Source organism: Gopherus flavomarginatus, chromosome 18, assembly GCF_025201925.1.
Source record: "Gopherus flavomarginatus isolate rGopFla2 chromosome 18, rGopFla2.mat.asm, whole genome shotgun sequence".
NCBI lineage: Eukaryota > Metazoa > Chordata > Testudines > Testudinidae > Gopherus > Gopherus flavomarginatus.
Window position 1 is genome coordinate 25,133,459 of NC_066634.1, and position 137,467 is coordinate 25,270,925.

Genomic DNA, 137,467 nt, shown 5'->3' on the forward strand with positions numbered 1-137,467 from the left:
GAGGGGCCGGTGGGTGTCCTGGGCAGGGCGCAGGGGGAGACGGGCTGGCCCTTGCACCAGGGCACCTGAGGGTTTACCTTGCTTGGGTGGGGTGCACCCAGCCCTCCCTTTGGGGCCTGCTGCTCCTGCCCTTCCACCCTGGGTGCATCTTCCCCACTATAAATAAGTGACTCTGCCTCCCACTCCCCTCCTGCCGGTCCAGCCTTCTCCTCCATCTGTGTTGCCCAGGCAGCGGCGGCCAATCAGTGCCCATGAGCCCAGCAGGAAGAGCAGCTGCCATGGAAACAAGGGCTGGATGCTGTGCAGGATGAAGCCGGCAACACCCTTGTGGGGCTGGCAGGGGTGGGCAGCTTGCTGCAGCGGGGACTCTGGGGCTACTCGACTCCACATCATTCAGGCCTCCCGGGCCACCAGAAGGGACAAAAAGGTCCCCAAAAGACCCGAACCCCTCACATAGGGAGCGATACACAGGGGGACTCCATGCAGGGGCTGCAGGTCGGGAGTGAGGGGCACCAGCAGAGATGGGGTGTGTGTGCAGGGCTGGGACATCAGGGGGCTGCGGGCCCTTACGCTGGCTTTAAACTGCAGCAAAGGCGGCTTAGGTTGGACATTAGGAAAAACTTCCCATCAGGGTGGTTAAGTGTGGGAATAACTTGCCCAGGGAGGTTGTGGAATTTCCGTCCCTGGAGGTTTTTGAGAGCAGGTTGGACAAACCCCTGTGAGGCATGGTCTGGATAATCCTTACGAGTGAGGGGCACCAGCAGAGCTGTGGGGAGCCTGGGGCTGGGACAACAGGAGCTGCAGGTTGGGGGTGGGGGTGGGGAGCTCAGGGCTGGGATAGCAGGCAAGGCCGGATTAATGCAGGGGCTTCAGGGGCTGTGGCCTGGGAAGGGAGGCACCATGGGCCGGATGCAGCCCGCTGCTTCTTTTCACCCGTCCTGCAGCAAGTGTCTGCGCTGCTGCCCAGACACCAGTCCCTGAGCCTCAGCGCCCATCCTGGGCCTGGAACTGCGAGCGCCAGCTCACCGATGTTCCCCTGTGGCCCCTATTCAGAGAATATCTGCACGCTGTCCCCGTCGCTAGTGCTGGCTCCGCAGCTCCCATTGGCTGGGTACTGCGGCCAATGGGAGCTGCGGGGTGGCTCCTGCGTGCATGGGTAATGTGTACCGCACAGAGCGGCTTGGCCCCTGTGCCTAGGGGCCAGACACGTTGTCCACCTCAGGGAGCAGAGCAGCATGGAGCCAGGGCAGGCGGGGATCATGCCTTAGCCCTGCTGTGCTGCCAACCGGGAGCCGCCCAAGGTAAGCACTTCCCAGAGAGCGCCTGCACCCCCAACCCCTCTTGCATCCAACCCCCCTACCCCAGCCGGGAGCCCCCACCTGCACCCAAACTCCCACCCAGAGCCTGCATCCCACACCCCAATCCCGTGCCCCACCCCAGAGCCCACTCCCTCACTCCAAACCCCCAGGGACCCCACAAAATCTAATAGCCCCAGGCCCACAGGAGCAGTAATCCAGCCCTGATAGTAGGAGGCCATGGGTTGGGACTGAGGGGCACTGGCAGAGCTGTGTGGGGTGGGGAGATCAGAGCTGGGGCAGCAGGGGCTGCAGGTCAGGACTGAGAGGCACCAGCAGGGGTATGTGGGGTGGGGAGCTCAGGGCTGGGGCAGCAGGGGCTGCGGGTCGGGAGTGAGGGGCACTGGCAGAGCTGGTGGGGTTAGGGTAAAGCCCAGCACTTGTTCCTTTTGGGGGCCCCTTTTCACTATTTAACCCCAGATGCCCCTTTAGGGCTGAGCGCGGCTGCCGGGCTCCCACCTGAGCACTGAGCTGGGCCTAGGCCCTGGCACTTCTGCGGGATGCTGCTCAGGGCCCCAGCTCAGACCTGCTCTCAGCTGGAGCCAGGAGCGGCACCAGGGTTTTTGGCGCCCTAAGCGGGGGTCCTTCCATGCTCCCGGTCGTTGGTGGCAATTCTGCGGCGGGGGGGGGGGGGGTCCTTCCGCGCTCCCGGTCTTCGGGGCACTTTGGCGGCGGGTCCCGGAACAAGTGAAAGACCCGCTGCAGAATTGCTGACGATGACCCAGAGCGCGGAGGACCCCTGCCGCCGAATTGCCCCCAAAGGCTGCAAAATGCCGCCCTCCCAAATCCTGGTGCCCTAGCGGTCGCCTAAATGGAAGCGCCGGCCCTGGCTAGAGCATCCCGCATCCCTCCCTGCTGTAGCGCCGCCCGCCAGCCCCCGGCTGCCTTCGCTCGCTCCCAGCCCTGGCCCACGGGCTCCATCTAGCGGGCTCAGTAGGAGCCGGCAGGGCCGCAAACATCCTTCTGGGCTGTATTAGCAGGAGTGTTGTAAGCCAGACACGAGCAGTGATTCTGCCGCTCTGCTCCGCGCTGATTAGCCCTCAGCTGGAGTGTTGTGTCCAGTTCTGGGCGCCACATTGCAGGAAAGATGTGGATAAACTGGAGACAGTCCAGGGAAGAGCAACAGGAATGATGAAAGGTCTAGAAAACATGACCTGCGGGGGAAGATTGATAGCACTGGGTTTGTTAGTCTGGAGAAGACTGAGAGGGGACATGAGAACAGTTTTCAAATACATAAAAGTTTGTTACAAGGAGGAGGAATAAAAATTGTTTTGCTTAACCTCTGAGGACAGGACGAGAAGCAATGGGTTTAAATTGCAGCAAGGGCGGTTTAGGTTGGACATTAGGAAAAAATTCCCAACTGTCAGGGTGGTTAAGCACTGGAATAAATGGCCTAGGGAGGTTGGGGAATCTCCATCACTGGGGATTTTTTAAGAGCAGGTTGGACAAACATCTGTCAGGGATGGTCTAGATAACACTTAGTCCTGCCATGAGTGCAGGGGACTGGACTAGATGACCTCTTAAGGTCCCTTCCAGTCCTCCGATTCTATGGAGGGATGGACGGATGGACGGACAGATGGAGGGATGGACAGATGGATGGACGGACTGCTGGATGGATGGAGGGATGGCTGGATAACTGGATGGATAGAAGGATGGAGGGACAGATGGACAGATAGAGGGACAGATGGAGGAATGGATGGATGGCGGGACGGAGGGACAGATGGACGGATGGATGGACAGACGGATGGATGGATGGACGGATGGATGGAGTGACAGACGGACAGATGGATGGAGGGACAGACAGAGGGACGGATGGAGGGACAGACGGAGGGATGGCTGGACAGATAGATTGTGGGATGGATGGATGGAGAGATGGAGGGATGGATGGTGAGACAGACAGATGGCTAGATGGATGGACAGATGGATGGAGGGACAGACGGAGGGATGGAGGGACAGATTGAGGGATGGATGGAGGGACAGATAGACAGGCGGATGGATGGACAGACAGAGGGACGGACAGATGGATGGAGGGACAGACAGAGGGATGGATGGACAGATAGATTGAGGGACAGATGGAAGGACGACAGATGGATGAAGGGACAGACGGAGGGATGGCTGGACAGATAGATTGAGGGACAGAGGGATGGATGGAGAGGGGCCCGGGACCCCCGGCGCTAACCCTGATTGGGGGCGTGGCTCATGTGGGGGCGTGGCTCAGACCCGCCATTCGCGGGGGGCCCACAGACTGACGGGGTGTCGTGGCCCTTTTAAGGCCCCCCCCCCACAGCCAAGGAAGCGGATGTGGGGCCCAGCCACGTGGTGCGGTGGGAGGAGCGCGGCAGGGGGAGCAGCGGGGACAGGTGGGTCGGGGGCGGCGGGGGGTCCGGGCTGTGGGGCTGGTTGGGAGTTGAGGGGGTGGTGGGATGTGGGGGGCGGGGTGTGTGTGGGGCTGAGTGGGGGATTGGGAGGTGTGGGGCTGGGCGGGGGCTGGGGGGGCTGAGGGGTTGGGAGGGAGATGTGGGGGGGTGTGGGGCTGGGAGGGGCTGGGGTGGGGGGGAGTTGAGCAGTTGGGGGGCTGGGTGGTGGGATGTGGGGGGCGGGGGTGTGGGGGGCTGAGGGGTTGGGAGGGGGGTGTGGGGCTGGGAGGGGTTGGGGTGGGGGGAGTTGAGCGGTTGGGGGGGCTGGGTGGTGGGATGTGGGGGGTGGGGGTGTGGGGGGCTGAGGGGTTGGGAGGGGGATGTGGGGGGTGTGGGGCTGGGAGGGGCTGGGGTGGGGGGAGTTGAGCGGTTGGGGGGCTGGGTGGTGGGGTGTGGGGGGCTGAGGGGTTGGGAGGGGGATGTGGGGGGGTGGGGGCTGGGGGGGTTGGGAGGTGAGAGGGGCTGGGGGGGCTGTGGTGTGGGGCTGGGAGGGCGCTGGGGGTCTCCCCCCGTCGGTCTCTCTTTCCGCCCATGGCGCTTTGCGTGCCCCGGGGCGCCCCCCAGCTCTGTGCAGGGGGGGTCACGGCCTGGCCCCTGCCCCACGCGCGAGGGGCCAGGCCCGGGACTCACCCCCGGTGTCTTTCGCAGCAGAGCCGCCCGGCCCGGCCCGGCCCGCCCCGGAGATGGTGAGTCTGCGGGGGTGGGGGCTGCATTGCCAGCTCTGGCCCCAGCCCGCCCCTCGGGTTGGGGTGCCCTGGCAAAGGGGGGGGTGGAGCAGGAGCCCTTGGCTCATGGTGCCGCTGACAGCTCCAGGGTTCCCCACAATCGGGTCCCCCAGTTCCTCTGACCCAGCGCAGAGTTGGGGGGACCCTTCCCAGCCCGTGTCAGCCCCCGAGCTGCCAGGCGTCGGGCTCCAACCGGGCCCCTCTGGGGGGTGGGGAGGGTCGTGCGGTCCATCTGCCCCGCTCCTGAGTAGGGCAGGGGGGTCCTGGTCCTGCCCCTGTCCCGGCTCAGCCCGTGGGCCCCCAGCTCTCCCCGCTTTCTCCCCAGTCGGCCACGCTGGACCTGAAGTCGAAGGAGGAAAAGGACGCGGAGCTGGACAAGCGCATCGAGGCGCTGCGCAAGAAGAACGAGGCGCTCATCAAGCGCTACCAGGTGCGAGCCGGGCCGGTGCAGGCCCCAGGGGGCTGCGGGGTTCGGGCTGCTGCCCCAGAAAGGGCTGGGCAGTAGGACAGCCCCAGTGAGTTCCCATCCCACCGCCGACTCCTCCCCTGCGGTGCCAGCCCCCCATCCCAATGGTGATTCCTCCACTGCAATGCCAGCCCCCCCCATCCCACCACCGACTCCTCCCCTATGGTGCCAGCTCCCCCATTCCACTGCTGACCCCTTCCCTGCAGTGCTAGCCCTTCCATGCTGGTGCCAGCCTCCCATCCCATCACTGACCCCTCATCTTCGGTGCCAGCCCCCCCATCCTGGTGTCAGTCCCCCTACCACCACCGACCCCTCCCTTATGGTGCCAGCCCCATCCCACTGCTGACCCCTTCCCTGCAGTACCAGACCCCCATCCCAGTGCCAGTTCCCCCCATCCCACCACTCACTTCTCCCCTACAGTGCCAGCCCCCCTATCCTGGTGCCCGCCCCCCCATCCTACTGCCGATCCCTCCCCTGCAGTGCCAGCCCCCCTATCCCACCACCGACCCCTCCCCTACGGTGCCAGCCACCTATCCCGATGCCAGCCCCCCATCCCCCTGCTGACCTGTTCGCTGCAGTGCCAACTCCCCCATTCCAGTGTCAGCCCCCCCACTGACCCCTTCCCTGCAGTGCCAGCCCCCCATCCCGGTGCCGACCCCGGCAGCGGGTTCCACCCCATAGTGTCAGACGTGCCCTAAGGCGCCAAGGAGCCGTGTAATCCAGCTCGGGGGAGACAAACGTCCAGCAGCGGCTTAGCGCCGGGGTGGTTTATGTAACACCAGGCTGGAAGGGGGGCAGGTCCTAGAGTCTCTGGGGGTCCCCTAAACAGGGACATGGGGGGAGAAGGTTATTTTTGCTGAATCCCAGGCATCTGGTGTTGTTAGGGTGGAGGGGGGCATGTTCTGGGCCTGATGGCCAGATCTGGGGCAGTGGGGAAGGCGTTCGGTACCAGTCCAGATGGGTGCACTGGAGTGGGGATGCCAGGCTCCGGGGCAAGACGGGGTGCACACACTGGGGAGTCCTGGCTTTCTGCTCTGGGGATCAAGGTCGGGGGTGGGGAGGTACCAGCCCAGCTGGGCACCGCATCCCCTGCTCAGCCCAGGAGCCCCGTCACATCCCTGCCGCTCCCTGCAGGAGATCGAAGAGGATCGGAAGAAGGCCGAGCAGGAAGGCATCGCGGTGACGGGCTCGCGCCGGCCGCGCCACTCCGAGGGTGAGCCTGAGAGGAAGCGAGTGGACAAGGACGTCTCCATCACTGTCCAGGTCTCGCTGTCCCCCGGGGTGAGCGCTGGGGCTGGCGGGATGGGGGTGAAAGGGACGGGGCAGCCGCCAAGTGCATGAGGGGGGCAAGGTAGAGGAGCACTGATAAGGGGGAGGATGGCATGGCTGCTGTGGGGATGGTAGCCATTGATGGAGTGGGGGTATGTAAACCGGGGGGGCACAGCTGCTGTGGAGGGGGAGCAGGGTGGGGATGCCATCGGGAGGGGCAGCAGCTGTAGGGAGGGTCAGTGGGAGGAGTGGGGGTGGGCATGGCTGTTGGGGAGTGAAGGGTACGGTGATAAGGGGGGGCACAGCTCCTGTGGGGGGCTGAGGGGGACACAAAGTTGGGGTGCTGCGGGGGAGGAGGGTGGGGAGCAGCTGTGGCCTGGCCCTGGTGTTGCGTGCGCCCAGCCCTGGTGCCTCACTCTCTGCTTCTCTCCCCTGCCCCAGGAGAAGCGCGTGGTCAGTGGCAGGAAGTCCCCCGGTGCGCCCAAGGCTGGCCGTGGCCCACCGCCCCGGGGCGCAGGGCGGGTCGGACCATACCCCTCCAGCCGGTCGCCACGGACAGAGCAGCCTGACCTGCTGGCCTGGGAAGGGGCAGGAGGCGGCAGAGGGGATGGGCCGTCTCCGGGCGGGCGAGGGCGCAGGCCGCGGGGCCGAGGAGGGGCCGGCATGGTCACGGGGGCAGGAGACGGAGGCCCTGACAGGAAATCCAAGGTGCGTCACGTCTTGCAGGCAGTTTGCCGGACTGGGCCTAGTTCAGCAATAGTGCGTTGCACGTATGTTCACACTCGCTGCACTAGTGCTGGTGGCGCATGTTGCTTTCTGGTGGGGCAGGGGGTGAAGGCTTGTAGCAGGTCTCTCCCAGACCAGTTCTCCGGTTGGTCCTGGCAGCCCCTCCTCCCGGGCGTCGTGCACAGACCTGATGAGTGGACTCTGTTATCCACGACACTAAGGACAATATTGGCTGGTACCAGTCCCAGGGCTGGCCCCTGTGGGACCCCTCTGGATCTGCCCTCCCGGTTTGACAGCGCCCCATTGATAACTCCTCGTTGAGTGGCGTTTTCAGCCAGCCAGGCACCCGTCTTAGAGTAACATTATCTAGGCCACGTTTCCCTGCTTTGCTTATGAAAACGTCCCATGGGGCTGTGCCAGAAACCTGCAATCAGGATACGTCTCCTCGTCCGCTCAGTCAGTAATGCTCTGCCGTAGAAGGAAATTAGGTTTGATTTGGCATGATTGATCCGTGCTGACTATTCCTTGTAACCCTGGGGCCTTTCCACTCTACGGGGTGCTGGCTCCGATCCAGCCCCAGGACATTGGCTGGCTGGGGGTGGAGGGGAGGGAATGGGATATGGGTCGTCCCCCCTGGGTGGTGCTGGTGTCCCCTGGACTTGCTGTGCCCTCTCACTCTTCCCCTTCCCACACCAGGAGTGGGAGGAGCGAAGGCGGCAGAACATCGAGAAGATGAACGAGGAAATGGAGAAGATTGCGGAATATGAGCGGAACCAGCGGGTGAGTGGGAGGGTAGGAGGGGGGGCTGTTACCTGGGGTTCTTTCAACCCAAAGCTCTTGGTAACTTTTACTCTGTGCGAGGAGGTATCAGGAAGCAAATCAGGGGAGACGCGGCCATCCCACCGATCGATGGCTGGCACAAACAGGACCACACGAGAGTGCTTTCACTTAAAGCTAAACTTTACTAGTCTCAAGCACTGCCACACGTCCACAACAGGTTAGTAACACACCCGCAACCCTCGATAATTACCGAGCGGAGTGTGGCTCTTGAGTGGCACAGCAGCAGTCCGTCTGCTGCTGGGGAACACAAGATGCATCCCGAGGGAGAGACCAGTCCTGAAGAGTCCCCCCATCTCAAGCTTTCTCCCCTTATTTATACACTAGTGATATAGTGACACGTCCCTTAAAGAAAACTTGTCAAGCAAACCGTTCCAATGGGCAAGCAGGAGGTTCCTTCTGATTATTGAGTAACCAGGTGTGGGTTTTTCCAGAGTCTGCAGCCTTGAGACCCCAATAGACATTCCTGGGGCGTATCAGCAACTTCAACACAATTCTTATCAGGAAGGACGCGGGGTCAAGCTGCCCTTTCTGTGGCACCCTAAACTCCCTCTCCTCCTGCCTTGGTCAAGCTGAGTTTGCTGAGTGGCCAATTTACAGCTGGCTGACTAGGTCGCCTTTAACAATAAGTCATAATGGTTTCAAGCACTTTCCTGGTTTGCCAAAGTCTCCCGGTACATGGCCAGCTCGGAAAAACCCGTCTCTCCCCCTGCCCCCCGTTTTGCTACCATTACTGGGAGGTGCAGGGAGATGGTGGGTTTCCCCCCTCCCTGCAGGGCCTCTGGGCCCCCTGTGCTGAGCTGTCTGCACCACAGTGCCCTCCCTGCAGTGGGGCTGGGCGAGACGGTGGGGGAGCCGTGGCTCTGAGCTGACCCTGCCCCTGCCTGTCTGCAGGACGGGCTGCAGGAGAAGAACCCGGTGCGGAATTTCCTGGATGACCCGCGGCGCAGCGGCTCCTTCCAGGAGGCCGACCGCAAGGAGGGGAGCCGGCGGCACATCCGCAACTGGGGCGGGCCCGACTTCGACAAGGTCAAGACAGGCATGGAGCGGGAGAAGGAGTGGCACGCCCCGGTATGTACCCCGGGGAGGGGGAGCCAAGGGGGCCCTGTGTGGGGAAGGGCCTTGGGGTGGGTGTCTGAGGGAGGTGGTGTGTGTGTGTGTGGGGGGTGTATCCCAGCCCCCTGCCCCTCGTACCATGGCCAGCCGGCGGGGCTGGGACCCCTCAGGGCAGGGGCTGTGCCTGGGTGGGAGTATGTGCGGCGGGGTGGGGGTCCCGCTCCAGGGCCCGGTGAGACGCCCGTTCCTGGCTATGAGCTGAGTGTGTCTCTCCTCGTCCCCGCAGGGCCGCCGGCCAGGCCCCAAGAGCAGGGGGCCACTGGACATGACGCTGTCCATGACGGGCCGGGAGCGGGCCGAGTACGTGCGCTGGAAGAAGGAGCGGGAACAGATAGACCAGGAGCGGCTGGCGCGGCACCGCAAGCCCACGGGCCAGTGGTGCCGGGAGTGGGACGCCGAGAAGACGGACACCATGTAGGAGGGTGGTGGAGCAGTGGGATTTCCGGGGCGAGTGGGGAAGGCCCCGGGGCTGCGCTGGTTCTCGGGGCCTGAGCTGGGTCACTTGGTTGGAAGGAGGAGGGGGATCGGGGCAGATAGAGGCCCGGCCTGAGGAGCGGGGTTGGGGGCTGGTCAGTGGGGGGTGTGGGTGTCTCTGGGCTCACACCCAGCTCGGGAGTGTTGCCTGTGGCTATGCTGACCCAGCATGCGTCTTTCAGGTTTAAGGAGGGATGTGGCATGGTGCCGGGACCGGACCCGGGCGCCAAGCGTGGTAAGTGACCCTGGCAGCGCCAGGACCTGGTGGAGACTGGGGGGGCTCCCCCTGCCATTGCCTATCCCCGTGGGTGGGGGGATGCCGACATCTTGGCGGAGGATCCTAGGGGAGGATGTCTGTCTTGGGGGTGTTCGATCCGTGTGGGACAGCCCCGGGCCCAGGCACAAGGAAGCGGGGGGGGGGGGGTCCCTGCTGGACAGCATGGGGGTAGTGGGTGGGTGGGGGAAGCTGTGCCCTGGGGACAGTACCCCTGTGGGGGGAGGTCTGTTCCTGTGTCCCAGAGCAGACTGCTGGCTCCCCACGGGTTGGACTGGAATTGTAACCTCGGCAAGGACAGACCCTGGGGTGATCCGGAGGCTTCTGCTCCTGGGAAGCGTCGTCCGGCCCTGGCCTGCTTTCCCCACAGCCATGAGGAGGGGACGGGGCAGCTCTGCTGTGACCTCTCCTGCCCCCAGACTGTTAACGCCCTGCTGCCCTCTCCTCTCAGACGAGAACAAGCGCCCCCCCAGGCCGCCCACCTTTGGGGAGTTCCTGTCCGAGCACCGGGCTGAGCGCAGGAGGAAGGGCCGGGGCCGACCCGTGACTGCCAAGCCCTACAGGTGAGTCCTCCCTTGCCCTGCTGTGCGAGGGCCGGACTCCTGGGTTCCGTTCCTGGCTCTGGGTGGAGGGAGTGGGGTCTGGTCAGTTAGAGCACTGGGCGGTGTGGGGGCCGGGAGCCAAGGCTCCTGGTTCTAGTTCTATTTAAGCCACTATCTACCTGTGTGACGAAGGGGAGGGGGGCTCTCACTGCACCTCAGTTCTCCCTGGGCTGGGCTCTGCAATGCTGGGTGGGGCGGGTGCCAAATGGGGTCTGGTGGGTTGGGCCCTCCTGATGCCTGTTCCTCCCCCACCCAGCATGCACGACAACCGGTGGGAGGAGAAGGACGAGGGGCCGGTGGCTGAGGAGCCCGACCCCCACCATGAGGAGCCGCAGGTAAGGGGACAGGGTCCTCTCCACGTGTAGTTCAGCCTGCAGCTCTGCCCCATGTCTCCCCACTCCCCCTACAGCCCTGTGTCTCCTACAGCCCCCCCCACATCCTTTCGTGGGAACTCACCCATGCAGGATAAGGCCCTGTCTCACTGTCCCCCCTGGGTCCCGCTGCCCCTCGCTGTCTGAACATCCCTGCCTTGTGTGCCAGCAGGCAGAGGGGCTGGCCACCCAGCTGCCCCCCGAGCCCCGGCAGCCTCCTGATGAGGATGAGGACCAGTGGGAGGATGTCGAGGAGGAGGAGGACGAAGGCCACCTCAGCTCTTCGGGCGAGGAGGAGGAGGAGGCAGCGCCCCTGGTGGAGTCCCCGAAAGCCCCGCGGGCCCTGAAGGTTGGGCGGGGCCCAGCCCCCAAACTGGACATGCCCCCGCCGGGAGCCCATGGAGGACAGGGCAAAACCCTCAGCCCCTTCTCCCCAGCTGAGGGCTACCAGCCTGTCTCAGACTGGGGCGAGGAGATGGAGCTGAACTCGCCCCGGGGCAATGTGGGGGACAGCCCCCGCCAGGCACCGCGGGCAGGGCCCCCTGGAGAGACTGCAGGTAAGGGGCACTGGCCGGGCTCTGCCGGTGGGAGAGGAGGAGAGCCTGTGGGGTCAGGGGGAAGGTATCAGGCTGGTCTGGCTTGGGGCGTGTGCCCCGTTTGGGCAATGGAGAGGGCCCTGGTGTGGGGCTTGGGGTGCAGTCCCAAAGGGGAGGGGTCAGAGGGTGGGAGTACCGGCGGGGCATCACCCCCAGAAAATAATGGCTCCCAATCTCCCCCCAGCTGCAGAACCGGGCGGGCGGGGCACGGCCGAGGCCACACGGCAGGAGGAGCCGGCGGGGGGATCGATGGCTCTAGCAGCCCCTGGCGGCACAGAGAGGCCTGAGGAGCTGGGGGTCCCTGTGACCCAAGGTGCTGGGGGTGGGTGGGGCCTGTGCTGAGCGTGGCAGGGGAAGGTCTGGAGATGGGGGTTGGGGGGGCAAGAGCCAGGGACTTGCTTGGAACCCCTGGGGTGGGGTGGGGGGAGGAGGCTCCCCCTTGGCCTCTGGAGAACCTTGGTGGGGGAGGGGGCTGGCTGGGCTGCTTGCCAGGCTCATTGCCCCAGGGGTGCTCACCCCCAGCCAGGAGAGAGCCATGTGCAGCTGGGCGGGGATGATGGGCTGTGGGTGTGGGAGTTTGCCCGCAGCTCCCAGGTGCTGATGCTCTCCCTCCTCTCCCCAGGAGCCGCAGAGACCTCGAGCCAGCTGGAGGCAGAGCCGGCGCCGGGCGTGGTGCAAATCACGGACGTCGAGCAGGTGTGTTTCCGTAAGAGCTCGGCCTTGCCCGCTGGCCGCTAGTGGGACTTGCCCCTTCTCTTTGCCCCTCTGCTTCTTCGCGGCCCCGCTGGCAGGGGCACTCCGGCAGCGGACTGACCCGCCTGGCGCGGTGGGCTCTGCGCTGGGGATAGGCAGATCCCTAATGGGGAAACCGGCCGGTGCCTGGCTCGGGGCTGCTACGTGTTCCTGTCCTGGTGGCTGTGCCACGCAAGGGCGAGACAGGCCCCTTCGTGCATCCCAGGGGGCAGCTAACCCAGCAGGCTCAGGCCCTGGCAGTGGGGTGGGGTGGAGCAGGCTCGGGTGGAGTCTGGCCTGAGGACGTGGCAAAGCAGCAGCTGCCGCTGGGTCACCAAGGGGCGAGCGGTTGAGTGGCTTTAGCTGCTGGGTCCCCCCTGGCGGGAGCTCTCCACTAGCTGCTTGTGTAGCAGGACCCTGATCCCCGCTCATGGCCCCACAGGAGCTGGGGTCAGGAGTGCAGCAGAGGTGCGGGTCAGCGCTGCCTGCTGGGATGTGGGGTGACTTGTCTCTGTCAGCTGCACCGACAGAATCTGTGGCCAGGATTCGAACTCACGGCACGTTCTCTCTTTGTTTGACAGGATAAGGGAGAGCCCTGATGCCCCAGAGCCACCCCCGTGAGGCTGCTGCAGCAAAGGCCAGGCGGCTCCCTCTGACATGCACAGATTGGTAGAGTCTCTTTCTGGAGCCGTGCGGGCAGGACGTGCTTTGAGGCTCAGCTGTGTGGATGTTATCTGGGTTAACCTCCACAGGGTCCCAGCCTGGGGGTGCAGGGGGTGTGTGTGGGTGGGTGGCCTTGAGGGTTTATTCTGGTGGGAATTGCATGACACCGAGCAGGGCGAGGAGGTCATTTCAGCAAGCGGCGCAAAATGTCTAGGATCCCACGTGCGTCTGTCCACAATTAACCTCCCCTGCTGGAGTCCAGGAGGGGCCGTGGCTAGATTGTGTGTCCCCCTAATGGGATTAGGGAGTGACCTAAATCCCCGTGTAAAGACTGTTTGATCCAGGGCCCTTCGTGCGTGCGACTGCCCCTGGCTCGCCCTGCCCTGCTAGCTCCCAAGTCCAGGTGAGGGCTGTGTGTGGCTGGGGACCACAGCTAGCCCTGTCCAAGCACTGCTAGCCAAGGTTTCCTGTGCAGGGAGGGCTGGAGCCAGCCATGCTTCGCCCCTTCTCAGCTGTAACCATTGCAGGGGACTGTTCTCAGGCCGGCTGGATGTGTCCCCGTCCTCCTGGTCTGCGCTCCCGGGCAGCCGGTTTCACCTGCTGCTGTGCAGCCTGTGAATCCTTTCCACAGGGGGTAGAACTCCCCCACCCGCTCGCGGGGCGGGGGGCAGGAGCTTGGGGTTAGAGGTGTTTTCACTCCCCGGTGCTGCCCTGGGATGCTTGGTTGTCCTGCCCAGGTCTCCCATGCTGTCCGTCCGCTTACGATCATGTAAAAGCAATGCCAGTGTACCTGACTTTCTTCCAATAAAACCTTCACAGAGCCGCTGGGACTGGCTGCGTCGGGCTCTTCCTGGCAGGGAGGGGATGGGGTGGCAGCTCGGGTGCTGCGTGCACAGCACGGCTCTCAGACTGCAGCTTAAAGGGGTGGGGGCATGTGCCTTGACAAATTTCTTATCGGGGCAGCCTGTGCTCCTGGGTGCTGCTGTGGGGATGGGCAGCCTTACAGGTGCCCCTTCACTCGGGCACATGCTCCCTGTGGAATCCCTCTGGGCTTAGCCATCAGGGCCGTCCCTGTGAGACAGAAATCTGGGCAGCTGGTGCTTTCTGTACCTGTTAAACCCAGGGGCCTGGCCAGATTCCAGCCTTGCTAATTAATCCCCTGTCCTAAGCCACCCTCCCCCAGACCATTTAAAGCAGCTGTGACTCCATCTCAACCAATGGTGTAGCGTTGCTGTGTGCTGTTACGGCTTCCACCCCAGAGATGGCTGCACTACAGTGGGTGATCGCTGTGTAAATCCCAGTAGGGTCCCAGCGGTGACAGGCACTGGGTAAATGTAGCTGGATTGGTGGAACCAGCAGGAGCACTGCGGTAATGTGGGTGCGTGGCTGCTCACCGGCCAAACTTCAGTGCTAAACCGAGTTTCAAATCAGTGAATAGGTTTAATCTGGACATCGCCCCCACAGTGGGGACCAGAAGAGCTCAGCAGGTTGGGTGCAGAGCTGGCCCTGGCTCCCTTCTAACAGAGCCAAACCTCCCCAGTCCCGTTCGGCTTGCGGGTGCTTTGGGGGCTCCCTGGGGTTGGCAGCTCCTGCAATCAGCACAGCTGGTCTGTGCACCCGGTGCTCAGCGCTCGGCTCCTGGTGACACGGAGCAGTCGCTCTTTGTCCAAGGGGCAGGATTGTGGTTCCCTGGAAGCTACAAATGGGACCTCACAGAACTGTGGGCAGCACCCCAAGGGAAAGGGGTGCTGAGGTCTGGGGGGGACATGGGGCCTGAGGCAGGCGAGACACTGGCCAGTAGGGGGCGCTCCAAGGCTGAGAAGCTAATTCCCAGACTGACCAGCAAGAGGCTCCGATCTGCTACACCCCATCTCAAAAAAGATCTATTGAGATTGGAAAAGGTTCATAAAAGGGCAACAACAATGATTAGCGGAATGGAACGGCTGCTGTGTGAGGAGAGATTAATCAGACTGGGACTGTTCAGCTTGGAAAAGAGACAACTGGGGTGGAGTGGGGATATGCTAGAGGTCTATCAAACCACGACTGCAGTGGAGAAAGTAAACAAGTGTTGTTTACTCCTTCTCATAACACAAGGACTAGGGGTCACCCAATGAAATTAACAGGCAGCAGGTTTAAAACAAACCAAAGGAAGTTACCAAAGGAGGGTCCAGAGAAAAGCAACAAGAATGATTAAAGGTCTTGAGAACATGACCTATGAAGGAAGGCTGAAAGAATTGGGTTTGTTTAGTTTGGAAAAGCAAAGAGTGAGAGGGGACATGACAGCAGTTTTCAGGTATCTAAAAGGGTGTCATGAGGAGGAGGGAGAAAACTTGTTCACCTTAGCCTCCAATGATAGAACAAGAAGCAATGGGCTTAAACTGCAGCAAGGGAGATTTAGGTTGGACATTAGGAAAAAGTTCCTAACTATCAGGGTGGTTAAACATGAATAAATTGCCTAGGGAGGTTGTGGAATCTCCATCTCTGGAGATATTTAAGAGTAGGTTAGATAAATGTCTATCAGGGATGGTCTAGACAGTATTTGGTCCTGCCATGAGGGCAGGGGACTGGACTCGATGACCTCTCGAGGTCCCTTCCAGTCCTAGAATCTATGAACTCACAGTCAGCCTGTGGAACTCCTTGCCAGAGGATGTTGTGATGGCCAAGGCTATCAACAGGGTTAAAAAAAGAACTAGATACATTCATGGAGGTCAGGTCCATCAATGGCTATTAGCAAGGATGGGCAGGGACAGTGTCCCGAGCCTCTGTTTGCCAGGAGCTGGGAATAGGCAACAGGGGAAGGATCACCCGACGATTCCCTGTTCTGATTCCCTCTGGGGCACCTAGCCCCACCCTGCCCGTTAATCCATGGAGCCGGCGTGTTTCTTAGCTGTAGGGGGACAGGGAGGTGTTAGAAATCCGACGCAGAAGCCAGCAGACGCGGGGAGGAAATCTGGCTTCGTTAAGACCACAAGGCCAGAGCTTGAGGTATAGATGCCTCTCTGCAAGCCACTCTTCTGCCCCCAGACGTGTCTCTCAAACGGGTACAGGCTGGAGCGTTTGTTGCAATCATTAAGGCTGTGACTTTCTATGACTTCTGCAGCAGCTGGTGTGGCTGACTTCAGGGCCAGCTACTTGGGTGCCCCACAGCCAGCCACACTGGCTGCTTCTGGAGGGACCTGGAGCCAGCTGCTCCGGTGGTCCTGGGCCACCCTCACCAGCCACCGCTTTGGACGCTCTGGGCAGCAGTCATGGGGGAAGCCTCAGGGAGAGCCGGGGCAGCTGGAGCAGTGGCCCCAGGGGCATCCAGAGAGCAATCCTGGGAGCAGAAACTGGGGGCCAGTCAACCCCCAGCACTGGAGCAGCGGGGCTCCAGAAGTAGAGATTTAGATGGGTATTTTTGGTCAAAGTCCTGGACAGGTCACAGGTAATAAATAAAAATTCACCACCCTGTGACCTGTCCAGTACTTTTACCAAACACCCCTGACTACATCTTGGCCTTGGCACTAATGCACAGAGCTGTGCGGTGACTGGGTGAGTTCTATTTCCACCTCTGCCACAGCGCTGCTGGAGGACCTTGGGCCAGTCCCTCCTCCCTGTGCCTTAGTTCCCTAGCTGTGAACGGGATTGACTGGTGTGACAGGCTGGTCAGGCAGAGCCCTGGAGCCCCTAGCCACTGCCTGCTGGTGATGCCTGGAGAGGGGGAGGCTACTGCTGTGCTGTGGTAGCCCCAGGAAGGTGCTATGGGGCCAGGCACTGCGCCTACACTAGGCCCCGAGTCACTCCATGCCCCATGCCCTGCAGCCCCCCTGCTGCTGCTGGGACTCTCCAGGGAGGATTGGTGGGGTCAGTGAGGTCCCTGGGGCCCGGTGTGTGTGGAACTCCCCTGCCAAGGGGACTGTGAACCCATGTGGAGTCTGCCCAGCGTGGGATTCGAAGCTGGAAGGGGCAAAGCTGCGCATGGCAGTTGCTGACTGCTCAGGGATGGGATTGGGGGTGAGGGTCTCCAGGCGCCACAGAGTGGGGAATGGGGTGGGCAGCGCTCTCTTCTCCAGCCCAAGCTCCCTGTGTGGGGGTGGTGGGGTACTTGTGCCAGGAAGGGTGTGTGGCAGAGGGTCCTTGCAGCCCCCAGAGCTCAGTGGGTGCTTCCTAGTCCTGGGGGCTGCATCGCTGTCTCCCCCTTCTTTTCTGGGCAGCCAGGCTTGGGGGAGGCAGATTCCTTGAAGGCTGAGAATAGGAAATGCCCACCCCCCCAGCCTCAGACTAACCGTGTGTGTGTGTGCGTGTGTGTGTGAGGGGTGCAGGCTCTGCAGGTCCAAGCCCTGAGACTCCCCCACCCTCCCAGCATGAAGGGGGCGCAGGGAGCCGAGCTCTGTCTCCTGGGGACCGGGTGGGTGCTGAGCCGGCAAGGCGGAGGGAGGGGGCAGGCTGGGGCCCAGAGGCTGGCACAGCGAGGCAGGGGGGGCGGGTCTGGCACGGGAGGGGGCGGAGGGAGAGGCGAGGCTGCCCAGACGGGGCCGGACAGGAGGTTCCCGAGCGCCCCGGGCCGTGCCAGCCTCCCCCGAGCGCCCCGGGCCGTGCCAGCCTCCCCCGAGCGCCCTGGGCGCAGCCGGCATGAAGCAGCGAGAGGGCGACGGGCCCGGGCAGCCCGTGCCCCCCAGCTACGCCGGCGATCGGCCGCGGGGGGGCGGGAAGCTGCTGCTGGGGGGCGGCCGGGCCCCCCCGCGCTGGCTGCGCGTCGCCACAGTCTGCGCCTATTTCCTCTGCGTCTCGCTGGCCGCGCTGCTGCTGGTGATTTACTACGGGCTGGTGTGGGCGCCGCGGGGCCCCGGCGCGGAGAACAGCACCGAGCCCGGCCCGCGGGCCCCGCGGCTCTGCAACCACAGCGGCCCGGGGCCGGGGCAGCGGGAGGCGGCGGCCGAGGGGGCCCTGGACGGCGGCCCGCGGCCCGCGGCGGAGGAGCGGAGCGGGCGGCAGGGCCCCGCGGGGCGCACGGGCTGGAGAGGCCGCGACGGGACCCACTGAGGCGCCGGAGGATGGAGCCGCCCCTGGGGGCTCCCCGCGTGGGACCGAGCCTGGCCAGGAGGGATGAGACCAGGACGAAGCTGGGGCCCGCGGCCTGGGCGTGAAGGGCTCCCCAGGCATCGCTCGGGGCGCGCAGCGGGGCCCCCCCGGCCGGTGAAAGCCCCAAAGCCAGAGCGGGCGGGGGGCAGGTCCCCCCTCTGCTTCCGGGGAGGCGCCCAGAAAAGTCTGAACAGCCTCAGGAGGCGGCCAAGGGCCAGCGGGGGGAGCCGCCACCTCTCCAGGCCCGGGGGGGCCGCGTGGCCTGGCTGAGCCGGGAGGGGGGATGGCCGGTGCCAGGGTCGGAGGGCACCAGGCTAACCTAGCAGCATAGGCTCCCGAGCCCCCCAAGGCACCGTGTGCTGGCGCCAGGAGCCTGGGGTGGTGGGTGTCAAGGCCATAATGGACTCAGGCTCCCAGGGACTTGGGGTCTCAGCAAATCCTGTATCCTTCTCTCTGTCTGTCCAATAAACCAGGCACTGCTCCTGCCCCAGCCTCTGTCCCGTGTCACGCCACAAACCTACCCATGGAGGTGGGTGGGGGCATGGGGGTGGGGTGGGGGTTGCAGAGAGCAGGGTGGGGGGGGTTGCAGGGAGCAGGGGGGTTGTAGGGAGCAGAGTGAGGGGTGGGGGTTGCAGAGAGCAGGGGGGTTGCAGGGTGAGGACTCGGGTGAACAGGGGGGTTGCAGGGAGCAGGGTGAGGGGTGGGGGTTGCAAGGTGAAGGAGAGACCGTGTCACTTTAGCCCATTCCCATCTGTGAGAGTCGTTGCATCCCGACTGGCTGTCAGCAGATACCCTCCAGTCTCCCATATTCCAATCAGCGTCACCCCCCCCCCCCAAATTGATGCAGAAAGGGGTGTCCCTAGGCACTGCTGAAGGCATCACAGGAATTTTTCATTCAGTATTGTGACAGGTTGGATCACAGAAACTCCATTGGGACTGCCACCTGATGTGCCTAGACTACTACCTCAGAGCCCGTTTTCCCTGCCAGCTTGGAACTCCAGTACCCTGCCTGGTTGAGCCAGACGCTTGCCTGCTGCAAACACAGACCCAGGTCTGAACGACGTGACCCACAAGTTGCAGAGTTAACTGAAAACAGCTTAAGAAGTGCCCCTGTCTCCAGCACCCAGGGACCCAGCTCCCAGTGGGGTCCAAACCCCAAATAAATCCTTTTTAACCTGTATAAAACCTATACAGGGTAAACTCAGAAATTGTTCACCCTCTATAACACTGATAGAGAGATATGCACAGCTGTTTACCTCCCCCCCACAGGTATTAATACATACTAGGGGTTAATTAATAAGTAAAAAGTGATTTTATTAAATTCAAAAAGTAGGATTTAGGTGGTTCCAAGTAATAGACAGAACAAACTGAATTACCAAGCAAAATAAAATAAAACACGCAAGTCTAAGCCTAATACAGTAAGAAAACTGAATACAGATACAATCTTGCCCTCAGAGATGTCGCAGACTGGATGCCTTCCTAGTCTGGGCCCAGCCCTTTCCCCTGGGACAGTCTTTGTTCCAGCTCAGGTGGTAGCTAGGGGATGGCTCATGATGGCTCCCCCTTTGTTCTGTTCCACCCCCTTATATATCTTTTGTGGAAATCCTTTGTCCCTCTCTGGGTTCCCACCCCTCCTAAATGGAAAAGCAGCAGGTAAAAGATGGATTCCCGTTCAGGTGACATGGTCACATGTCACTGTAAGACGTACCCACTTGCCAGCACACATGGATACAGGAAGACTTACAGGTAAACAGAGCCACCGACAGTCAATTGTCCTAGTCAGTGGGTGCCATCAAGATTCCAAGCCACCGTTAATTGCCCACCCTTTGCATAATTACAATAGGCTTCAGAGTTATATTTCATATTCCTAGTTTCAGATACAAGAGTGATACATTCATACAAATAGGATGACCACACTCAGTAGATTATAAGCTTTGTAATGATACCTTGCAAGAGACCTTTAGCATGAAGCATATTCCAGTTACAAATTATATTCACGCTCATTAGCATATTTTCATAAAATAATACAGACTGCAACATCACAAGGATTATTACACTTTTCAGTTTAACATCAACATTATCAGTGGGTAACAGCAATGGTTTATCAAAATCAGGTTTGACTAGAAGAGGCTTTTTTTGGTAAGGTTTATCATGGAAATAACATGTTACTGAATCCCTTTGCGAACCTGTGGTAATATTTGAATAGGTCAATAGTAGATTGGACCTTTTGTGATCTTCCCAGGAGTTCTTGAAAATATCCCTATAAGCTCTGACCTGCTGTATCTTCTGTGCCAACAACTATAGGCAAATCTTCCCCCGCCTTTGTCAGACAGATAATTTGCATCAACACTGACACTAGTTTTCAAATTCTCATCATTGTGCATACCACACAATTTCATTTCCCTTCTTAGAGTTGACTCATTCTTCCCATCAGCAGGCTCGGGTCCTTTCCCCCTCACCTTTCTCCTAGAGGGTTGAGATCTGAACCTCCCTGCTTAGAAGAATCCCTTGGCTGGCTGGGTGTGTCCACCAACTGCAGCCCCTCTGGACTCTGAGCATCTACACAGACACCCTCTTGCATTCTTGCTTCAATTGCACCTTTGTTCTTTTCTTTTGGGGTGGACTCTTCTCACTTTGTCAGGGCTGTTGTCTGCATCTCCAGCCCTGGGTGTTATCAGGAGGGGCTGATGCTGGAGGTTGATTTAATTATCCATGCACCCTTCATTCACACACCTGACATGCCTCTGAGTGGACGTCTTTGTCCGGCCTAGGAGGCAGTGGGAAGTCCTGCCACGGACTGGGAGCCCATAAGTTCTAGCTAGCTGCTCCTGAGCAGCACCTTGGACGTCTATGCCGGGGAGCTGGAGACCGTGTTTCTCTTTGACAATTTAAACCTGGCCGGGTGCCTTTGTACCTTACTAGAGTCTGTGGTCATTGGGGGTTCTCTCGGGGTTTGCTGTGTCGGTGATCTGCAGAGCCGGGGCAGCACACAGAGGGAACACGCATGTAGCCAATTGGTATCAACACTGAACAGAGCAGAGCCCCACACCTGGGAGCATGTGACAACACTGGTGACCCCGACCACTGATCTGGTGAGTAAGTGAGCTGTCCGCTGTAGGTACAGCGATCTAACATGGCAGAAAACCTCGAGCTAGGGAACCCCCGATCCCCTCCATTTATAGACCCACAGAGTTTGATAACTTGTGGACCCGCTGGATTGCCAGTAAGGGGGGTCAGTATGAATTTTTAAAAAGTGGGGAAATATGGACTGGCCTACGTAGAGCAATGGTAGAAACCGAGGCTCTAAAAAATAATAAAAGTAAAAAAGTGAGAATTCTGCAACGAATGTCTATGGCAGTGAGATGGTTGAAACAGCACACCACAAATTTGGCAGAGCAACTAACAGTAACTAAGAAAGAGTTAAAAGGATCCAAAGAAGCTACACAGCCCTGGAATGCTCCCACTGCCCTTGCAGGGTGGCAAGCAGCCCGAGACAACCAGCCATTGGCGTGGGTCAGCCTGTTCCTTGTTATCCGCGTGGGGAGTGTGCAATATGCGAATGTTCTGCTGTCTGGTGTCCAGCACCTTTTAGGTGTGTTTCTGTCTGCAGCATCAGCCCTTTCCTTGCCAGCCCCTGTGAGCCGGTCCTGCCTCTGGCTCACACCTTCTCTTCGCTTTATGTGACAAAGTCCTGACCATGACTTTAGCCCAGGCCTCAGGCCTCACACCGAGCCTCTGACAAGGGTTTATGCTTCAGGGCCTCCTCTTACTACACCCGGAGCCCTGTTGCTCTGACCACTCGCCCCTGATGCTCTAAATCATTAGATCCTCTGCCTAGCGCTGGGGCTAGGACCCCAGAGTCCTGGGTCCCAGTGGGGGGTCAGGGAGGTGGGACCCCAGGTGCCTAATGAAGAGACGGCCCAGGTGCCCGTTTTCACTCACACAGGTGCAATCGTGGAGTTTCTCAGGTAGGAATGCAGCGGCAGAATCAGGCCTGAAGTGGGCCCCTGCCCCGCCCTCCCCGCACCCCCCGCAGCAAGCAAAGGCCTCTCAGCTGGGAGGGCTGCAGGTAGCTACCCCAGAGGGGTCCCGGGTTCCTGCCCCAGCTCTGGGAGGGGGCTACAGTCTGAGGTCCCTCTGCTTCCCTCTCTCCTGGGTGGAAGGAGAGGGAGGTAGGGCTGGTTCCTACCCAGCCTCCCATAGCTACCTGCCCTTGCTGCAGCCTCAGCAGAGGAGAAGTCTGAATGGGCCCTGGTGTTGGTGTCACAAAGCATAACCCTAAATAACTTAAAAAGGTAAAAGGCAATAAGGAGATGGAATCTCCCTGTTTAGGCCTCAGATGAGCAAAAGTCCCTCCATGTTTAAACTCTAATTGACCTAACAGACCAATAAATAGAAAAGGCCAGGTGCAACGTCCGTTATCAGTTGCCATACAGCTCAAACCAGTATAAGGCAGAACTAATGAGGCCTGCATACTTTTGGCAGAGGGAGAGGAGATAACGGTTCACAAAGAAGAAAGGACAAGGTCGTAATTCAAAGGAGTGAACCTAACAAGATAGACTTGTAGTCTCCAGCCTTGATTAACTGTTTAGTGTAACTGCTTGATGTAACTGCTATGAGGGGGAAAAGGGGGAGGGAGGAAAGAAGGGACGGGCTTAGCTAAAAGTAAAGTATAAAAAAGGTAAACTGCTTGTATTAGATGTGCTGGATCTGAGGCGTGCCAAGTCTCCCAACACCGCTTTGAGATCTCAAATAAACTTGTGTTTTGCTTCTCCACCCTGGTGTGTTTATTGGCGCTAAGCACTCCGGGCCCGAACCACTGTTGCTTGCCTCGGGCAGCTTCTGTGCCTGCAACAGTTTTTGGCGTCCCTGGGTGGGCCATCGAGGCTAAAATCAGCCTTGCCCGGACCCCTCTCGGCGGCCGACGGATCGCGACGACGACCGATGCCCAGCATGCACCGGTGACTTCATCGGGGGCCTCGGCGAAGATGCGGTTTGATCGACCCCGGAGGGCACAACGGTGCAACGCGCTCGGACAGTGGAGAAGCAGCTGCGGGCGACGGTGCAGAACCGGTCCCTCGGATAAGGTAGGAACAGTCCAGTTGTCTGGATTTTTTCCTTTTGCCTGTTAGGATCTGGGGACGCCCAGTGTCACCCTAGGATATGGGGCAGGGACAGAGTACAGGCAGGGCACGGTGTACACCCTTAGAATGCATTCTAGCCAATTGGGAAGTGTTTGGATCAGATCCACTAACTAAAAGCAAACTAAAAAGATTCTGTACAGTAGACTGGCCTCAATATCAACTGGAAGGTCAGGAGAGGTGGCCACCGGAGGGATCACTTAATTACAACACGATCCTTCAGTTACTTTTGTTTTGTCAGCGTACCGGTAAATGGAACGAACATATGTATGCACAGCTGTTTAAGTTATTAAGAGATAGATCAGATCTTTTGCAAAAGTGTAATCTGACTCCAGCAGGTCCGGCAATTGCTACTGGTATTCCCCAGAACTCCCCTCCGATTGTAATGACAGATTCGGTGTCCCCTTCGGCTGTAACACCCCCACCGTATAACGAGAAGGTGCCTAAAGCCCCAGGGAGTGCCCCCCCAATGGGACTCTATCAGTTAGTTACAAATGCCAGGTTAGCACGCATGCCAGAGGGAGATGATGAAGAGGCTACTATCCTGCAAGTTTACAACCATGTCCCTTTTAGCCCTGTGGAACTGGCAGCCTTTAAAGCACAGGCTGGGGAATTTTCAATGAACCCGAGCCAGTTTATCTCAGTTTTTGAGGGGTGCCTAGCTAGTCACAAGCCCGACTGGAATGACTGTCAAGTCCTTCTAAGAACCCTGTTGTCTGAAGTGGAGCGGAATCAGGTTACAGCTAAGGCAAGGGAGGAAGCACAACGGAGACATGAGCATAACCCACATGCCCCCCATCCTGATGTGGCGGTCCCCCGGGCTGATCCCAGGTGGGACCCTAATGCTGCCCCGCAATTCACCCTCCTCACTTCCTATAAGGATTTGATTTTACATGGTCTCCGGCACTCAGTGGTTAGACGCAATAACTGGGCCAAGCCCTATGAAATTGTGCACGAGTCAAAGGAAAGCCCCGTTGCCTTTTTGCAGCGTATTCGGGATACAATCCGGCAACATACTAACGCAGACCCCGATGACCAGGCAACTGAAGCAATTGTCAAGGGCATCTTTACTAGCCGTGCAGCCCCTGATATTAAAAGGAAATTACAGAAAAAGGAGGATTTAATGGGCTTGACCATGGCACAAATTCTGGAAACGGCCAATAAGGCTTATAGCCTTAGAGAAGCAGAGAAGGAAAAGAGACAAGTGAAAATGATGGTTGCAGCAGTACAGGCTGGTGGCAGGAGAAGGTTTCAGGAAGGTGGTAGGGGCCAAGGAATGAGAGGTCGTGGGCGTGAACGCCCTGGTTCGCAGGAGAGGTGTCTGGGTCGCAACCAGTGTGCTATATGCAGACAGGAGGGACACTGGAAAAATGAGTGCCCTGAGAGGGAACGTACCTCTATGATGGCAGCAGGAAATCAAGACTAGGGGTGTCAGGGGAGACGGACCATCCTGCCCCCGGAGCCCCGAGTAAAAATGCAGGTGGGAAATTCGGAAATAGACTTTCTAATAGATTCTGGAGCAGCACGAACTGCTGTAAACCAACCCCTTCAGCTGCCAGTGGCAGATTCTCTCACAGTAGTGGGTGCTACAGGAAAAGGAGCTGAGTGTCCAGTGTATGCCCCAGCGGAATGTGCCTTGGGAAACAGAACTATATCTCACAAGCTGGTCTACCTCCCTGATTTCCCAACACCCCTGCTAGGACGGGATCTGCTTTGTCGCTTAGGAGCCACCCTGCATTTTACCCAAGACGAAATAACCCTTACCTTACCCCCCGAGAATGCCTGGGTAATGGCCCTTGCAATTAAGCCTTCAGCTATGCAAGCCCCAGAGTGGAGCCAGTGGAAGGACCAGGTGTACCCCCTGGTATGGGCATCAGGGGTCCCAGGAAAGGCTACCCATCAAACCCCCATTAATGTTCAGCTCCTGCCAGGGAAAGGTCCGGTGTGAATCAAGCAGTATCCAATCAAGAGGGAAGCCAGAGAGGGTCTGCAGGGAACTATAGACCGCTTTCTACAGTGTGGTGTGCTTCGAGAATGTCAGTCAGCTTGGAACACCCCCATCCTGCCTGTGCAGAAGCCCGATGGCACGTACTGGCTAGTGCAGGACCTGAGAGCAGTTAATGAACGAGTTAAGACTCTGCACCCCCTGGTCCCGAACCCCTATACACTGTTGGCCTCTGTAAGGGGACAGTACACCCATTTTTCAGTTCTTGATTTGAAAGACGCCTTCTTCACAATTCCAGTCAATACTGCATCTCAGGAGATTTTCTCCTTCGAGTGGGAGGACAAAAAAAGGGTTAAAAAGCAGCTCTGCTGGACAGTGCTAGCCCAGGGGTTTAAGAATTCCCCCACCCTTTTCGGTCAAGCCCTGGCTAGAGACTTGGAGGAGTGGAACAATGAGGATAAAATTCTCCTCCTGCAATATGTAGATGACCTGTTAATTGCTGCTGTGGGTCTCACCCTGTGCCTTAAAGCAACTATGAGTCTTTTGAACTTTGTTGGACTCCGGGGATAGCGGGTAGCACAAAGCAAGGCTCAAGTTGCTCTCACAGAAGTGCAGTACTTAGGATTTCACCTAAGGCAGGGGGAGCGTCAGCTTTCAAACGAAAGGAAGGAAGCTATCTGTCAAGTGCCTGTCCCAAACAATCGTAAATGGCTCAGGGCGTTTCTGGGAATGGCAGGCTTCTGCAGAATATGGATCCCTGAATTCGGACTGTGGGCAAAACCACTGTACGATGTGTTAAGGGAGCGGATCACGACCCCTTTCACTGGTCCCCAGAAGCTGACAGGGCATTTAAAATTCTAAAGAGAAAACTGATGGAAGCCCAGTCCTGGGTCTGCCGGATCTCTCTAAACCGTTTCAGCTGTATGTGCATGAAAGGAAAGGGGTGGCTCTGGGAGTGCTTACTCAGTTGTTGGGCACCTGGAAACGTCCCGTGCTTACTTTTCCAAACAACTGGATCAGGTTACCAAGGGGTGGCTGGCATGTCTACGAGCAGTCGCTGCAACTGCCCTAGTCCTTGAGGAAGCTGAAAAGCTAACTCTGGGAGGGACTGTGCAGGTCTACACTCCTCACATGCTGGATGCCAAAGGTGGTCTCTGGCTCACACAGGCTCGGGTGGCTTGGTATCAGGCTAAGCTTTTGGAAAACCCCGAAGTCACCCTGCAGGCTTGCCCCTCCCTTAACCCAGCCACCCTGCTGCCAGAAACAGAGCAGCAGGACCATGACTGTTTAGATGTCATAGATGCCCAATACTCCAGCCGCCCGGACTTAAAAGCTCAACCACTCCCAAATGCAGATTATGAGTGGTACACCGACGGCAGTAGCACTGTTACAAACGGACACAGGAGGGCGGGTTATGCTGTTGTAACTCTCCACGAGACAGTGGAAGCAGAAAGCTTGCCTGCCGGGACATCAGCCCAGCTGGCTGAGTTAGTAGCCTTAACCCGCGCGAGTGAACTGTCAAAAGGAAAAAGAGTTAACATTGTCACTGATTCCAGATGTGCCTTTGGAGTGTTACACGCTCACGCAGGTCTGTGGGAGCAGAGGGGAACGCTGACAGCCCAGGGCTCTCCAGTCAAGCATGGACCCCAGATTCTCCGGCTTCTGGAAGCAGTACAGCTCCCCTCAGCGGTAGCAGTGATACACTGCAAGGCTCACCAAAAAGACCATGATGTAAACAGGGGCAACACCAGAGCGGATAGGGAGGCCAAGCGAGCTGCTACCCTGGAACCACTGGAAACTGAGGATGCCCAGATGCATGCCCTCATCCCATCTGTAGGGGAGCTCCCAGCCCCTCTGTACTCTCACGAGGAAAGAAACCTGGCCGACACACTTGGGCTCCAGGAAAAGGAGGGATGGCTTCACTCCACAGAAGGAAAAATCCTCCTACCAAAGAACCTAATGCGGGCAGTGCTGCAGAGACTACATCAAACCACTCACGCTGGCAGAGTGTCTCTAATCCAGCTCGTGAATAAATATTTCCTGACCTCTGGACTCAGACCTCTGGTCTCCCAGGTACAGGCCGAATGCTTAATCTGCCAAAAGAACAACCCCAGACCAGGACTTTCAGTGCCACTGCTACTCTGGAAGCCAGCCCGGGTCCAGGACTGGTCTGGCAAATAGATTTTACTGAGTTCCCTCGAACTCAAGGGTACAGATACCTCCTCGCCTTAGTAAACCGATTCAGCGGATGGCCCGAAGCTTTCCCATGCCGAAATAATACTGCCAGAACAGTGGCTTTGAAGTTGTCAAGGAAATCATTCCTCGATTCGGACTTCCCCAGTGGATGGAATCCGACAATGGACCACACTTCACATCAAAGATCATTCAGAGTATCTCGGATGTCCTACAGCTCACCTGAAAACTCCACACTCCATGGCGACCTCAGGCCAGTGGAGTAGTGGAACACACCAGTCAGACACTCAAGCGACATCTCTCAAAGGTCTGCCAGGAGGCCTCTCTTCGGTGGCCTGATGCACTGCCCCTTGTTTTACTCCATGTCCGTGCTCTCCCAAAGGGTAGATTAGGGCTTAGTCCCTTCGAGATTATGTTTGGAAGGGCATGGCCTATGAATGGTACACCGGTTCTGTTAGGGGAGTGGGAAGTGGGATGTGGTTTCTTGTCTCAGTACATGTGCTCTCTGTCTGCTGTTCTCTGTTCTCTTCACAGTACACCAAAGATTTGCAGCCTCTCCCGCTGGATGAACCTATCCACTCCCTGCAGCCAGGTGACTCTGTCCTCGTTTGTACCTGGAAGGACGAGCCTCTCCAAGAGAAGTGGAAAGGACCCCACACCGTCCTGCTGACCTCCCACACAGCGGCCAAGGTTGACGGACATAAGAACTGGATCCACCACTCGAGACTGAAAAGAGTGCCAGCTCCTGAGCAGTGGACCGTCCAGCCAGCACCAGAGACTGCCAGCGACGATCTGGGACTTAAATTGTTGTTTAAAAGACATAAGGGCCAAGCCTCACCCTCTCCAATCTCTTAGGCCTTATATGGGTGAAAGCCCTTTAGTGTGGTCTCACATCCCTCCTATTTGTCGACCACAATATTGCTCTCTTCACCAGCAGTGGGCAGTGGACGTATTGGTACACGCAGTACACAGGGCCCCAGCCAAAGGGTTCACGGGTTCTTATCACCCTGCTTACCTCCTGTGGGTCCCACCTGGGTACAGGTTCGTGGGCAGCCCCGCTATTATTTCCACCCTACTGGTACGGAATAATAGATGCAGTGTTTCCCCTTTGGGCGCTCTAATTCCCTTCCCCGGGAAAACCCTGAAACCTGGTTATGTTTCTTTTCAGAGGGTTGGCCTAACTTGTTGGCCTGGTCCCTCCTGTTCTTAATTTGCCTGCTATTAGTAATTGTTATTTTGTGGATATTTGGGGAATTGTAGTTGTTAGGCCCTAAGGTCACCTACTCGGTATGGATCCAGGTCCAAAGTCTGCCATAATGTTACTTTTTGCCATGGGGGCACTTTTCCTGTTAGTCCCCGCTTCCCTCCCAGCCCATGCAGGGTGGAGAGGAAATCTCACTAACCTGGAAACAAACACCTATGAAGCCTTAAAGGTTGCCTTTGCCCAAGAGTTTAACCTTTCTAACTGCTGGATATGCTCCCAAATCCCGCACCACACGGGAGGATTGCCATGGAGAGCAGTTCCCCAAAATTGGTCGGATATTTGCCAGGTATGGCAGAGCATTAATGGCTCTCAATATCCCCCACCCATCCCAAGAATTGCCCCTGGATGGCCTACTCTAGCTGCAAACTGTTCCAAGGAAGCCCAGTTTAGCCTCACCAATTATCCTTGAAAGCTCATCTGAAACAGCGCTGTTATCCCTTAGCCCATCAGGCTTCGTGCCGTTCCCCCTGGCCTCCTCTGTCGTGCACAAAATAGAATGGCCAAGCACACATGGTTTGCAGGTAATAGCACCTGTCAATATTATTTAATCCCGACCGCTAACGTGTCCATTCCGGTTTATAACAGCTCCGGACAGGACTCTGGGGAAGGGTTTGCATATTGGACCCCAGCAAAGACTGCACAAATGGCTTGGGGATATAATGGTTTGTTGGGCAATGCCCTGCTCTATCACATATGTGGTCAGAACGCCTATATGTGGCTCCCTCATGGGTGGTATGGAAGCTGTTACCTGGGATTCCTTGCCCCTCCGTTGCGGGTCCTGGCCCAAACCCCATATGGCCGGCCCAGATGGCGTAGATCTCTGTACGCCACCCCAGAGCCCATTAGTGAGGGAGACAGGCTTGGTATGATCCTCCTTCCATCATATGGGGTGGGACGACTGGCCCAACTCTACCGGAGGCTTTCTGTGTTCCTCGCCAAGTTTGCCAATGACACCCTGGCTATAGAAAAAGGCATCAGCTCTGAGCTTTATCAGCTCCGACTGCTGGCCCTGCAAAACCGCCAGGCCCTAGATTGTGTTTTGGCTTCACAGGGCGGAGTGTGTGCCCTTATTGGAGATGAATGCTGTACTTATGTCCCAGAAAATGCACAGGACATTAACAAACGTATCCTGTCAGCAGAACAAGCTTTAAAGCAATGGAAGGCCCAAGAAAGGGAACCTGTCACTTTTGACTTCCTCTGGAGTTGGTTGCCCAACCTAGGAGGAATAGGAGGGGGCCTCATGCGGCTCCTCCTCACGGGGGTGATGCTGTGCCTGGTCACCCTCATCCTGATTGCTTGTTTTAAGATGCTCCCCCGTAAGCTTTGTGCCCCCCGTACCCCAGAACTCCAGATGTACCCCCTTATTGATAACCCCAGCTCCATGGCATTTAATCATATCTTGTCCGCAGAGTATGAGAAAACTCAGCCAAAAGCTTGTTGAGTATTCTCAAGGGAGGGAATTGTTGGTGTCACAAAGCATAACCCTAAGTAACTTAAAAAGGTAAAAGGCAATAAGGAGATGGAATCTCCCTGTTTAGGCCTCAGATGAGCAAAAGTCCCTCCATGTTTAAACTCTAATTGACCTAACAGGCCAATAAATAGAAAAGGCCAGGTGCAACGTCCGTTATCAGTTGCCGTACAGCTCAAACCAGTATAAGGCAGAACTAATGAGGCCTGCATACTTTTGGCAGAGGGAGAGGAGATAACGGTTCACAAAGAAGAAAGGACAAGGTCGTAATTCAAAGGAGTGAACCTAACAAGATAGACTTGTAGTCTCCAGCCTTGATTAACTGTTTAGTGTAACTGCTTGATGTAACTGCTACGAGGGGGAAAAGGGGGAGGGAGGAAAGAAGGGACGGGCTTAGCTAAAAGTAAAGAATATAAAGGTAAACTGCTTGGATTAGATGTGCTGGATCTGAGGCGTGCCAAGTCTCCCAGCACCGCTTTGAGATCTCAAATAAACTTGTGTTTTGCTTCTCCACCCTGGTGTGTTTATTGGCGCTAAGCACTCTGGGCCCGAACCACTGTTGCTTGCCTCGGGCAGCTTCTGTGCCTGCAACACTGGGATGGAGTCCCCACCAGAGGGTCCCTCAGGGGCAGGGCCGAGGTGCACCAGGGGGGTTGGGTTCTGTGGGTAGGGCCCAAGATGCAGACTGCTGGGAGGTCCCATGGCAAGGAGCTCAGAGCCTGACGTGGAGGCGGGTCACTCGCCCACTCTGGCGCTGCAGCAGGAAGCAGGTTGAGATGAGGTTTTTGCTGGGTGAGTTAATCTCCCCAGGATGCAGTTCTGCTCCAAACAACCCCTTTGCGATCTCCTGTGCCCGACTCGTTTGTCTGTGCAGGGTCTCTCTGCCTTCACCGCCTCCGTCCTGAGCAGGCGTGTGTTTGCACTGGCCTGGAGGGCAGACGGGGAGCTGAGACTGTACCTTACACTGTCATTTACCCCACGAGAGAGTGTAGCTGTTCTGACCTGGGGGGCGTTTCATGGGTGTAAACACCTGCATGAAGTGCTGGGGGGACGGAGAATGGGGCCCCAAGCCCAGAGCGGTTTAGGGGAGGGTGGCAGCACTGGGAATCAAACGCAGAGCTCCAGGAATGGGGGTGGAAGCCTCCACCACGGCCAGGTTCCTTTCTGGGCTGCCACCCCACCTCTGACCCTCTCCCTTCTTCTAAGGGCTGAACTAGGCAATTTCTCTGCAGAGCCCTGGAACTTCCTGTTTGCGGCATTTTAAAACCTCAGCCTTCGCTGCCTGTCCACACTTGCGAAAATCGCCTGCAGCACGGACGCAGCCTGAGGGTCTGGGCACACGGGGTGAGTGCTTGCTTAGCTCTGTGCCTCGGGCCCGGAGCCATCTCTTCTCGGGAGCGTTGTGGGGCCTTCCAGGTGGGAACAGCCAAGCCCATGGGGCAAATGCCGATGTCATCCTGCCTGCACTTCGCAGGCAGCTCCTGGCATTGTCATTATCTTAGACAGGCACAAGTTGTTATGGACAGTCTGGGTTAGGCCTCGAAGCTTGTTGTTAAGCCAGTCGGGACATTGCTGAAAGTGGCCTGATCAAAGAAGGGCGTCTATCAGAATCCAGCTGAGACGGTGCCGCCCACATTAAGTGCTGGCTCTGGGCTGGTGCTCCTAGATCATTTGCTTTTCCTCCGGTCCCCTGGGCTTGCTCTGATAGTCTGCCCACAGATCACCCCACGCCGGCTGTGCCTGCTCCCCGACCAGTCGTGTCCCAGGTCAGGATTTGCCTGTCGCGGTGCTGCATTTGGGATGGAGCTTTAGATAGGCTGTGGGTCAGCATGTGAGTTGTTGGAACGGTCTCGGGGTTTGTCCGTGGTGTGGCAAGCCTGTTCCGTTTGATGCTGACAGCTCAATCCCTGGCACCCACGTCCTCTCTTCTCTAATGGGCAACTCTTCACTGCCGTAAAACAGGTCTTGGGCTGCCTCTGCACAGGTGAGCCTTTTGGTGTAACTAAGGTATGAATGGAAAGTGGTGCAGTTATACTGGTGATCTGCCCATGTAGACACACTTATTCCGCATTAGGGCAGCGGCTTTCAGTGTAGTTGAGGTTGCTTGGGAAGGAGTTCGAGCTAACCGGAAAAAGCCCCTCCGATACAGGACTTAATGCCCCCTCAGCGGCATATCCCAGCTTAACTCGATTGGTGGAACTGGTCACACTTTCCTTTGCGGACCAGGCTTGAAATTTTCCCCTGCACCAGGGTTTTTTTTCTGGTTCCATTCTCTAGTTCAGTTAAAATATTTTAAGTCAACACTAGGGGCTTGGGCTGTGTTTAACCCAGCCTGGTTGGATCGATGTACAACCACACTGCTCCAGCAACTAGCTCCGATATGTGTCTGGTGCCAGGGCACCCCCACGCCCTGAGCTGTCCGTCCCCCAATAGTTATGACCACACAGCCTGCTTCGAGCCCTCGCAGGAGGGGTCCTGTGTTTACAAAACTCTTTCTTTGGGAAATTGGATTGCTTTGTGGCTAGAAACGCTGCAGCATTGGAGCTGCCATCTGCCTTGGGCTAAAGAGCCTCATTTCTGCATGTTTAGCTTTGTTAGCAACTGTACGTGCTGACGAGCCATCACTTGCTCTGGCCACCAGACCCCACCGCCCTCCCAGAGCTGGGAATAGAATCCAGGAGTCCTGGCTCCCAGCAGCCTCTGGGTAACCAATAGCTCCCGCTCCCCTCCCAGAGCTGGGGAGAGAAGCCGTGAATCTGAGGCTGTGCTGTTGCACGATCACATTATTCTTGTCACCAGCCTAAAGCAGGGGGAGAGGCTGAGCTCAGGCACTTACTGCTACCCATATGGGCCCAGCTCAGCGCAGCAACCTGCACCAGATAGGGGGTTTCACCGAGGGCCCAGTCCTGTAGGCATTGCTGCCCATGCCTCCCGGATTGGGGCCCTCGCCCGAAGAGAGTGCTTTATAAATAGCAGTTCCTTTCTCCTTCCTGCCCCAATTACACGGCTTTGCTCTTTCATCACGGGAAGGACGCAACGTTGGGCAACTGGCTTCGCAGTGCAGAGTCGTCCTGCGACTGGGCAGCCCGGGCACAGAACGCGGAGACACTCGGGCCCAGGTCCTTAGCCTCCAATGGGCATTCGCTGGCCTGTGCGAAAGGCGCCGGGGCCTCAGCCCAGCTCCCAAGAGGGCAGGCATGCATTCACCCATTGGTACCGTCTGGGCCCCTGCTGGGTAGGCGCAGCAGAGAGGCCAAGGACTGAAGTCTTGTCTGCTCTAGAGGTCCCAGCTACCCCCGTGCAAACGCCGCTGTGCGCTGTGATTTGCTTTCCAAGCAGCGTTCAGCCGGAGCAGTGCAGACAATGGCGTAGCAGCGGGTGTGCAGCGGGGCAGGCACTGGAATCGGGGCAAATTGCCAGTGCAGCCAATGCCTGGGTGGGCTGTGGGACTTGGTCCCATCTCATCCTGGAGGGGGTGCGGCCGGCAGGGCCCCAGGGAAGGTGCCTGGGGGGAGCTGTCCTGGTAGCACCTAGGCAGCAGATTCACTTTATCCAGCACCAAATTCACGCATGCTAATTCCTGCAGATTAAAATTAAAAACAAACCTGTGAGTGATTCCAGCTGTTCCGAGTCCCGTCTCCACCCGCTTCCCAGCAGTTCAGGGCCCTGAGGTGCCCCCAGACCAGGAGGCTGCTAGCTGGGAGTGGGGGTTTGGTTTAAAACCAGGAACATTCTCAAGGGCAGGTTTTTTGGTGGGGGGTTAAGGATAGGAATGGGAGATGAACCCTAATAATTCGTGGTCAGTAAACTGAGGTCTGGCTGCATGCTCCCCCGCTGTGAGATTGATGGGAACCATCACTCTTCCCTCCCAGTGTGGATGAGGCCAGGGACCGTCTAGCATGGTATCCCGTCTGCGACCATGCCCAGCACTATCTCACTCAGAGAAAGGTGTAAAAATCCTCTGAGCTCTGCAGCAGCCTGTCTACAGGGGAAGGTCCCCCCCACAACACCTGTCAGGCAGTTTAGATTCCAGCCACACTTCCTGATGCCAGGTGGTCCCATGAGTACAAATGTTCAGTCCTCTTTAAAAATCCTGGTAAGCTCCTGGCCTCACAGAGGTATGTCGGTGAGTTCCACAGGCCAATCTGGATCTGTGTTTTAATAAAACAATGTGGTTACGGTGCCATTCCCACAGAGCAGCAGGAAGTGACTGGCATTTCTATTTGATTGTTTGTTTACAGGATACAGAGCCTGCTGCAGAATGAACGTCAGTGAGGTGTCTGATGACTACGATCCTTACTCGTACGGTAACTTCACTGCGCCCAGCTTCGACACGCCAGCTCCGCAGACTTTCCAGCTGACCCCCATCCTGTGGGTGTCTCTGGTTCTCTACTCCCTTGTCTTCCTGCTGGGCGTGCCGGGGAACGTGGCTGTCATCTGGGTGACAGGCTTTGGGATGAAGCGCACAGTGAACACCGTCTGGTTCCTCAACCTGGCGGTGGCCGACCTCCTCTGCTGCCTGGCACTGCCGTTCCTGGCCGTGCCCGTGGCCCGCAGCAACCGCTGGGAGCTGGGTAACTTCGCCTGCAAGCTGCTCCCATCCCTCACCATCCTGAACATGTTTGCCAGCGTCCTGCTCCTGATGGCCATCAGCGTGGACCGCTGCGCCCTGGTGACCAGGCCCATCTGGTGCCAGAACCACCGCACAACCCGGCTGGCCTGGGGCCTGAGCGGGGCAGCCTGGCTCCTGGCTCTGCTCATGACCCTCCCAACCCTCATCTTCCGGATGACGCACAAGGACTTCTCAGGCAAAGTGATGTGCGTCCTGGAGTACGCTCAAGTGGCCAGTTACCAGACCACCGTGGAGGTGTCCGTCGCTACCTTCCGCTTCGCTGCCGGCTTCCTGGTCCCCTTCATGGTGATCGCCACCTGCTACAGCCTGGTCCTGGCCCGCGTCCACAGGAGCCGTTTCACCCGCTCGCGCAAGACCATTAAGGTCATTCTTGTGGTGATCATCGGCTTCTTTGTGTGCTGGCTCCCCTACCACGTGGTGGGGCTGATCATTGCTGCCCACAAGCCCACCACAAGCCTCTACAAAGGTGCCGCTGAGTCCGACCCCCTGATTGTGGGTCTGGCTTACGTCAACAGCTGCCTCAACCCTGTCATCTACGTCATCATGGGCCAGGACTTCAAAGACCGGTTCCAGCGCTCGCTGAAGACCATCCTCCGCAACGTGCTGAACGAGGATTCGCTCTCCATGGGTGACGGCAGGAAGAAGACCAGATCCACACAGGAGACCAAGTCCACGATGGAGGACCAAAGCATCGGGGTGTGAGCTGAGGAACGGGCCCATGGCAGCCCCACTGCGGGCCAGGCTTGTGACATGTCAGGTGATGACTGCCTCCCCTTTGCTCGCTGTCGTTACCCTGGGGGATCCTTGCAGGGCGCACAGCCGTACAGCCATCGCCCCTCGCACGCCCCAGGCCCCTGCAGGCTGTGGGGCGGGGCAGATGGCGATATAATGCACATAGTGCCACCTCTATATTTGCATATCTGAATATTCATGATTTCATTCTCCTATTTCCCCATCATCCAACCCTTTGGCGCCTCACTCCCCTTCCTATCCTCCCAGCTCCCGCCTTGATTCCCCCCAATCTCCAGTTCCCCATGTCCCCCTCCCACAAATTCCTTCTCCAGCCCTTTCCCCCAGTCTAGCCGCACCCCCAACAACCCCTCTGCCATAGAGACAGGACTGGAGCAACATCTGGAATCGCTCTACAACCACATCTCCATGGCTACAGGCCACAGTCTAGGTGGGTCTCCTCTCTGGCTAGGGTCCTCTCTGTGGTTGGAGACCTCCATGCATTGGGGTCTCCTCTACGGCTGGGGTCCTCAGAGAGAACCAGCCTCCAGGAGGCTAACTATGGAGATGTGGCATATGGAGCCTCACCCTCAGCTCTGCAGCTGTCCCAGGCAGGATCCCTGCATTGGGTGCTAGTGGCCCTCGTCCCAAGCTCCTCTCTCCTAAGCTATGGGGGGTAACTCCTCTGCTGGGCAGCAATAGTAGTCTGTTACCCTCTTACGCAAATCAGCCACGAGAGGGCGACAGAGACCCGACCTCCCTAGCTTACAGAGACCCAGGGCCGCAGGGCGTGACTTTCCCTGCCCCTCATGCAGTCATCGGCACCAGCCCAGGGAGTGAAGCACAGGTCAGAACGGGGCAGCGTTTGGGCACACACTCTGCATGGGTGCGGCCGAGCACCTGAGAGCCAGTTACCAATGTGCATCTGTGCAAGCAGCCCCCATGCAAGCTGCTGCAAGCAGCATCCACGGGGGGAAGATTACGGGAGCATTTCTAGCTTCCTACCCCTGTTGCCAAAGGCTCAGAATTTTCTGTAACTTCCCCCTTTTAGGGCTGGGATTTTGGGGATTAGGTTTTTGGATCCAACCGCCTCCCACCCCCTCCAGCACCCTGCAGGGGCACCATCCCGGAAATGTTGGTGTTTTGGGTTTTGTGTCATGGGAGAGGACGACTGGCAGGAAATCACTTCCTTCCTGCTCCAGGGCACGAGCCAGCCCCTGACTGACTGGGCCAGAGAGAGACTTCCCAGGAGGTTACAGGTCTGAGTGCACCTCTGCCATGCCCAGGCCTGGGACGCAGCACCCGGTGTAGCAGCCATGCTGACCCAGGGGATCTGAGTGAGTCCTGGCACCTCTGGGCTTCCCTTTGGGAGCCTGTGCCCAGCAAGCCACAGTACTGTTTGTTTTAACAATAGGAACAAAGCATTTGGGGGAAAGGGTTTTAGAAACACAGTCTGCGACCTTTTCTCTCCTACCCAAAACCATTCTGCAATGAGGATCTAGACAGGGCCGGCATCTGCAGTTGCCCCAGCAGCTCCTGCATGTCACCCTGGCCCTGCAAACAGCCTCTCTCTCCCCCAACCCCCAGGAGACGCTTGTTACAAACTGCTCGAGTCCCTTTGCTCGCTGGTGTGGACAGTCCTTGCACTATCTCCTACCAGCACTCAGGCATTTGCTGAGCAGTGGCTTATCTTGAGCTGTCCTGCGTCCTTCCTGCTGGTTTGTGCAGCCAGACACCGATTGAACTGAACCAACAGCTTCTTCCCGCAACGTTCACAGACAGCGGCCATCCCTTGCCAGGGCTTGGCTCCAGCTCCGTGACCCCTCGAGTCTCGTCCCTGCACAGCGGCCTCTGGAGCAGCTGGGACTGGCTGGGCAGAGGTAGAGTGAGTCCTGCCCTGATCTATTGGACCGAACCCCCTCAGGAGGTCTCACCATGACCATCCCTGCAGCCCAGTGTGATTGTGCATTCCTCCCTCGGGGCCTGGCAGCCCCGGTCCCAGCGGCTCCCCTCGCCCTGGGCTGAGATCCCCCCCTGCCCCAGCAGATAAACAGGTGGATCTGTGGCCTGATCCTTGGTGCTACGCCTTCCTCCATTAGGCTGTATGGGGCTCTGCTGCCATTTACCCCGGGCGAGGCCCCTCCATCGCCTGCTGGGGCAGTGCCAATGTGATCCTGCGGGTATTTCCAGGTTTGCCCTTAACACAGACGTGGCTGCTGCCGTGTCTCTCTTGAGCCTTGCTGTGACAATGAGTGTGCGGGGCCGCGGGGGCGGGGGCATGAAGCCACCTGTTTATTTGCCAGGGTGGGGGGACCTCAGCCCCGGGACAAGGCACCCAAGGGGCTGGGAATGGGGCTGCCACGCCCTGAAGGGAGCATGGGTGGGGGTTACATTTAGCGATTTATGGTGCTGTCCACAAGTCTGGGCTTTTCGGGGCGCTGGTTCTGCACACACTGTCCGGGGGTCCCTCTTTGCTAGGGTCCCTGCCAGCAGGGCCTACGCAGGCCAATTCACGCACCACACAGCGGGGGTCCTTAGGAATCCCGCCCTTCCAGCGCGCCGTGCTGCTCCCAGGAGACCCGAGTAACCACTCTCTGTGTTCAGTGAATAAACATGCCTCTTTGTCACTGCGTTTGAGTTTGTGTCGGGATGTTGGGCTGGTGCTGATGGGTTAAAAACTGAAAAGCAGAAGCCCTGTTCATAGCTGAGCTCATCAGCTCTGGCGTTTTCCTGGGCGGCGGCCATGGGATGTGGCTAGGGACAGCTGCATGCGGTGCCATGGGGCAGGGGCAGGCCATGAAAGTAGCGTGTCGGAAAGGAGCCACAGGCTGGGTGCCTGGTGGAGTCTGGGGTCCGATGAGCTGGGGGTCTGAGGGGCTTCCCTCTGCCTCGCTCCATGGCCCTCAAGCTCACCAAGTCGAGTGCTTCCCGGCGGACGCAGAGCGCAATGTTCCCTGGCCCCAGGACTCTGATCCCACGTTCAGATCCGGTCCGGTGCAGGGGTGTCATGACCCAAGGATCCCAGGCACTGGGGGCTTTTCGATGTGCCACAAGCGAAGGGAGCGGGCAGCAGCAGAGGCAGCACACGCTGGCTGGGAGGGTGCGAGCAGAAACATCCCCAGTGAGTCTGTGAATTATGTACATTCCATTCTCTGCATCCGATGAAGTGGGTTCTAGCGCACGAAAGCTTATGCCCAAATAAATGTGTTAGTCTCTAAGGTGCCACAAGGATCCTGTTCTTTTTGTGGATACGGACTAACATGGCTGCTACCCTGAAACCTGTGAATTATGGTCGCACCAAAAGGCCCCAATCCTGGACCGGCCGCTCTTGTCTTAGGGGCTGTAGAGGACAGGCCCTGCCCACACCGTTAACAAAGCCAGAGCCCAGCTGAAAGCTGGCTGGTTTGGTTACACGCCTGACCCTGGGGCCAGCAGGCTCCTGGCGGGTGGAGCGGGAGGGCGTTTGGCAGTTGTGCCCAGGCCTCTCCCCCAGGGCAGTAGCAAGCCACTAACCCTAGTTCTCGTTTCCAGTGTTTATTTGGAGGCTGGTCACAGGACAGCTGGGGAATATTCTTGCTGCCCTAAGCAAACCGGCAGCTGCTGACGCACCCCTGCCCAGCGAGGCAGCTGTCCTAGCTCCTACTTGGCTGTCGGGGGTGGGGGGTAGCGTAGGAGTTAGAAATGCAGAAATGCCGGGGCTTGTGCAAGAGGCTGCAGGCTGTTACAGATGTTCTGGTTGAATTCTTAGCACACCAGCCTCTCAGGAAGTGGCCCCCATCTCCGCCCAGTGGAGGGCTATCAGTTCCCCTGCTTCGGGGCCAGAGCTGACCCCTCGCTGGGCAGGGGTGGGGTGGAGGGCACGTTCCTTGGGGCCAGGTTATCCCATCACCAGCTCTGCAGCAGTGGGCGATGGCCTCTATTGAAGACTGGGCCAGAGGGAGCCTGGGCTGGTGCAGTCTGGCCACGCACACGATGCTGGGCATTGTGAGTTTGTCAGGTCTCTGCGAGCACTGCTACCCGCCTCCCTCCTGCCTCTGGGGGACCTGGGCTCTTGGCCGGTGTTGGGTGGGAGTGGGAGCTGCCCTGGCTGCCCTGTGGGATGCTGGGACGATCCCGCTCCAGCCCCATCTGTGATGCTGCAGAGCAGCCAGGCACCAAGTGTGGAGTCTCTCACCAGCACATTTTGACAGGGCCCCCAGCCAGCCCTGCTCTGAGGAGCAGCCGGCAGTGACCCACACCGTGCTCCTGGGGGAGGGACTCAAAGGCTGGGGCTAGTTTGTTTGCTTCGCTCTGTGCCATCCGCCGGGGACTGGTGCAGGTCCGTGTGGTCGGCCCTGCTTCATAAACAGATTGAATAGAAAGGACTAATCAAGGGTTCACCGCTGGAGTCCGGCCGGCAGCTCGGAACCATTCCTGGCACAGAACCTGTATCCACGACACGCGTTGTTCACATGTGTGACAGCTGAGTGAGTAACCCCCTCTACACCGGCCCCGACAGCCTGTGCTCGTGTCCTCCCTGCAGGGGCTGGGGCATTGACGGGCGAGCCCCGGCTGGGACTGCGTGGCAAACACAGGGTGTCCCATTACCCCACCCTCACGCCCCCGCAGCCCCTCCTGGCCACGCGTCCGGCCCGTTCTGCTGCCGCTGCAGAATTCCCAGCTTCCCCATTGTCTGCAGCTTTGTGTCTGCCTCGCGGCAGCCAGGCCCCATTGCCCAATGCTCTGGTGTGATGCAAAGGAAACCGCAGGGCCAGATCCAGCTGGGCCTGGGTCTTTTCAGGAAGGGGCATGTGGGGCAGGGGGTCCTGTTAACTCTTCGGTGCCCTTTATGCAGCAGGGAAGCAGCGACGACTCCCACCCACAGAGCGCAGCAGCAGCCAGCCCAGCTTAGAGCCGAAGCCCCAGCAGAGGAGGGTGAGCCAGTGGGAAGGCAGTGGGCTGGGACTCAGGAGATTGGGCTCCAACTCAGCTCTGCCACAGACGCCTGCTGTGACCTGGGGTGAGTAACTCTATCTCTCCGACCTCGGCCCCCCCGCTGCCATGTGGGGAGACCGAGCCCTCTTCTGTCCGTTTGCATTGCTGGCTCTTTGGGGCAGTGCCTGTCTCTCACTCTGCATGCAGCCCCTGGCACAACAGGGCCCCAGTCTCAAGCTGGGCACACGGAGTGTGACTGTGTCAGTTGGGGGGGGTCACGCCCCCACCGTGGCAGGCCAGGGTGACGTCAGAGCAGGGCCCTGTCCCATGCCAAGGAGGTCGTGGTGGCAAGAATTAGCCCTTCATAGAATATCAGGGTTGGAAGGGACCTCAGGAGGTAACTAGTCCAAACCCCTGCTCAAAGCAGGACCAATCCCCAGGCAAATTTTTGCCCCAGATCCCTCAAGGATTGAGCTCACAGCCCTGGGTTTAGCAGGCCAATGCTCAAGCTGGTGGGGGGGGGCATTACTGCACCCACTGAGCTGTAGGCAGAGAATCCTGCAGCAGGGTCCCCCCGGCTGGGATGTGGCTGCGGCATGTACACGGTGTGGGGGGATTTTATCCAGCAGGCAGGAGTCCCAGCTGCAGCTCTGGGTGTCTCTAACCCACAGAGAAATCATGGGGCCTGGAACTGCTGAGCCGGAGGCTGGTTGGTGAAGTCATGCACGTGGCCTTGTCAGGCTCTCATGGCTCCTCCAAGCGTAGGACCAGCCTCTGGCGCAGCTGCTGGGGGTGGGACACCAGCACGGGAAGGGGCTGCGGTGCCTACAGGGGGACCCCCCCCCAGGTCTATTCAACGATACATCCAGGCCTGTCAGGCTCCTTCAGTGAGCACTGGGCTTTGGGCAGATGGTGCCATTTCAGAGCAGAAAAGGAAGAGAATTTTACTCAACCCGTGTGACAATGCGGTTCTGGTGGGACCCAACTGAGAGTGCCAATTCAGGACCAATTGCTTAAGCAGGGCAGTTACAGCCCTAGGCTGGGGTTTTTCCACCTCTAAGGCAAACCAAACCAGCCACACAAAAATGACTTCGGTTTCACCCCACTGGCTAACCACAAGTCACACAAGCAATTTCCTTAGACACTCCAGTCTCCCAGTATCACCACCAGTGCCACCTGTCCTGGGGATGAATGGTTATGAAAACCAACACCCCAGTAAAAGAAAAAGGTTCTCTCAATCCCAAAGGACCAAGCCCCAGACCCAGGTCAATACACACATCAGATCTTACCCACAAATCACGCTGTTGCCAATCCTTTAGAATTTAAAATCTAAAGGTTTATTCATAAAGGGGAAAAGGTAGAGATGAGAGCTAGAATTGGTTAAATGGAATCAATTACATGCAGTGATGGCAAAGTTCTTAGTTCAGGCTTGTAGCAGTGATGGAGTAAACTGCAGGTTCAAATCAAGTCTCTGGAGAACATCCCCCGCTGGGATGGGTCATCAGTCCCTTGTGTAGAGCTTCAGCTTGTAGCAAAGTCCCTCCAGAAGTAAGAAGCAGGATTGAAGACAAGATGGAGATGAGGCATCAGCCTTATATAGGCTCTTCCAGGTGTAAGAACACTTCTTTGTTCTCACTGTGGAAAATTACAGCAAAATGGAGTCTGGAGTCACATGGGCCAGTTCCTGCACACCCTGCTGAGTTACAAGGCGTATCCGCCTCCTCTCAATGGGTCAGTTGTGTAGCTGATGGTCCTTAATGGGCCATCAAGCAGGCTAAGCAGAGCTAACACCAACTTGTCTGGGGTGTCACCCAGAACTACAGCACCAATTTGAAATACAGACAGTATAGAGTCAATGCTTATAACTTCAACTACAAAATGATACAGACATACAGACAGCATCATCCTAACCAGTAACCCATAACCTGGTCTTAGACACCTTATATGACCCCCTTTACATAAGATTTGGTGCCACTACAGGACCTTGGTTGCAAACCATGTTCTATATGGTCCCAGTTTATACCAATAACGTCACAACCTGAATTTGGTTTTTAAGGGGCAGATCCTGCTGCAGAATGAGCGTCACCGAGCTGTATGATGACTACGATCCTGACTCGTACCCTAACTTCACTGTGCCCATCTTCGACATGACGGATCCACAACTGACCCCCATCCTGTGGGTGTCTCTGGTTCTCTACTCCCTCGTATTCCTGCTGGGCGTGCTGGGGAACACAGCTGTCATCTGGGTGACGGGCTTCGGAATGAAGCGCACGGTGAACACCGTCTGGTTCCTCAACCTGGCGGTGGCCGACCTCCTCTGCTGCCTGGCACTGCCGTTCCTGGCCGTGCCTGTGGCCCGCGGCAACCGCTGGGAGCTGGGTGACTTCGCCTGCAAGCTGCTCCCATCCCTCACCATCCTGAACATGTTTGCCAGCGTCCTGCTCCTGATGGCCATCAGCGTGGACCGCTGCGCCCTGGTGACCAGGCCCATCTGGTGCCAGAACCACCGCACGACCCGGCTGGCCTGGGGCCTGAGCGGGGCAGCCTGGCTCCTGGCTCTGCTCATGACCCTCCCAACTCTCATCTTCCGGACGACGCGCACCAAGGAGTTCTCAGACAAAGTGATGTGCGTCCTGGAGTACGCTCAAGTGGCCAGTTACCAGACCACCGTGGAGGTGTCCGTCGCTACCTTCCGCTTCGCTGCTGGCTTCCTGGTCCCCTTCGTGGTGATCGCCACCTGCTACGGCCTGGTCCTGGCCCGTGTCCAGGGTAGCTGCCTGGTCCGATGGCACAGGCCCACGGTGGTCGTACTGGTAGTGATTGTCAGCTTCTTCGTGTGCTGGCTTCCCTACCACGTGGTGGGGCTGATCCTGGCCTCCCATGCCCCCAGCGCCCGTCTGTACAAGCTGGCAGACACCACCCAGCCCCTCGTCGTCAGCCTGGCCTACGTCAACAGCTGCCTCAACCCCATCATCTACGTGGGGATGGGCCGGGGCTTCTGGGGCTTGGTGCAAAGCCGCCTGGCTGATGTCCTCCAGGAGGAGGGGGCAGCCCTAGGGGGTGAGGCCCAGGCTCAGCTCACCTCCACGAGCAGTGGGCAGGCCACGGAGGTTTAGGTCCATGGGGGCAGGGCCACCTGAGGATTCAGGGGGCCTGGGGTCTTGCCGCCGAAGACCTGACATTTTGGCAGTGGGTTCCGGGGTGGAAGGACCCCCAGCCATGGGTCTTTGGGGCACTTCGGCAGCAGATCCCGGAGCGGAAGGACCCCCGCTGCCGAATTGCCGCGGAAGATGCTCCAGGAGCCCAGGCCTCGCGAGAGTTTTCCGGGGCCCCCGTAGCGAGTGAAGGACCCTGTTCTAGGGGCCCTGAAAAACTCTCATGGGGGCTCCTGCAGGGCCCTGGGCCTGCGGCAAATTGCCCCACTTGCCCCCCCTCTGGGTGGCCCTGCATGGGGGTCCCCCAGCTTGGGCGGGACCAGGAGAGCAGGGGACTGGACTGACCAGACGAGATGCTCGCACCCCAGCTGCGGTGTATTGTGGGATGCTGAGATGCGGTGCCTTGCGAGTACCACGTCTGTGCCTTGCGTGGTCGCTGAGCCTGGCTGGTGCTGTGACGTGTGGGGAGCTGAGTCTCTGCAGAGCTGGCTGGAGGGAGCAGTAAGATCTGCTTCCCCCCAAACATCCTGCAGCCCCTGAGCGAAGGGGCCAGCTCCGGATTACCACTGAACTGCTCCGACTGGAAGCTCTGGGGGCAGGGACTGTCTCTGTTCTGCATGTGTATGGTGCTGCTGCGATACAGATCATCCATAAATCACAGCCTTGTGGCGAACCCTCTCCTGCCCCTTTCTTGGCTGGCCTATGAGAGCCCGGAGCATAGGGCTGTACGTGCCCGGCCCCGATCCCTGCCCCAGCAGAGCTCTAAAGCAGAGCTGGGCAAACTACGGGCCTGCAGGACTCTCCTGCCCAGCCCCTGAGCTCCTGGCCTGGGAGGCTGCCCCCAGCCCCTCCCCTGCTGTTCCCCCTGCCCTGCAGCCTCAGCTCGCCGTGGTGCCAGCGCAATGCTCTGGGCGGCGGGGCTGCGAGCTCCTGGGCAGTGCAGCTGCAGAGCTGGGCCCTGACCCGGTCTCTGTGCTGCACGGCGGCGTGGTGGCTCCAGCCGGGTGGCACCTGACCTGGTCTCTGTGCTGCGCGGCGGCGTGGCTGGCTCCATCCAGGTGACGCGGCTGCCTGTCCTGGTGCTCTGGGCGGCACAGCGGTAGCTACTGGTGCTCCAAGCAGTCCAGTAAGGAGGCAGGGAGTGGGAGGGTTGAATAGAGGGCAGAGGAGTTCGGAGGGGGGTGGACAGGGGTCAGGGTTGTCAGAGAGCAGGGAACAGGATTGAATGGGGGCAGAGGTCCCCAGGGGGCACTCAAGGAGGGGGGGATTGGATGGGGTGGTGGGGGGCAGTCAGGGGCAGGGGTTCTGGGGGTGGTCAGGGAACAGGGAGGGGTGGATGGGGTAGGGGTCCTGGGGGGACCATCAGGGGACAGGGAACAGGGTGGGTTGGATGGGGCAGGAGTCCCAGGCGGGCTCTCTCAGGGGGTGAGAAGCGGGAGGTGGGGGGGGGGGGGGGTTGGGAACCAGACCACGCATCAGCCCTCCATACAATTTCAGAAACTTGATGTGGCCCTCAGGCCAAAAAGTTTGCCTGCCCCTGCACGAAAACCCTGTCTCCCGGAGCGGAGAGCGGAGTGACTCCGGTTGGAAGCTGGAAACAAAACTGGGGGCTCGGCTGCAGGGCGGATGAAGGGTGCCCATGTCCCAGACTCAGCTGCTCAGGGGCAGTGGGACCCCCAGAACCCGACAGATCTCGCCTCCAAACTCTGTGCCCTGCAGCCCTGATGGGCGGGGGGGGGGGGGAAGATGCACTGGTCCCCTGCAGGGAGGGGATTCCCCCCCACCAATGTAACGGGGGAGCCTGACGCAGCCACCTGCACGGAGCCCCAGCCCCCCATGCAGGGGGAACATGTACCAGTCCCAGCTCCTGCGGGGAAGGGCTCCCCCAAGCACCCCCCACCGGGAGCAGATCCCCTCCCATGCAGCAGGGGGGCTGCAGCGGCCCCAGGTGGGAGGGGATCCCCGAGCCCCCAATGCAGCGGGGGGGGGAGTGCACCGGCCCCAGGAGGGAGGGGATCCCTGAGCCCCCAATGCAGTGGGGGGGGTAGTGCACCGGCCCCAGGAGGGAGGGGATCCCCGAGCCCCCAATGCAGCGGGGGGGGGAGTGCACCAGCCCCAGGAGGGAGGGGATCCCTGAGCCCCCAGTGCAGCTGGGGGGGGGGAGTGCACCGGCCCCAGTTGGGAGGGGATCCCTGAGCCTCCAATACAGCGGGGGGTGGGTACACCAGCCGCAGTTGGGAGGGGATCCCCGAGCCCCACAATGCAGCGGGGGGGGAGTGCACCGGCCCCAGCAGGAAGGGGATCCCTGAGCCCCCAATGCAGCAGGGGGTGGGTGCACCAGCCCCAGTTGGGAGGGGATTCCCCGAGCCCCCCAATGCAGAGGGGCAGCGGTGCACTGGCCCCAGGAGGGAGGGGAACCCCGAGCCCCCCAATGCAGCGGGGGTGTGTGCACTGGCCCCAGCAGGAAGGGGATCCCTGAGCCCCCAATGCAGCAGGGGGTGGGTGCACCAGCCCCAGTTGGGAGGGGATTCCCCGAGCCCCCCAATGCAGCGAGGGGGTGCACTGGCCCCAGTTGGGAGGGGATCCCTGAGCCCCCAATGCAGTGGGGCGTGGGGTGCACCGGCCCCAGTTGGGAGGGGATCCCTGAGCCCCCTATGCAGCGGGAGGGGTGCATCGGCCCCCCAGTTGGAAGGGGAATCCCGAGCCCCCCAATGCAGCGGGGGGGTGCACCAGCCCAAGTTGGAAGGGGATCCCTGAGCCCCCAATGCAGTGGGGGGGTGCACCGGCCCCAGGAGGGAGGGGATCCCCGAGTCCCCAATGCAGCGGGGGTGGGGTGCACCGGCCCCAGTTGGAAGGGGATCCCCGAGCCCCCAATGCAGCGGGGGGGGGGGGTGCACCGGCCCCAGTTGGAAGGGGATCCCCCTGCCCCCCAATGCAGCGGGGGGGGTGCACCGGCCCCAGGAGGGAGGGGAACCCCGAGCCCCCCAATGCAGCGGGGGTGTGTGCACTGGCCCCAGTTGGGAGGGGATCCCTGAGCCCCTCAATGCAGCACGGGGGGTGCACCAGCCCCAGTTGGGAGGGGATCCCTGAGCCCCCCAATGCAGCGAGGGGGTGCACTGGCCCCAGTTGGGAGGGGATCCCTGAGCCCCCCAATGCAGCGGGGGGGTGCACCGGACCCAGTTGGGAGGGGATCCCCAAGCCCCCCAATGCAGCGGGGGGGGTGCACCGGACCCAGTTGGAAGGGGATCCCTGAGCCCCCAATGCAGCGGGGGGGTGCACCAGCCCAAGTTGGAAGGGGATCCCTGAGCCCCCAATGCAGTGGGGGGGTGCACCGGCCCCAGTAGGGAGGGGATCCCTGAGCCCCCCAATGCAGCGGGGGGAGAGCACCGGCCCCAGTTGGAAGGGGATCCCCCTGCCCCCCAGTGCAGCGGGGGGGGGTGCACCGGCCCCAGGAGGGAGGGGATCCCCGAGCCCCCAATGCAGCGGGGGGGGAGCACCGGGGCTCCGGGCCGGCCTGGGGCGGCCCCCGGCGGCCGCTGCGGGAAGGACACGGGGCGGGACCAGGGGCGGGAGGCGGCGCTGCCCGGCGGCTGCGGCCTGCGAGGCCCGGGCGGGCCCGGGCGAGCGGTGAGAGCGGGGTGGGGGTACGCGGGGGGCTCGGGGGGCGCAGAGCTAGTGGGGTGCACGGGGGGGCATAGGGCAATGGGGGGGTCTGTGGGAGGATATCAGGGGGTTCAGGGGGCCCATAGGGGAATGGAGGGGGGGGTTTGTGGGGATATCAGGGGGTTCGGGGGGCCCATAGGGGAATGGAGGGGGGGGTCTGTGGGGATATCAGGGGGTTCAGGGGGCCCATAGGGGAATGGAGGGGGGGGTCTGTGGGGATATCAGGGGGTTCAGGGGGCCCATAGGGGAATGGAGGGGGGGGTCTGTGGGGATATCAGGGGGTTCGGGGGGGCCCATAGGGGAATGGAGGGGGGGGGGTCTGTGGGGATATCAGGGGGTTCAGGGGGCCCATAGGGGAATGGAGGGGGGGGTCTGTGGGGATATCAGGGGGTTCGGGGGGCCCATAGGGGAATGGAGGGGGGGGTCTGTGGGGATATCAGGGGGTTCAGGGGGCCCATAGGGGAATGGAGGGGGGGGTCTGTGGGGATATCAGGGGGTTCAGGGGGCCCATAGGGGAATGGAGGGGGGGGTCTGTGGGGATATCAGGGGGTTCGGGGGGGCCCATAGGGGAATGGAGGGGGGGGTCTGTGGGGATATCAGGGGGTTCAGGGGGCCCATAGGGGAATGGAGGGGGGGGTCTGTGGGGATATCAGGGGGTTCGGGGGGCCCATAGGGGAATGGAGGGGGGGGTCTGTGGGGATATCAGGGGGTTCAGGGGGCCCATAGGGGAATGGAGGGGGGGGTCTGTGGGGATATCAGGGGGTTCAGGGGGCCCATAGGGGAATGGAGGGGGGGGTCTGTGGGGATATCAGGGGGTTCGGGGGGGCCCATAGGGGAATGGAGGGGGGGTCTGTGGAGATATCAGGGGGTTCAGGGGGCCCATAGGGGAATGGAGGGTGGGTCTGTGGGGATATCAGGGGGTTCGGGGGGGCCCATAGGGGAATGGAGGGTGGGTCTGTGGGGATATCAGGGGGTTCGGGGGGCCCATAGTGCAAGGGGGGGTCTGTGGGAGGATATCAGGGGGTTCGGGGGGGCCCATAGGGGAATGGACGGGGGGTCTGTGGAGATAACAGGGGGTTCGGGGGGGCCCATAGGGGAATGGAGGGGGGGGTCTCTGGAGATATCAGGGGGTTCAGGGGGCCCATAGGGGAATGGAGGGTGGGTCTGTGGGGATATCAGGGGGTTCGGGGGGGCCCATAGGGGAATGGAGGGGGGGTCTGTGGGGATATCAGGGGGTTCGGGGGGGCCCATAGTGGAATGGAAGGGGGGGGTCTGTGGAGATATCAGGGGGTTCAGGGGTTCCATAGGGGAATGGAGGGGGGGGTCTGTGGAGATATCAGGGGGTTCAGGGGGCCCATAGGGGAATGGAGGGGGGGTCTGTGGGGATATCACGGGGTTCAGGGGGCCCATAGGGGAATGGAGGGGGGGGTCTGTGGGGATATCAGGGGGTTCGGGGGGCCCATAGGGGAATGGAGGGGGGGTCTGTGGGGATATCAGGGGGTTCAGGGGGCCCATAGTGCAATGGGGGGGTCTGTGGGGATATCAGGGGGTTCGGGGGGGCCCATAGGGGAATGGACGGGGGGTCTGTGGGGATATCAGGGGGTTCGGGGGGGCCCATAGGGGAATGGAGGGGGGTCTGTGGGGATATCAGGGGGTTCGGGGGGCCCATAGTGCAAGGGGGGGTCTGTGGGAGGATATCAGGGGGTTCGGGGGGGCCCAGAGGGGAATGGACGGGGGGTCTGTGGAGATATCAGGGGGTTCGGGGGGGCCCATAGGGGAATGGAGGGGGGGTCTGTGGAGATATCAGGGGGTTCAGGGGGCCCATAGGGGAATGGAGGGTGGGTCTGTGGGGATATCAGGGGGTTCGGGGGGGCCCATAGGGGAATGGAGGGGGGGTCTGTGGAGATATCAGGGGGTTCAGGAGGCCCATAGGGGAATGGAGGGTGGGTCTGTGGGGATATCAGGGGGTTCGGGGGGGCCCATAGGGGAATGGAGGGGGGGTCTGTGGGGATATCAGGGGGTTCGGGGGGCCCATAGTGCAAGGGGGGGTCTGTGGGAGGATATCAGGGGGTTCGGGGGGGCCCATAGGGGAATGGACGGGGGGTCTGTGGAGATATCAGGGGGTTCGGGGGGGCCCATAGGGGAATGGAGGGGGGGTCTGTGGAGATATCAGGGGGTTCAGGGGGCCCATAGGGGAATGGAGGGTGGGTCTGTGGGGATATCAGGGGGTTCGGGGGGGCCCATAGGGGAATGGACGGGGGGTCTGTGGGGATATCAGGGGGTTCGGGGGGGCCCATAGGGGAATGGAGGGGGGTCTGTGGGGATATCAGGGGGTTCGGGGGGCCCATAGGGGAATGGAGGGGGGGTCTGTGGGGATATCAGGGGGTTCGGGGGGCCCATAGGGCAATGGGGGGGTCTGTGGGAGGATATCAGGGGGTTCGGGGGGCCCATAGGGGAATGGAGGGGGGGTCTGTGGGGATATCAGGGGTTTCAGGGGGCCCATAGGGGAATGGAGGGGGGGGTCTGTGGGGATATCAGGGGGTTCGGGGGGCCCATAGGGGAATGGAGGGGGTTCTGGGGGTGGTCAGGGAACAGGGAGGGGTGGATGGGGTAGGGGTCCTGGGGGGACCATCAGGGGACAGGGAACAGGGTGGGTTGGATGGGGCAGGAGTCCCAGGCGGGCTCTCTCAGGGGGTGAGAAGCGGGAGGTGGGGGGGGGGGGGGTTGGGAACCAGACCACGCATCAGCCCTCCATACAATTTCAGAAACTTGATGTGGCCCTCAGGCCAAAAAGTTTGCCTGCCCCTGCACGAAAACCCTGTCTCCCGGAGCGGAGAGCGGAGTGACTCCGGTTGGAAGCTGGAAACAAAACTGGGGGCTCGGCTGCAGGGCGGATGAAGGGTGCCCATGTCCCAGACTCAGCTGCTCAGGGGCAGTGGGACCCCCAGAACCCGACAGATCTCGCCTCCAAACTCTGTGCCCTGCAGCCCTGATGGGCGGGGGGGGGGGGGGAAGATGCACTGGTCCCCTGCAGGGAGGGGATTCCCCCCCACCAATGTAACGGGGGAGCCTGACGCAGCCACCTGCACGGAGCCCCAGCCCCCCATGCAGGGGGAACATGTACCAGTCCCAGCTCCTGCGGGGAAGGGCTCCCCCAAGCACCCCCCACCGGGAGCAGATCCCCTCCCATGCAGCAGGGGGGCTGCAGCGGCCCCAGGTGGGAGGGGATCCCCGAGCCCCCAATGCAGCGGGGGGGGGAGTGCACCGGCCCCAGGAGGGAGGGGATCCCTGAGCCCCCAATGCAGTGGGGGGGGGTAGTGCACCGGCCCCAGGAGGGAGGGGATCCCCGAGCCCCCAATGCAGCGGGGGGGGGGAGTGCACCAGCCCCAGGAGGGAGGGGATCCCTGAGCCCCCAGTGCAGCTGGGGGGGGGGAGTGCACCGGCCCCAGTTGGGAGGGGATCCCTGAGCCTCCAATACAGCGGGGGGTGGGTACACCAGCCGCAGTTGGGAGGGGATCCCCGAGCCCCACAATGCAGCGGGGGGGGAGTGCACCGGCCCCAGCAGGAAGGGGATCCCTGAGCCCCCAATGCAGCAGGGGGTGGGTGCACCAGCCCCAGTTGGGAGGGGATTCCCCGAGCCCCCCAATGCAGAGGGGCAGCGGTGCACTGGCCCCAGGAGGGAGGGGAACCCCGAGCCCCCCAATGCAGCGGGGGTGTGTGCACTGGCCCCAGCAGGAAGGGGATCCCTGAGCCCCCAATGCAGCAGGGGGTGGGTGCACCAGCCCCAGTTGGGAGGGGATTCCCCGAGCCCCCCAATGCAGCGAGGGGGTGCACTGGCCCCAGTTGGGAGGGGATCCCTGAGCCCCCAATGCAGTGGGGCGTGGGGTGCACCGGCCCCAGTTGGGAGGGGATCCCTGAGCCCCCTATGCAGCGGGAGGGGTGCATCGGCCCCCCAGTTGGAAGGGGAATCCCGAGCCCCCCAATGCAGCGGGGGGGTGCACCAGCCCAAGTTGGAAGGGGATCCCTGAGCCCCCAATGCAGTGGGGGGGTGCACCGGCCCCAGGAGGGAGGGGATCCCCGAGTCCCCAATGCAGCGGGGGTGGGGTGCACCGGCCCCAGTTGGAAGGGGATCCCCGAGCCCCCAATGCAGCGGGGGGGGGGGTGCACCGGCCCCAGTTGGAAGGGGATCCCCCTGCCCCCCAATGCAGCGGGGGGGGTGCACCGGCCCCAGGAGGGAGGGGAACCCCGAGCCCCCCAATGCAGCGGGGGTGTGTGCACTGGCCCCAGTTGGGAGGGGATCCCTGAGCCCCTCAATGCAGCACGGGGGGTGCACCAGCCCCAGTTGGGAGGGGATCCCTGAGCCCCCCAATGCAGCGAGGGGGTGCACTGGCCCCAGTTGGGAGGGGATCCCTGAGCCCCCCAATGCAGCGGGGGGGTGCACCGGACCCAGTTGGGAGGGGATCCCCAAGCCCCCCAATGCAGCGGGGGGGGTGCACCGGACCCAGTTGGAAGGGGATCCCTGAGCCCCCAATGCAGCGGGGGGGTGCACCAGCCCAAGTTGGAAGGGGATCCCTGAGCCCCCAATGCAGTGGGGGGGTGCACCGGCCCCAGTAGGGAGGGGATCCCTGAGCCCCCCAATGCAGCGGGGGGAGAGCACCGGCCCCAGTTGGAAGGGGATCCCCCTGCCCCCCAGTGCAGCGGGGGGGGGTGCACCGGCCCCAGGAGGGAGGGGATCCCCGAGCCCCCAATGCAGCGGGGGGGGAGCACCGGGGCTCCGGGCCGGCCTGGGGCGGCCCCCGGCGGCCGCTGCGGGAAGGACACGGGGCGGGACCAGGGGCGGGAGGCGGCGCTGCCCGGCGGCTGCGGCCTGCGAGGCCCGGGCGGGCCCGGGCGAGCGGTGAGAGCGGGGTGGGGGTACGCGGGGGGCTCGGGGGGCGCAGAGCTAGTGGGGTGCACGGGGGGGCATAGGGCAATGGGGGGGGTCTGTGGGAGGATATCAGGGGGTTCAGGGGGCCCATAGGGGAATGGAGGGGGGGTCTGTGGGGATATCAGGGGGTTCGGGGGGGCCCATAGGGGAATGGAGGGGGGGTCTGTGGGGATATCAGGGGGTTCGGGGGGGCCCATAGGGGAATGGACGGGGGGTCTGTGGGGATATCAGGGGGTTCGGGGGGGCCCATAGGGGAATGGAGGGGGGTCTGTGGGGATATCAGGGGGTTCGGGGGGCCCATAGTGCAAGGGGGGGTCTGTGGGAGGATATCAGGGGGTTCGGGGGGGCCCATAGGGGAATGGACGGGGGGTCTGTGGAGATATCAGGGGGTTCGGGGGGGCCCATAGGGGAATGGAGGGGGGGTCTGTGGAGATATCAGGGGGTTCAGGGGGCCCATAGGGGAATGGAGGGTGGGTCTGTGGGGATATCAGGGGGTTCGGGGGGGCCCATAGGGGAATGGAGGGGGGGTCTGTGGAGATATCAGGGGGTTCAGGAGGCCCATAGGGGAATGGAGGGTGGGTCTGTGGGGATATCAGGGGGTTCGGGGGGGCCCATAGGGGAATGGAGGGGGGGTCTGTGGGGATATCAGGGGGTTCGGGGGGCCCATAGTGCAAGGGGGGGTCTGTGGGAGGATATCAGGGGGTTCGGGGGGGCCCATAGGGGAATGGACGGGGGGTCTGTGGAGATATCAGGGGGTTCGGGGGGGCCCATAGGGGAATGGAGGGGGGGTCTGTGGAGATATCAGGGGGTTCAGGGGGCCCATAGGGGAATGGAGGGTGGGTCTGTGGGGATATCAGGGGGTTCGGGGGGGCCCATAGGGGAATGGACGGGGGGTCTGTGGGGATATCAGGGGGTTCGGGGGGGCCCATAGGGGAATGGAGGGGGGTCTGTGGGGATATCAGGGGGTTCGGGGGGCCCATAGGGGAATGGAGGGGGGGTCTGTGGGGATATCAGGGGGTTCGGGGGGCCCATAGGGCAATGGGGGGGTCTGTGGGAGGATATCAGGGGGTTCGGGGGGCCCATAGGGGAATGGAGGGGGGGTCTGTGGGGATATCAGGGGTTTCAGGGGGCCCATAGGGGAATGGAGGGGGGGGTCTGTGGGGATATCAGGGGGTTCGGGGGGCCCATAGGGGAATGGAGGGGGGGTCTGTGGGGATATCAGGGGGTTCAGGGGGCCCATAGGGGAATGGAGGGGGGGGGTCTGTGGGGATATCAGGGGGTTCAGGGGGCCCATAGGGGAATGGAGGGTGGGTCTGTGGGGATATCAGGGGGTTCGGGGGGGCCCATAGGGGAATGGAGGGGGGGTCTGTGGAGATATCAGGGGGTTCAGGAGGCCCATAGGGGAATGGAGGGTGGGTCTGTGGGGATATCAGGGGGTTCGGGGGGGCCCATAGGGGAATGGAGGGGGGGTCTGTGGGGATATCAGGGGGTTCGGGGGGCCCATAGTGCAAGGGGGAGTCTGTGGGAGGATATCAGGGGGTTCGGGGGGGCCCATAGGGGAATGAACGGGGGGTCTGTGGAGATATCAGGGGGTTCGGGGGGGCCCATAGGGGAATGGAGGGGGGGTCTGTGGAGATATCAGGGGGTTCAGGGGGCCCATAGGGGAATGGAGGGTGGGTCTGTGGGGATATCAGGGGGTTCGGGGGGGCCCATAGGGGAATGGAGGGGGGGTCTGTGGGGATATCAGGGGGTTCGGGGGGGCCCATAGTGGAATGGAAGGGGGGGTCTGTGGAGATATCAGGGGGTTCAGGGGTTCCATAGGGGAATGGAGGGGGGGGTCTGTGGAGATATCAGGGGGTTCAGGGGGCCCATAGGGGAATGGAGGGGGGGTCTGTGGGGATATCACGGGGTTCGGGGGGGCCCATAGGCGAATGGAGGGGGGGGTCTGTGGGGATATCAGGGGGTTTGGGGGGGGTCCATAGGGGAATGGACGGGGGTTCTGTGGAGATATCAGGTGGTTCAGGGGGCCCATAGGGGAATGAAGGGGGGGGTCTGTGGGGATATCAGGGGGTTCGGGGGGCCCATAGGGGAATGGAGGGGGGGTCTGTGGGGATATCAGGGGGTTCAGGGGGCCCATAGTGCAATGGGGGGGGTCTGTGGTGATATCAGGGGGGTCGGGGGGGGCCCATAGGGGAATGGAGGGGGGGGTCTGTGGGGATATCAGGGGGTTCGGGGGGGCCCATAGGGGAATGGAGGGGGGGTCTGTGGGGATATCAGGGGGTTCGGGGGGGCCCATAGGGGAATGGAGGGGGGGTCTGTGGGGATATCAGGGGGTTCGGGGGGGCCCATAGGGGAATGGAGGGGGGGTCTGTGGGGATATCAGGGGGTTCGGGGGGGCCCATAGGGGAATGGAGGGGGGGTCTGTGGGGATATCAGGGGGTACGGGGGGCCCATAGTGCAAGGGGGGGGTCTGTGGGAGGATATCAGGGGGTTCGGGGGGGCCCATAGGGGAATGGAGGGGGGGGTCTGTGGGGATATCAGGGGGTTCGGGGGGGCCCATAGGGGAATGGACGGGGGGTCTGTGGGGATATCAGGGGGTTCGGGGGGGCCCATAGGGGAATGGAGGGGGGGGTCTGTGGGGATATCAGGGGGTTCGGGGGGCCCATAGTGCAAGGGGGGGTCTGTGGGAGGATATCAGGGGGTTCGGGGGGGCCCATAGGGGAATGGACGGGGGGTCTGTGGAGATATCAGGGGGTTCGGGGGGGCCCATAGGGGAATGGAGGGGGGGGGTCTGTGGAGATATCAGGGGGTTCAGGGGGCCCATAGGGGAATGGAGGGTGGGTCTGTGGGGATATCAGGGGGTTCGGGGGGGCCCATAGGGGAATGGACGGGGGGTCTGTGGGGATATCAGGGGGTTCGGGGGGGCCCATAGGGGAATGGAGGGGGGGTCTGTGGGGATATCAGGGGGTTCGGCGGGCCCATAGTGCAAGGGGGGGTCTGTGGGAGGATATCAGGGGGTTCGGGGGGGCCCATAGGGGAATGGACGGGGGGTCTGTGGAGATATCAGGGGGTTCAGGGGGCCCATAGGGGAATGGAGGGTGGGTCTGTGGGGATATCAGGGGGTTCGGGGGGGCCCATAGGGGAATGGAGGGGGGGTCTGTGGGGTATCAGGGGGTTCGGGGGGGCCCATAGTGGAATGGAAGGGGGGGTCTGTGGAGATATCAGGGGGTTCAGGGGTTCCATAGGGGAATGGAGGGGGGGGTCTGTGGAGATATCAGGGGGTTCAGGGGGCCCATAGGGGAATGGAGGGGGGGTCTGTGGGGATATCACGGGGTTCGGGGGGGCCCATAGGCGAATGGAGGGGGGGGTCTGTGGGGATATCAGGGGGTTTGGGGGGGTCCATAGGGGAATGGACGGGGGGTCTGTGGAGATATCAGGTGGTTCAGGGGGCCCATAGGGGAATGGAGGGGGGGGTCTGTGGGGATATCAGGGGGCCCAGGGGGGCCCATAGGGGAATGGAGGGGGGTTGTGGGAGGATATCAGGGGGTTCGGGGGGCCCATAGGGGAATGGAGGGGGGGGTCTGTGGGGATATCAGGGGGTTCGGGGGGCCCATAGGGGAATGGAGGGGGAGTCTGTGGGGATATCAGGGGGTTCGGGGGGGCCCATAGTGGAATGGAAGGGGGGGTCTGTGGAGATATCAGGGGGTTCAGGGGTTCCATAGGGGAATGGAGGGGGGGTCTGTGGAGATATCAGGGGGTTCAGGGGGCCCATAGGGGAATGGAGGGGGGGTCTGTGGGGATATCACGGGGTTCGGGGGGGCCCATAGGCGAATGGAGGGGGGGGTCTGTGGGGATATCAGGGGGTTTGGGGGGGGTCCATAGGGGAATGGACGGGGGGTCTGTGGAGATATCAGGTGGTTCAGGGGGCCCATAGGGGAATGGAGGGGGGGGTCTGTGGGGATATCAGGGGGTTCGGGGGGCCCATAGGGGAATGGAGGGTGGGTCTGTGGGGATATCAGGGGGTTCAGGGGGCCCATAGTGCAATGGGGGGGTCTGTGGTGATATCAGGGGGGTCGGGGGGGCCCATAGGGGAATGGAGGGGGGGGTCTGTGGGGATATCAGGGGGTTCGGGGGGGCCCATAGGGGAATGGAGGGGGGGTCTGTGGGGATATCAGGGGGTTCGGGGGGGCCCATAGGGGAATGGAGGGGGGGTCTGTGGGGATATCAGGGGGTTCGGGGGGGCCCATAGGGGAATGGACGGGGGGTCTGTGGGGATATCAGGGGGTTCGGGGGGGCCCATAGGGGAATGGAGGGGGGGTCTGTGGGGATATCAGGGGGTACGGGGGGCCCATAGTGCAAGGGGGGGGTCTGTGGGAGGATATCAGGGGGTTCGGGGGGGCCCATAGGGGAATGGAGGGGGGGTCTGTGGGGATATCAGGGGGTTCGGGGGGGCCCATAGGGGAATGGACGGGGGGTCTGTGGGGATATCAGGGGGTTCGGGGGGGCCCATAGGGGAATGGAGGGGGGGTCTGTGGGGATATCAGGGGGTTCGGGGGGCCCATAGTACAAGGGGGGGTCTGTGGGAGGATATCAGGGGGTTCGGGGGGGCCCATAGGGGAATGGACGGGGGGTCTGTGGAGATATCAGGGGGTTCGGGGGGGCCCATAGGGGAATGGAGGGGGGGTCTGTGGAGATATCAGGGGGTTCAGGGGGCCCATAGGGGAATGGAGGGTGGGTCTGTGGGGATATCAGGGGGTTCGGGGGGGCCCATAGGGGAATGGACGGGGGGTCTGTGGGGATATCAGGGGGTTCGGGGGGGCCCATAGGGGAATGGAGGGGGGGTCTGTGGGGATATCAGGGGGTTCGGGGGGCCCATAGTGCAAGGGGGGGTCTGTGGGAGGATATCAGGGGGTTCGGGGGGGCCCATAGGGGAATGGACGGGGGGTCTGTGGAGATATCAGGGGGTTCGGGGGGGCCCATAGGGGAATGGAGGGGGGGTCTGTGGAGATATCAGGGGGTTCAGGGGGCCCATAGGGGAATGGAGGGTGGGTCTGTGGGGATATCAGGGGGTTCGGGGGGGCCCATAGGGGAATGGAGGGGGGGTCTGTGGGGATATCAGGGGGTTCGGGGGGGCCCATAGTGGAATGGAAGGGGGGGTCTGTGGAGATATCAGGGGGTTCAGGGGTTCCATAGGGGAATGGAGGGGGGGGTCTGTGGAGATATCAGGGGGTTCAGGGGGCCCATAGGGGAATGGAGGGGGGGTCTGTGGGGATATCACGGGGTTCGGGGGGGCCCATAGGCGAATGGAGGGGGGGTCTGTGGGGATATCAGGGGGTTTGGGGGGGTCCATAGGGGAATGGACGGGGGGTCTGTGGAGATATCAGGTGGTTCAGGGGGCCCATAGGGGAATGGAGGGGGGGGTCTGTGGGGATATCAGGGGGCCCAGGGGGGCCCATAGGGGAATGGAGGGGGGTTGTGGGAGGATATCAGGGGGTTCGGGGGGCCCATAGGGGAATGGAGGGGGGGGTCTGTGGGGATATCAGGGAGTTCGGGGGGCCCATAGGGGAATGGAGGGGGAGTCTGTGGGGATATCAGGGGGTTTGGGGGGTCCATAGGGGAATGGACGAGGGGTCTGTGGGGATATCAGGGGGTTCAGGGGGGCCCATAGTGGAATGGAAGGGAGGGTCTGTGGAGATATCAGGGGGTTCAGGGGGCCCATAGGGGAATGGAGGGGGGGTCTGTGGGGATATCAGGGGGTTCGGGAGTGCCCATAGGGGAATGGAGGGGGGGTCTGTGGGGATATCAGGGGATTTGGGGGGCCCATAGGCGAATGGAGGGGGGGTCTGTGGGGATATTAGGGGGTTCGGGGGGGGTCCATAGGGGAATGGACGGGGGGTCTGTGGGGATAACAGGGGGTTCAGGGGGGCCCATAGTGGAATGGAAGGGAGGGTCTGTGGAGATATCAGGGGGTTCAGGGGGCCCATAGGGGAATGGAGGGGGGTCTGTGGGAGGATATCAGGGGGTTTGGTGGGCCATTGGGGAATAGAGGGGGATCTGTGGGAGAATATTATGGGGTTCGGGGGGGCCATTGGGGAATGGAGAGGGGTCTGTGGGAGGATATCAGGGAGTTCGGGGGCCCCATAGGGGAATGGAGGGGGGTCTGTGGGAGGATAGCAGTGGTTTGGGAGGGGTCACACAGGAGCACAGAGGGGGGCCATGGGGGGATGCTGTGTTGGGGTGCTAGCTCCTTGCGGGGGTTGGAGAGGGAAGATGCCCTCTGGTGCCAGGGGATGGATCCAGCCCAGGGCGGTGTTTGGGTTTAATCCCCCCTACCTGGCACAGAGTTCCCAGCCGGGAGCTCACGGCGTCGCCCAGCGGGCCCGGGGCTCACGCTCTTCCAGAACGAGTTCTCGTCCTTACACATCCCTTTCTGCCTCCCAACCTCCTAGGCACTGGGGAGATCAGCCTCGTGTGGAACCCCTGCAGGTGGGCCAGGAGGGGTGAGCCTCCCCACCCCCCGAGATTCGCGGTTTCCTACCTGCAGTCCTCTCCGAATCCAGATTTCCACCCCCTGTCTCTGCCGAGAAGGGGGAGGTCGTCGCCTGGGGTGACCCAAGGGGGCAGAGATGCCTTCGTCGGAGAAGGAGCGCAGGGCCCAGAGGCGAAGCAGAGACCCCTCCCCATCCCGGGGGCACCAGGGCGGGCGCTGGGACTGGAGCTGCCCTGAGACGCGGCGCCGGCTGGAGGAGCTGTATTTCCGGGAGCAGGATTACATCCGAGCGGGCTCTGAGGACAGCCGCCAGTTCTGGGCCTTCTTTGAGCGGCTCCAGCGCTTCCAGACCCTGAAGGCTGAGGGGGAGCCGGCGCCGCGGGCTCCCCCGGCCCGGGCTGACCCCTCTGCCGCCCTTGGGCTGGCTGGCCTCCCGCAGGAGTACGACCCACGCTACCGGATCAACCTGTCGGTGCTGAGCGGGGACGTGGAGGGGCTGGCGCGGGGCAGGAGCGGGGGTCCGCGGCGGGGCCCTGGGGTGCCGGCCGAGCGGCTCTCCCAGTTCCGCGCTGCCCTGCTGCATTACCTGGACTTCGCCCAGAAGCAGAGCTTTGCCAAGCTGGCCAAGCTGCAGCGGGAGCGGGCAGCCCTGCCCATTGCCCAGTACCGCGACCGGCTGCTGCGGGCCGTGGCCCAGAACCAGGTGGTGGTGGTAGCCGGCGACACGGGCTGTGGCAAGTCCACACAGGTCCCCCAGTACCTGCTGGCGGCTGGGTACAGTCACGTGGCCTGCACCCAGCCACGCCGCATCGCCTGCATCTCGCTGGCCAAGCGGGTGGGCTTTGAGAGCCTGCACCAGTATGGGGCTGAGGTGAGTGGGGCTGAGGCCAGGGGCGGCCCAGGGCTCCGGCAGGGTCTGTGCCAGGCTGGGGGGATTAGTAGCCAGTTTGGGAGATTGGACTGGGAGGATGTGAAACCTGCTGTGTCCCCCTGTTCCTGGCCAGAAGTCCCGGCTAACCTGGTGGGGGTCCCAGACGAACAGACCCCATGTGGCCTCTCGCAGTTCTCCCCTAGCCCCGCTGCAAGGGGGCAGTGGGTGAGATTGTATGCAGGGAATGGGGGCTGGGCCATGCCTTGGGGGTTACAAAGAGCCCTGGGATCTAGGCTGTGCCCTCCCACTCCCCGTGGGGGTCTGGGCCATGCCATGGGAGCAGGCAGTGCCTGGGAGTCTGGGCCGAGCTCTCTCAGGGCAGCCCCATGCATTTCAGCACCAGCTGTCTGGGGTGAGCACCATGGTCCCTCCTTGCTGGCCCTCTGCCCCGGCTGGCAGGTGCTGGGCTTCCCCCCACCCCTGGCTGACTGCCTGCCCCTGCTCCTCCCCAGGTGGGATACCAGATCCGCTTCGAGAGTACCCGCTCCCTGGCCACGAAGATCGTCTTCCTGACGGAGGGGCTGCTGCTGCGGCAGGTGCAGCGTGAGCCGGCGCTGCCTGGGTACCAGGTGCTGATTGCCGACGAGGTGCACGAGCGGCACCTGCATAGTGACTTCCTGCTGGGCGTGCTGCGCCGCCTGCTGCCCTCCCGCCCTGACCTCAAGCTGGTGCTCATGTCGGCCACCATCAACATCCGCCTCTTCGCAGGGTACTTCGGGGGCGCACCCGTGGTGCAGGTGCCCGGGCGGCTCTTCCCCATCACGGTGAGAGCACGGGGTGGGCGTGGCTGGGAACTGGGGAGCCCCTTGCTGTACCCCTACAGCATCCTTGGGGATCTCTTGCCTGGCGCTGAGACGTGGCCACCTCTGGGGTGAGGCACCTGGGTTGTGTGTACAGCAGTGGTCACCAAGTGATCTATCGCGCTTGGCAGGTCGATCCTAGGGGATCTCCCTGTCGATCGCAGCCGATCGGGGCTGCCGCTGACAAGCTCCCTGCCTGCCCCAGCCCCATGCTACTCCTGGAAGCAGCCAGCATGGCCCCGTGGGCAGGGGGACAGGGAGGTCTCCCTCCGCTTGCTGCTCCTGCCTGACAGCACCGGACCCGCAGCTGCCATTGGCTGGGAACAGGGAGCTGTGGCCAATGGGAGTTGTAGGGACGGTGCTTACAAAGAGGGACAGCATGCGGAGCCACGTGCCACCCCCTCCCAGGGGCGCAGAGGTGCGTTGGCCGCTTCCGGGAGCGGCATGGGGCTGGGGTAGGCAGGGAACCTGTCTTAGTAGCAGCCATGCTGCGCTATCTGGGAGCCACTGGAGGTAAGTGCTGCCCAGCCGGAGGCTGCACCCCAACCCCCAGCTCTGAGCCCCTCCTGGAGCCAGCAGCCCATACCCCCTCCTTCACCCCAGACCCCCTCTGGATCCCCAAGCCCCAGCCCTGACCCCCCTCCCAGAGCCAGCACGCCCACCCCCTCCTGCACCCCAACACTCTGCCCCAGTCCGGAGCCCCCTCCTGCACCCAAACTCCCTCCCAGAGCTTGCAGCCCTCACCGCCTCCTGTATCCCTGCCCCAGGCTTAGCCCAGAGCCCCCTCCCACACTGCAAACCCCTTGGCCTCAGCCCAGAGCCTGCACCCCCTGCCGAACCCCAGCCCCTTGCCCCAGCTCGATGAAAGTGAGTGAGGCTGGAGGAGAGCAAGTGATGGGGTATGTGTGTGTGTGTGGAGAGGGGGGGCTTGTGTGTGTGTGTGTGGACTGAGGGGGGTGGGGCTTTGGGGAAGGGGCGAGGTAGATCCTGGGTTGCCGATAAATTCAAAATATGATCTTGGGCATAAAAAGGTTGAAGACCACTGGTGTACAAGGACCCCTCGCCTGGTGCTGAGATGAGGCCACCTCTGGCGTGAGGCACGGGGGCTGTGTGTACAGGGACCCCTCACCTGGTGCTGAGACGCATCCATCTCTGGGGTGGGGCATCGGGGCTGTGTGTACAGGGACCCCTCACCTGGTGAGACGCAGCCACCTCTGGGGTGGGGCACGGGGGCTGTGTTTACAGGGACCCCTCACCTGGTGCTGAGATGCAGCCGCCTCTGGGGTGGGGCACAAGGGCTGTGTGTACAGGGACCCCTTGCCTAGTGCTGAGATGCAGCTGTGTCTGTACACAGGTGAATTAGAACCCAGGAGTCCTGGCTTCTCAGCCCCCCTGGTTCTAACCCACTGGACCTCACTCCCCTCCCGTAGTGGGAATAGAACCCAGGAGTCTTGGCTCCCGGTGCTGAGCCGGCTAAGCCACGCCCCTCTGCCTGCACCTCCAGCCTGCTGGGAAGATGGGGGTGGTGTCCCTGTGGGGCCGGCTGCCCAGCGTGGGGCTCTCTCTGCCCTTTGGCCACGGCGTCTCTGCTTGCCCAGGTTGTATACCAGCCCATCCCCCAGGAGGAGGCAGCAGCGAGTGGGAAGCCGGAGCAGCTGGATCCCCGGCCCTACCTGCGGGTGCTGCAGGCCATCGACCACAAGTACCCGCCCGAGGAGCGGGGCGACCTGCTCGTCTTCCTGAGCGGGGTGGCAGAGATCGGCGCCGTGCTGGAGGCGGCCCAGGCCTATGCCACCCACACCCAGCGCTGGGTGGTGCTGCCCCTGCACAGCACCCTCTCCCTTGCCGAGCAGGACAAGGTGGGTCTGGCGGCAGGGCTATGGGTGAGCCTGCTGTGGGGAGAAGAGCAGGGAGCTGCTGGCAGTGGGGGGCTGGCCTCAGAGATGGGGCTAGGAGGGGAATGTGGCAGAGGAGCTAGGGAGTGGCTGTAGGGGCTAGGAAGGGAGTGTGTTGGGCGGCTGGGGGAGTGGTGCTGTGGGAAGGGCAGGGGAGTGACTGTGCTGGGCAGAAGGAATGTGTCGTGGAGGGTGGCTGTGGGGGGGGCTGCAGAGGGGACCAGCAGGGTGTAGCAGGGGCTGTGACTCCCCATCTCTCCCCTCCCTCCAGGTGTTTGACATGCCCCCCCCTGGAGTCCGGAAATGCATCGTCTCCACTAACATCGCCGAGACCTCGGTCACCATCGATGGGGTGCGCTTTGTGCTGGACTCTGGTGAGACCCCTCAGCCTCTTGCTTCGGAGGTGGGGGGCCTGGGCCGACACCAGCTGGTGGGGTGGGGGCTCCGCACTCCAGGCCGGCCTGGGACCCCCCTTTGGCAGGGGCTCTGAGCACTGCAGGATGGGGGCGGGCGGGTGCTGGGGGAGGCCGGTGGAGGTTGTCACCAGAGCGTCTGCCTGTCCTGCCCCCCAGGGAAGGTGAAGGAACTCAGCTATGACCCCCAGGCCAAGCTGCAGCGGCTGCAAGAGTTCTGGATCAGTCGGGCCAGCGCCGAGCAGCGGAAGGGGCGTGCGGGCCGGACGGGCCCTGGTGTCTGCTACCGGCTCTACTCTGAGTCTGACTACGACGCCTTTGCCCCCTACCCGGTGCCGGAGATCCAGCGCGTGGCGCTCGATGCCCTGGTGCTGCAGGTAGGCAGAGCCAGGGTGGGGTGGGGATCTCCCCCGTCCCCAGGCGGGGCTGTCACTACTGGTGAGAGCTGTCCAGCGAAGGGGGGAACCTGGGTAGATGCTCTGGTCTGGGGGGAACTTGCCCCCCATTTCCAGCATCACGGGAGCAAGTGCTGGGCCCAGCCCCGGCAGCCCCCAGCCTCTGGGACGCTTCCAGGGGTTGCCGAGGGCTGCGAGGCACCTTTGCGTGAGGAAGGCTTGTCTGTCCCTGCCGGGGGTCAGCTCTGACTCCACCGGCTACAGGCCACTCGAGCCCTCCCCTCTCGGCCTGCGCAGGCTCTGCCATCGTGCGGGGCAGCAGCAGACACCCTCCAATGCCCGAGCCCTCCAAGCGCCACCCTACGGCATCCAGCCCCTGTTCTGCTGCTCGCAAAGGAGCAGCATGCCCCAGCTCCCCGTCACCCCAGGAGCCCCAGCTCCCTGTCACCCCCGGAGCCCCAGCTCGCTGTCACCCCAGCTTCCCATCACCCCAGGAGCCCCAGCTCCCCCTCACCCCAGCTCTGCGTCACCCCCTGTCACCCCAGCTCCCCATCACCCCATCACCCCCAGAGCCCCAGCTTGCCGTGATCCCTGCTCCTCTTCACCCCAGCTCGCCGAGCCCCAGCTCCCCGTCACCCCTGGAGCCCCAGCTTGCCGTCACCCCAGCTCCCCGTCACCCCCGTCACCCCAGCTCCCCGTCACCCCAGCTCCCCATCACCCCCGGAGCCCCAGCTCCCCATCACCCCAGCTCCTCGTCAACCCCGGAGCCCCAGCTCCCCGTCATCCCAGCTTCCCATCACCCCAGGAGCCCCAGCTCCCAATCACCTCAGCTTTGCGTCACCCCCTGTCACCCCAGCTCCCTGTCATCCCAGCTCCCCATCACCCCCGTCACCCCAGCTCCCTGTCACCCCTGGAGCCCCAGCTCGCCATCACCCCAACTCCCCGTCATCCCAGCTTCCCATCACCCCAGGAGCCCCAGCTCCCCGTCACCCCAGCTCTGTGTCACCCACGTCACCCCAGCTCCCTGTCACCCCAGCTCCCCATCACCCCAGCTCCCCATCACCCCATCACCCCCAGAGCCCCAGCTTGCCGTGATCCCTGCTCCACTTCTCCCCAGCTCTGCATCACCCCCCTCACCCCAGATCCCCATCACCCCAGCTCCCCATCACCCCCAGAGCCCCTGCTTCCCGTGATCCCAGCTCGCTGTCGCCCCAGCTCGCTGTCACCCCAGCTCGCCGTCACCCCTGGAGCCCCAGCTCCCCGTCACCCCAGCTCCCCATCACTCCTGGAGGGCAAGTAGTGAAGGATCCCGGGTGTGTCTCTGTATCCCAGTTTCACCCCCAAAATCCAAGCAGGGTCACTCTGTGATTTGTGGGTTTTCGTGCCCCACCTGCAGTCTGTCGATCCATCTTGCGCTCAGAGTAAGTCGGTGTCCTTATGACCCCCCCGATACTCAGCCAGGGTGAGGTGAGCGTCTCTTCCCCCCTGCCTAGCAGGAGCACCTGGGTCGCTTCTGGCCTGCTTGTCTCACACACCTTCCGAACACACTTTTCCGGGCAGATACGCAGCCCCTCGCACATGACCCGCACGTCCGTTCTGCAGCGGTGACGCCGTCCAGGCAAAGGTCTAATCTTCCATTTCTCCACCCTCCAGATGAAGAGCATGGGGCTGGGTGACCCCCGGACCTTCCCCTTCCTAGAGCCACCCCCCCAGTCCAGCCTGGAGATGGCCGTGCGCTATTTGAGGGAGCAGGGGGCCCTGGACGGGGCTGAGAGCCTGACGCCCATTGGGAGCCTGCTGGCCCAGCTGCCCGTGGACGTGGTGATCGGTGAGGTGCCGTGGGGGGCTGGGCATGGGGAGAGATTGGGAGGGGCGCCAGGGGCATGGAGAGGGACTTTAACCCTTGGGATGGGGGTGGGAGGTGGTTCGCTGCCCCCGTGCCCGCGTAACGCTCTCCTTCCCCCCGTCCCCCTGCAGGGAAGATGCTGGTTCTGGGCGCGCTCTTCGGGCTGGCTGGGCCGGTGCTCACTGTGGCGGCAGCACTGAGCGTGCAGTCCCCCTTCCTGCGCCCCGTGCGTGGCAACCCTGACTGCGCCACGGCCCGCCGGCCCCTCGAGAGCCCCCATGGCGACCCCCTGACGCTGCTTAACACCTTCAATGAGTGGGTGCAGGTGGGACTGGCTGGCCTCAGCTCGGGGGGGGCAGACCCCTTGAGTGGGATGTGTTGGGGGTGGTTACATCCTGTGGGGGGTCTGGGGGAGGAGATCCCCTGTGGGGGGGGAGATCCCCCATGGCGGGAGCTGTGGGGGGGGCTCTGAGGGGGAAGATCCCCCATGGTAGGAGCTGGGGTGGGTGTCTGGGGGAGGAGATCCCCCATTGGGGAGATGGATGTGTGGGTCGGGGGGGAGATCCCCCATGGCGGGAGCTGGGGGGGTGTCTGGGGAGGAGATCCCCCATTGGGGAAATGGATGTGTGGGTCGGAGGAGGAGATCCCCCATGGCGGGAGCTGGGGTGGGTGTCGGGGGGAAGAGATCCCCCATGGGGGAGATGGATGTGTCGGTCGGGGGGGAGATCCCCCATGACGGGAGCTGTGGAGGGGGGTCTGAGGGAGGTGATCCCATATGAGGGAGATGGATGTGTGTGTGTGGGGAGATTCCCCTGTGGCAGGAGCTGCGGGGGGAGGGGGTCTGAGGGAGGAGATTCCCCCATGGCAGGAGCTGCATGGGAGGGTCTGAGGGGGGAGATCCTCCATGGCAGGAGCTGCGGGAGGCGTCTGGGCGAGGAGATCCCCATGGCGAGGGTTGTGGGGTTCAGTAAGATGGCCCCCCACCCCTCCCCTAATAACCCGGGGCTTCGGTGTGGCTGGCAGGTGAAGTCGGAGCGGGCCGGTGGCTCCCGGAAGTGGTGCCGGCACCGGGGGCTGGAGGAGCACCGGCTCTACGAGGCGGCCAACCTGCGGCGCCAGTTTCAGGTGGGTGCAGCAGGCGAGGGGGCTGGGTATCCCCCCAGAACCCAGCCCCTTCCCCCCGTAACCTCCTGTCCCCCATCCCCAGGAGCTGCTCCGGGACCACGGTCTGCTGGAGGCCGTGCAGGGGCCGAGGGACAGCTACGCCCGGCAGAGCCGGCACCGGGCGCGCCGGGAGCTGCACCGGCTGCAGCGGCGGCACGAGGAGACGGAGGGGCGGAAGCGCAAGGTGCTGAAGCTGCAGGGAGGGGAGGCTGGCTCCTCCAGCGACGAGGGCGAAGATGCCCGCAGCGCCGGGCCGCCTGGGATCGATATCCAGGTGCGTGGGAGGGGGCCCCAGTGTGGGGCAGAGGGCCCCCCACGTCTCACCACTCACTGGGGCCAGAGCCAGCACCAAGAGCTTTCTACTGCCATGTCCTCCCCCCGCCAGTAGGAGGGATCCAGGAAGGAGCCTGGGAGGGGAGTGGGGTCCAGCGGGTTAGAGCCGGGGGGGGGGTGGGGTGGGGTGGGGTGGGGGCTAGGAGCCCGGACTCCTGGGTTCTGATCCTGCTCTGGGAGGGGAGTGGGGTCCAGCGGGTTAGAGCGGGGTGGTGGCGTGGAGGCTGGGAGCCCGGACTCCTGGGTTCTGATCCTGCTCTGGGAGGGGAGTGGGGTCCAGCGGGTTAGAGCGAGGTGGTGGCGTGGAGGCTGGGAGCCCGGACTCCTGGGTTCTGATCCTGCTCTGGGAGGGGAGTGGGTCCAGCGAGTTAGAGCGGGGGGGGGGGGTGGGGGCTAGGAGCCCGGACTCCTGGGTTCTGATCCTGCTCTGGGAGGGGAATGGGGTCCAGCGGGTTAGAGCGGGGGGGTGGGGTGGGGGCTAGGAGCCCGGACTCCTGGGTTCTGATCCTGCTCTGGGAGGGGAGTGGGGTCCAGCAGGTTAGAGCGGGGGGGTGGGGATGGGAGCCAGGACTCCTGGGTTCTGATCCTGCTCTGGGAGGGGACTGGGGGCTAGTGGTTAGAGCAGGGGTGGGGGTTGGGAGCCCGGACTCCTGGATTCTCTCCCCAGCTCTGGGAGGGGAGTGGGGGCCAGTGGTTAGAGCAGGGGGCTGGGAGCCGGGACTCCTGGATTCAGTTCCTGGCCCTGTCTCTGTGACACTGGTCCTCGTCCCCTCCCCTCTCTGCACATCAGTTTCCCTGGGTGTAAGGTGGGGCCATGCCCCTGTGTGGCTGAGGGGCTGTGGGCACCGAGCCTGGATCCCGTGGCTGCGGCAGTGCCGGCCCCTCCCTGCTGGGAGCCCGGGAGCGTGGGCCCGCAGGGTTTGCTGGGATGGGGGCAGTGCAGGGCTCTGCCTGCAGGGGCCCAGGCGGGGCAGTGGTGTCCCTTGCAGTGGGGTGCTCCTAGGTGCTGCTGGGGGGGCCCTGAGCTCCTCTCAGCGCTGCCCCCATTACACCCGTCGCCCCTTCCCTCGCAGGACGTCAAATTCAAGCTGCGGCACAATGTGGACGAGCTCCAGGCCGCGGCTGGCACGGCCCTGTCCTCCCACCAGCTTGCCCTGCTCAAGCTGGTGCTGTGCAGGGGTCTCTACCCCCAGCTGGCTGTGCCCGACCAGTACAACAGCTGCCGCAAGGACTCTGACCAGGTGCGCTGGGCCCGTCTCTGCTCTGGGAGCGGAGCGGAGTGGTGGGGTCTGGGGAGTAGAGCAGGGGGGCTGGGAGCCAGGACTCCTGGGTTCTATCCCGGCTCTGGGAGGGGAGTGGGGGCTGGTGGGTTAGAGCAGAAGGGGGGGCGCCAGGACTCCTGGGTTCTATCCTAGTTCTGGGAGGGGGTGGGGTCTGGGGAGTAGAGCAGGGGAGGGAGGTGGGAGCCAGGACTCCTGGGTTCTCTCCTGGCTCTGGAAGGGAAATGGGGGCTAGTGGTTAGAGCAGGGGTGGGTGGGAGCCAGGACTCCTGGGTTCTCTCCTTGCTCTGGGAGGGAAATGGGGCTAGTGGTTAGAGTGGGGGGGCGTGGGAGCCAGGACTCCTGGGTTCTGTCCGGGCTCTGGGAATGTTGTACAGACAAAACTACACAGGATCTTTTCAGGAGGCAAGACAAAGATGCCACATTTATTATGATAATTTGATTTATGATCAATAACTAATATCTTAATCCTTGTACACACACACACACACACACACACACACACACACACACACACACATATCCATCGGATGTTCTGCATGAGTTCGTGGCTTGATTTTGCAGCTTCGGTTGGTAGCTTGTGGCGGTAACTGGCCAGGAAATCTGGGCACAAGGACGAGCTGGGTCTCTGTTGGGCCTGCACCGATGCCCTTCCATGTTGCCAGCAGAGTGTTACCCTCCAAAGTCTCCCATCTCACCCATCCTTTTTGTAGGCTTTAGTCTGAATCCAGGCTCTGTAGGTCTTGCTGTGTCACTGCCTCTGGGTTTGGTGACTGATCACCTGTCAATTGCAGGCGACTTTCAGCCTGGGACCTGGCTTTGATCTTCCTTCTATTGCACCTTTTCTTTTCAGGGTGGACTCTGCTTACTTTGTTAGGGCTCTTGTCTGCATCTTCAGCTGGTGGGGTTTGAACTTTATTTCATCAGGACAGGCTGGGGCTGGAGGTTGATTCCATCGTCCATACATACCTCAGTCACACATCTAAACTAACTAATAAGATTACAGCCGGGTTTGCAAAAAGGAAGGTTGGAGGAAGCTTTTACAAAATGGAGTGAGCATTTGAAAATGGGGTTTGAATTACAATATGGCAAACCGTGAACAGAAGTTGCAATGTAGACAAGTGTAGTGAATGGTGAACAGAAGTTACATTAAAAGAGTGAACAATTAAAAACAATTTCATTTATCAGTTCTACAGGAGGGGAGTGGGGGCTGGTGGGTTAGAGCAGGGGGGGCTGGGAGCCAGGACTCCTGGGTTCTCTCCTGGCTCTGGGAGGGGAGGGGGGCTGGGCTAGAGGTTTGGGAGTCTGTGAAGGAGGAAGCCCGGGAGAGCCATGCCCCATGCAGCACCCGTTGCAGTCGCCCAGCATGGTCGCTGGCCCGAGCCCTGACGCCTCATCTGGCCTCCTTGTAGATTTTTCACACCAAGAACAAACAGGGGATTATCCTGCACCCGACCTGCGTCTTTGCCAGCAGCCCAGAGCTGCTGCAGGCCACAGAGGAGAAAGCAGAGCCCAGGAGGAGCCGAGGTAGGGAGAGGGACGGGGGGTGGCCTGGCCCCAGCCCCTTGGCAGAGCTCCGAGTCTGGCCAGACCCAGCAAGGGCCCTTCACCCCACGGCAGAGTGACTGGGTCCCAGAGAGACGCAGGGACTAGCCTGGGGTCACACAGGGTGTCTAGGGTGGAGTTGGGGCCCCTGGAGTCCAGCCCAGCCCCTAAGCCTGCTGGCCCCGCTCTGAGCAGTGGGGCTGTGGGCCATGACCCCCCGTGGTTGTCCCAACCCCAGCGCAGGGCTGAGCTGAGACCCCTCTTGTGGCTTTGAGGTTCCCAGGATGGGTTGAGCAGCCGGCATCAGCTCCTGGCCTTTGTCTCGCTGCTGGAAACCAACAAGCCCTACCTAGTGAACTGCCTGCGGGCACCGGCCCTGCAGGTGGGTGCCTGGCCCTGCCCCCTGTCCCCCGACTGGCCCCCTGCCTGGCTCCCCTGATGCCGTGCCTGGCCCCTGCCTGGCTCCCCTGGCGCCCTGCCTGGCTCCTCTGCCTGGCCCTGCCCCCTGGCGCCCTGCCTGGCCCCTCTGCCTGGCCCTGCCTGCTGGCGCCCTGCCTGGCTCCCCTGGCTCCTCTGGCCCCCTGCCCTTTGCCTGGCTCCCCTTCCCCCTGGCCCTCTGCCTGGCCCCTCTGCCTGGCCCTGCCCCCTGGCCCCCAACTGGCCCCCTGCCTGGCTCCCCTGGCGCCCTGCCTGGCTCCCCTGGCGCCCTGCCTGGCCCCTCTGCCTGGCCCTGCCCCCTGGCGCCCTGCCTGGCTCCCCTGGCTCCTCTGGCCCCCTGCCCTTTGCCTGGCTCTCCTGCCCCCTGGCTCCCTGCCTGGCCCCTCTGCCTGGCCCTGACCCCTGGCGCCCTGCCTGGCTCCCCTGGCCCCCGACTGGCCCCCTGCCTGGCTCCCCTGATGCCCTGCCTGGCGCCCTGCCTGGCTCCCCTGGTGCCCTGCCTGGCCCCTGCCTGGCTCCCCTGGTGTCCTGCCTGGCCCCTCTGCCTGGCCCTGCCCCTGGCGCCCTGCCTGGCTCCCCTGGCTCCTCTGGCCCCCTGCCCTTTGCCTGGCTCCCCTTCCCCCTGGCCCCCTGCCTGGCCCCTCTGCCTGGCCCTGCCCCCTGACCCCCTGCCTGCCTCCCCTGGCGCCTTGCCTGGCCCCCTTCCCTTTGCCTGGCTCCCCTGCCTGGCCCCCTGCCTGGCTCCCCTGGCGCCCTGCCTGGCTCCCCTGGCGCCCTGCCTGGCCCCTCTGCCTGGCCCTGCCCCCTGGCGCCCTGCCTGGCTCCCCTGGCTCCTCTGGCCCCCTGCCCTTTGCCTGGCTCTCCTGCCCCCTGGCTCCCTGCCTGGCCCCTCTGCCTGGCCCTGACCCCTGGCGCCCTGCCTGGCTCCCCTGGCCCCCGACTGGCCCCCTGCCTGGCTCCCCTGATGCCCTGCCTGGCGCCCTGCCTGGCTCCCCTGGTGCCCTGCCTGGCCCCTGCCTGGCTCCCCTGGTGTCCTGCCTGGCCCCTCTGCCTGGCCCTGCCCCCTGGCGCCCTGCCTGGCTCCCCTGGCTCCTCTGGCCCCCTGCCCTTTGCCTGGCTCTCCTGCCCCCTGGCTCCCTGCCTGGCCCCTCTGCCTGGCCCTGACCCCTGGCGCCCTGCCTGGCTCCCCTGGCCCCCGACTGGCCCCCTGCCTGGCTCCCCTGATGCCCTGCCTGGCGCCCTGCCTGGCTCCCCTGGTGCCCTGCCTGGCCCCTGCCTGGCTCCCCTGGTGTCCTGCCTGGCCCCTCTGCCTGGCCCTGCCCCCTGGCGCCCTGCCTGGCTCCCCTGGCTCCTCTGGCCCCCTGCCCTTTGCCTGGCTCCCCTTCCCCCTGGCCCCCTGCCTGGCCCCTCTGCCTGGCCCTGCCCCCTGACCCCCTGCCTGCCTCCCCTGGCGCCTTGCCTGGCCCCCTTCCCTTTGCCTGGCTCCCCTGCCTGGCCCCTTGCCTGGCTCCCCTGGCCCCTTACCTGGCTCCCCAGGCCCCCTGACCCCTTGCCTGGCTCCCCTGGCCCCCTGCCTGGCCCCCTGCCTGGTTCCCCTGCCCCCTGGCCCCCTGCCTGGCTCCCCTGGCCCCCTGCCTGGCCCCCTGCCCTGGGTCCTCTCCCTGCTCCCGTGCTTCCTGATGTCACCCCTGCACTGTCCTCCCCGTCCGTGCCCCCTGTGACCCAGGCCCCCCATAGCCAACCATTGCTTTGCCCCCCAGGTATCTCCATAGCCGACAATTGCTATGCCCCCTCCATAACCGACCATTGCTCTGCCCCCTGCCCCCCCATAACCGACCATTGCTCTGCCACCCGTCACCCATAGCCGACCATTGCTCTGCCCCCTGCCCCCCCGGTATCTGACCATTGCTCTGCCCCTGCCCCCCCCCCCGGTATCCCCATAGCCAACCATTGCTCTGCTCCCTCCATAACCGACCATTGCTCTGCCTGATGTCCCCCCATAACCAGCCATTGCTCTGCCTGATGTCCCCCCATAACCAGCCATTGCTCTGCCCCCTGCCTCCCATAGCTAACATTGCTCTGCCGCCTGCCCCACCCCGGTATCTGACCATTGCTCTGCCCCCCCCCCCCCACTGGGTTTCTGACCATTCCTCTTCCCCCCTCCCCCAACCGGCTATCTGACCGTTGCTCTCCCCCCCACCCACCAACCGGGTATCTGACCATTGCTCTCCCCCGCACCAGCCAGGTATCTGACCATTGCACTCCCCCCTGCCCCCTCAGCATCTGACCACTGCTCTGCCCTCTGCCTCCCTGGTATCTGACCATTGCTCTCTCCCCCAGGCTCTCCTGCTGTTCTCCCGCGCCCTGGACACCAATGCTGATTGCACGCGGCTGGTGGCTGACTCCTGGCTGGAACTGCGTGTGCCAGACAGCGCGGCCGCCCTGCGTCTGCTCTCCGCAGCCCTGCAGCTCCGCGCCACCTGGGAGAGGCTCCTGAACCGGCAGCTGGAGGGGCGGCGTGGGGACCCAGGGTGCGGGCCGGACCCTCGAGAGATGGCGACGCTGAGGCAGGGGCTGCTGGATTTCCTGCAGCACGAGGTGTCTGCAGCTTCCCCAGTGCAGCCGGGCCAAGCCAGGGTCTGCCCCCGGGCAGCTCTGGCCCTGGAGCCCCCCAGGGAGACCTTTCCACTGAGCTTTGTACCCCTCTGCTCTGCAGGCAGCTCGGAAACATCCTCCCTAGCCTACAGAAGGGGAAACTGAGGCATGTGGCAGGGCCTGCACAGGCTCATGCCACCAGTGGGAGCACAGCTGGCAGCTCCTTGCCGGGTGTGCGCTGTCCGGGACAGCTCTGACCCACACGTCAATACGAGGGGCTGGGGGGCAGCCTGGGCACTGGATGTGACCTCCACCACCACCAATCCGCACATGGTGTGTTTGCAGGGTGTGAGCCCCTCGCCCAGCTGCTCCCCTTGCACTGGTGTGGGTGGAGGGTGCAAGTAGCTGGGTGCCCCTGGGCAGCTCCCCCCTGCACTAGTGAAGGTGGAGGGTGCAGTGTCACAGAGTCACCGGGTGATGCTCTGGAACTGCTCCCCACAAACCCAGTCAGAAGCCTCCTCTCCCTTGGAGCAGACTGTTTTTAGGATAAGAAGCTCACACGGCTTCACCTCCTGGGTCTCTCCTTGGAGCATTCAGCATCCTCTGCCCCTCCGTGCGCTTCCCCCAGTGGGGTCCTGGGGAAGCCACAGGGTCCTGCACCCCCACTGCGCAGTCAGACGTGACTCTCAGCCAGCCAGTAACACAGAGGTTTATTAGATGACAGGAACACGGTTTAAAACAGAGCTTGTAGGTACAGAGAACGGGACCCCTTTACTGGTTCCATTCTGGGGCCCAGTGAGCCAAACAACCCCGTCTGCCCTCACTTCCCGTCCCCAGCCAGCTCCAGACTGAAACCCCCTCCAGCCCCTCCTCTCTGGGCTCTGTCTCGCTCGGAGCCAGGAGGTCACCTGAGCTCTTTGTTCTCCTTTAGCTACTCCCTTGCAGGGGGAAGGGCCCCGGCCATTCTTTGCCAGGAGACAGAGTGTCGGCCATTTATGCACTGGAGACTTAAGAAAAGCATAGGGGAAACTGTGGCACCCACACAGTATTCAGAGGAGACATTAAGAACAGTCCCACTTTGTCACATGCAGGTAGTGGGGTGCCCCCGGGCAGCTCCCCCCGGTGCTGGTGGGGTGGGGGTGCAGGTAGTGGGGTGCCGCCGGGCAGCTCCCCCCGGTGCTGGTGGGGTGGGGGTGCAGGTAGTGGGGTGCCGCCGGGCAGCTCCCCCCGGTGCTGGTGGGGTGGGGGTGCAGGTAGTGGGGTGCCCCCGGGCAGCTCCCCCCGGTGCTGGTGGGGTGGGGGTGCAGGTAGTGGGGTGCCCCCGGGCAGCTCTCCCCTGTGCTGGTAGGGTGGGCGGGTTGCACAGGGCGTTGCACAGACTGTGTGCCCGGGAATGCAGCCCCCTCCGGGCAGGGAGGAGCAGCCAGGCGGGTAGTGGGGTGACACAACCTCGTCCCCTGGGGCTAACCTCCCGGCGCCCGCTGCAGGTGCAGTACAGTCTGTGCCTGCTGACGGCGCTGGAGAAGCAGAACCTCTACGTGGGGCCCCAGACAGTGGCGGCCGTGCCCGGGCTCCCGGGGCTGTTCCAGGGGGTGGAGATGACGCCGGATGAGGAGAAGGGCGGCTACAGGGTGACTGAGTTCCTGACCTACAACTGCCTCACGGTGAGTGCCGGGAGCCCGGGGCTCCCCCCTGGATAGGGGCTAGTGGCCTGCAAGGCAGGGGCTCCCTATGCCCCCCCAGCTCCTCTGGCCCAGATTGGGGGGCCCCGAGGAAGCGGCTATGGGTCCCTCACCTTCCCTCCCTGCCCCTCCCCATCCTGAACCGGCATCCCCAGGCGAAGGCTCCGTGTCCCACCCTGCTCCCTGGATCGGGACCGGCAGCCCCTGAGGCGAAGGCTCCGTGTCCCACCCTGCTCCCCTCCGACCTTGCCCCTTGCAGAGTGACACCGACCTGTACAGCGACTGCCTGCGCAGCTTCTGGACCTGCCCGCACTGTGCCCTCTACATGCCCTTCACCCCCCTGGAGCGCATGACGCACGAGAGCGGCTGTCGGCCCCAGCTCCAGGAAGGTGAGTCTCTGCTGGTCCCCGGGGCCGCGCTGGGCTGGGACACGACACGTTCCAGGGCTGGCGTTCCCCGTCCGGTCACCGCGCAGGCCTGGGGGTCTCAGCCCAGCCGGTCCCTGCCCCAGACGCTGCAGTCGCTGGGGGCCGCCTGCCGCGTTACTCCACGGGGACGGTGCGTCCCAGCCAAGTCACCCCTGGGGGGTCCCTGCTGCCAGGTCGGCTGCTCGGCCCATCCAGTGACGCCGTTTCGTCTGCTCTTGCAGCTGCCCCGGAAGAGGCCGCTGAGAGTTCAGCCAAAGCCACTGCTCTGCAGAGACCTTATCACTGCAATGCCTGCGAGCGGGACTTCACGTTCACGTCCACAGAGATCCTGCGGCACAGAAAGCAACACCAGTGACGGCCAAGGCTGTGACCAGGCCTAGCCCTGACGGGAGCCTAGTGGTCAGAGCTGGGAGCCAGGACTCCTGGGTTCTCTCCCTGGCTCTGGGAGGGCAGTGGGCTCGGCTGGAGGCCAGGACTCCTGGGTTCTCTCCCCAGCTCTGGGAGGGCACGTGGTCCTGCCCCTACAAAGCATGGTAGCCCATCCTGGCTGCACTGGTCGGACTCGTGGTGCAGGGTTGGGTGGGAGCTGAGTTCTGCAGCGTCGCTCCCTTGCTGACTCCCAGGTTAGTTCGTTATGAGTCAGGTTGGTGGGTTCGTTATGGGCAGGCAGAGACCCCCTGCCCGTGGGTCTGTCAGGGTGTTGCTTCGGTGCTGATTGGACTGGGCCTGTCCAGTGAGACCAGAGGCCCTGCTCCCCCTGGCGGGGACGTGTCGGGTGTTTATACGTGTGTGAATAAATGTCCCTTGGCTGAGGAGCGCAGCCTCCGAGGTGTGTCAGAATGGGGGACCCGGGCTGTTCAGGGGCGTCTGATATGCAGCAGGCCGGAAGGGGGTGGCACAGTAGCCCCTTCTGTTCCCAGCATCTCTGCGTCTGACAGCCCCAGACAGGCTGGGGCCAGGGGCTGGAACCTTCGCGTGGGCGTGGGGCAGCCCGTACCTGAGCCCTGGCTGGCTCAGTGCAGCTCAGTGCCCTGCAGCCCCTGGGGCAGCCCCTGGGACACCTCTATTCTGCCCCAGTCTCTGCAGCAGCATCGGAATAGATCCATGCAGGGTAAGCCTGCGTCCGTCCCGGCAGGGAGCGGGAGTGGCAGTGAGCGAGGGCCTGGGCAGGAACTGGAGCCGGGTGGTGCGATGGGACGTGTGGCAGAGATGGGCGCAGCAGGAAGTCAGCAAGGCTTAGCTGGAGCCTGAGGGTTGGGGGCTAGGAGAGTCCGAGATGGTGCCCAGGTTACAGGCTGAGCGTGAAGGCGTGTGCATGCGGGTATCTCCATGAGATAGGCATGTTCGCATGGGCAGCGTGCACACTCTGTCCATCTGAGATTGGACTGTGGACGCACCAGGAGACGGAGGTGCAGCCCAGCCAGTCACTGGCTGAGGGGCTGGCTTCTCTGCCTGCCCTGCCGGAGCTGCTGCCTGGACTTTGCGTGGCCACGGGGTGGCAGACTCGCTCTGTGTTTGCAGGATTTTCTGGCGTGTTCGCAGCTCCTGCTCTGAGCTGTCCACGCAGGGTGGAGAGACAGGGACCTCCTGTGTTTGTCAGGATCCTCATTAGTGATGGTTCACCTGTTATTTATTCCATAGAGGCTTTGACTGAGATTAGGGCCCTGTCGCTCCGGGTGCAGCCCAGACCCCGGCCGAGATCAGGGCCCCATCATTGCAGGTGCTGCCAAGACCCTGACCGAGATCAGGGCCCCGCCGCCGTGCGGAGACCCCAGCTGAGATCAGGGAGCCATCGGGCTGGGCGCTGCCCAGACCTCGACAGAGATCAGGGCCCTATTGTGCCAGGTGCTGCCCAGACCCCAACCGGGATCAGGGCCCTGTCGAGGTGGGGGAGCCAGGACTCCTTTGTTCTATCCCCAGCTCTGGGAGGGGAGTGGGGACTAGTGGTTAGAGTGGGGGGGGTCTGGGAACCAGGACTCCTGGGTTCTCTGCCCAGCCATGGGAGGGGAGTGGGGGCCAGTGGGATAGAGCAGGAGGGGCTGGGAACCAGGACTTCTGAGTTCTCCCCGGCTCTGGGAGAGGAGTGGGGGCTAGTGGGTTAGAGCAGGAGGGGCTGGGAGCCAGGATTCGTGGGTTCTGTCCCTGCTCTGGGAGGGGAGTGGGGGCTAGTGGGTAGAGCAGGGACTGGCCCAAACGACCGTTCACCCAAAAGTTACCTGAATTAATTTGCACCTTTGGCCTTGCTGTTTGGCCTGTCAAAGCTGAGTTCACAGACCCTCCGAGGGCTGACGCAATCCCTCGACTGCCGTTTTGGAAGGTCCCTTTTAAGACAATAACCGCTGCTGCCCTTGTCTGCATGCTGTTTCCAAGAGCTGCAACACTTTGTGATTTCTCCTTGCAGCACTTCAAGGGTTTCACATCCTCCTAATTCGGGATCAGCAGCCAGATGTGTTGATTACTGAAATGACAGGGGAATGTGGCCCATACATCGTTAATAGCCTGATTGATGACGAACCGAAGGTGTTGGGGTATCATGCAGAACAGGGCCTCCAGGCGCAGTGCGGTTTACTGGCCTGGCTCCAAGTTTGCAGTATGAAAGAGGGAGTGATCGCAGAGTCATAAATGGCTGGCAGGGTCTTGTACCACTGGCGTGTAGCCAGGGGCTGGAACAATGGAATTAATTCAGACTGATCCTTTGGACAAAGCATCACTCGAGGCGGGGGGACGTGGAGCGAATGCTTTACACAGAGGGGATGAGCTGGTGAGCTTAAAAGTCAGGACTCCTGGGTTCTATCTCCAGCTCTGGACATGTGTCTATAGCCCTGTCTCGTGGCAGGTTCATGCTGGAGGTTTATGACCCTCTGCTGGCTGAGGAGATGGGGGCTAGTCCTTCGGTGCCCGTGGTCCCGGCTGCTGTGTGTCCCTGTGCCTCACAGGTCTCTGGGGAGGTGCCTGCCAGGGGGTTGTGTATGTTGCGGGGCAGTTGGCCCCAATGCCTGGGGGTCACAATGGGGAGATGATCTCTCTCACCCTCCATCCATCTCATCTCCAGCGCCAAATTCAGTCAAAGGTCTAGGCATTCAAGTGTTTTTGAATCGCTGAAGCTGTTCCAAACAGCCTATCCCAGCTCGGACAGCAGGAGACCCTACCATAAACAATCACGTAAACAAGGCAACCCACGGGACAAGCCCGCTCCACTTCAAGAAAAATGCCGCTCTTTAAATGCAGAGGATTCCCCCGGTCAGAGCCAGGTCCCAAACATCCCGGGGGCTTGTCTCTCTTCTTGTGAGCGAAGCTGCCGCATAGAAACAGAGGTCAAATGAATCCAGCAATCGATCTGTAATTGTGTCACATCCTGCCCTGTGCTGGGGAATTAATCGGTCTGTCGAGGTTAATGGAATGTCAGTTAATTTCTTAGCGCGCGGTTGCCGGAGCTGCCTGGTAAACGCTTATTGATTTCAACACAATTAAAGATAAACTGAGCACAGGTGGGTCCGGGTGGCATCAATGCCACAGTGACACGGAGGAGGAATTGGAGGAGCAAATACTGGCTGTTTCGGTGCCCCTGAGTGCACAAGTGGCATCTACAGGTGTTTTCAAAGGGGACAGAGCAAGAGAGTCTGCCCTGGAGAGGGCCCCACCAAAATGACAAAGACAGAACCCTTGTCTCTCTTTCACAGCTGAGGCCCAGAGAGAGAGTGGCAGCAGCATTTTCAAATGAGCGCAGTGCCCTTTCAAGTGGCCACATTGTCCAGGGGTCTCAGCATGCTGGATGCTGCTGCTTTTTGGAGAAACGGGTCCATGGTTCAGTCCCTGAAGGGGAGAGGGGCTCTTCTGCCAAGCTGCCCCAAAGTGGCTGCCCTCGGTCACGCAGCAGGGGAGTTGCAGAGCAGGGATTTGAAGTTGGGTCTCCTGAGATGCCATCCAGTGTTGTGTGCCCAGCCACCCACCCATCCTGATTCTGGGTGCATTGTAAATACAGTGACAGCTTGGTTAGCCAGCTGCCTGTCTGCAGAGACAGGATGTCCGATCAGACACTGCTCACTCCCTCGGGGATGGCATCTCTCAGTTTGCGAAGCCAGCAGCTCCTCTGGGCCAGGCGCGTTAGATAGTTTAGTCTCTTTAAACAGACTCCCATCCCCATGCATTGGAGGGTTGTAGAGCAGGGCTGGGCTCCTCATAACTGGATATACCAATTAAGACTGGAGCCAGACCCAGGCCTCACAGGCTGCTCTCAGACCGGTGTAAATCCAGTGTGACGCAACTGAAGCTGGGGGCATTACATGGCCATATGTGACAGCAGCGCCCCCCGCCCCCTGACAGCTGCCCTACCCGACTGCAATCTTACTATTCCCGGAGAGAAGCGAGGTGTTCGTGCAGCCAGCCGGCCTGCGAGGGGGCAGGACAGGCAGCCATGCAGGAATGTGTTGATTTTCTCACAGCCAGAGGGGACATCCACGCTGTGGCTGAGACACGATAAATCCTTTGCGTTGTAAAACCAGCCAGCTCCTGCTGTTTAATTCGCCATGTGCAGCTTTGCATCCAAACTCTGCTGCGATTTACAAGTAGAGAGCATTTGGGAACCAGGCAGCTTGGGCTAGGATGGTGAGAGCCGAGCGCATTTGGAACTGCTCTTTAACGACGGATTTTTAATGATGATGTGACATTAAAAGTCCCCAAGACGGGATGTGGGGTGGGGGTGCTGTAGTATGAGATTTACAAACCCTCTTGCGCTAAGTGTTTAAATGATGGAAGCTTTGTTCCTGCGCAGTAATTAGGGCATAAATTGTATTTATAACTCATAAACAGGAATGTCACCAGTTTCATGAACTGAGGCTTGAGATAATAAAAGGATATTGTAGTTCATCATCGGGGCGATGGAGGGAGATCGATCAGAATTACAGCCTAGGAAAGCTGCATCCGCGAGTGGTGTTTCTCTGCCTGATGCGTGACTCGTTCAGTGCACGGGCATGGGGCCGAGAATGGAGATCATTGGGCTGGTGGGGGGAGAAATCCATCTGCCTCTGGGTCAGGGTGGTAGGGAGATGCTAGGCCTTGTATCTATGCCTCGTGCTGGCCCCTCTGAATGGGGTGAATTTGCCCTCTAGTCTCCATTCCCGAGTTCAAAGCAGCCTGACAGAGGCCCTGTATTTGTCATTTCCCTAACACTCCGCTCAAGGCCCCATCCATCCATTCGCCGCAGCAGAGCTCCCTCGCCCGCCGCTCGGCTGCGCCAAGGACCACAGGGGATACATTTACTTTACACATCGGATCCCGCCACGCCCCGGAGGCCGAGCAGAGACACTGTTATTGTAGGCAAAGAGTTATGGCCGCTCATCACACCGGGTGAGGGACGTGTGGGGAATGCAAAGCTGCTGGCCAGGCCAGGCAGGGGAATGAATCACTCCTAAACGGCGGTGCATGCGGAGAGGCCACCCGAAAGGCTGCTGAATCCTCTCCCAGAGCAGAGCGCTAAGCTGCAAAGAGCCTGGCAGCTGCGGAGGGATGGTGGAAAGTGTGTGTGTGTGTGGAGGGCAGAATATCTGAGCGGGCTGCCTCTCCGTTTGAATGTCCTGCCCCAGGCGGCCCCTCTCTGGTAAGCAGACTTTGGAGGGCGTGCGCAGCTTGTGGGTTATGTCAATGTGTCAGGGAGGGCAGCATTGCCTAGTGGTTTGAGCCGAGGTGTGCTGAGGGGGAGGGCATGTCTGGGTGTCAGGACTCCTGGGTTCTATCTACAGCACGGGGAGGGGGCGCAAGAAGGAGATGGGCTTCTCTCTCTCTCTGTTTGGGCACCAATCTCCATGGTCACGCAATGACCAGGAGCTGCAAGCAGCTTCCCTGCTGGTCTCCCTGCTGCTGTCTTCCAAACTCTTCTCCAGGAATCCTGACGAATGGTCAAGGACGAGGGCAGAGGGGTGGGAGCCCTCCAGGGCCTGGCAATGGCCAGAGACAGCCCCGTGTAATACGTGAGGGGGCTATAAAAGATTGTGGATGGCAGAGGATATTAAGGGCAATCACATAACTCAACCTCCCTAGATATTGTACCTGATGGATTTAAATATGCACCAGGTGGGAGAACATCGAAATGCCAAGAGAGAAATCAATGGATCAGAGACCAGAAGACCCTAACCCTAACCCTAACCCTGGGTTCGGCCTGGTATTTTTCAACTCAGTCTGCAGATGAGAGGTCAGGGCAGCAAGAAACTTCCCCTTAGCAAGTTTATAGAAAGAAGCAGCAGAGAGAATCGGCTGCTGGCACCACACCAGTCTGAGAATGCTGCCACCACACATAGGGTCAGCTGGGCTCTCCAGCTGATGGTCTCTCAAGCTAATGCAGGATAGCCATAGAGGACAAAAAATGACAATTGGACTTTGTGGAAAATTCCCTCCACCTCCCAAAGTTTTGGGGTTATTTTCATTGAAGCCGAATCCCCCTCAAACTCTTGTTTTCAAATACCTCGAACCTGGGAAAGGTTCTGTGTTTTCATCCAAAAAGGGGAAAAAAGGAAAATTTCACTCCAAATAGAAATTTTTCATGAAAATGGTCATTTTGGTCAAACCAACAAAGAAAAAACCCACAAACTTTTCATAAGAAAGTTTAGATGAAAAATATATCAACCAGCCCTGCCTGGGAATGCGAGGCATTTCCTGCTGCTGCCGTCTCTCTGTGGCTGTGCGTGGCCAGAACCACCTGCTCTGAGGAGCCCATGGGATGAGGCAAGGATGGGCATGGGCTCTCTGCCCTCAGGACTGCTGAGCTCTGAGCCAGCTGGGAAATCTCTCTCCCACATTGTCCGAGTTTTAAAGGCCGCATTCTCAAATGGGCTAGGAGTCTCCCCCTTTGATGTGAGTGGTGGCAGGTCTTGGCCTGTTGGGAAACCCTTCCCTAAAGGTTCCTGTCTTGTCCCTCAGAGACAGCCCGCGTCCCAATCACGCTCTGGGTGACTCACGTCGGCAGGTTGCTGGGTTTTGAACGGGGGGACGATCGTTTTGTGAAACGCTTTGTGCCACAGCAGGAGGAAACTAAGGGGCTGCCTCAGCGACTAGCTGCTCTGGCCATGTCCAGCAGACGCGCTCTGTGCAAGGCACGTTGGGGTTTTCAAGGCCTGACGGATCCGTCATGACCATCTGGCCTGAGCTGCTGCCGTCGCCCGGGTCAGAGGGGCTCATGCCATGACCTGTGCTGTACCAGAGCCAGGGGCTGAGCGCTGAATTCCAGTTACAGTCGGAGGCCATGGAGCAGGGCAGGAAGGTAGGAGGCCGATCTCCCCTCAGGCTGTGGCGGAGCCCCAGAGATGTGGGGAGGCCTGGACGTGGGTGCAGGGGAGTATCTGAATATGGAGCTAGCTGCTGTTGGTTTCGGGCCCTGTTTCTGCAGGCGGGTCACGTGGGTGTGTGTGTGTGGAATCTGCTGCCCTTAAGGCCTCCCCACCACTGGCCTTTATTTCTGTCTCCCACCTTCCTATCTCTGCTTTGCTCCTTTGTGTCTTCCCCATTTTTCCCTCCTCTGTATTTCCTGCCTTGTAGCATCTCCAATCCCCCACTGCCGAAGGCTCCCCTTTTCCCATGCCAGTCGCTAGGAGGGTCAGCAATGAAACAGCCAAGGGGGGAGGAAGAGGGCCAGGAGTGGCTTTGTTTTCCTGAGAAGTGGGCAAAAGTTTGGAAATGCAGTTTTCAACTGTCATTGTTATGTTTCAGTGTGAACAGCCGATAAGCTGAACATAGGGGGAGTTCACTTCTCTCTGAGCCATTATTTCAGGCTCTCTGCTCAGTAGCAAGTCAGAAATGGAGCACCCAGCTAAACTCTCCCACTGGGAAGGGAGGGGGCCCAATGGATTAAAGTGAGGGGATGCTGGGAGTCAGGACTCCTGGGTTCTATCCCCCTGAGCTCTGGGAGGGGAGTGATGTCTAGTGGTTAGAGCAGGGGTGGTGGTGGTGGCTGGGAGTCAGGACGTCTGGGTTCAGTTCCCAGCAGAGGCAGGCAAACTGGAAATCGGCAGATACCAAACATTCTCAGGTGCCCAGCACTTTCTGCTCCAGAGAGAGGGGCAAGCGGATACGCGGATTCATTGATTTACCTGTCCGGGGCTCCTGAGCTGGGCAGAGCGTATTTGCGAGTGTGTTCTGATTTGCATCCCCTGCCCCTGCAGTACACCTGCTAGAAGGAACCTGACCCCTTGTCCCTGTCTTCTCTGCTCCACAACAGACCAGGCGCCGATGGCTTTCCACAGAGAATACAGGGAACAGAATGAGCCCCCGCCCGCCCGACTCCAGACCGGGACTTGGCCCAGTAAGGGATGCACCGGGAGTGGGGTGTGGACTGCAGCGCTAAGGTGCTGCCATGCACAGAACCTGGAATTGGGGTCTTGGGCAGCAAACAGGCCCAGCGTAGGCCCCAGCTCCAGCGGGAGAGGAATCTTTGGGGGCGTGTGTGTGTGTGTCAGAAAACATCAATTAGTTGAAACTGAAACCGCAGAAAAAGAATTTTTAAACTCAGAAAATGTTTGATTCACCCTCCCCACCCTTGACATTGCAACTTTTCTAAACAACAAATTCTATGTTCTTGTTCTCCATGACTTCTCACTTGGAAATTCCTGCTAATCCCAGCAAAGAAACTTTAAAAACATTTTAAATTGAAACAAAACCAAAAGTTTTGGTTGACCCAAACTGACATTTTTTTCAGATTTTTTTGGTTTTTGACAATTTTAAGATTTTGACTTTGTCTCAATTTGGGGCAGGAAAAATTCAGTATCTTGAAAATGTTCCCTGGACTGGAGAACCGTTTGCAGCTCAGTTTTTCTCCTGGGCCTGAGGCTCCTGGCTTAAGGCCCTTGGCATTGTTTCAGTGTGAATTCTATTTCCTGTGTGGCTTGGTCAAAACAATTTTGAGGAGGGAAATAAATGAAGCAACCAATCGGTAATACTAACAGTGGTAGCATGGATGCTTCAGTGGTGACCCAGAACATAACTATTATTATTCCTATTATAATAGCACCTGGAGGCACCCACTGAGACTAGGGCCTCCCCTATCATGCTGGGCGCTGTACGGGACACACAGTGAGAGACAGCCCCTCCCCAAAGGGCTCACCGTGTAAATAGGGGAGTGGGAGAGGAACTAAACACACAGAGAGGGGCAGTGACTTGCTAAATGTTGCACGTCAGAGGCTAGCACCCAGGTGTCCTGAGTCCTAAATCCAGAGCCCTACCCACTAGCCCATACGGCCTCTTGGTAGCAGCTGCTGCCCTCTCTGACCATTCAGCCGGCTCTCCTTGTCCCAGATCCCAGCGGAGGCGGTTTTATTCTCAGCAGCAGCAGCGTCAGTTTTCCCAACCCTGTTCCGTTCTGGAGCACGGGAGATGCTGAGTTTGCAATTAAATCTTCTAGATTATGACACTTGTGAAAGTAAATCCTGAAATTTCCCAGGCTCATTTTAATAATTAATTTATTTGACATTATGGGCAGCCAGCATGGGAATCTCCGCTCCAATCCTGCCTGCAATCACTTAATTAAAATGGGAGAAATTACCCCCTTGCTGTTAATTTAGATGCAAGGAGAGACATGTGGTCCCGGTCCAGGTCTCGCTCTGCTGCCAATCTCAGCTCCCAAGCAATCCTCAGCGTAGCACTCCCTGGTTTTAAGGTGGGAGTCCCTTGCAGAGGCAGCACAGACATTTTAACCAAGCTGACAGTCTCCAGGGAGCCGTTTGTACCATTTTCCCCACAGTCCTCCCAGAGCTGGCAGAGAACCCAGGACTCCTGGCTGCAAGCCCCACCTTGCTCTAACCGTTGGACCCCACACTCCTCTCACAGCTGGGAGAGGCGTTCTGTTTCTTTGACCGTCTGCTGCACCCACTAGACCGTGATCCTTTCGCATCTCCTGGCGCTGCTATTTCACAGACAGTTCCCAGCTTTGCTAATTCCAGGGCCGTCACCTTTGACACCAAATGCGCTGGTCAGCCCCATGCCCAGAGCTCCAGGCATTCAACCATCCTGGCTGCTTCCAGCCCCTGAGAGTTTTTAACAGATTGATGTCACTTCCTGCCTCACCTGATCCCCCGGCACCTCACTGATGCCAGCAGAGGTACCTCTGCTCCTTCAGGGAGCCGGGAATAAATAACCCCCAGGCTGCCCTGAGTGTGGGGAGCTGCCACGCCTCTGTTAAAGTTTCACATGTAAACACAGCTTATGAGTGATTTTCCATGGCAAAGGTTTGTCGACATATGAGACTCTGGAGCAGTTTTACGGCCACTCGTATATTTTGAGCTGGCGAGGGCAGGAGTCTCAGTTTCCTGGTGCTCCACAAACCCCTCCTTCCTTTCCAGGAGCTTTTGGTCTCTGCCCTGAGGTGTCATGGGCACGTTGCTCTAGCAGTGTCCTGTGCAGCTGCTTGCCCCAGTGCAAAGGGGGCAACACTACAGAGCCCTGGCTTGACAGCTAGAAAACGATCAGATTCCGAAAACTGGTGTCAGTTTAAAAATAACCCCAAGTATTGGTAAAAGTTTTACCCGAAAGTTTTACCTTTCTAACTTTTTGATGAAAAAACACAAAAAAACCATTGTCAGTAAGTGAGAAAGTTTGTTTTTGTCTAACCTCCTCCTTTTATTTGACCAGTGCTGTTGGCTGCGTTCCATGCCTGCTTGGCGCTGCTGTGAATGACTGCAGAAGGCTGAGGGGATCCATCCCCTGTTGTCCAGTCCCAGCTTCTGGCAGCCAGAGATTTAAGGATACCCAGAGCATGGGGCTGTGTCCTTGACCACCTTGACTAAGAGCCATTGATGGACGTATCCTCCATGATTTCACCTAATGCTTTTTAAAATCCAGTTATACTTTTGCCTTCACAACATCCCCTGGCAATGAGTTCCACAGGTTGTCTGTGCGTTGGGTGAAGAATTACTTCCTTATGTTCATTTTAAACCTGCTGCCTGTTAATTTCATTGGGTGACCTCTGGTTCTTGTGTTATGTGAAGGGGTAAATAACACTTTTTCTCCACACCATTCCTGGTTTTATAGACGCCCACCCTCTCCCCTCTTAGAAAAGAGATGACTAAAATGATCAGTCCCAGGCTTTTTAATCTCTCCTCATACGGAAGCTGTTCCACCTCCCTAATAATTTTTGCTGCCCTTCTCAGCACCTTTTCCAATTCTAATGTATCTGTTTTGAGATGGGGTGCCCAGAATTCAAGGTGTGGGCATACCATGGATTTATACAATGTCGTTATTATATTTCCTCTCTCTTTATGTCCCTTTCCCAATGTTTCCTAACAGTCTGTTGGCGTTTGTGACTGTGGCTGCACGTTGAGCAGATGTTTTCAGAGAACTATCCACAGTGACTCCAGAGCTCTGTCTGGAGGAGTCACAGCTAGTTTCGACCCCATCATGTTGCACGTATTGTGAGGTTCAGGAAATGATGTGAACTGGCCAAATGCAGTAGATCAGAGCCTGAGAGAAATAAATATGGAGAAAGTCACAAATGGCTGTAAAGGGGCAAGAGAGAAACTTTTTGTTCTGTTTCTGTACAGCACCTGGCACAATGGGGTCTGCCAGGGCTCCTAGGTGTTACTGTAAATAATGAGTAATAAGAGACAGATGCTCTGTAAGGTGATAGGTAAACCTCAGGGCCCTGTCGTGCTGGGTCCTGCAGACACAGAGCGAGAGATACTCCTTGCCCCAAAGAGTTCACAGGCCAAACAGCCACAGGCTGGGATGGGAAACTGAGGCACAGAGTGGGGAAGTGATTTGCCCAAGGTCACAGTAGGTCAGTGGCAGAGCTGGGAACAGAACCTAGGTGTCCTGAAAATCCTTGAGGATGCCTTAGTTAATACTGAATGAGATTCTGGTAGGAAAGGTGCTGTGAGAAGTGCTAATTAATAAATTCTTCCCCCAATTAGCACCTGTGCAGAACTTTTCATCTTCAAAACCCTTTGCGAACATTACCCCGTTTAATCTAGTAAAATGCCTATAATTATGTTCAGATGCAGCCTGTGAAGCCGCGGCGGATTCAGACAGAGTGAGCCAGGGCCGGGGGAAAGACGGACCACGAGGGTAAATGGCACCAAATTGGAATATTATCCACATTTCATCACTTGGAGCCTTGCTGACAGCCCGCAGAAAACATCATGATATCTGGTGAATCGCAGCCAGCCGGCTGCCTCATCATTTCACTTTTCTCCCCACCCCCCGTCTCATGTGCATGAAGATTTCCCTTCTGCTTCAGGCCTCTGGGCAGCAGCACCTGGTTTTTTAAACCTCATCTCATCCGTGGTTGTTATTTATCAGCTTTCTGAGGCTGAGCCCGGGCAGTAGGAAGCACTTAGCCCCGGAGGTGGGAGAAACAGACTCGGCTGACGGAGCCACTCGTCTTGTTATGAGCCCAGTGCTGGCTAGATTCTTGCGGGAGAGAGGCTGGTGCAAAATGTGATGGGTTCTTGATTGAAGTTACAAGTGCTGGCTCCCCGGTGCAGAGACATCGGCCTGGAAATGACATTTCAGCAGCTGCAGGGAGCCTGAGGTGCTGCAGCTCCATCCAGTTTGTCAGCTGATAAAATGGGTCGCCATGGGGGCAAAAAGCCACTCATGGTCCACGCTCAATGCATGATACATGCCCCCCTCTGTGCAAACAGCCCCCCCCCCACCCCCGGGCTTACCTGTGCATTACAACAGCAGCAAAGCACTTGCACTAGGGGCAAATAGGAGCTGAAGGTTCCCAGGCGTGACCGTCTCCCCAGCAGGCCTTAAAGCCCCCTCCCAGGACAGCATCCTGTGGCACCGTCTCAGCTGGAGACCATGCAGCTCAGTGCACAGTGCAATCCACAGGGGAGAGGAATCTGTTACAGCCCCAGCAAGGGAGCCTGGCTCTCCAGTTCAGGCTGCAGCGACTCATCTTCCGAGCTCTGGCAGACCCTGGTTTTATCCCTAGAGGCCATCTTGGCCAGCGCTGTCATGCTGGTGGCTTTACTGGCCACCTGGGGTGCTGGGCACTGAGCTCCTGCTGCAGCCTCAGCAGGGAGAGAGAAGGCATCTCCCTCACTCCTGATTTCAGAAACCTCTCTCCCTCCCATGGTCCCTGCACCTCACTGTTACAGAGCGGCAGCCAGGGCCAGTGTCAAAGGCTCTGGACTCAGGACACTTGGGTTCTGTCCCTGCCCTTCGTTTGGCTTGTCTAAATGCCGTTTGAAACAGGGTCTGTGCAGCACTTCTAGGGTGACCAGATGTCCTGACTTTATAGGGACAGTCCTGATATTTGGGGCTTTTTTCTTAGCTAGGCTCCTATTATCCCCCCACCCTCTGTCCCACACTTGCCATATGGTCATCCTGAGTGCTCAGCACAAGGAGGGGGCCCTGATTTCAGCCAGGGTCTGTGAGTGCCCGGCACAACGGGGGGCCCTGATCTCAGTCAAGGTCTGTGCAGTGCTCAGTGCGATGCGGCCCCGATCTTGGTTTTACCAAAGAAGAATGGGGCATTGTGCACTGGTATAAATGCTTCACAGGGTGGAGGGCAATGCAGAATTGCACCCAGGGTCTCCTGAAAGAAGATCCAGGTTTCTTAGTGTGTTCCCATGCCTCAGACCCACCCAGCAGCTCCACGAATTCTGGCTATTAGCTTGCTCATGAGCACAGCCTGAGTCCCACCTGACCTGCAGCGCTGGGTTCTGAAAGGTCTGTGAGCAGCCCCATGGTCCCATCTCTGTATCTGGCCACATGATGGACCCGGGCAGCGCTGTTCCTAGGACATAGCAGCAGCTGGGAGCAATTGACTATCAAAATAGTTGTTTAGTTCAGGTGGAATAATTAATTTTTGAAGCTGCAGCCCAGAGTGTGGGGACACATCCATCACACGCAGCCCAGCGCCCGGAGGAACCGTCTGTGATGTTTGGATAACAAGAAAAGGGGCCACTCATTAGTGAAGAGCCCCTGATTACCCAGCAGCTGTTAGCAAACTCTCTGGGTTTAATTACCTGTGTGCTCTGTAGAAACATGCCACAATAGCCTGCTCAGAAGTTATTCAACTGCTGCATTGAAATCAAATCACAAATAAAATAAGCGTCCATGTGGTGCTGCTCTGCAGATAAACCAAAGGTCACGCAGGGAGCCCGGGTTGGTCCAACACCGCACCTTGAGTGACAGGTGCCAATTCCAGTGCGCAGCTCTGTCCTGCTATGCTGATCCCAAAGCACCCAAGGCCCTGTCCTGAGCCACCCTGCACCTTGCGCTGTCACTTCCACTAGTGCACAAGGCTTCTCTTGTGGCTAGCACCCACTTTGCACTCGTGGAAGTGTCTGCCTCTGGCAGCAGGGAATCAAGCCCTTTACTCCTATACTGGGTGAAATTCTCTGGCTTGGGTTACACAGGAGAGCAGAGTGGATGATCATCTGGCCTTAAACTCTATGCATAGGGGTATCTATAATTTATACACAAAACTGCACACAGTCTCCACACTGCTTACACAATGCAGACAACCTACTCCCTAGCTGAGCTGTAAACACAAGGGACCAAATTCTGCTCATTTGCTCTGGTGTAAATCCAGGGTTCTGCCATGGATTTGGGAATTACTCTGGTGGAACTGTATCAGAGGGGTAGCCGTGTTAGTCTGGATCTGTAAAAGCAGCAAAGAATCCTGTGGCACCTTATAGACTAACAGACGTTTTGGAGCATGAGCTTTCGTGGGTGAATACCCACTTCTTCAGATGCACATGGTGGAAATTTCCAGGGGCAGTATATATATGCTAGCAAGCAAGCTAGAGATAACGAGGTCAGTTCAATCAGGGAGGATGAGGCCCTGTTCTAGCAGTTGAGGTGTGAAAACCAAGAGAGGAGAAACTGGTTCTGTAGTTGGCAAGCCATTCACAGTCTTTGTTCAATCCTGAGCTGATGGTGTCAAATTTGCAGATGAACTGAAGCTCAGCAGTTTCTCTTTGAAGTCTGGTCCTGAAGTTTTTTTGCTGCAGGATGGCCACCTTAAGGTCTGCAATAGTGTGGCCAGGGAGGTTGAAGTGCTCCCCTACAGGTTTTTGTATATTGCCATTCCTAATGTCTGATTTGTGTCCATTTATCCTTTTCCGTAGAGACTGTCCAGTTTGGCCGATGTACATAGCAGAGGGGCATTGCTGGCATATGATGGCGTATATTACATTGGTGGATGTGCAGGTGAATGAACCAGTGATGGTGTGGCTGATCTGGTTAGGTCCTGTGATGGTGTCGCTGGTGTAGATATGTGGGCAGAGTTGGCATCGAGGTTTGTTGCATGGATTGGTTCCTGAGCTAGAGTTATTATGGTGCGATGTGCAGTTACTGGTGAGAATATGTTTCAGGTTGGCAGGTTGTCTGTGGGCAAGGACTGGCCTGCCACCCAAGGCCTGTGAAAGTGTGGGATCATTGTCCAGGATGGGTTGTAGATCCTTGATGATGCGTTGGAGGGGTTTTAGCTGGGGGCTGTATGTGATGGCCAGTGGAGTCCTGTTGGTTTCTTTCTTGGGTTTGTCTTGCAGTAGGAGGCTTCTGGGTACACATCTGGCTCTGTGGATCTGTTTCCTTATTTCCTCGTGCGGGTATTGTAGTTTTGAGAATGCTTGGTGGAGATTTTGTAGGTGTTGGTCTCTGTCTGAGTGGTTAGAGCAGATGCGGTTATACCTCAGTGCTTGGCTGTAGACAATGGATCGTGTGATGTGTCCGGGATGGAAGCTGGAGGCATGAAGGTAGGCATAGCGGTCGGTAGGTTTTCGATATAGGGTGGTGTTAATGTGACCATCACTTATTTGCACCGTGGTGTCAAGAAAGTGGACCTCCCGTGTAGATTGGTCCAGGCTGAGGTTGATGGTGGGGTGGAAGCTGTTGAAATCGTGGTGGAATTTTTCCAGAGTCTCCTTCCCAGGGGTCCAGATGATGAAGATGTCATCAATGTAGCGTAGGTAGAGAAGGGGCGTGAGTGGACGAGAGCTGAGGAAGCTGCAGCCTGAACTGGTGGAGCTGAGAGTCATGCGATCTTATCACCATTCACAACTGCAGGTGGGCTTGTGCAGCCGACGTTATACAGGAGGGCAGACGAGATCATAACAGCCCTGTCTGGCTTTATACTCTGTGCAGATGTAAGACCTGGGCAAATAATGCACGCTTCAGTGGCAGGTTTGTAGAAATTTTGGTGGTGCCCAGAACCTGTCCCTGCCCAAACTCTGCCCTCCCCAAACTCCGCCTGCCGAAGGCTCTGGGAGGGAGTTTGGGTGGAGGAGGGGTGCAGGCGCTGGGAAAGAGTTTGGGGGAGGGAGGGGTGCAGGTGCTGGGATGGGTTGGGGTGGGGCTGGAGGTGAGAGGTTTGGAGTGTGGGAGAGGGCTCGGCTATGGCAGAGGGTTGGGGTGTGGGGTGAGGGCTGTGGGGTGGGACTGGGGATGAGGGGTTCATGATGCAGGAGGGGGCTCAGGGTTGGGGCAGATGGTTAGGGTGCAGGGGGATGAGGGTTCTGGCTAGGGCTGGGGTTGAGGAGTTTGGGGGTTGGAGAGGCTCAGGGCTGGGGCAGAGGGTTGGGGTGCAGGGGTGTGTGAGGGCTCTGTCTGGGGCTGGAGATGGGTTTGTGGTGTTGGAGGGGCTCAGGACTGGGGAAGAGGGTCGGGCTGCAGGGGTGTGTGAGGGCTCTGGCTGGAGATGATGGGTTTGGGGTGTGGGAGAGGCTCAGGGCTAGGGCAGAGGGTTGGGGTGTGGGGGGATGAGGGCTCTGGCTGGGTCTGGAGATGAGGGGTTTGTGGTGTTGGAGGGGCTCAGGACTGGGGAAGAGGGTTGGGCTGCAGGGGTGTGTGAGGGCTCTGGCTGGAGATGATGGGTTTGGGGTGTGGGAGAGGCTCAGGGCTAGGGCAGAGGGTTGGGGTGTGGGGGGATGAGGGCTCTGGCTGGGTCTGGAGATGAGGGGTTTGTGGTGTTGGAGGGGCTCAGGACTGGGGAAGAGGGTTGGGCTGCAGGGGTGTGTGAGGGCTCTGGCTGGAGATGATGGGTTTGGGGTGTGGGAGAGGCTCAGGGCTAGGGCAGAGGGTTGGGGTGTGGGGGGATGAGGGCTCTGGCTGGGTCTGGAGATGAGGGGTTTGTGGTGTTGGAGGGGGCTCAGGGCTAGGGTAGATGGTTGAGGGTGCAGTGGGGGGGGTAAAAGCTCTGACTGGGGTATGGGCTCTGGGGTGGGGCAGGGCTGGGGATGAGTTTGGGGTGTAGACAGGCTGCTCTGGGACAGGGGCCAGAGAGGAGGACTCCCCCCAGCCTTTTCCCAGCCGGCAGCAACGAGCTCTGGGGGAGGGGCCCCCCTTTCCTGCCCCCCAGTAGCACACTCACCCTCACCCTCACCCCTGTCACTGCATGTATTCTTAGGGCCCCTTTCAGGTCCAGGAACCTCCCTTGCCTCCCCCATGGTGAGTGCCAGGGGGTGCAGCGTGCACCTCCTCCCCTGCTGTAGCCTCGCTGGGGGTGGGGGATGGGGCTGCCATCTTGCCCAGCATGGGGCAGGAGCGGTGATTGCGGGTGGGGGAGGGAGCGCTGTGCTGGTGGAGGGTCCCACCGGAAAAGAGAAGGGTCTGAGGGGGGAGGGCAGGCTCAGAGTCAGTCTGCCCTGGCAGTTGAGATGGGGTCACTAGGACAGGCTTGACAAAGCCCTGGCTGGGATGATTTAGTTGGGCTTGGTCCTGCTTTGGGCAGAGGGTTGGACTAGATACCTCCTGAGGTCCCTTCCACCCCTGATAGTCTATGACCCATGTGGCAGCCGTTGCTGCAGGGAGGCAAGCTGCACAGAAGAGGCAGGGACACTCTGCTCCCTCCGGGGTGCAGGGACGTGCATGGGGCCAACAAGGTGGAGCCGGGGGACACTTGAGGGAGGCACGAGGGGGGTGGCAGGTGGGGCCACCCAGCCCCTAACATTGGTGGAGCTGGGCCTCTGGGCTCTGAATATTGCTGGTGCCCGGCACCACGTGGGTATGTAACTCCCCTCCCATGAATGCACCCGGTCCCTGCACATATTCATTTGAACGAAATGAACGCGCAGAGAGATTCTCGTGCCCCTCACTAGCCAGCAGCGTGTTATACCTGCCGAAGAGGATTTGACAGCCCCAGGCAGGAATTTAAATTCACACCTGCAAGCATTTGTGTGGGAAGTGCTTGCAACTTCATCCAATCAGGGAACAGCAGTAATACCATGTGACTTAACAGCCCACTCACCAGCTTTAGTGCTCAGGCTGGAGAATAATAAGTTGGAGATTTTCTTAGAATGAACTGGAAAAAGGCAGGAAATTGGGATCTGCTCATGGCTGGTCTGCAGGCAGCTATGGGCCACACATACATGCTCTAGTGTGAATCGTGCACTCAGCTCAAGCTTCTTGTCTCTGCTTAAAGGCCCCACCAGGCCCCAAAACAATGGGGCACGGCTAGGAGGATTTGAGGGATGCTACAGCTGCTGTTCTCCTGCAGTAGGAGACCTGCAGCTCTAATGCTGCAGTTCCCCTCTCTGGTACTAGACCTGACCAGGCCTGGAGCTAATCTCTCAGAGCAGCGTGGGGTTCTCTTCAAAAGCCTTGGTTTGAAAGTTTCATATTCCTGAGTTAACCAGGGATTCCTCCTGCCGCCGGGGCTGGCCCCAGGCTGCAGCCAGCCGTCCCACCGGAAGGGGAAAATCTGTCCATGTGCCGTGGCTCCCTGGGGTGGGATTTACGTTCCTGTGAGCGCTTCAGGGGCGACGCTTTGTGGAGTAGACAAGCCTGAGACGTCAGACTAGGGGTACGTCTACACTGCCGTTGGAGCCAGGTGGGACTGCAGCACATGGGGCCACCCTGTTTGCTTAGGTGTCCACGTGTCTATGTGAGGTTCAGAGTTCAAGGGGCTTGCACAATGAGGTTTGTTCTGTGTCGGGTTCAAATTGGCTGTGTGTAACGAGCTTCACAGACGCTCATCCCTTAAAGGCACAGACCTCAATTACCCTCCTCCCCCCAGACCCAGAGCCCCCTTTGCCTGCAAACGCCTTAAATAGCCTTAGAGAATGACACAGCCTTCAGAAAACCCCTTTGGCAACTGACTGCCCCAAGAGGGGATTTTAAGAGCTTTCAGGTACCATTGTCTGTTCGACTAGGGAAAACCTTGGCCACAGCCCAGCACCCGGGGTAGCTGCACCAGCGCAAACCCCAATGCTGACAAGGCAAAGGAGCTGTTTGCACAGGCAGAGTATTTTTATTTGCATTACAGCAGCAAGTTGTGGGGCCATCTGAAATCAGGGAACCCCCCTCATTACAGAATCATAGACATGTAGGGCTGGAATGGACCTTGCTAGTTCCAAGGCAGGATTACATATTAGCTAGCCCATCCCTGACAGGTGTGTGTCTACAGGGCCACCCAGAGGATTCAGGGGGCCTGGGGCAAAGCAATTTTGGGGGCCCCTTCCATAAAAAAAAGTTGCATTACTATAGAATACTATATTCTCGTGGGGGGCCCTGCAGGGCCTGGGAAAAATTACCCCATTTCCCACCCCCCCCCCCGGCGGTCCTTTGTGTCTAACCTGTTCTTAAAAACCTGCGGTGCCGGAGAGTCCACAACCTCCCTAGGGAATTCGTTCCAGTGTTTAGCTACCTGGAGAGTTAGGAAATGTTTCCTAATGCCCAACCTAAACCTCCCTTGCTGCGATTTAAGTCCATTGCTTCATGGTCTGTCCTCAGTAGATAATGAGAACCATTTATCATCCTCCTCTTCATAACATCCTTTTACGTACTCAAGGTACTGTTACCATGTCCCGTCCCCCTCCCCCCAGTTCCCCCAATCTTCTCTTCTCCAGACTAAACAAACCCCATTTTTTCAATCTTCCCTCATGGGGCATGTTTTCTCGACCACCTGTCATTTGTGTTGCCCTTCTCTGGACTTTCTCCAATTTGTCCACATCCTTCCCAAAGGGTGGTGCCCAGAACTGGACACAGGACTCCAGCTGAGGCCTTACCAGTGCTGAGTAAAGAATTACTTCTCATCTCTTCCTTACAAAACTCCTGCTAATACATCCCAGAACGATGTTTACTTTTGTGTGTTTTGCAGCAGTGTTACATTGTTAACTCATATTTAGTTTGTGAGCCACGCTGACCGCCAGACCCTTTGCTGCAGTACTCCTCCCTCGGCCGTCATTTCCCAGCTTGTATTTATGCAATTGATTATTCCAGTCCCTAGGCCAGGCCCTGCTCCAAAAAGCTCACAGTCTGAAATAGACACAGAGTGGGAGGAGACAGAAGTTGGAACTTGCCTCAGGTCCCTCAGCAGGTCTGCAGCAGAGCCGGAAAGAGACTTCAGCTCGCCTGACTCCCAGGCCAACACTCTACCCACTATGCCATACCAGTGCCTCTCACCTGGTGTCTCACCTCTCAACACAGCGCCACTGAGGAATTTACAAACCTGTGTCTGTAGCATTTACCCCAGTGGGAGCTGTCCCAGAATAAAACCCCTTTCTCTCCATCTCTGCCACTTCCCATTTCCCTAATCAGCTAATTGAAGAAACGCAATAAGAGGAAAATGCGAATGTCAGAGAAAATAAACGGAGGTGCCTTTCCCTGTGAATGGCTCTTACTTTGTAATTGAAAAAGTTATGACAGCTGCGTGTCATAAACCGAAATCATTAGCGTGTTAAGCTCAGCCAGTAATGATGGTGTAATATGCCTTCCCCGCGTCATGTCAGTTACATTTATGAGGTCTGAATTTCATGCATCATGCCCCATAGATGAAGCAAGAAGGCGTGGAGAGGGGTGAGGGTGGGAGAGAGGAGTTCTTAGTTGCAAAACGAGGCAATGACCAACTCTCAACCTATACCAAGGGGAAATGAATGTAACACCAGCCACTCTACTTCAGGAGTTTAGAGTGTGCTCCGCTTCACTCAAACTGGTTTAGTTAAACCCAGGCAAGCCCCTGTGTGAATGGTCTGATTTCAGAATAAGGCTGGTTTATTTCATTTTTAGCTTAAACCTGTTCCAAAGAGCTTTTCTACATGAGAAAAGTGCACTGGTGAAAAATGTAAAACCAAAAAATTTCAGCCAAAATGTTTGGCCTAGATCTCCCATGATGCACCACGACTCACCTCTTGGAGAGAGACTGCAATGTATCATGGGTGTAGGGTGACCAAACAGCAAGTGTGAACAATCGGGATGGGGGTGGGGGGTAATAGGAGCTTGTATAAAAAAAGACCCAAAAATCAGGACTTGCCCTATAAAATCAGGACATCTAGTCACCCTACGTGGGAGTCTCAAGCTGATGTGCATAATGAGTTTTTGGTTTTTTTACAGGCAGAGTGTTTTGCTTCCCCCTATTGCGCATGGCAAGATTTCCGTGCTCCACTGGCAGGTGAGTAACGCTGGGAGAGGCAGTTCTCCAGAAATCTGCTTGTTGTCAGAACTGGCTGTCACCACATGCCAGAGTGCTGGGGCCTGGTTCAAACCCAGTCCCTGCTCGCTAGTGATGGAAAGGCAAGCCCATGTGTTATGCCATTGGCCTTACAGAAGGCCCTTTGCCTCCCATCAGGCTCAGGGCCCTGCTGGGTGTTGCTGACAGAGGAAGGGGAATGGGCTGTTGTGGGACTTTGAGGAGCTGGATTCAGTTCCCAGCTCTCCCAGAGACACTCTCCAGAGCACAGTTCCCGTCTGTGAAATGAGGAATTGATTCTTCCTGTGTCTAAACTGTGAGCATTCAGGGTAAGGATTGTCTGTGCAGCACCCGGCACAACGTACCGCCGGCCAGATGGGCGTGGCTAGGTAAATGATGCGATCACAGAGCGGGGCCATGGTTTGTGACTTCCAGGGAAATCTTTACACCCTGCTGCCAAGAGAGATGGATAGTTCTCATGAGCAGACGATTCTTTTAAGGTCACACCTCGCAATGGGGGTGCAAACGAATTGAACCCCTCGCTGCTAACCTCACTCCCCAGTTGTTTGCCTCAGGCAAGTAAAATTGAGAGTCTATTGCTGGGCCATCTCTCCATCAGGCAGACCAGAAATAAGAACAGGACTCCACGTTCATTGAGGTGTATTAGAGCGAAATTAGTTAGGGAAAGTTCATTGGCCCCGTGGGTGCTTTACTAATTTTGTAGTGAAAACAATAAAGGAGAAAAAATGTTGTTTGCTGAGGTGAAATTGATTGTAATTGGTTTTGATTGTTGAGTTACCTAATGGAATCGTGCTCTTCCTTTAAATATTTAGGAGACTGTCATTAGATAGGTCTGTGTAGCGTCAGGAGGTTTTTGCATTTCAGATGATTTCTTTACCTTAGAAAAGAAAACCTTAGAAGAGATGCTGATGTTTTATCATGTATAGTATTTCTCATCCCACCGACTCTTCCAGGAGCATTCAGACCTGATAAACTCATTAGCATTGCACTTCTCTGATTTAATTCAGAAACTGTGAACGAATGTGTTATACATAAACTGCATGTTTCCCTATGCTGTGAATTATCCCGCCTTGATGATGCAGAGGTTAACGCTTGTCAGCTATACGCAGACATTCCTGATGACAGTGGGAACTGAATGAAGGATATTATTTTGACAGCTTGACAGTAAAATCTCTGGCACTGAAGTTGCATCTTCATTATAAGTTTCATTCTCAAGCCTCCTGCAAAATTCAAAAACAACCCCAGGGAGGGGGGGGGAACACCCCCCTGCATTCTGGAATAAGAGGGATAGCTTTTATCTAACAGTTCCTCTGAAGAATGTCACTTCTCAGGGTGAGGTCTACTTGTTAGAACCTGGGGCTGGAAATCAGGACTCCTGGGTTCTAGTCAGAGAACTGCTGCTGATTTGCTGGGTGTGAACATGGTCAAGCACCTTTCCTGTCTGAACCTCGCCTGTGAGATGAAGATAGTGGGACTGACCCGCCTTTCAATGTTAAGGTTAGAAGGGACAATTCTGACCATCTGGTCTGGCCTGTGTCAGGCAGGAGGTCAGAGAATTTCATTCTATGATTCCCATGTCAATCCCATAATTTCGGGTTGAGCGAATGAGGAGCTTTTACAAAGATGCTCAAATTTCAGAACTTCCAGCAATGGAGAATCCACCATGACCCTCTGTAACTTGTTCCAATGGCTACTTCCCCTCACTGTTAAAAAGTTACCCCTTATTTCCAGTGTTAGCAGGTCTAGTTTCAACATCCACCCATTGCATCTTGTTCTCTCTTTGTCTGGAAAACTAAAGAACCATCTACTGTCTTCTCACCATGTATCTACTTACAGACCATGGTCACGTTGCTTCTTAACCCTCCCTGATAAACTTAATATATTGAGCTTTTTCAATCTCTCACCACGAGGCAGATTTTCCAGATCACGAATTATCCGTGTGACTCTTTTCTGAACCTTTTCCATGAGCAGTAAATCTAGCTCCCTGCTCGTGCTCAGTATGGCCCTGTCTGTACACCGAGTTCATTCTCTTAGCTACAGTGTTGTACGGGGGGCTCATGTTCATCTACTTTCCACCATGGCCCTTAAATCCTTTACAGAATCACTAATACAGACTAACATGGCTACCCCCCGATACAGAGTCACTGCTTTCCTGGGTAGAGTCTTCATCTCACATGGCTGACGTTCTTGATTCCTGGATAGCGTTTGGCAGCATTGAATGCCCCTTTTGTAAAGTGGTTTAAGATCCTGGCTGAAGGGTGCTAAATAAGTGCAAAATTTACACTCCCCCCCCCCGCCCATCTTCAGCATCAGCATTGAGCATCAGCCACCCTGAGCCCAGTCATCCATGGCACCAGGAACCCGGTGGTGTATTTGATATGCCGATTGCGACCAAGCAGAGTCTGGCTAATGCAGATCATAGCTGCTCGTAATGATTTACCACTCACCATAATTGTTACCTATACGCTTGCCTGTGCCTGTCACTTTCCAGCCCTTTGAACGGCCCACAGACAAAGGGACTCCTGCTGGGGTGGAAGTTTAGCAGAATATTTTTCAGGGCTGTTAACTTCTTTTTTTTTTCCCATGGTACCTGCAGAAATAAATTCTTTAATACTTTGAGGTGACTGGGCTCCATTGTTCATGGCTGCATCCCGCTGTGGGAATGAAAACCTGGACTTTAAGTGCTATTTAGTCAAGAGTTTTTTCAGCTCTTAAAATCCCATTTTCTTGCTGTGTCCCAGAGGAAGTGCATGCAGTGAGGGTGGCTTAGGATTGCTGTGGCTAATGGGGTTTCTCTGGTCTGTGACAATTCCTATACTGTTTCTGCCAAAACCTCAGTGACACGACAGAACTCCATGTAATGCTTGGAAATACTATGAATAACAGGTGCTAAGTGATTAAATGGAAATTGTTGTTTAAAAAGAAATGGCGCGGCATGTTACAACACCATGTAGAGATGGGAAATGAATGCAGTCGTGCAGCCTCATTTATAAAGCTCACGCGCTTGTGTATCTGTCTCCGAATCATGGTGTGATAATCCAGCTCACATTAGTTTATTAATAAAAAATCAATTTTGGTGAATTATTTACTGAGTACTAGTTAAATATGCATGAATGTTCCCTTAGAGTAAAATATTTCCCAAATGCCTTTGGCTGTGAGCCTTATGAAAAGTCACTTTTAAATCCTGGATTGTCAGGGTCTGCAATGGATTTTTTTTGAAAATGTGTGAGAACCTGCTCTTGGGTATCCCAGGACACCCCACTTCAAAAAAGAAGCTGTGTGTGTGTGTGGAGTTTTGGTGCAAACTAACGTGTGTTTATCTTCTCTTACCAAAGATCCCAAACTGACCCCTGCAAGTTCTGCCAGACCCCACAGTCCTAGGGCACAATGTGAGACACCTTACAGACAAGTGGAAAGGAAGATTTTGTGAAGTGGAGCTATAAGAGCCCTGGCACCAAAAGGCCTAAGGGATGAGCTCCTGGGATTGTGCCCAGAAAGCTGTGGGTTCACCGCCTTGCTTGGCCACAAACTCCCTGGGTGACCTTGGGAAGGTCCCTTCATCTCTTTGGACCTCAATTCCCATCTGTAACTTGGGGAGAATGATCCTTTGGGGCAGCACACAACAGGATGGGGCCCTGAGGTGGGTCAGGATCTGTGCAGCACCTGGCATAGGGTTGCCAACTTTCTGATTGTCGAAAAGTGAACACCCTTGCCCTGCCCTTTTCTCGCCCGTTCCCTGAGGCCCTGCCACTTTCCCACCCCTTCTCTGAGGCCCCACCCCCTGCTCACTCCACCCCCCCTCCCTCCCTCTCTCTCCCCCACTCATTTTTACCAGGCTGGGTGGGGCAGGGGTTTGGGGTGTGGGAGGGGGTGAGGGCTCCAGCTGGGGGTGTGGGCTCTGGGGTGAGGCTGGGGATGAGGGGTTTAGGATGCAGGAATGGGCTCTGGGCTGGGGCCGAGGGGTGTGGAGTACAGGAGGGGGTTCAGGGCTGTGGGAGAGGATGCAGGATGTGGGCTCTGGGAGGGAGTTTGGGTGCAGAGGGGGCTCAGAGCTAGGGCAGGGGGTTGGGGTGCAGGAGGGAGTGCAGACTGTGGGCTCCACAAGGGAGCTTGGGTGCCGGAGGGGGCTCAGGGCTGGGGGTTCAGATGTGTGGGGGGGTGAGGGCTCCAGCCTGGGGTGAGGGCTCTGGTGCGGGGCTGGGGATGAGGGGTTTGGAGTGCGGGAGGGGATGTGGGATGTGGGCTCTGGGAGGGAGTTTGGGTGCAGAGTGGGGCTCAGAGCTAGGGCAGGGGGTTGGGATGGAGGGGGTGCAGGCTGTGGGCTCCACAAGGGAGCTTGGGTGCCGGAGGGGGCTTAAGGCTGGGGGTTCAGGTGTGGGGGAGTGAGGGCTCCGGGCTCTGGTGCGGGGCTGGGGATGAGGGGTTTGGAGTGCTGGAGGGGGTGTGGGATGTGGGCTCTGGGTGGGTAGTTTGGGTATGGGAGAAGGCTCAGGGTGGGGGAACGGGGTTGGGGCACGGGAGGGATTTCGGGGTGTGGACTCTGGGCAGCGCTTACCTCAGGCGGCTCCCAGAAGCAGCCAGAATCTCCCTCTGGCTGGCTCCTAGGCAGGTGTGGGGCCACGGGGTCTCTGGGTGCTGTCCCACCCACAGGCGACGCCCCCGCCCACAGACGATGCCCCCGCAGCTCCTGTTGGCCATGGTGCCTGGCCAACGGGAGCTGCGGAGCTGGTGCTCAGGTCGGAGGCAGCACGCAGAGCCCTCTGGCCGCCCTCCAGCCTTAGGGACATGTCACCACCTCTGGGAGCCATACGGAGCTGGGTGGGGATAGGAGCCTGCCTTGGCCCCGCTGCGCCGCTGGCCGGACTTTTAACAGCCTGGTCAGCAGTACTGATCGGAGCCATCAAGGTCTCTTTTTGACCTGACATTCTGGTCGAAAACCAGACGCCTGGCAACTCTAACTCGGCACAATGGGGCCCTGCTCTCGGCTGGGGTCTGGGCAGCGCCCAACGCGATGGGGCCCTGATCTCGGCCGGGGTCTGGGCAGCGCCTGGCACGACAGGGCCCTGATCTCGGCTGGGGTCTGGGCAGCACCTGGCATGACAGGGCCCTGATCTCGGCTGGGGTCTGGACCGCGCCCAGCACGACAGGGCCCTGATCTCAGCCGGAGTCTGGGCAGCGCCCGGCGCAATGGGGCCCTGATCTTGGCTGGGGTCTGGGCAGCGCCGGCTGTGATGAGGTGACGGGTCTGGGGGTGGGGGTGAGGGTGGGCTGGAGAGTGCCCGGGTAAAACGCTGAGGTTATTTTTGTAGCAAAGCAGACCAAGTGGTGACTGACTTCTTGAATATGTGACAGACCCAGGCCAGTGGGGTACAGGAGTCTGGTAGAGGGCAAATATACTGGTCACTGGATGAGTAGTTTTCTGTTCCCTGAGTGATCAGAGCAGGGGCTGCACTAGAGTAATCAGGAACCAATTAAGGCAGACAGGCTGATTAGATCACCTGCAGCCAATCAAGGCAGGCTAATCAGGGCACCTGGGTTTAAAAAGGAGCTCACTCCAGTCAGGGAGGGGGGAGTCAGAGGAGAGGAAGTGTGTGTGAGGAGCTGGGAGCAAGAGGCACAAGGAGCTGAGAGTGAGAGGCTGTGCTGCTGGAGGACTATGGAGTACCAGCATTATCAGATACCAGGAGGAAGATCCTGTGGCGAGGATAAAGAAGATGTTTGGAGGAGGCCGTGGGGAAGTAGCCAGGGAGGTGTAGCTGTCATGCAGCTGTTACAGGAGGCACTCTAGACAGCCGCAATCCACAGGGCCCTGGGCTGGAACCTGGAGTAGAGGGAGGGCCCGGGTTCCCCCCAAACCTCCCAACTCCTGATCAGACACAGGAGGAGTTGACCCAGACTGTGGGGAAGATCACTGAGGTGAGCAAATCTGCCAATAAGCGCAGGACCCACCAAGGTAGAGGAGGAACTTTGTCACAAATATCTCAGATAGCACCGCAGCTTGTTCCTGAGGCCCAGCACTTTAAATAATGATTCTACACTACAAATAAGTCGTAAATGAGAGGAACAGAGTAGAATTTAATTATATCAATTAAATACCGTCTATTGTGGTGCCGAAAACAAGACACAGCGGTTTAACTGCATTATTATTATTATTCTTTTTAAATAACTTGGGAGTAGCCTTGATTTGCATATTTGGTCATAAACATCCTGCCTGCATTGTTCCCCGCAGCGGGAGAATTCTGCTACTGGCGGCGAGGGCTCCGCCATGCGCTCACCCGGGAGAGAGCGGCGCTCAGGAATGAGAAATAGCCTTGTTCATTGTACAGAATTGCCTCGCTAGCTTCCAGCTCTCGTTACCGAAGAGTCTCACACGCTGTTAATCTATTAAGCCTCATGCCACCCATCGAAGTCAGGGCCATGCGAACAGTTCCAAATCCCAGAGTGTGACGAACTAGGAATGTTCTTAATGTTTTCTCTGAACACTGTGTTGGTGCCTCAGTGTCCCCATGGCAGTTCTTAAGTATCTGGTAGAGCAAAGGGCCAGTGCCCCTAAATGCCTGACACTCTGTCTCCTAGCAACTGATGGCCTGGGCCCCTCCTCTGCAAAGGTGCCAGCTGAAGGTGTTGGAGACAAAGGGATCAGGTGACCTCCTGGCCCCGGAAAGGAGCTGAGCAGAAAGGAGGGGCTGGAAGGGGTGGTTAGTCTGGAGCTGGTTGGGGACGAGGAGTGAAGTGCAGGCATGGGGGGTCTGATTCACTGCCCCCCAGAATGGACCCGGCTGAGGGGTCCCGTTCTCTGTACCTACAAGCTCTGTGTTAGACCCTGTTCCTGTCATCGAATAAACCTCTGTGTTACTGGCTGGCTGAGAGTCACGTCTGACTGCAAAGTGCGGGGGCAGGGCCCCATGGCCCCCCCAGGACCTCGCTGGGGCGACTCGCTGTGGGAAGCACACAGAGGGGCAGAGGATGCTGAATGCTCCAAGGAGAGACCCAGGAGGTGAAGCCGTGTGAGCTTCCTGCCCTGCAGACAGTCTGCTCCAAGGGAGAGGAGGCTCCCCAAAGTCCTGCCTGGCTTGGTGGGGAGCAGTTCCAGAGCATCGCCCGGGGACTCCGTGACACAGAGGCCAAGAGAGACACAAAGGGCAACATTTTCCAAAGCGCCTACATGACTTAGGAGCCAAGATCCCATTTTAAAAAGTAACTTAGGGGCCTTTGGTCATTTTAGCCTAAGGGCTAGATGCACCCAGGGGGCTTAGACTCAGAGATGCCTCTGTGCAAAAGGCGCTCCCCATTCGGAACCTCCTGCAGCAGCGAGTGCTCGCCCAAAGCAGGCAGTGAGCTCTGGGGAGCCTTTGCCTAGGGCCCGCTTTGGAAACCCCGGGTATTGTACACAGGAGACGTAGAAGGGGCATAAGTTTACAGACTGCAGCAGAGCACCCAGGCCTAAGGAAATGGACGAAAAGCCCTTGATGCTGTTCTGGGATGAATCCGCAGAGCCTGGCAGCCATTCATACTTGGCCCAGTGATTGGGCCACATAATTTATTTCTTTGCAATTATCTTCTCGCTTTATACGAGAGATACTGAGAGAGAGAAGAGGGGCTAGGGAAGGACTGAGTCTGAAGAGGGATCGGTGAAATAAACCATTTCTTAAATATGGATCAGTAAGAGAACATTAAAATCAGCCATGAGCAGGGAATTTAAAGTAATCAAATTTTTATGAGCTTGAATCCCATGAATTTCAATCTGGTGCCATTTTCAGATCGTCTGGCTCTGGCACTTTGGATCTATGCTTCTGAGGAGTAGAACTAGCAATGGGCCAGTGAAAAAATGCAGTTTCTTTTCTCAAGCAGTCCTCTCTGATCCCTGTGGTGTATTTTGCTACAGGCCTGTTCCTCTAATGAGAGCTGCTGAAAGTCAGGGCTGGGGATTTAACTTGCTTTTAAACTAATATCAACATCTGTCAGTGACAGCTTTAAGAAACTAAGGGCAACATAAGGAATTAATAACGATCTCGGCCTGTCCATTTAAACTAATGGTCTTTGGCAAGTGAGCCTGGCTTAGACTACTACTTTAAAGAGACAGATCTCTCACTGGTATAAATTGACAGGGCTTGTTAATGCTGATGGAGCGGTGTCGATTTACCCTAGATGGGGATCTGGCCCCACTGACTTCAATGGAACTACAGCTGATTTACACCAGATGGGGACTTGGCATGTGCTTGTGGAGTTCGCTGGCATATGGGGATGAATTCTGTGCTTAGCCACACAATGCAAACGCCGTCTGTTTTTTTATTTCATTTTTGCCAGAAGCTGGGAATTGGCCCATGTTGGAAGACAGGATACTGGGCTAGATGGACCTTTGGTCTGTCCCAGAATGGACGTTCTTATGTCCCCACTGCAGGTGTGGTTCTATTATGAAGTGGATTCATTTGGGATTGGCAGTAGGTGGGAGGCCAGGTACTGAGGAGATGAAAGGCCTTGTCACCCCTTGCTGGTGCTGATTAGTAATCTCCCCCCACCCCTAGAGGGAGCATGGAATTGTTCCATTCGAGTGTTTTATTTCCAAAGAATGTGTTGCATTGATCGAAGAGCAGAGACTGGCCAGGCCTGAGCAATCAATGGAATGATTAAATATGCACCAGGACATATGCGAGAGTGTGTGAATACATGCGCACACCCACAAACACCCCCGCTCCCCACAGAGCCTGCTGGCTGGTGCTGTGATATGTTGAGGGTTCTAGGGAAACATGCACAATTACAGCTACACCTGTGGGCGCTAATGCACACACATGGAGTGCACATGGATGTGCATACATGGCTGCCCACACTGGGAGCATGCACGTGCATGTTTGTGCATGCATGCACACACACACACCACTGGATGAGCACAGAGATGTACACACACATAATGGTGTATCTGTGCACAAGCATGCCCAGATGTTCACATGAACACACAGACTGACATGCAAAGCTACATGTGCACACACACACTGGTGAACATATACACCTATATATATATACACACACACACACGTGGGTGAACACATACATCTATATATACACACACACAGACACACACATGGATGTTCACTAGTTGCCCACATGCACCCCACACACCCACCTCCCCAGGCCTCAGGTGCACCCCCCCACACACACACTTTGATATAAGCAAATCCTGACACAAATCCACCCAGATCCCTTTGCTTCAGTTTTGTACCATGCCGCATTTGCACCCGCACCAGCTGCGTGAGCTCAGAGGAAAGCCAGCTCAAGACAAGCTGCTGCCCTAAGCAAAGCTTCAGTGCACTGCCCGTCTCCTCATAGGTCTAGGGTGGCAGACTTGGCCTGGCTGCGGGGCGTGGACCAAGTCTAAGTAAGGGGCATTGTGAGCCGGTGCACAAGGCTTCAGGGCCACTCAGACTTGGCCTGGCTGCCCCTCTGTCATGACAAAGGGGCCGCAGGGCCAAATATGCTGCCCATGGCAGCTACCCAGGAATCTGCCACTCTGGACAGCTGCCTAGTTTGCCGTTAGCCAGGACCAGCTGCTCTGCAGTTCTTCTGCAGCTGTCACGCTCCGGCTGCAGTCAGAGAAAAGCCATTGCTCTGCAGTGCTCCTGCAGCTGTCACGCTCTGGCTGCAGTCAGAGAAAAGCCATTGCTCTGCAGCGCTCCTGCAGCTGTCATGCTCTGGCTGCAGTCAGAGAAAAGCCATTGCTCTGCAGCGCTCCTGCAGCTGTCATGCTCTGGCTGCAGTCAGAGAAAAGCCATTGCTCTGCAGCGCTCCTGCAGCTGTCATGCTCTGGCTGCAGTCAGAGAAAAGCCATTGCACTGCAGTGCTCCTGCAGCTGTCACGCTCTGGCTGCAGTCAGAGAAAAGCCATTGCTCTGCAGCGCTCCTGCAGCTGTCATGCTCTGGCTGCAGTCAGAGAAAAGCCATTGCACTGCAGTGCTCCTGCAGCTGTCACGCTCTGGCTGCAGTCAGAGAAAAGCCATTGCTCTGCAGCGCTCCTGCAGCTGTCATGCTCTGGCTGCAGTCAGAGAAAAGCCATTGCACTGCAGTGCTCCTGCAGCTGACGCACTCTGGGCACAGGGCCGGCTCTACTGTTTTTGCCGCCACAAGCAGTGTGCCGAATTGCTGCTGCGGAAGGCGGGGGCAGTCCGTGTGCAGTTAGGGCAGCTTGTGCATTTCTGTGGCAGCTGAAGACAGAAGCTGCGCCACCGTGGACAGTTGAACATAGAAGCTACCGCCAAATTGCCGCCGCTGCGGAAACGTGCGTGCCCCGCTAACGGACTGCCCTCACCGTCTGGCAGCAATTCAGCGCACTGCCTGGGGGCAAAAACACAGGGACTACTGCCCCTTGCAGATTGCTGCCCCAAGCACCTGCTTGGGATGCTGGTGCCTGGAGCCAGCCCTGTCTGGGCAAGACACTCAGAGTTATTAATTCAAACTTTTATTTGAGCCAAAAGCATAGCTTGCAGCTACAATTACTGTACAAGCAACAAAGACAGGCTGGCAGAAAAAGACAATGGCCAGTTCCCGTCTCCTGGGGCATGCGTGTAACCCTCACACCTCCTGGGTGTGGTGTCTGTCCCATCAAGCGGCACTGAGACCTGTTAGAGAGACAGATTAATGGGTCTGCTCGACAGCCCTAGCTAAGGGCCCCATGGCTTTTAGCTCGTTCAGTAGAGGCTCATGCTCTAAGCTCCAGAAGTCCCAGGTTCGATCCTGCCCGCTGGCAACCAGGGTCTGTCAGTGTTACATAAACAGATCACAATGAATTCCTCCTACAATGCTCCAACTACCTCCTTACAGGCCTGGAGGTGCTGGGCTCTGAACCATCAGGCCAAGACGTGCCAGGACTCTGAACCGCCAGGCCCGGAGGTGCCGTGGCGCTGAACCGCCAGGCCTGGAGGTGCAGGGGCTCTGAACCGCCAGGCCTGGAGGTGCAAGGGCTCTGAACCGCCAGCCCCAGCGGTGCCGGGGCTCTGAACCGCCAGGCCCAGAGGTGCCGGGGCGCTGAACCGCCAGGCCCAGAGGTGCCGTGGCTCTGAACCGCCAGGCCTGGAGGTGCAGGGGCTCTGAACCGCCAGGCCCGGAGGTGCCGGGGCGCTGAACCGCCAGGCCCGGAGGTGCAGGGGCTCTGAACCGCCAGGCCCAGAAGTGCCGGGACGCTGAACCGGCAGGCCCAGAGGTGCCGTGGCGCTGAACCGCCAGGCCCGGAGGTGCCGTGGCGCTGAACCGCCAGGCCTGGAGGTGCAGGGGCTCTGAACTGCCAGGCCCGGAGGTGCAGGGGCTCTGAACCGCCAGGCCCGGAGGTGCCGGGCTCTGAACTGCCAGCCCCAGCGGTGCCGGGGCTCTGAACCGCCAGGCCCGGAGGTGCCGTGGCTCTGAACCGCCAGGCCCAGCGGTGCCGTGGCTCTGAACCGCCAGGCCCAGCGGTGCCGGGGCGCTGAACCGCCCGGCCCAGAGGTGCCGTGGCTCTGAACCGCCAGGCCCGGAGGTGCCGTGGCTCTGAACCGCCAGGCCCAGCGGTGCCGGGGCGCTGAACCGCCAGGCCCAGAGGTGCCGTGGCTCTGAACCGCCAGGCCCAGAGGTGCCGTTGCTCTGAACCGCCAGGCCCAGCGGTGCCAGGGCGCTGAACCGCCAGGCCCGGAGGTGCCGAGGCGCTGAACCGCCAGGCCCGGAGGTGCAGGGGCTCTGAACTGCTAGGCCCGGAAGTGCCGGGGCTCAGCCCTGGCACAAATTAAGCCCTTCTTCAATCTAGCTAGCTCAGATACCAGAGCGGTGAGGCCAGCCCAGCCACTGTGGCAGTGCAGGCGGTACGAGGCCGTCTGGATCCCTGGGTAATTAGCCCACCCTGAATGCCCTGGGACCTGAGTTTGCGCTAGCTCAGGTATGGCTCCTTCAGCTGCATCACATCTGCGCTGGCAGTATATAAACACCCTTGGGGGCCTGTGATGTTCTGGTGGGGGCCAAGGCTAATGCTGCTGCTTCCTTTCTGAGTCAGGTGTGCGGGAATCATCAGTGACAGGTGGTTTTTTCCCCTGCTGGGATGGATGGATAGAGGGGTGTGTATGGGGAGGGATGGATGGATAGATAGAGATATGGGGAGGGATGGATAGACAGGTGGGTATGGGAAGGGATGGATAGATAGAGGGGTGTGTATGGGGAGGGATGGATGGATAGAGCGGTGAGTATGGGTATGGATCATTGGATAGATAGAGGGGTGGGTATGGAATGGATCGTTGGATAGATGGCTGTGTATGGGGAGGGATGGCTGGATAGAGAGAGGGGTGTGTATGGGGATGGCTGGATGTATAGATGGAGGGGTGTGTGTATATGGATGGATGGCTAGATAGACGGGTGGATATAGGGATGGATAGACACAGATGGGTATGATAATGGATGGATGGATAGAGGGGTGTATATGGGGAGGGATGGATGGAAGGATGGATAGACAGACAGATGGGTATGATAATGGATGGATGGATAGAGGGGTGTGTATGGGGATGGATGGATGGATAGATGGCTGTATATGGGGATGGATGGATAGACAGGTGGGTATGGGGATAGATGGATGGATGGATAGAGGGATGCGTATGACAGGTAGAAGCCTATGCCTATGGATGGATTATGGCTAGGGTAGATGGCTAGAGGTATGAGTATGATGACAAAAAAGGACTTGGGGTTACAGTGGACGAGAAGCTGGATATGAGTCAACAGTGTGCCCTTGTCGCCAAGAATGCTAGGGGACATTGCCAGTAGATCGAGGGACATGATCATTCCCCTCTATTCAACATTGGTGAGGCCTCACCTGGAGTACTGTGTCCAGTTTTGGACCCCAGACTACAAGAAGGATGTGGAAAAATTGGAAAGTTCTCAGTGATGGCAGATGACAGAACAAGGAGCAATGGTCTCAAGTTACAGCGGGGGAGGTTTAGGTTAGATATTAGGAAAATCTTTTTCACTAGGAGGGTGGTGAAGCTCTGGAATGGGTTCCCTAGGGAGGTGATGGAAGGTTTTTAAGGTCAGGCTTGACAAAGCCCTGGCTGGGACGATTTAGTTGGGAATTGGTCCTGCTTTGAGCAGGGGGTTGTATTAGATACCTCCTGAGGTCCCTTCCAACCCTGATATTCTAGGATTCTATGACAGATACATTCACTAGAGAGACACCTGACTCAGCTATTCCAGCAGCTGCCCAGCTGCTGTCTCCTTAGCAAGGCTGAAACTAAGAGGGTTGGAGCAATTTGTCTCTAACGCCAAGCAGTGAGCAGGGCCCCACCGCCACACCCTCCATGGTCACAGCAGCTCCATCTGCAGCTCTCAGGGAAACGCTCTTGATGAATTTCCATCACTGTCATAAACAGATAGCTAAGGGTTAATGTTCTTTTACCTGTAAAGGGTTAACACAGGGAACCAAACACCTGACCAGAGGACCAATCAGGAAACAAGACTTTTTCAAATCTGGGTGGAGGGAAGTTTTGGGTGTGAGTTCTTTGTTCTTTGTCTTGGGTCTGTGCCCTCTTGGCTCTGAGATTGATTTTTCTATCTCCAGGCTTTCTAATCTTCTGTTTCCAAGTTGTAAGTACAAGGATAGTAAGACAATAGGTTTGTATTGGTTTTTTTTGTATTTACATGTGTGTAGTTGCTGGAATGTTTTAAATTGTATTCTTTTTGGATAAGGCTGTTTATTCATTTTTTTCCTTTAAGCAATTGACCCTGTATATTGTCACCTTAATACACAGGCTATTTTTAATGTCCTTTTTCATTCTTTTTATATAAAGCTTTCTTTTTAAGACCTGTTGGAGTTTTTCTTTAGTGGGGACTCCAGGGAATTGAGTCTGCAGCTCACCAGGGAATTGGTGGGAGGAAGAAGTCAGGGGGAAAATCTCTTTGTGTTAGATTTACTAAGCCTGACTTTGCATACCCTCTGGGTGAGGGATAAGAGAGATTAGATCTCTCGGTACTTGTGTTTCCAGGACTGGAAGCAGGGAATCTCCTAGGGTCGTCCAGGAAGGGGAGCCTGGGAGGAAGTAACAAGGAAACAAGGGGAGGGGGTTATTTCCCTTTGTTGTAAGACTCAAGACATCTGAGTCTGGGGGTCCCCCAGGGAAGGTTTTGGGGAGACCACAGTGAGCTAGGCACTGTATAATTCCTAGCTGGTGGCAGCGATACCAGGTCCAAGCTGGTAACTAAGCTTGGAGGTTTTCATGCTAACACCCATATTTTGGACGCTAAGTTCCAGATCTGGGAAGAAATGTTATGACAATCACACCCAAGGAGCAGGCTGCACCACGGAGGCACGTTGGCATCACAAGGAGTGGGCTCCGTTAGCTGCAGTTCTGTCCTTCAATTCATCAATAATGGAGCGCTCACACGGTGGGCGATAGCAGCTGAATCCCAGCTTTCGGCTCCCGCCCCCGCTCGCGTCGCTGCTGATGTAGAAAACAGTTTCATTCCAGACCCCTCGCCGGAGTCTGTGCTGAGCATTAATGGGGTTTTCAGGCAGAAAAGGTGTGAGCGGGATGGGAGAGCAGAGGGAGGTCGGGGCACTTCCCTCCACCTTGTCTCACAAGCCCAGAGCAGTGGAAGTGGAAGGCAGCAAATTCAAAACTGATGCAGGAGAGTAAGTTTTTTTTCCCGCCCAGAGCACCACTGGCTGGTGGAAATCCGCTGCAGGCTTTCCCGGAAGCCCTGGGCTTAGCGGGGTTCAGAAAAGGCCTGAGCATTGATATGCCGAGGCAGAGCATCCAGGGTTATCACGAGAAAGAGTTTTGCCTGCCCCCCATCCACCCCCGCTTCAGAGCATGAGCCCATCCCTGGCTATTTTGGGGTCAGGAGGGGACCCTTCCTTGGGGTGGCTTATCCCATCTCTGCAAGGTTTTATGCGGCTTCCTCCAAAGCGCTGGGGTCGGTCCAGTGGGCTGGATTACACCCCTCTGTCACTCTGGCCATCCCAGTGTTCCCATTACAGAGTCCTGGGGGAGCTGGCTGCTTAGGGGGCACAGTTCAACGGAGCAGAAAAATCACTCCTGAAACACTGTCACACTGGACAAAACCGGGCGTCTGACAGGGGGACTCCCAGGCCAAGGTACTTGTGCACCTGGGACACGGCCCAGCTTTGATCTGCCCATGCTGAGCAGTCAGCCCGCCTCTTTGCGAGGTCATCACAGGCCCCCGTCAAGCACCCGCATGGAGCAATCGGTGAGGCATTATTCTTACAGGATATTATGTATCACCGAGTCCCTGTACCAAAGCCCTCACAATCAAACAGACTGTGGGGCGCAGGAGAAGGGACTCACCCAAGGAGGTCACTGAGCACTGAGCTATCCAGCAGGCTGTGCAGCCTGTCTGTGCGCTGGGAGCATCCCCGTTATCAGCTATGTAAATTGAGGCACACAGCGGTGAAGTGAGTGGCCCGAAGTCACCCAGGAGTTTGTGACAGAAGCAGGAATTGACCTCAGCGCTCCTGAGTCCCAGCCTTAACCCCAAAGCCTTCACTGGCAGGGCTGGCACACTGCGGGCGGAGGCCCTGTGTTCTCTGGCTGGTCCCTGCTGGCAGCCCGAACGCTGGACAAATGCCACTTTCCTGCCGCCTCTCTGTGTCCTATCAATATGCAGTTGCAGGTGTCGGGCTTGGGAGTCTTCTGGATGTTGGCTCCCGCAGCTGCCTTTGGTGCTAATGAGACCAGACAGCAGATGGTCATGGCCACCACACCAGTTCAGCGTGACCTTTGAACATGGCAGCTGGTCCCCTGGGATGGGAAAAGCGCCTGCTCGACAGCACAGAGACCAGGCAGTGCCACATTGGTTAGAGACACCGAAATCCCTCCTGAGCGCTTGCTTTGAACACACACAGTCTGTCTGGCCCGGCTGAGCGCCAGCACTGAGGGCTGTTTGCTCTGGAGGGAAGCGCGCTGTGACTCTGCGATCAGCCAGCCCCTGGGCTCCTTTACAGATGACTTTGTGGGTCACTAGGTCTCCTTGCACTCTAACTGGGAACCACCCAGCTGCTGTCGTGCGGCCAGTTCCTCCCCGGGACCCTACACCGTTGCCAGCACTGCAGCCACCAGCTGCCTTGGTGCTGATCTCCCCTGACCCAGGGGATTAGCAGGTGTAGGGACAGCTGATTAGAGCACTCAAAGTTCTCTGTAACCATTGCAGACGTGTCCCATTAAAATATGGGGTATCTCCCACGCCTCTGCTAGCTGCTAGGAAGCTGAGGATAAAAGATACAAGGTTGGAGACTCCATACAAAGTGCAGCTGGGCTTGATGGCTTCTGTGCCGCATTTGGAGTTTATAAAAGTCTCTAATTATCACGTAACCGCCTCTCGCAGGTGCAGGGTGGGACATTGACTAGCCCCCAAACAGGAGCCGCCAAACCAGTGTGCCGGTGCACAGTGGGGCAGAACATCCCCCGTGGCAGATTATGTACAACCCCCTGCCGTCCTTGTCTGGGACCTTGTACTTAAGCCTCACAGCAGCCCTGGAATGGAAATATCACCGCTTCTGGTTTCCAGATGGGGAAACTGAGGCACAGAGAGGGGAAGTGACATGGTCAAGGCCACAATGGGATGTGGCAGAGCTGGGAACAGGAACCCAGGCATCCTCATTCCTAATTCACTCCTGCTAGACCCTACTCACCTCCCAGAGCAGGGACTTGAACCTAGGAGACTAGACCTCCAGAGCCCCTGCTCTAGCTCACTAGACCCCACTCAGGTCCAGGAGCTGTGGCTAGAACCCAGGAGTCCACCAGGGAGGGCAAAGTGGGTGCAACCTGCTGCCAGGTCAGCCTGGTTGTGCTTTGCATGCACTTTTCACGGGGGTGAACGGCTGCAGCAGTTGCAGGACAGCACAGAACCCGGTCCCTTGCACTCTGTGCAGGGTTTTACCTGGCCCGGGGTCAGTTACAGCAGCCTCAGGGCTGCTCTAACTCACACTGTGGCCCCCTGGGAGCGGAGAATAGTCGCAGTGCAATGCTCGACACCCCCTATCTGAGTAGGATGGGGACAGGGCTCCCCAACGAGCAGGGAGGCCCCTGTGCAAGAGAGGGGTGCAAGTGATTCTCCGGGATGTATATGCCCCTTTACGTTGCTGGAGCAGCACAGAGTGGGTCCTGAGTATAGCCCAGGATCAGGCCCTCAGTGAGTGTCAGTGAGCAAAAGCCACAGAGGGGGCCTCGGCCCGGAGTGTGTATCTGACGCAGACAGGACTGCGGGTGGAGCCCTGCCTCTTCCATGCTGAGCTGCTGCTGCTGCGCGGCTCCATGGCAGCCCTGCACTGATGCAAAGCAGCAAATCCCTCACCCGCGCTCCCCCTCGATTGCACTTGGCGCTTCTCAGCTCTGTCACCATGACAGCCGCAGACAAGCAACACCCAGCGCCACTGCAGTATGGCCTTGACGTTTTCTTTTGCTTCTTCATCCTCTTCCCTTCGCCTCTCTCAGGGGGCTGCACAGGGAGGCGCTTGCAGCTGGCACTGAGCTCCGTGAAATGCTGTGCATGAGAATCATTCCCTGGCTGGAGCTGGGGCCAGGAGCGGGGACCCCCCGGCCCATCGCTAGCCATAGCATGGTCTATACAGGGTCTCCATGCACTTCTGTGGTTACAGGTACAGTTCCCTGGTGCTGACCCACTGCACAGGTACGTGACTGGCAGGAGTCTGCATGGTGCAGATCCCCAGCGTCTGGACATGCCCTTCCCCAGCCACACTCCAAATCCTTACTCGAGTCAGTTTCGCTGTCGTCTGGGAACCGGCGTGAGAGCAGCGATATTAAGGCGTGTCTCTTCCCTGCGCAGCTTGGGGGGGGATCACACCCTGGGTCTGCCTCTCCTTCTGGGCAGTGTAGCCAAGCCCGGCTTTCCCTCAAAGCGTTCTTTTTGGAAAAGGTCTATGGGCCCAGTTCCCTGCACCTTTGCTGTTGTTTACACTAGTGCAAAAGTGAGTGTGAAACGCTGCCATTCTGCTCTTCACCTAGTGTAAATGACAGCACAGGGGGCAAAGCCCTGGGGACTGGGGCCAATGAATCTCTCAAGAGGCTTGGGGAGGAGGGCTGTCCAGACCTCGGCTAGATGCCCAGTCTCTCTCCTATTTCTTCCTTCCACTGCATTCTCTGATTCTTGTTCTGCATCTGCAGCTGTCGTCTCTGCCTCTCCCCTGCTCCTGACTGGGCTCCTTTGCTGCCTTGGTGCCCTTGTAGGGTGACCAGACAGGAAGTGTGAAAAACTGGAACTGGGGGTGGGGGGTAATAGGAGCTGATATAAGAAAAAGACCCAAAAATTGGGACTGTCTCTGTAAAATTGGGACATCTGGTCACCCTATGCCCTTGGCTGCTGTCAGGTCAACAGTGCTCTAGAAGCTTGCACACCTGCTCCAGCTCTTTCTTTATGTACTGTATCCCATAGCTGTGTCCCCCCGTACTCCCCTGTTGTGCACGCATGCACACACACACACGCGCGCGCACACACACACACACACACAAAAGCTGGAGGCGTAAGCCTGCTGCAAGGTCACAGGAGTCCCCGCATGACAAGGATTTATGGCTCTTGAGGGTGAGACACACACACACCGGTAGGTTAATGTAATTTGCAACCGGCCAAGGATTCAGTCTCAAAGTCACTCGCCTTGGTGCTCCTGACTTGCTGCAGCACAGGATGGTCTCAGCTCCTTCCCCACAAAACATGGGCATGATGAACTAACGGTCCCTGGCTGCAGCCGCTTGAAGGGGCTCACAAATCACACCCAGCCCGATTCCCTCGCCACTCTACAGACCTTGCAGAGAGGCACAGATGTGATTAAAGGAGCAGCGTGGAGCCCAAGGCCAGCACAAGCTTCCAGGCCTGGGATTTAATGTGTAAAATCAAGCCTGAACTGAGCGCAGCACAGCCAGTGACTGAGCCCCCTGCATCCATCTCAGGATGGGCTGTCCCCACAGGTAGTGGTGGTGGGGGGGGCCTGGCTGCAGATCAGAGGCTCTGCCAGCCACCCCATAGTGCTGACAGTGGACGAAGCTGCAGCTCTCTGACTGGGTATAATGACGCCCTGCCACGGGTAGGGTGACCAGATGTCCCAATTTTTGGGTCTTTTTCTTATATAGGCTCCTATTACCTCCCACCCCCGTCTTGATTTTTCACACTTGCTGTCTGGTCACCCTGGCCCCTGGATGGGTTGGCTGCAGAACCTGGGAGCTCTTCTGCTAGCAGGGGAGGCCAGGCAGGCTGTGCAGCACGCCCCGGCGTTCTGCCATAGAGAGACGATGAATCAGAGGGGTCACAGTAATACAGAGTGGAGAAGATAAATCAGCCACGCCTGTTTGTCCTTCCTCATCAGCTGTCCATGCCTGGGGTAGGTGCTCCTTGAGCGAGGGGAGCTGGAGGGATTCACAGACCTTCTGCAGGGCACAGCTGTGTCTGGCCAATTAATCTGGCCTGTCAGCATCTCCTGCCACCCACGGGGAACCGCAGGAGAAATGACCACAGAACAGCCAGGCAGGCTCCTGCGGATGGAGCCAGGGGGCCACGGGGCTCTTTAAGCTTTGCCAGTCGGCGCGGTCTAGTGCATACCAGAGTACGTCATTGCGCCAGCTCTGAAACGGGGACATGGTGCCTGCCACCCCCTCTTGGACAGCTCTGGACGTACTCGGTCCCGCCACCCCCATGTCACACGCTCAGGCGTGTCAGGATGCATCTCTCTCCCCCCCCGCCAGCCAGGAGACCCTGGCCTGTCACAGCCTCTCTGTGGCTCATTAATGGGAGGGACAGGCACATGCCGGTCTCCTCCTTGCGCTGCCGGGTTCCACGTGTCGTCTGCTCCTGCAGACAGCATTGCTGGGGTCTGCTCCTGCAGACAGCATTGCTGGTCGCTCCCACTTGGTGCCGGCCGGCGAGATTGGCCGCCGGGCTTCGTCAAGCGTCTGCGAGATGGTTTGTGAACTTCTTAGTAAAGTAATTAAACTCGGAGGAATATTCATTTATCACAGAAGAAAATTCATCACAGCCTGCTCTGACGTGGCCTGAATCTCATCCTGCCTGGGCAAAACTCAGCTCCCTAATGAGGAGGCCGCCGCAGCACCTGCCTCGTGCCTGCCATTGGAATGAGAGGCTGTGACAATCCCTTGGCCCCCCTCGCTCACCACAGCAGGAGACCAGCCTTCTCAATCGGTGCGCTTAGGTCACGCCAGGAGGCAGAAACGTTTGGATTGCAGCAAGGCAGCTCCACATGAGACGTCTCTCTCCAGTAACTGAAGCTTTAGGAAGCTATGGAGGTTTTTTCTCCCCACCAATATTGGTGCAAAAGCTGTAGTGTGACTGTGGTGCATGGATGGCACGAGAGAGATCACTTGATCATTACCTGTTAGGTTCACTCCCTCTGGGGCACCTGGCATTGGCCACTGTCGGTAGACAGATACTGGGCTGGATGGACCTTTGGTCTGACCCAGGATGGCCGTTCTTATGGGTGCCAGAGGAGTCTTGGCCCACTGCAGCTTTCCCTGGTTGGAAAGGGTGAGCTGTGCTGGTCCAAGTTCACTTTTTACGCTGTCCATGCACTAGGGCCTAGCAGCACGGCAATTGCACTGATATAGCCAAATTAGTGCACAAATCCCGTATGCCCTCAAGACCTTAACTGACGTCTCAATCAACATGCTAGGGTCACACCGGAAGCAGAAACATTTGTATTTCTACAAGTCACTCCCCTGCTTCTTGGTCTCTTTCCTTTTTCCTCTGTGCAATGTGGGAAGGAAAGGACTGTGGAACTCATTGCCACAGGATCTTGCTTAGACCAAAAACTTAGCAAGATTCAAAGAGGGATCGGTTATTTCTGTGGCTAGCAGGAATAGTCAGAATTATATAAAGAGAGACTGCCTCCTCATGGCCCCCGACCCTGCACCCTTGTGATGCACTGGGGCCTTCGTATTGCTCGCCCTGCTCTCATTAAACTGTTCACAATTTCCATTCACTAACTTACCAGGATTTGGTTTGTTTGTTCCGAGTGCCAGCAGGTACCGTAGCCAGGTGCCACCACCCCGGTCAGGCTGGATACCGCAGTCTCCTGGGGTAGAGAGTAGGAAGAGAACAGTGCTCAGAGTAGGTGCTGCTGAGAATTATTTAGGCAGGCGTCTGCCTCTATATTTCAATGGCCTCAAATTAGTCGAGCTGGCCGCCGGGCTGGCAGGAGATGAGAAGATGGCGCGAAGCAGTCGGGGTTTGCATTAAGCAAATCGCAAATCCTTCAGCAGCTGGTGATGTATTTTAAATTAAAACATTCAGTTAATTCCTGCTCCTGCTGCCAGCCCTCTGTCCCCACGCGGTGGCTGTTCGCGCCGGGAGAAGTAATTCCTTAGCAGTGGGTGGGAAGATCTGACTATGCAAGAACCAAACGGGCCTGTCTGTATTGCAAAGCCATGTCAGTTACGTAGCCTGTTCTATTCACACAAGAGGCAGGACGCTCCAGTGTGTAGGATGGGGGGGAGGGATAGCTCAGTGGTTTGACCATTGGCCTGCTAAACCCAGGGTTGTGACTTCAATCCTTGAGGGGGCCAGTTAGAGATTTGAGGATTTAGTTGGGCTTGGTCCTGCTCTGAGCAGGGTGTTGGGTGAGGTCCCTTCCAACCTTGATATTCTAGGATTCTATGACTCGGGTTCAATTCCCCACTCTGCCCAGGTCTTTGGGAAAGTCACTTAGCCCTTTCCACGCTCTTTGCTCTGCCCTCAGGCGGGGAGCAGCCCACTCGGGTATGTCTGTACTGCAATCCCGGGATCCCCACCCTCACTGACTTTTACTGGGGCAGGGGCTTGGAATGCGGGAGGGGGTGAGGGTTCTACATGGGGGTGGGGCCAGAAATGAAGGGTTCAGGGTGTGGGAGGGGGCTCTGGGCTGGGGCAGGGAGTTAGGGTGTGGGAGGGGGTGAGGGATCTGGCTGGGGATGCAGGAGCAGGCTGTCGGGTGCAGGAGGGGACTTGGGGTTTGGGAGGCTCAGGATGGGATTGGAGTGCAGGAGAGGGTACAGGCTCTGGGGAGAGGCCAGGGATGAGGGCTCTGGGGTGCAGGAGGGGGCTCTGGGTTTGGGGGGCTCATGGCTGGGGCAGAAGGGGGTACGGGCTTACCTCGGGGGGCTGCTGGTGAGCGGGACAGAGAGGCTATGGTAGCCATGTGACCCAGTACTGAGACAACACTACATGCAGCATCGCAAAAGGCAGGACACAATTCTACCCAGTGCCTAACCCAGCCAGTGACACACGCACACGGCACACAGCCCAGCTGCAGACACACTTCCATCCCCAGCACCAGGCCGAGGTGGTGCTGTCCCTGTCCCCGAGTGAACTCTCAATACCCTCGGTGCTGGCGGGGAGGGAGCAGCGGCCCAGTGTGCTCTACAACCCCGTCAGCACAGAGGCTCCCCCACATTGTCCGCTCCCTTGGGCTGGGAACCGTGGTGATGGGCTCACTTGGTGCTGGCCTGCAAAGCTGCCAATGGGCCCGGGCTGGTCGCCCGACATGGCACAATTTGTCAGCCAAGTGGGGAACAGGCCAAACCGTGAATGGAAACAAACAGGCTGGATAATAGGTGGGGTGGGTTGGTATGGCCAGGGCTGAGCTGCTGAGAAGGGAGTGGGAGCTCAGCCCTGGTGAAACAAGATAGATAGACAGAAGGAGTCATGGCAGGGGTGGGGGGTGGGGATAGAGGGTGGCATGGACAGGAGTGCGTGGAGATAGATAGATGGATGGATTGGGGGTGTCTGGGGATGGATAGATAGACAGAGGGGATGGGTGGGGATAGATAGATATAGAGGAGTGTGGGGATAGAGAGCGTAGATGTGGATAGATAGAGGGGGTGTCTGGGGATAGACAGTGGGGGTGTCTGGGGATGGATAGATAGATGGGTTGGATGGGGATAGATAGACAGAGGAGGTGTCTGGGGCTAGATGAAGGGGGTGTCTGGGGACAGATAGATGGATGAGGATAGATAGATTAGACGGATGGTGTGTGTGGAGGAGAGAGAGAGAGAAGAAGAAACGTAATTCACCCTGCAGAACTGCCAGCCCATTAACTTTCATGAGCATAAATATTCACTCTGGTTGTTAGGGGCTTGGCAAATGAGCTGCACACACTGAATCCTTAACACTTCTCAGTGTCTAGGCCCTGTGGGCGCTGAGTGTGGTACGTTGTTGAAATGCTACAGAAGCCGTGACCTCCCCAGATGCCACCTCTCCAGCAGCTGGTGGGCCACAGCGCTGGGGGGCGCCAGGGAGTGTTCGCAGAGGGACGGCTCCAGCGTTCAGCCGCAATGGTGGCTCCCTGCCTTTGCATTGCAGTGACATCAGGACGCCCCCGCTCGGGCCTAGGGGCCACTTAGCCCCCTGCACCACACGAGGCCTAGGATGCCACCTCACCCACCCCTCTAAGAGGCCTAGGTACTGTTTAGCCCCCCTGCCCCCAAGGGGTGCGAGAATCCCGGAGCAATGTCCACGCCCCGCAGGGCTCTGTCTGGGCGCGCTGGCCTTTTGCTCAGTGAAATGGCCACAGTGAGGCGGGGCCATTGGCACAGCCCCCCTCACCACGTCTTGGCACATTTAATTGCCAACACAGCAAAATGCCTGTCCCCATCTGGAGTATGGGGACACGGCTCCTTTCTGCAGGAGAACAGACTTTCCCCCCAAAATGGCATCTTTGGAAAGGCTGTGCCACAGACCCACAGATCTGCACCCAGCACCCGAAAGTGTTGCAGCCGTATACACACACACACACACACACACACACACACACACACACACACGCACAGAGAGACACAGACACACACTCACAGCTGTGCACACCCATGCCGGCAGACAAACAGATGCGCACACACCCACACTCATGGAAAAAAATGACACAAAAACAGGCACGTTTGCAGAGACAGAAATGTAGCAATAACTTCTCCAATTTATGAACTCATTTTAGACACATTAATTATCACCTAGCACATTGTGTTAGATTCAAGAGGGTTATTAGTAAAGTGTCTGGACAGGAATTTTCCACTAATTAAAGCAATTTGACATTATTTTTAGTTTTGACGTTATATTTATTTGCTGCTAAATGCTGTGATGTTTCATGTTTTGCCCACTGATTAGTACTTCACAATTAATGTTTGCTCATGTCATTCAGCAGCCGCAGACGCACACACGTGTAGTACACACTATTAAGTTGTTTCTTTAATTTGTCAGGATAATTTCATGTTTTTGAGATGCCGCCCTCTAAGGAGAGTGGGGCACAGATGTTTGTCAGCAGGGTCTGAATGAGCTCTCCCCTGACATCTAGTGGTGAGCTGTGGAAAAAAACTTCAGAAGCTGATCTTGTTTGCATGGACACACCCACCCTGCCTAGGTGCTCAGCATGATGGGATTGCTTGCCCAAATGATCCCTGGTGGCTGGTGTTGGATCCCCAGTCTCCTTGTTATTGAGGCAGGAGTAATAAAGGTTGTTATCCTTGTTGTGTGAACTGGGGGCAGTAGAACTGTACCTGGCATATGCCAATGGAGGGACTCACCCTCAGCTAAATAGCCCTTGCTAGGCTGGGGACATGGCTTCTAAAGCTGAGTGAGGAGAAAGCGAGAGAGAGAGAAGTTACAGTTGTCGTCTTCTTCTTCTTGAGAGGCTAGGTCCAAAGAATGGTGTGTGACTTTTTCTAGGGCATAATAAAAAAGCTAATTTAGATTCAATTGATAGTCTTGTCACATGCTGTAAAGCTGAAATTACTAATACCTGGGTCTAATTATTAGACATGCTTTGGGGTAGTGTCTCTGTTGCAATACATTGATCAATGTGCACCATCAGTGAGGCTCCCCCACTGACAAGTGAAATCACTGAAAACTGTGTTAAGGGGGGGCCTGAAGGCATCTTGGTGAGTGGACAGCTGGTGGAGAGGCATGGCTAACAGGGCAGCTGGTGCTGGATAGGTGTGACTGGTGGAGTGGGCCACAGCAGAGCCCCTCAGAGGTGTGGCCATTGGGGTGATGAGTGCCAACAACAGCAACTGTGAGTGGGGTACAGAGAAGGGATGTGCATATTAAAGGGAGTTTTGGGTTGCTGGGCTTAAGATCCTGAGGGGAAAAGGACACTGCCCAGCTTACTTAGGGGTGGGTCTTTTGGTCGTGATTTCTGTTTATAAAGCCTAGTTGTGGTGTTTTTCCAAATTAATGCTGAGTTACTTCCCTCCTTTTACTAAAAGTTTTTGCTACACTCAAACTCTGTGCTAGCAAGAGGGGAAGTATTACCTCTTAGAGGCACCCAGGGGGTGGTGTGTAATTGTCCCAGGTCACTGGGTGGGGGCTTAAGCTGATTTTGCGTTGTATTGTTGAAAAGGATCCCCTAGAGACTGAACCCAGCTGGCTCTACCTGGCAGAAGGGTTACATGATAGGTAAACTTTCTGGGGCCAGATTCTCGGCTGGTGTAAACTGCTCTCACGTCAGCGACAGTACAGTGGAAAGGCAGTAATCTGCCCTAGCCGAGGAGCTGGAGTGTTAATTAGATTTTGCAGACTGGAGGGCCAATAGCTTTTACATCCCAAGCACCTCTGTGGCAGTTTTTTGAGAAGTTTAACATCCTTTCAGTTCTCTTAATCGCATATTACAAGAGCAGAGGCTACAGACTGCAAGGATGTGATACGCTGCTCTGGCTGGAAAGTGGGTGGAGGCTGATTTGGCACTCTCTGATCAAACTGACTATTTTGTATTATTGTATTGGGCTAGTGCCTTCTGGCTGCAGGCAGGGACCATCGTGCTGGTCAGAACACAAAGACAGGCCCTGTCCCCACAAGGTGTAATCAACGCCCAGCTCCAAATCAGGCAGCCCTACCCACCAGACTCTTCATTATTCTGATCTTGTCTTGGGCATCCTGCAAGGATTCTGGGCTAGATGGTTCATTCCTCAGTGCTAGGGTGGGATGGAGACCAGACCTTTTCGGGCCTGAGTTTGTTGTGTTTACAGTATACAAACAGAGAAGTTATATAATCACATAAAATACTCTTTCTGGAAGCTTACAATGCCAAACAACTTTCTTAAAATCCAGAACCTTAGCACACAAGAACCAAAAGCAGGGAGAGACAAAGCAGGCTGCTCCATAAAGCAGAGAGAGACAACTCACCTCACCTTACTCTAAGCTGGTGAAAGATCCAGCTTCATTCTTCTCCCTTCTACAGAGCCCACTGGCCTGCAAGCAGGATGAGATTTTAAAATGACAGCTTGTAATTTTAAACACAGTTTTCAATACACCACAGAGTTTTTAAAACTAGAGAAGTCCTGCTGCTGTTAGCAGAATTACTCCTGATTTGTACGAGTGGGAGCAGAGAAGCAGGTCTCACTCCCCACAGATTCACGGCTAAGGGGCAGCATGTTTTAGCATTTTCTCTCTGCCTGCCTCCCATTCACAGGGCTGTGCTGCAGGGAGCAGGGCTTGTTCTAAGGTTCCATTATGGGTAGGTGGGGGAAGTGGGTATTGAAAAAATCAGACAACCTTTAAGGAGTCCAGGATCTAGTTAAACCCTGGGAAACTATTGGATTTTAGGAGTTTAAAGAAGTGAAATTTGGCTACTGTGTCAGCATTTTGCTGTGGTTTACAATTTGTCTAACTGATGAAGACTCTCCAATCGGCATCTGTTCCACTGCTTCACATTTGATTATGGTGTCCATAGTTCGGCCTTTCTGACAATAATTTTGGGGCCCTTGAAGATCATTTTCGGGGAAGGAAAAGTCCCCTTTACCCCCCACCCTGGGAGAGTGGGGCTGGGTGGAAGCCGTTCCTCAGTCTCTGCGTCTTTCTTCCTTATAATTGAATTTTCATTTCAATTCACATGTGGGTGAATTTCCATGGGTTTACTCCTTCTGGACTGGTTTTATCGGCAACTGATTACAGGTAATTTCTGTGCGATGGAGTTTCAGCATTTGCAGAAATTAATTAACCCTCCAGTTTGCTAAATGCATTATTTGGGGGTGGGGTGGGTCATGCCGATTTAGGGCATCAGAAACCTCTGTGCCACTCAGTTTATGTCTGCACTAGCTAGCTTACAGCGATGCAACTGTGCCCCTGTAAGATAGCTCGTGTAGCTGCTCCATGCTGAGGGGACAGAGTCTGCCCGTCGATATAATTAAATCGTAGCTATGTTGGTGGGAGACCCCCGAGCGACATAAGTCTTGCCAACCAAAGGGGTAGTGTAGACGTGGCCTTAGAGACAGGAGGGTTGGTTCTCAGTGGGAAGCATCTCTTTATACAAGCATGGGCGTGTGTGTGTTATACTCCGCAACACGTCCTAAAAAAATGACTCCAAAATTTTTCGTTTATCAAAATTTTCTGCACATTTTTTGTTTTAAAAAAGAAAAAACCTCCAAAATAATCATTTAAAAAATATTTTTACTGGAAATGGAAACTGATTGGTACAAACTGGAGCCTGTGGCGAAGGGGGCAGGTGTCTCCGGGGTCCTTTCCAGGTAGTTGCTTGTGGAGTGGCTGGAATTGCAGATGCTGCTTCCCAGAGGTCTTTATTCTGTTTATAAGTTCAGGGTTCTAGGACCTTTGCCAGAGGCGCCTGCCACCCGCAGCGTCTCTTCCTGGCGTGCGCAGGAGAACTGAAGACCAGATTTATCTGGCTAGAACCCACTGATTGTGACTCGCAGCCCTTTGTTTAGCTGGTCTGGAGGAGCTGTTTGGGGAGTAGCTTGGCAGCTTGGCCTCAATTGCAGCCTTTGTGTTGCCTCCAGGACCCTTCGACCGACGGACGTTAGTGGCGCTGAGACGTGCCAGATTGTGTCACCCACAGGACTTTCCCTTTCGTCTCAGATCTCTCTGGTCCCACGGGGAGCAAGTGAGCCTGGGCTCTACAGGTCTGACTTGGTGATGTTTATACCAAGCTGCTTCCCCAGACCCCTGGCGAGAGCTCAAAGGCTGGGAAAGCTCCCAGGACCCAGCATGCGGACTCTTATCATTGAATACAGTGCCGCAGCCTCTGCTCTCCCAGTCCTGAGATCTTCACACACTCCGCTCTGCAGTGCCCCTCAATCCTGACCCACAACCCCCTGCTATCCCACCCACCTGTGGGCTCCCTCCCACCATAGCTCTACCAAGATCCTTCAGCCCTAACGTGCAGCCCCCGGCTTTGCCAACCCAGTCACAGCTCCCCTGTTACCCAGCCCTGGCCTGCCTGCCCTACACCCAGCTCTGCTGATTCCCCTCTGTCCCAGCCTGCAGCCCCTCCTGCTATTCCAGACAAGTTAATTGTATCCAGTGTGGGCAGTAGTTTGTGATGTGCAAAAACAGATTAAACCAATATCAGCAGAACTGGCTTAATTTGTAAACAGAGCAAGTTTCCCACTGCATCACAGCCAGGACAGGCTCAGATCAACGGGTTCTTAAAATGAACATGGGGTCCCCATTGGCTTGTTCATCTCCCTGGATCGTTTTCTCTAGGCGTCTTCCCCTCTGCTTTGACCCTGGGATTATTGTCTCTCATGACAAAGGGCTGGTTTTTCCACTTTGTTTCTGTTATTAGACATGTGAAATGTGGCCCATTTACAAGATCTGTTTGCTCTTTTGGTGACAGGACAAAAAATGGAATGCAAATCCGCTTTGCCCAGCTGGGAGCAGGATGCAGAGTTGCACAGGGATGTGCCAGACGGGGCTGGGAGGATATTTACACAGAGAGTGCCTGTTAAAAGGAAAAATGTTTTAGGTCTCAGAATGCCAAGGCTGCGTACAGGCCTGTTACTCTTAACCATTGTGCAGAGAGAGACCAGGCACCGCTGTGCTAATTTGTACCCGCTGGAGATCCAGCCTGGTATCTCCTCTAGTCCCTTGGGACCCAATTCCGGGTTGTGCAGCAATCCACACTGATGCAGCATGAGTGCTGGGTGAAGTGGTTGTGATTTGCACTGTCCTGCTGCTGGGGGATGGGGAACAGGGGCTACCCTCTTGCAAAGCCAGATCTGCCTGGGAGAGCCGGCCGCTTGAGGAAAGTGGCAGCCCTCCGGAAGTCAGACAGGACTTGGCTCTCAGAGGGAACGGCTCCTACCTGCCGGCCAAGAGGGATAAAAGCCCTGGAGGAGCCATAAAAGCTTTAAAGGTCAATGACACCATTTCCGTGCAGGGTAATGATGGAGGGAGGCAGGAGACACCGCCAGGCTCCGGAAACATACTCTCCTAAATAGGCACCACATGCAGCTGAGCTGCCTTTTAACAGCCACCCACAGCTGGAGACGCAGAAATACAAGCTGGGTAGGAGTCCCCCTTGCCACTGGTTACAGCAGCCCCGAGACTCAGCCGCGAATCCAGATTTCTAGTCTGGCTCTAATTCGAATGTATCAGACCGGCCCTGTCCATTCCGTAGCCCGAGTGGCTGCTGTTACTGGGGCTGCTGGGTGGAAGAGGGTCTCCGATGATCATGATTTCAGTCCTCTGACAGCAGAAAACACAATTTGGGCAGCGTATAGGGGTGCAGCTGGGGCTGAGGTTCAGGAGGGAGGGGCACCAGCAGAGCTGTGGGGTTGGGGGATTCAGGACTGGGTGCAGTATTGAATCCAGCAGCCAGGCTGATCAGAGCAGGGTTGGTGGCCCCACCTCCTGACAGAGGCCAGCACCAGTTGCTCCAGAAGATGGTGCAGGAAACCCTGCAGCGACTGGCTCTTCCCTAGGGGAGGCGCCCTCCTGACGCCTGCCTGCTGTGGGGTCCCCACCCATCATGAGAAGGGGGAGTGCTCGTCCCTTCTTTATTTATTGCAGCCTAATCTCCGGGGGCATCTTTGGGGCGGCAAGTTAATGGCACTTATGGGGGGGATAAATTGGTTTTACGAGCCGGGAATTGAGTGGAATGTATAATTTTACTGTTATGTAATGGAAACGTGATGAAGGCTTTTATGAGGCCACACATCTTTTTAACGTGTCCAGAAACAACAACAATAAACACAGCAGTTATACAGACTGACACCCCTCTCCCTCACTCCAATCCCAGAGTCTGATATAATCACAGCTCCTACACCCCCTAGCTGCACCAGGACAGCTCCCTGCCAGCCACTGCTTCTGCCCACTGAAAGCAGATAGGATGCAAACTCTTCCAATCAGCTCCAGCCAGCGTGGCAAGAGGAAAGATCTCTGCTAAAGAGTCACTCAGGAAAAATGCCTTTTTGAATGACATGGAGATTTCCCTGGGGAGTTTCTGTGTAGTTGAAATTTACCAATTTTTGCATGAAAGTAAAAATTTCAGGTCTCTTCCCCTCCCCGTTGCTCTTCCTGCCTCCCCCCTTACCCTACTTTTAAAAGAGGGGGAAAACCCTTCCTCCCCAATGGAAACAAACAAACAAAAATATTGGAATGAATTGAAAGGGACATTGTTCATTTCAAATCAATTTGCTAAAATATTCATAAAAATGGAAAATTCTGGAAAAAATTTATACCAAGTTTTTTTCCCCATTTCATTCAGAAATGTTCCACAAACAATAATTCCCATGTTTTGTCCCAGCTGAGCTGCTGTGATTGTTTAGATTAAGACAGTGCCTGGGCTCCCCAAAACCATGCGTCAAAGAGCTTCCCTGCCCTGAAGTGCTCACAGTCCGGACAGACAACAATGTGAGGGGAAACTGAGGCAAGGAAAGGGACTGACTTCCTCAAGGTCACACAGCAGGTCAGTGGCAAAACAAGGGCTAGAATCCAGGGGTTCTGAGTGCCGGCCTGTGGGCCATGCTGCTGCTGCTGCGTCTCCTAGAGATGCTTTGCCCACAGTCTCCTTTTTTCTCTCTCTGCCTCCACCAGTTCAGGTTTCCCAGGAGAGTGGGCTGGACGCTTGAGACACTTCAAGTGGAACTGCACAACCCCCTAGAGAATAGACCTGTGCTCGCCCCTGGGGAAGACAGGGCCCCCCGTTCTCTTGGCTGGCACAGCTCAGGGCTCTCCTCTGCAAATGCCATTAAAAACTCATGAAATTTGCATTCCATTAAACATGAAACAAAGCTGAAAATAAACCCGCCACCGTGCCTGGTGAAATATTTATTAAAGGGAATAGTCTGAGAGTCCTAATGCCACTGATGCGGCAGCTGCTGCCACAGGGTTCTCGTGCTCAGCCAGGCGCCATGGGCAGAGGCCCCATGAGGTCAGATCAGGGCAGGTGGGTCCCACAAGCTGCTCTGTGCAGCTACGGGAGCTGCACATGGGATGAATCTGGATGTGTGTGTGTGTGCACGTGTGTGTATGTGCCTTTTTCACCTGGGCGTGTGCGTGTGCACACATGCCATACGTGGATCAGTATTGCACCAATCAGCGCTGTGTTTTAATTACAGCTCCATGTCCCGTTTCTCCAGCCGCACGTTCTGTTCCTGGGCCCCAAACCATTCTGAGACACTCGGGTTGGGTTTATTTGTGAATATTTGTCTTCAATTAATGGGGGGGGGAAGAACTGGCTCGGTTACTATGGCAACAGACTTCTTAGCGATGGGAGAGGGTGCCACCATGGTTACAGACAGTTTGGGGAACCCAGGGAATAACTGGTTTCTTTGACACCAAGCTGATGCCATGGACTTCAGCAGGAGATTCGCCCGAGTGAGGATTGCAGCATGGGGATCCAGCTGTTTTAGGGTGAAAATCATCCGTGTGCAGACCTCTGACCATCACAAGTCCCGGGCATGGGCCCCACTTAAATACATCCCTATGGATCCATCGTCACACAGCCCATTTACTCTCCATCTGTCTGTCACCAGCCATTCCTGTCTGTTAGTCCATCCATCCATTCCCCTCCTCTCTCCATCCATCCCCAGGCACAACCTCTCTCTGACCCATCCCTCCATCCCCACCCACTTTCCATCCATCCCCACGCACACCTTCGCTCTGACCCATCCATCCCCACCCTCTCTCCATCCATTCCCAGGCACAACCTCTCTCTGACCCATCCCTCCATCCATCCCCCTCCTCTCTCCATCCATCCCCACGCACAACCTCTCTCTGACCCATCCCTCCATCCATCCCCCTCCTCTCTCCATCCATCCCCAGGCACAACCTCTCTCTGACCCATCCCTCCATCCCCACCTTCTCTCCATCCATCCCCACGCACAACCTCTCTCTGACCCATCCCTCCATCCCCACCCTCTTTCCATCCATCCCCACGCACAACCTCTCTCTGACCCATCCCTCCATCCCCACCTTCTCTCCATCCATCCCCACGCACAACCTCTCTCTGACCCATCCCTCCATCCCCACCTTCTCTCCATCCATCCCCACGCACAACCTCTCTCTGACCCATCCCTCCATCCCCACCCTCTTTCCATCCATCCCCACGCACACCTTCTCTCTGACCCATCCATCCATCTCCCTCCTCTCTCTATCCATCCCCACACACACCTTCTCTCTGACCCATCCATCCCCACCCTCTCTCCATCCATCCCCAGGCACAACCTCTCTCTGACCCATCCCTCCATCCATCCCCCTCCTCTCTCTATCCATCCCCAGGCACAACCTCTCTCTGACCCATCCCTCCATCCCCACCTTCTCTCCATCCATCCCCACGCACAACCTCTCTCTGACCCATCCCTCCATCCCCACCCTCTTTCCATCCATCCCCACGCACACCTTCTCTCTGACCCATCCATCCATCTCCCTCCTCTCTCTATCCATCCCCACACACACCTTCTCTCTGACCCATCCATCCCCACCCTCTCTCCATCCATTCCCAGGCACAACCTCTCTCTGACCTGTCCTTCCATCCCCACCCTCTCTCCATCCATCCCCAGGCACAACCTCTCTCTGACCCATCCCTCCATCCCCACCTTCTCTCCATCCATCCCCATGCACACCTTCTCTCTGACCCATCCATCCCTCCATCCCCACCCTCTCTCTATCCATCCCCCCTCACACCTTCTCTCTGACCCATCCATCCATCCATCTCCCTCCTCTCTTTATTCATCCCCACGCACGCTTTCTCTCTGACTCATCCATCCATCCCCACTCTCTCTCTATCCATCCCAGGCACACCTCTTTCTGATCTATCCATCCATCCATCCCCCTCCTCTCTCTATCCATCCCTGGGCACAACCTCTCTCTGACCCATCCCTCCATCCATCCCCCTCCTCTCTCTATCCATCCCCACGCACACCTTCTCTCTGACCCATCCCTCCATCCATCCCCGTAGACACTCTCTCACTCTCCCCACATCTCAACTGAGCAATCTGTAACCCTTGCATTAGGTGCCATGAGGCCACAGGAATGGACATGAAGCTGAGTGGCTGCAGTCTCTGCTTTGATAGGCAGAATGTGACTCTCAGTTTGGGAGTGGGGCGAATTGGCTCTTGAGCCAATGCACGTACTATGTTGGGCTGAGTGGGAATTAAGGGAAGCACCAGGCGAGCTGTCGGAGAAGAAGGAAAGGATGGGTACTCCAAGCAAGAAGAGTGATTATTTAGTGAGATACATGGGTCATGAAGAGGGCTGATGGGAAACAACCCCCAACAAACGGAGGCAGCAGCTTGAGATGCTGCAAGCAGAACTGGACCTGGGGAAGGCAGTGCTGCCAGTTCTCATGGGCTTATCGTGAGTCGCAGACTGTTGGGTGTTTTCCTAGCTGTCACGGAGTCACCGGGCGATGCTCTGGAACTGCTCCCCACCAAGCCAGTCAGGACTTTGGGGAGCCTCCTCTCCCTTGGAGCAGACTTGTTCAGGGCAAGAAGCTCACAAGTCTTCACCTCCTGGGTCTCTCCTTGGAGCATTCAGCATCCTCCGCCCCTCCGTGCGCTTCCCACAGCGAGCCCACCCAGGCAGGGTCCTGGGGAAGCCACAGGGTCCTGTGCCCCCACTTTGCAGTCAGACCTGACTCTCAGCCAGCCAGTAAAACAGAGGTTTATTCGATGACAGGAACAGGGTCTAAAACAGAGCTTGTAGATACAGCGAACCGGACCCCTCGGCCGGGTCCATTCTGAGGGGCAGTGAGCCAGACCCCCACGTCTGCCCTCAGCCAGCTCCAGACTAACAACCCCTCCAGCCCCTCCTCTCTGCTCAGCTCCTTTCCCGGGCCAGGAGGTCACCTGATCCCTTTGTCTCCAACACCTTCAGCTGGCACCTTTGCAGAGGAGGGGCCCAGGCCTTCAGTTGCTAAGAGACAGAAGGTCAGGCATTTAGGGGCACTGGCCCTTTGCTCTGCCAGATACTTAAGAACTGCCATGGGGACACTGAGGCACCAACACAGTATTCAGAGAAAACATTAAGAACATTCCTAGTTCGTCACACTAGCCCCCAGCTCTGAGAGCCATGGGAGAATTTCAGCTTTGAGTGTTTTTAAAATGTACATTTCTAGCCCTCGTGGCTGCAGAGAAAACCCTGAAAACGTGGCTGGCACATGCCTAACTGCTCAGAAACGAGCAGGAATATGAAACATCCTCTGTCTTCCAAGCCAGTCTCATGGGTTTGAGACGCCTGGCTCCTGAGATGTGAACATTGGGGGCTCACAATGGGCAAGAAACTAAATGTCACAGACCCCCTGTTCTGTTTGCAATGTGCTGCCTTTGGGGGCCTGGATTATTTTGGGCTGTCTGCCCAGGGGGCCCTGCCCTGAGCTGTGTTGTTGTGTGTCCAAACCCTTTACTGATGCTGACTCGTGTGACCTCCTCCTGTCCATGGAGCCCCAACGCTGAAAGAACAAATGGCCTCCCAAGGGCCAGTAGCACCTGCCACTTTGACATTTTGCCGTAGGCGTTAGACGTTTGCTTTGGATGTTCACTGGAATTCATTGACATTTCACCAGAGTGCGGGGTTGGATTTCAAAGGCGTTTTTGCAAATATTCCACTCTGCCTCCATTCAGATGCTCCGGGGGCTGGGTGATTAACCAGCCAGAGGGGTGGAGCAGGCGTCCGAGGAATCGCAAGGAGCATTGGTACTTTCCAAGACAGAGCCAGGACCTTTCTCACAGCACATAAGACGTCTCTTTCCCCTCCCTGGACTCAGAGCTCGCTGGAGTCCTGCATTAGCGTCACACTGCTGTGATTCCATAAGGTGCCGTGAAGGGCACATCACGCTCTGGAGCACTTTTCATTAAGCCAACAACAATTTTCATAAGCAATTCATCAAATTCCGCCTTTATTGGAAATAAAGAGGCTCTTAGGGGGGGAAAAGAAAGCTGCAGCACTTAGAGATGAGGGGGAAAATTTTCAAAAATGCTTATGTGACTTAAGAGCTTGGGTCCCCTCTTCAGCAGTGATGTACAAGTGGAACCCAGGAGAGTTGGGCACCTAAAGATCTTTGCGGGGCTGAACCTAACTTCCATTGAAAAGTCAAGAGGATTCTGGTTCTTAACTGCCACAGTACTTCGGCTCCTGTGTCATAGAGGACTTTTTGAATATTTGACAACTTGACTCCCTTTAAAAATCTGGCCCTAAGTGACTTAGAAGCCTAGGTCACATTTTAAAAAGTGATTTAAGTACCAGAAGGCTAAACCCTGTTTAGATTCTGCAGTGGCTCTGTGGTCATCCTTCCTCGCCAGGCTTGGAGGGAGGCTACTCCGCCTCTCTACAGACCCAAAGAGCTCTGTGTTTAAAGGTGTCTAGGTGCCTAAGGATGCAGATGGATGCTGGGGGGCTTCCAAGGGGTTAGTCACATCTTCAGGCACCTTTAAAAATCTGCCCCTAAGTCAGTGTGAGACCTCACAAAGGCCTAGTGCGTGCAACTGGCCGGGGGAAGAGGCCATGCTGGCCACCATGACACAGACAGGTACAGGACTGGCTCTGACCTTCCCTTCAGCACATAGAAAAGCAAAGCTGTCTGCTACCCTGTCAGACCGGCTCCTTCATTCCCCATGGGTGGGGAGCAGATGGCTCTGCAGGAAAAGAGTGGGGCTGCCGCGGGATGGGAAAAGGGTGAATGGAGCAGTTGGTTTGAGACTTGAGGCAGGGGGCTATTTACACTCCCTTGTGGTTGTAACTAAAGGGACGGATTTCACTGCTTGCCAGTCCAGCTCTGCGGCAGCTGCATGTGATTGGCGGCCAGAGCAGAACCCTGCTGGGCCCCTGGGACTTCAGGCCCCCTTTCCTGGATCAGAACCACGTGGAAGACTGGAGGTGATGGGTTACTGAGACCGTGGGAGGTCTATGTGTGACTGTATGCATGGGTGGCAGTAGAGTGCATGGGAGGGTGCAGACACATCAATGTGCACGAGAGCCTGTGCTCATGGAAGAGTCACAAACAGTGAAATGCACTTATGGCACCGGGGACAGCAGCTGCTGCTAGGCAACTGGATAAGAACTCATGAGATGTGAGTTCAGCTCTCCTCTCTGCCACAGGCTCCCTGGGTGACCTTAGCCAAATCACTTCATCTCGCCAAGCTTCAGCTGCAAGGTGGGGATGATGATATTTGGCACCATACATCAATGGCCAAGGCAGGATTAGAACCCATGACTCCTGGCTGCCAGTTCTACTGCTCTAAATACACCATGCACACAGGGTGAAGGTCACTCATGCTGAATATCAGAGGGAGAGCAGGTAATTAATTGCTACATAACTTGCTGTCCTGTAGACATTTCTGTGTTGGACTGAAGTCCCAGGCCAAATCTGCATCCAAAAGCCAAAGCCGGAAACACGCGAGTGTCTGTGCAGTTCGTTCCCGGATTGTTTCCTGCCTGAAGGGAACTTTCAGCAGCCTCTGGTGTTTGCAGTTTTGATCAATAGCAGCCGCGTTCCAACTACTGGCGGCTCAGCACTACAGGGTGTATTCAAAGGATGCTGGGGCAGGGACACCAGAAAAGTCTGGATTCGCATTCTCTCCCTGTCCGCTCGTCTAAAGTTAATTTGCTAATGTTGTACTATTAAATTCTGCTTGGCATTTTCATTCTGAGCTCCAGCATGCACAGATGATTATTTATGAGCTACAACTGATTTGCATTGTTCATGTGTAATATCTGCCCATCCCTCCTCCCCCTCGGTCTGATAATGTGCTTTTCAGGGAGTCAACACTTTCATGGTGTGCTCTGGAGATGATTCCGAGGCAGTCATGTTTCTCTCCACGCTGCTGCCCTGGATTTAACGTTCTCCCCGGCTCAAAGGAACAGAATACTACCGACTCATGGGCTCCTGGGGGTTAACCTTCCCCCCGTCCCCATCATGAGAGCTGCAGTGCTGGGCAGTCTTGGAAATGGGCAGCATTTGGGATGGCAAAGGCACGTCCGAGGATATGGAGGCACGAAGTGAATTTGGTGCTGATGGAAAATGCTGGATTTCAACCCTGCAGAGTGATGTTCACCATTCCACACACAGGAACCTCCGGGACGACAGCAGGGCAAATGTCCTGGGTTGTAAACCCAGAGACACTGCTGCCAGGATCAGGCCCAGGTTCTCTCTACCCAGTCGCAACGAGTGGCCAGTACAAAACACAAGTGGGAGAATCTGCCCCTGTGAAGGTTTCAGCTTAACCCTAAGGGTTAGAGCAGGGATCGCCAACCCAAATCACCATGAGGGCCACATGAGGACTAGTACATTGGCCCGAGAGCCGCATCACTGACACCTTTTCATACAAAGATACAAAAGCCGCCCCCCTCTGCCCCACCCCTGCCCCCACTCCATCTCTTCCATGAGGCCTCGCCTCTTCCCACCTGTGACGAACTGGGAATGTTCTTAATGTTTGCTCTGAATACTGTGTTGGTGCCTCAGTGTCCCCATGGCAGTTCTTAAGTGTCTGGCAGAGCAAAGGGCCAGTGCACCTAAATGCCTGACACTCTGTCTCCTAGCAACTGATGGCCTGGGACCCTCCTCTGCAAAGGTGCCAGCTGAAGGTGTTGGAGACAAAGAGATCAGGTGACCTCCTGGCCCGAGAAAGGAGCTGAGCAGAGAGGAGGGGCTAGAGGGGTTGTTAATCTGGAGCTGGCTGGGGACAAGGAGTGAAGTGCAGACGGGGGGGCGGCTCTGGCTCACTGCCCCCCAGAATGGACCCGGCCGAGGGGTCCGGTTCGCTGTATCTACAAGCTCTGTTTTAGACCCTGTTCCTGTCATCGAATAAACCTCTGTTTTACTGGCTGGCTGAGAGTCACGTCTGACTGCAAAGTGGGGGTGCAGAACCCGGTGGCTTCCCCAGGACCCCGCCTGGGTGGGCTTGCTGTGGGAAGCGCACGGAGGGGCAGAGGATGCTGAATGCTCCAAGGAGAGACCCATGAGGTGAAGCCGTGTGAGCTTCTTGCCCTGAACAAGTCTGCTCCAAGGAAGAGGAGGCGCCCCAAAGTCCTGCCTGGCTTAGTGGGGAGCAGTTCCAGAGCATCACCTGGTGACTCTGTGACATCTGGTGGCAGAGGTGGGATGTACTGCACCCCGTGAATGGCGCTGCTCGCAGTAAGTGACTGGGGAGCAGTAAAACAAAGGAGGGATAATGAGGACCAGGCGTGCTGAAGGCTCAGAGAGGGATGGTTTCAGAGGGCGGTTAACCTCTGGGAGTGTGTGACCAGTGAGAAGGACTGTTGGAGTAACGGGGTCCCCCTGAGGACTGCAGCGAGCAGTCTCAGGGGCGGAGGAGCTTGCCGCTCGACCCTGGGAGAGAGAAGGATTTTTGCAGTAGCAGGGTTCCCCTGGGGATTGCAGGAGCAGTCCCAGGGGCGGAGGAGTCTGCAGCTCGACCCTGGCAAAGAGGTGGTGATCACGAGAAGGGCTGGCACACCAGGGGTTCTTCCTGGAAACCATGGGGGAGCCAAGAGCACACAGGCCTGTGAGTCCAGAGCCACTTGGGAACGGTGAAGTGATGGCCTATCACCATCTCCTTAAGAAGGACATTGTGATCCTGTGCACAAAGAGAGGGTTACACATGGGGAAATTCACCAAGGCACAGTTAATCGTGCAGTTGGAGAAGGACCGCTCTGAGGAGCAGATTCCTGGCCCAGATGGGGCTACAAGAAGATCTGAGAGCAGCTGGAGCATCAGCCAGGCATCCGCGGGAGTCTGGTCCCCAATCAGACGAGGGTCTTCACGATCGGGTTCCCCATCAGGAGATTGGAGACGGATGAGATGGGAGCAGAGCCCGAGAGAGCGAGAGGACCGTGAGAGAGAGCAAGAGCCCGAGGAAAAGCTGCATGAGAAGCAGCAGCAGCGTGGACTGGTGATGGTGGAGCAGAGAGACATAGGGGGCTGCCCAGGGGTCAGTGGGGAAACATGCCTGCGGGGGCGAGACCCTGGGACAGAGAGAACTGTGGTGGTGCTGCCCCAGCTGCTAAGGGGCTGTGGGACCTGGGTGAAGGTCCCTGGGTTGAAGCCCCTCCCCCTGCCTATGGCCCAGATCCCTGTGCAGACCCAGGAGGGGTCGGGCTGGCTGGTAGTTGGGATTCTCCAGGATATCGGCTCGGAGGCCCTGTTGGGGGGTGACTGTCTCCCCATGGGACAGGATCCAGGCCCCGCTCCTGTAACGGCTGAGGGTTTGAATTCAAATCCAGGGAACCAATTGGCTAGGATGGAAACGGTCAGTGAAAATGCAAATGACCTGGCTGGCAGGGGGGAGGGGCTGCTGGGCTCAGGATACCTGCCTACCTATAACCAGCCCCCTGGGGCTGAGTGGGAGGGAGAGATGCTCCCCACCTCCCTGCACACCGGAGAGGGGGCTCACGCTGGCTCTGATGCTGTGACCAAAGCAGAGGGCTCGCTGCCTGCCCCCACTGGGACAGCAAGGGCAGCGCTGAGCACGGGGGGAGCTGAGACCCCAGCTGAGTGGGGGGACACCCAGGCAGGGCAGGTCGGCTGCCAACCAGGTTTGCCTGGTCCAGACGTGCTGCTGGGAAGTGATTACACAGCAGGGAGGGAGCTACCAGGGACAGGGCTCAGGGGGGCTGTGACCCCAGGCCCAGCCAGTAAGAGGGAGCAGGTCCCACTCCCTGTCCCAGCTGCTGAATCCCAGACCGAGCTGCAGAGGGATCCCTCCTTGGAGAAGCTGAGGAAACTTGCTGGCCACAGCGCTGCAAACCCCCTTGGGGAAAGCTGCAGGGACAAAGCCCTGCGGGAGAAGGGATTCCTGTCCTGGGAATGGGCTCCCCAAGGGGAAGTAGAACTGGGGGGAATTGGGAGGCAGCTGGTAGTGCCCCAGGAATCCACAGAGTTCTTCCCGTTCAAGCTGCTGGATGGAAGGAGAGTGAGGGGACCCCTGGACCTGGAAGGGGAGGATTGGGAGGAGAAGGGGGAAGACCCCCTGGGGGATCTCTTCCCTGAGGTGGGAGCCAATCTCCCCATCAGGTGTTCCCCATTGAGAGTCACTGGGAAAGCAGCCCAGAACCTGGAGAGAGAGGTCAAGGACCTGCTGGCTTTAGATGGGATCCAGCTGTTTTACAGCCCATGGGCCTCACCCATGGGGCTGATCCCCAAGGGAGACAGGATGATCTGGTTTTGTGGGGGCTATCGGAAGCTTAAAGCCATCACAGTGTCCGATGCCGACCTCATGCCTAGGCCTGGGGAGACTCTAGAGAAGCAGAGGGCGATGGAGAACTTGGCCCTGGCAGACACTGATAACATGTGCATCTTTAGCCAGACCTGGGAGGAACAGGTGTCCCAAATGAAGAGGGGGCTGGGCTGCCTCAAGGAGGTGGGACTGACATTAAAACCTGGAAAGTGCAAGGGGGGACGGCAGAGGTGTTGTGTCTGGGCCACAAAGTGGGAAGTGGCTGCCCAAGCCCAGAGCTGGCCAAGGCCAAGATGGGGGCTCTTAACCAAGGGAGCCCGAATCACAGACCAGAGGGCTGGGAAAAGACCCAATCCCAGCTTGAACCCCAGGGGTACTGGGGTGGCAAAGGGTGTGGGTTGCATAAACCTTCCCACATGCGGCCTGCAAGTGCCATGAAGCACACCCGACCTAAGGGAGGGCGTGAGACTGGACTGTCCTGGTGTAACTCACACCAAGGAATGGGAGAGATGCTGGGGCATCCATGGGAACCTTGGTGGGTTCGAACTTCCCCAGGTCACTGGCTGAAGTGACCTCGCTCAGTTCGGTCTCGAAGGGGGGACAGATGTGATGAACTGGGAATGTTCTTAATGTTTTCTCTGAATACTGTGTTGGTGCCTCAGTGTCCCCATGGCAGTTCTTAAGTATCTAGCAGAGCAAAGGGCCAGTGCACCTAAATGCCTGACACTCTGTCTCCTAGCAACTGATGGCCTGGGCACCTCCTCTGCAAAGGTGCCAGCTGAAGGTGTTGGAGACAAAGAGATCAGGTGACCTCCTGGCCCGGGAAAGGGGCTGAGCAGAGAGGAGGGGCTGGGAGGAGTTGTTAATCTGGAGCTGGCTGGGGACAAGGAGTGAAGTGCAGACGGGGGGGCGGCTCTGGCTCACTGCCCCCCAGAATGGACCGGCCGAGGGGTCCGGTTCGCTGTATCTACAAGCTCTGTTTTAGACCCTGTTCCTGTCATTGAATAAACCTCTGTTTTACTGGCTGGCTGAGAGTCACGTCTGACTGCAAAGTGGGGGGGCAGGACCCTGTGGCTTCCCCAGGACCCCGCCTGGGTGGGCTCGCTGTGGGAAGCGCACGGAGGGGCAGAGGATGCTGAATGCTCCAAGGAGAGACCCATGAGGTGAAGCCGTGTGAGCTTCTTGCCCTGAACAAGTCTGCTCCAAGGGAGAGGAGGCTCCCCAAAGTCCTGACTGGCTTGGTGGGGAGCAGTTCCAGAGCATCGCTCGGTGACTCTGTGACACCACCCCTTCCCCGCCCCTATTCCTGCCCCTTCCCCAAATTGCCACCCTGGCCCTGCCTCTTCCCCTGAGTGCGCCGCCTCCCTGCTTCTCCCCCATCCCTCCTGGAAAGTCCTAAGTGCTGCCAAACAGCTGTTTGGTGGCGGGAAGTGCCGGGAGGTAGGCAGAGGAGTGGGGATGTGGCGCGCTCAGGGGGGCGGAGGCAGGGGGTGAGGAGAGCCATGGCAGGCCGCAGGAAATAACTCGGCCTGCAGGCCACGTGTTTGAGACCCCTGGGGTATCCAAAGGGTGCAGCAGATCTGGATATTCAGCCCAAACTCAGCTGGCTGCAGCCGTTGGCCATCTATCACAGCCACTGCTTTGCATTTTGTGATATGGCTGAAGCATTTGGGTAACAAATGAAATTCTTCCTCTGTGAGGCCCAAACTCCAGCTCCAGGCCGCGCATTCAAACTTGGTAATTACTTGTTTGCAGACCACTGGGACATGCCAACCAGTAGGGCTCAGAATTTGCCCTTGGAAATAGT

The 137,467-nt window shown here is 58.1% G+C and overlaps 5 protein-coding genes and 2 long non-coding RNA genes across 15 annotated transcripts; 6 read left to right on the forward strand and 1 right to left on the reverse strand.

Moving 5' to 3' along the window:
* Positions 1-3,639: 3,639 nt before the first annotated feature.
* On the forward strand, positions 3,640-13,453 carry CCDC9 (coiled-coil domain containing 9). 4 transcript variants are annotated; one of them, XM_050928464.1, is made up of 15 exons: positions 3,640-3,715; positions 4,421-4,458; positions 4,823-4,927; positions 6,098-6,244; positions 6,674-6,940; positions 7,655-7,738; positions 8,690-8,866; positions 9,138-9,325; positions 9,568-9,620; positions 10,111-10,222; positions 10,518-10,596; positions 10,802-11,189; positions 11,413-11,541; positions 11,851-11,924; positions 12,542-13,453. In XM_050928464.1, the coding sequence occupies exons 1-15, from the start codon at positions 3,655-3,657 to the stop codon at positions 12,557-12,559; spliced, it is 1,920 nt and encodes a 639-aa protein (XP_050784421.1). In that variant the 5' UTR covers positions 3,640-3,654; the 3' UTR covers positions 12,560-13,453. The 4 variants fall into 4 exon arrangements, with proteins under 4 accessions (XP_050784421.1, XP_050784422.1, XP_050784423.1 ...); XM_050928465.1 differs by having other exon boundaries at positions 10,805-11,189; XM_050928466.1 differs by having other exon boundaries at positions 4,424-4,458.
* A 3,664-nt stretch (positions 13,454-17,117) lies between these two features.
* INAFM1 (InaF motif containing 1) lies at positions 17,118-18,169 on the forward strand. The gene has a single exon (XM_050928691.1). It carries the CDS (start codon positions 17,235-17,237, stop codon positions 17,643-17,645), a length of 411 nt encoding a protein of 136 aa, XP_050784648.1. The 5' UTR covers positions 17,118-17,234; the 3' UTR covers positions 17,646-18,169.
* A 12,775-nt stretch (positions 18,170-30,944) lies between these two features.
* C5AR1 (complement C5a receptor 1) lies at positions 30,945-39,942 on the forward strand. Of its 5 annotated transcripts, none has more exons than XR_007770275.1 (3): positions 30,946-31,039; positions 33,937-36,937; positions 39,892-39,942. XR_007770275.1 is itself a non-coding variant. In XM_050928595.1 (2 exons), exon 2 carries the CDS (start codon positions 33,957-33,959, stop codon positions 35,028-35,030), a length of 1,074 nt encoding a protein of 357 aa, XP_050784552.1. In that variant the 5' UTR covers positions 30,945-31,039; positions 33,937-33,956; the 3' UTR covers positions 35,031-37,684. The 5 variants fall into 5 exon arrangements, 3 of the variants coding, with proteins under 3 accessions (XP_050784552.1, XP_050784548.1, XP_050784551.1); XR_007770276.1 differs by having other exon boundaries at positions 33,937-35,085; positions 39,892-39,909; XM_050928595.1 differs by lacking the exon at positions 39,892-39,942 and having other exon boundaries at positions 30,945-31,039; positions 33,937-37,684.
* A 1,983-nt stretch (positions 39,943-41,925) lies between these two features.
* On the forward strand, positions 41,926-43,804 carry LOC127037101 (C5a anaphylatoxin chemotactic receptor 1-like). Its single transcript, XM_050928596.1, has one exon. It carries the CDS (start codon positions 42,047-42,049, stop codon positions 43,085-43,087), a length of 1,041 nt encoding a protein of 346 aa, XP_050784553.1. The 5' UTR covers positions 41,926-42,046; the 3' UTR covers positions 43,088-43,804.
* Positions 43,805-46,700: 2,896 nt separating this feature from the next.
* Positions 46,701-74,766, forward strand: DHX34 (DExH-box helicase 34). Of its 2 annotated transcripts, none has more exons than XM_050928400.1 (17): positions 46,701-46,753; positions 58,166-59,077; positions 59,590-59,901; positions 61,536-61,796; positions 62,104-62,206; positions 62,405-62,622; positions 64,294-64,468; positions 64,618-64,811; positions 65,510-65,611; positions 65,694-65,924; positions 67,057-67,224; positions 68,676-68,790; positions 69,084-69,190; positions 71,587-71,844; positions 73,329-73,505; positions 73,783-73,912; positions 74,173-74,766. In XM_050928400.1, the coding sequence occupies exons 2-17, from the start codon at positions 58,343-58,345 to the stop codon at positions 74,304-74,306; spliced, it is 3,420 nt and encodes a 1,139-aa protein (XP_050784357.1). In that variant the 5' UTR covers positions 46,701-46,753; positions 58,166-58,342; the 3' UTR covers positions 74,307-74,766. The 2 variants fall into 2 exon arrangements, with proteins under 2 accessions (XP_050784357.1, XP_050784356.1); XM_050928399.1 differs by lacking the exon at positions 46,701-46,753 and adding an exon at positions 51,634-51,686.
* A 9,737-nt stretch (positions 74,767-84,503) lies between these two features.
* LOC127037188 (uncharacterized) lies at positions 84,504-95,363 on the forward strand. Its single transcript, XR_007770304.1, has 3 exons — positions 84,504-84,732; positions 85,924-85,993; positions 95,216-95,363. It is a non-coding gene; the product is annotated as an uncharacterized LOC127037188 (long non-coding RNA).
* A 32,364-nt stretch (positions 95,364-127,727) lies between these two features.
* LOC127037189 (uncharacterized) lies at positions 127,728-128,284 on the reverse strand. Its single transcript, XR_007770305.1, has 3 exons — positions 128,174-128,284; positions 127,833-127,945; positions 127,728-127,775 (listed from the first exon to the last, which is right to left on the reverse strand). It is a non-coding gene; the product is annotated as an uncharacterized LOC127037189 (long non-coding RNA).
* Positions 128,285-137,467: the final 9,183 nt, after the last annotated feature.

What these genes read in the sequence shown, in the direction of transcription:
- CCDC9 (XM_050928464.1), top strand. Translation starts at nt 3,655, where the DNA reads ATGTGGGGCCCAGCCACGTGGTGCGGTGGGAGGAGCGCGGCAGGGGGA. An exon ending in AGGTCTCGCTGTCCCCCGGG is followed by an intron (nt 6,245 to 6,673) that starts GTGAGCGCTGGG and finishes CCCCTGCCCCAG; the next exon opens with GAGAAGCGCGTGGTCAGTGG. An exon ending in GCCCTGACAGGAAATCCAAG is followed by an intron (nt 6,941 to 7,654) that starts GTGCGTCACGTC and finishes TTCCCACACCAG; the next exon opens with GAGTGGGAGGAGCGAAGGCG.
- INAFM1 (XM_050928691.1), top strand. Translation starts at nt 17,235, where the DNA reads ATGAAGCAGCGAGAGGGCGACGGGCCCGGGCAGCCCGTGCCCCCCAGC.
- C5AR1 (XM_050928595.1), top strand. Translation starts at nt 33,957, where the DNA reads ATGAACGTCAGTGAGGTGTCTGATGACTACGATCCTTACTCGTACGGT.
- LOC127037101 (XM_050928596.1), top strand. Translation starts at nt 42,047, where the DNA reads ATGAGCGTCACCGAGCTGTATGATGACTACGATCCTGACTCGTACCCT.
- DHX34 (XM_050928400.1), top strand. Translation starts at nt 58,343, where the DNA reads ATGCCTTCGTCGGAGAAGGAGCGCAGGGCCCAGAGGCGAAGCAGAGAC. An exon ending in ACCTGCGGCGCCAGTTTCAG is followed by an intron (nt 65,612 to 65,693) that starts GTGGGTGCAGCA and finishes CCCCATCCCCAG; the next exon opens with GAGCTGCTCCGGGACCACGG. An exon ending in TGGATTTCCTGCAGCACGAG is followed by an intron (nt 71,845 to 73,328) that starts GTGTCTGCAGCT and finishes CGCCCGCTGCAG; the next exon opens with GTGCAGTACAGTCTGTGCCT.